The sequence below is a fragment of the Neodiprion fabricii genome, chromosome 3 (genome assembly GCF_021155785.1).
Source record: "Neodiprion fabricii isolate iyNeoFabr1 chromosome 3, iyNeoFabr1.1, whole genome shotgun sequence".
Classification (NCBI taxonomy): domain Eukaryota; kingdom Metazoa; phylum Arthropoda; class Insecta; order Hymenoptera; family Diprionidae; genus Neodiprion; species Neodiprion fabricii.
The window spans coordinates 15,382,386-15,526,176 of record NC_060241.1 but is presented as its reverse complement, the minus strand read 5'-3'; the positions used below and the strand labels follow the sequence as shown (position 1 = coordinate 15,526,176).

Genomic DNA, 143,791 nt, shown 5'->3' with positions numbered 1-143,791 from the left:
GATGGAAGGGAAGAGGCCGGTGACGGCCACAGAGGAGGAAGATTGGCCGTACAGGGCTGACTAGCACTTGGTAGTCCCCGCCTCATCAATTCACGGTCTTCACCGAAAGCAATTTCTATCGCGCCTCTGAGTGTGGTTAGTTAACCGATCTACTCTCCCGCCAAAAACTAGAACACTCTTGTATAAACATTGCTTTATGCTGCCTCCCATAAGTGTAATATACATGTCGCTTATACCGTTAGGAGTCTGGAAAGCTCGTTTGAGAATTTTAATACTATCATCTACCGTGGTGAACTCTTTGCCATATAATACTGTTTCTGCATCTCCCGTCATTTTGAACAAGATCTTTTTCGCGAATATTTGTTTTCCATTCGGTTTTACGAGTGAGTTCGCATGTTGTATTGTGAGGACAAAGTTGTATATTGGGATGTAATGCCCATTGAAGGGCTGAACCCATTGCATAGCGTCTTTGGCTAATACGTATGACATGTTATCGTCTTGGGTGTCAGACACCGTACTTAATTGGTTTTTAGAGATTTTGCGTTAGTGAGAAACGTAGGTCAACTTAACAAGATAGATTATAATAAACTTACAGGTGGATGCAGAATGAGATCACAAAAAAACATATGGTCCACTGGCTGTGAGGCTTGTAGATTGCTGGTGTAGCTGTCCTGGGGTTAGTGTGAAGTGGTGTCTCAGGTATGCGGTGTCGAATCGTCGATGAAGCAGAGGTAGACGTTATGAGTTAGTTCGTGGAAGATGGGTGCCTCAATGGGTCTCGTACTTGGTGCTCGATTGATTCGTATTGTATCGTGCTTGGCTAGCGATAGTATGTTGAGTATGCATCAAGCTGCGATGATGACGTTATAAGGTTCTTTGCTTGTTGTCAACTAGTTGGTTATTCACGTAGTCACGCCGGGAGATTTTCAACTGTTGCTGTTGTTGATGTCGGTCGTTTTGATGTCATTTTCGAATATCTCGAGTGCTTATCGGCCCGTTGTCTGCCAATTGACGTGTATTTGGTAATAAGTCCCGTAAGATTTGATTACGATGACATAGGTTCCGGAAACCGAAGACCACCGCTGGCCACCAAGGTTACGTCCGTGGACGTCGTGTATTCCCGAGCGGTAAGGAATAAACGGGTTCGACTTCGCTTTTACGTCCGGGGACAACCACAAGTTGGAATAAGGGTTGAATAACCGTTTGGATGTTCGAGATGTCAACTATATATTTGTTTGAAGAATTTGTGGAATAGTTTAAACGGAGTGTGTAGTTCACAATATCGGTAAGGTAAGTTATACGTGAGATTCTTGAGTGTTGAAATAGAATTGATCGTGTCGAACGTTGGAATATGAATGAATACTGAGGTGAAGAGGAGTAGACGTAAGGTGCGCAAAATAGTGGGAAATAGAATTAGCAGTCAGCAAAAAGCAAGTGGCGTGAGCCAAAATGGAAATAGAAGGACAGTAATGAGATAATAAGGTTACTGTGAGGATTGTGGGAGAGTGACGAGATTAGGGAGACGTATGGCGATACGCCGGGCGTAACAAACTTTGAGAAAAAAAATGTGATTGTTTGAAAAAAATTCAATCACGTTAATTTTATGCCCAAAATCCCCAGGCACTGTGAAACTAAGTAATTACTAGAGACGGGAGGCTTTTAACGGTGTATAAGAAAATAATACAAATTTTAAAGACGTTTTATTTCGCAGTTTTATCTCTCTACATAATAATTGCTCCTATTTCTGATAAATAATTTTTTTTATACGCCCTTATGGCATCTCGAATGCAATATTAATTTAAAACAAAATAAATAATTTGTGAAAATGATGCTATTTTCCAAAGCTCCCTTACTTCCACGGACTGCCGCGCGTGCTAACTAACACTGCCTCGGTACTCTGTAATTCCCCCTCCCGTGTTCTTTCCGCTATAGCGTGCATCTGATTGACTACTTATTTTCATTAGTGACTAATCATCTATGGGTCAGATGCAAAAATGGCAGAGAAGTTTTCGTTTCAGAATTTTATTTCCTATTGTTACGTCCGGCGTGTTGCTCGGGCGTACCTTTTTCGAAATCACAATACAACTAGGACTCACGTGAAGTGTTTTATAAATTCCCTTTCAATGCTGTAACGAAAGCTACAGCCATAGATAACATTAAAATATCGTATTGCCTAAACCGGCGAGTTCCACCCCTCCTGGCAAAAGTCACGTAGAGACCAACAATGATCCCTAGTATAATGTTCAACTTTGTTTCTTATAATTGGTACCAAGAATTGAGACAAGGGACTGCTGAATTAGCATCAGCAGCGCTCAGCATGGAAATATCTCTCTTTTTAAGTCAAAATTATCATCAATAATTAGGATAAACCACTACCTTTGGAACCACCAAATTAAAATAGATTATCTGTTAAGATTTGTGGATGAATGCGTGAGAATTATCTTAGGATACTTTTTGTCAACATCTTACACGTGTAAGTAACGAGATTGAGAATCGTCGGAACACCGTCGAAGAGCGCGAAGTAATGCTGACCGTGTAGATTTGGGCACCAGGAGGTTACCCTCGCACTTCATTGGCTAATTACCGTTGTAACTTATTTCAACTGCAGCTCCTTGGACCCTCAGGCCCAAAAAGCCATGTCTTTCGTCTGTCAAGTCGCGAAGTGCGTGGACGTGTACTCGGATTAGCTCTCTCGAGCAAGAGTAGCGTTGGGAAATCTTAGTTGTGACCGGCCTAAAGTCCCGCGCTAATTCGTCAAAACCGAGCATTCAGTTATTCTGTTAGCTGCAAAAGACTCACTATCTTCTACATTCCCGTCTTTACTGTTCTTTACTAAATCTCATTATTTCGCGAATAGAAATTTTTATGCCATTCCATTTTCCTCAATTAAGTCAAGTTCGGCCCTGATTCAAATAGAATCAGGTAATATTAAGTGCTTATAATAATAACCACCTACATTATCATCTTTAATTAATAATCGTTAAAATCATTTTCAATATATATATAAGCCGTGAGTGAATCAAATTGACTGTTTCAAACAATAGCTTTCGATAGTAGAGTACCGTTCTAAATTCACAAAGACTAAGTGCCCGACGTTCATCATCGTTCGGATTCATCAACCCTTCCGATCTCAAGGTGAGGCTTTGCCCCAGAATTCTACGGACACCGACCTACATGACCGACGGCTCTCAATCTCGCCGAACTTCGCAACTAAAGATAAGTTAATTCGAGTAGTCTTCTTGAACATCATTCCAAATTTTGCATAATGTCTTATTAAACAAAATCAAGTGGCAAGCTTCACTAGCCACTGTCGAACATCGAGTATTGTTTTCTGAGAGTATCAATATAGGTTTTCTCATAGAGTTCCATAGCAAAGTTGAGCAAGATAGAATTGGCGCCTAGCTCCAGATAATAACCTTGGCTATTCAGAGAGACACGTTCCTGTCTACAGCTCGGCCCCCAAATCATATTTTTGCAAGCTCAAGTCAGAGCTAAATAACGCATATAATTCTACGGATCGACTGATCCGTAGCGTAGAATTGGATTACTAACATAAGTTACATTCAATCTAAAGAGAGGGATACCGTATAATAATAACTGACCAGAAGTAGAAATAATAGTCGTTCAGGATAGATGTTTTTGACGAGCATTATATGTAGTTATATGTTATTCATGTATTATTAAAATAACCCTACGTTTTGAAAGAAGCGTAAGCGATTGGATTCAACTAGTTCTACAGCTTCTCTGTATTTGAATATGAATTCATCCGTCGCGACGCGTCGCGTTATCTGTATTTAAATTCAGACATTTTATGATTATTTGGTTTTTCTTTTATATTTTGAATTTTATGTTGAACGATAACCTATCCCATTTCACCATAAATTAGCCTCAACCATTTAAACAACTCTCACAGACCTGTATAGGACTAGGCAACAACGTACCCACATTACCGGCTTATCGAGAGGTAAGTCTTTCTTAGTTTTAATTTTTATTCATTCTCGTTACGCGGGAGCATCTTTGATTATTCATTAATCATTAACCACCATCGCTCTGTACACTCTCACCCCCACATAACACTATCAAATGTAAAAAATCTGACCATTTCTTTATAGACACCCTGTATATTCAAACAGTTGCAGTCAATCAGTGGAAACTCAGCGACCTCGGCTGATATGGCCCCGAGTGGCTGGGGACCGAAAAATAGCCCGAAAAAAAGGAAGTCAAACTAGACATGACAGAAACAAAGGCGTCAGCAGTTCTCGTGAGTGTGAAAATTGAGACGTTTGAAGTGCTACGAAAATTTTCCTCAATTTTCAAGTTGCAGTGAGTTATAGCTTTCGATCATGCAGAAAATGTAATTGTAAAAAGGACGAAGCGCGAACGCTCTTTGACCGAGTTTCATTCAATACAGCATGGAGAGTAAGTGATCGAAATCAGCAAGCTAGCGTCTCCTCCCTATAAAAAATATCCTACACAAATCTCGCTGTCGGATTATGTGTGACATTTGTGACTGAATTCTATTCCCCTTTTGTGTACGACCCGTGTCGTACCGTTGTTACTGCCGTCAACGATTTCGTTCGGATTCCGTCTGCAAAATTTTTCATCTTCGGCTTCTGACGGTCTCTGTTCGGGAGTTTCCGGAATATGCCAGGAATTTATTTCGCCCGGGATTGTGTCGTATTCTGTTCGTGAATGTCGCGCATCCGGATCGTGTAGCACGATTCCTGTCGGACCGTATACGGAATATGGCAGGAATTTTATTAGCGCGGGATCGCGTCGGATTCTGTTCGGTAAAATGACGCATCTGGATCGTCCTGGTCGTGTACCGCGATTCCTGTCGGGTCGTGTACGGGATATGCCAGGAATTCCTTTCGCGCGGGATTGTGTCGGATTGTGTTCGTGAAAGTCACGCATCCGGATCGTGTGCCGGCCATTCCTGTCGGATCGTGTACGGGATACGGCGGTATACCTACGTGGTCGTATCCTACCCGGTTCTGTCGAGTACGTTACCGCCTCGCATTCGGATTGTCATGCAAATATTGCGCAACGATTATATATGTATTTATATGTTTATTCAAACAGAGAATTGAGTGATAATTGATAACAACAAATGGTAAGAGGAAGCGTTAACGTTATATTATATTTAATTAGACGTGCGTTACGCCTGGAAGCAGCATTGAGACTGATCACACGGCCTCTCGCCGGGCTCGGCGACAGTGCATATGAAGTGCATAATCGTAATTTGAGCACTGCTGCCGATAAGAAAGCCAAGCGCATAAGGCGGGCTACGCTGCATGATAAATTTTGTACTCATCTAAATGATCCCCGGCATGTTCCTACGAGAGGATATAAACTGTTACATTCCATTAGAAATGTTCCAGCTCCATCACATCCCCCGACGAAGACAAAGGCGCGTCTCTGCGGCTTCTGATTTCTCGTAGGATTCTTTCGTTACGTTTAGCCTGTGTCTCAATCCTGCGTTTTAATTTCCTTCGTTCTACTACTTCCAAAGCAGAAGGATTCCTTAGGCAACAATATCCGGCGAACGCCGAAATATAGGTTGGTATATTAAATTTCCACAGCAAGAGTAGAATAGACAAGACGGATATCGTTCCAGAAACGGCAGCTATTGATGGGATCCCTATACCTTTGAAGTTAGCCCATGTATTGTTGACCCGAAGGGTCGCTTCGTTATTCGCGAGGACACTCTCAAGGTCTAAAATGGCTTGTCCTTGATCCTTGAGGGTATCCAAGTTAATCACGTGATGCAATACAATTTCCCGGCCTGTTACAAATTTGTTTAGCGGGGAAATGGTATCTGCATGTATTTCTGTTAATTGAAAAGTCACATGTTCTACGATTAATTTGACTCGCGTTTTCAAAGTTTGAAGTTCGCAGCTCTGATTCGTGGTTATCAGGGATGGCTTGGTGATTTGAATAATAAAAGTCTGCATTGAAGCGCATGTTATGGTTACCTCAATTGGCTTCGAAGGTAAGATTATTTGCGATCCCTGCGTTCTTATGTAAGCAATATCTGTGACGAGAAAACGACTCAGAGTGCATCCTCGTGGTATGGGATCAGTTATTTTCTCACAAAGTTCAATAGTATCGTTGCGATGTCCCACATCGCGGTAATCACCAATGAAATAATCGGTTATCTGTTTCAGTTGAGAAAATGTGACTTCTCTTATAAAATTCTTATGTACTAATTTCAAAGCATATGTTGGGTTAAGCGTTACATAAGTGTGATTTATTCTTACGGGTACCGGGGTATTCTGAATTATTACCCAAGGTTCCTTTTCTAAGTAAGGCACTGTGAGTATATAGATAAGTTTGCCTTTATCTGTGGTTATAGTTAAATCACTTGTTTTAATAAACTTCTCGTAGTTTTCCTCTTTAACAGGTATTAGTGTCTTTTTGTCATTGGCGTCGAAAGCTTGAAGAGCTGTCATAAGCTCCTTTGGAGTAAAAAGGGTGTTATCGATGATACCATGCCTTCCTAATAGCACGGCAGTCATTACCAGGTCGATTAGTCGTTGCAGTTCCTTAATTTCAAATAAACTTAGAGTTATAGCTTCCATGTATTCCTGATAAGCAAGCGTTTCGTTACCTTTTATTTTTAATGATTCTAATTGTCCCCATACAGTTTCCAAAGAGTGTTTAAGTTTGAGCTGATTTGTATTAAAGATATTAATTTGGACTTGATTGATGTGCAAGGACTTGGTTACAACAAGATTTAGAGTGTCCGTTACATGTTTTAGTGAGGCTAGATTCCCATTAATTATTTCCAAATCATCCGCGTCAGCAGTTCCATAGATTGATTTTTGGATTGTTCCTAAAAAGTTAAACATTCCTCTTTTCGATCTGATGTTTGGCGTGAGATAAGATTTCCTTAGGGAATACATTTCATTTGCCAGGCCCGTCAGAAGGACATGTTTTCCAAATACCGCCACAGCTTCGCGCGAGGCTTCGTAAGTAACATCGCTCGACGCGAGCGCTTTTGGAGTACTTGTTTTGGTTCCGTGGGATTGAGATTCCCTTAATTTAGAGGGGCGGCGCGTCATTTGAAGAATAGGCGCACCCAAGTCTAAAATGACTTCCAAAATATTCTTGTGTGACGAGGTACGGGCAAATTCTAAATCTAAAGCGTCCAGGGCGGACTGGGCGAGGGATCGCTGACCAGGGTTCCAATGGTCCAGATAGGTATCCCGTATCGTCTGGAGGCCTCCGAGTTTGTCGTGAATGTCGAGTAATGGTTTGGTGAACCCACTTGCGTCAATGGATTGGAATATCTTCCATCTTTCCTGGTACATGTATACTTTGTCCACTTCCTCTTGGAGTAAAGTCCCATTGATAACTGAGACATCGAAGTAGGCTAGGGACAGACTGCTATACCTATAACAAAAGAAACTAAGACTCTATTCCGTGGAGATCCAATCGTTACCCTGAACCCGTTTTAGTTTAATTCTAGGGATTGGATCGTTTTCCCTTGGTCCGGTGTCGTATTCGTAGTACGGTTTGGTATTATTCAGATGGGTCTTCCAATAAGACGGTGTGGAATCATCCGCGGTTTTCTTGTAAGTGATATTTCCTTTTTGTTCGTTGATCTCGACGACGACGAATGGTCCATTCCAAATCCTTTCCAAGGCGTTCTGTCGCGTATGGTTCTTGATCATTACTTTATCTCCCACTTGATATAAAAGAGTTTGTCGTCGTGTTCTTTGGTCCACTTGTTTTTGGTTTTGCTCTCTGGATTTGGTAAGCCAGACCAGAGCTTTCTCGAACCGTTCCTCCCATTTTCGTATCCACAACATTTTCTTACTAATCACGGTTTCCAATCGGTTTTCGCGGAAACCGTCAGGATTGTTGGCTTCGTGACGGATCTTGAGGTTGTGAGGCGTTTCACCTGTTGATTGATGAACGGAAGTGTTATAGGCACGTGCCATTTCTATTAAAACCTTGTCCCAAGTGTGTATTCTCTCTTTGCAGGCAGTTCGAATATAGTCTTTCAAGACACTATGCATTCGTTCTATAGAGCCGTTCGACTGCGGGTGATATGCAGTTGTGGTGATATGTTTGATATTATAGTGTTCGAGAAAGGAATCGGTCAGCTCGTTACAAAACTCCTTTCCCATGTCCGTCAGGATTACTTTGGGGCACCCGAAGTTACCTATCCAGTAATCTGATAGAGCCTTGATAACTTCTGTCGCGGTTTTGTTCGTAAGTGGGGCGCATTTAATGAATTTAGTTATTGAATCCTGCATCGTGAGGATATATCGGTGTTTATTCCAAGATTCGACCGGAGGTCCGACGATATCTATTGAAATTTGATCGTTAGGTTTTTCAGCAAAGGTTTCGAAAAGAATAGCGGGTGATTTCATTTGTATCCTTTCCTTTTTATACATCTGACACGTGGGGCATGCCTGGATAAAGGAATTGATATCATTCTCCATACGTGACCATACGGCCGTTTCTTTTACTCGGTCAATTGTTTTTGCTAGGCCGAAGTGTCTATTGATGTCGTTGTGAGCGCTGGCCATGATTTCTTTCTGTTGCTGTTTGTTAGGCACATCCTTTCCTGTCAAGCAAAATGATATGTCTGCACCTGAGTCCTGACGTATCCTCTTGAGATCTTCGATGATCGAATTGGTTTCTTCTTTGGTGGTTTTCTTAGGGTCAATCCAGAAGTATATTTTTTCGTACCTTTTCAGATGAATGTAGTTTCTGAGTTTCTCACGTCTATCAGTCTGATTCTTTGGTATAATCAGGGTGTTGTCGGAGGCATCCTTTTCTTCTAGGGTAATCTTCACCCATTTGCCGTCCTCCCCTTTTCGATTTCGGTTGGGATCGAGTTTGATGTGAGATTTTGTCCTGCCTGTTGTGGGTGACAATCTCTCGATGTCAATGTGGCGTGCGGCAATATGGTGGACCCACTTGGGATTCCTATCAATGGGTGTGATTTCGTATAGTCCCTTTTCCAATTCGGTGAGTTTTCCGAAGATCTCTTCCTTTGTGCGAAAGACTCTAGATAACTCATCCGCTACTACGTTACTTCTTCCCGAAACATGTTCTATCAGGAATGAGTATTCCTCCAATCTTAGTCTCCAACGCAGCAGGCGTTGACTGGGTTCTACGCAATTTTTCAGCCATACGAGTGCACGATGATCGGTGCGGATGATGAAGGGTTTATCTGGTGTATTGAGCAAATATACTCTTAGTCTCTTGACGGCCCATACAACAGCAAGCATCTCCTTCTCTGTCGTGCTGTAATTCCTTTCCGCATCATTCAGGGTTCGAGATAAGAAATATATGGGGTGGCCGTCTTGAGATAGTACCGCTCCAATTCCATCGTTTGACGCGTCGGTGGTTACGACGTATTGTTTAGCTGGGTCTGATCTCACAAGTATCGGTGGTGTGACCAACTTTTCTTTCAGGGTTTCGAAGGCTTCTTGGCAGGCTGCTGACCAATCCCATGGGGTGTCCATTCTTGTTAACCTTGTTAATGGTTTCGCTATCATTGAATAGTTTTGTATGAACTTTCGGTAATACCCCGTCAAACCAAGGAAGGATCGAATCGTCTTAACGTTGACTGGAACGGGTAATTGTTGTATCGCTCTGGTCTTTTCCGGATCTGGTTTGCTCCCTTCGTCAGTGATGACATATCCGAGGTATCTCACTTCAGTTTTCATGAAGGCGCACTTCTCTGGCTGGAGTTTCAGGTTACATTGTCTTAAACGCTGAAATATGGTTCTTACATTTCGATAGTGTTCTTCCTCCGTTTCACCAAAAATTATTACGTCATCAATGTAGACGCAACAGATCTTCTGATTCAATCCTTTCAGCGCATCGTTCATCATGCGTTGGAAGGTCGCAGGAGCGTTCTGTAATCCGAAAGGCATTCGTTGGTATTCGAAATGCCCGTCGGGGGTTGAGAAGGCAGTATATTTCTTGGAGTCAGCAGCCACGTTGATCTGGTGGAAACCTGCGGCCATGTCGACAGTAGTAAAGAACTTGGCCCTTCCCATGTGATCGAGTAAATCCTCGATTATTGGTATCGGATAAGAATCTTGAACGGTAAGTTCATTAATCTTCCTGAAATCGATCACAATTCTATACTGGGGCTTTCCGTCGGGGCCCGGTTTTTTGGGTACAACCCAAACTGGCGAGTTGTATGGCGACGCTGATTCCGTTATTATTCCTTGTTTCAACATTTTCTCTACTCCATCTTTTACAACCTGCTGGTGCAGCTGTGGAGCACGGAAACTTTTCACATCTACAATGCGTTGAGGATCTGATAACTCGATGCGATGTTCAGTCATTGAAGTTCCATTGAACATGTCTTCCTCCTGTAAGGTAAAGATATCGCTGAAATCCTGAAGAATACTCCAAATTTCTTTCTGGTACTCCTCCGGTAGGTGTTTCAAGTCGACAGTATGTTGGAGCGCCTGCTCTCTTTCATCATGTGGTTGTTGCCATACACCCGGGGTTGACATACTCTTTATTCGGTGGACTTGGACGTTCTCCAGTCCGAGCTCGATATCTTCGTCTTCAGCGGCGGTGATGATTCCATAAGCCGTACCATGATTGTTCGTGTGTACAATCTGCACCGGGATATTTTCCATAGGCATTCCGTCTTGATAGACCATGCGTAACATGAGATCGAGATTCTTTTCGTCGGTATCGATGGCAATTTTGTTCACCGAATTTGGTTTAAATCGAATTTTTCGGTCGCTACTAAGGTGGTGTATCTTATTCTTCAGGGTGAGCGTCGAGGCATTTAACTGGAAATCTCGCCTCCTCATAAACGGGTTTCCCATGATTCCATCTTCTTCGTCAGGCAGATAATCGTCTGGTATAATGACGAATTCGTCCTTTAGCCCCATGTGAGTTAGTACAGCAATTTCATTCGCGGAATTTAGCGCTTTGCCAGTCTTGAAGGAAATTTTGCGTTTGATAATTGGACAAATTTGTTTATCCGATGGATAAATAACCTTCCGTTTTATGAGGTTTATTGATGCACCTGTATCGACCATAAGGGCTACTCCTTGCTTTGTTTCTCCAAATTTTATTACAGCACACTGTAGTAACCCCTGTGAAACTGAACATACACGGGCTCCTGTTGGCACTCGTCCTATAGTTCGTCCTCTTGTCCCTCTATTTCCTCTTCCTCTGACTGGAGTTCCTCTGACGTGCAATTGACTTGGTCGTTGGGCGGTTTGTCTTTGAGGCTGGCGTTTTGAAAATTTGCGTCTCGCTTATTGCCGTTAGTATTACGGCGTTGGTCGTTCTGTGGTCGGCGCGGAGCGTAGCAGTTCCGGCTGTAGTGTCCTCTGGTTCCTCAATTATGACATACTGCTTGTTGTTCATGGGCGGTCCGATGTGTGTTACAGGTGTGGCATTCACATCTCTGGAGTTCTTTATCTTCATCTTGTTCCGCTTCATCGTGGTGGCGGACAGACGCTGGTGGTCGAGGAGTTGACCTTGGCCAGTTCGTCGAGGTTCTTTGTTGTACCTGGAATCTTCGCGTATCTGATGCGCTGCCTGGCCCGTAAATTTGGGACTTGTTCCAAAACGTGGGTTTCGAGGCTGTGTCGTTACTGTTCATCAGCTGTTGTTGATGCATTCGGAAATTCAATTCCTCGCCTTCGGCTTCTTTCGCGGCCTTCTGGGCTTCTAGTAACTTGAAGTACTAACGGTTTTTGACTTGATGGAATATCCTCGGATTAAGTCCGTACAGATAGTACTGGCACACTCTATTTTCGAGGTCTTGAAGATTAGGATCGATGTTCGCTCGTAGTTGTTGATTCGAGAAGGCAGCTACGAGGTCTTGGTAGATCTGATTGAATTTGAGATTGTAGGCGTCCACAGTGTCGCCCTTTTGGCTTGTTCTGCCAAGCTCCATTTCCAATGTGGTGGCACTTTTCTCGACAATAACGGCTGATCTTATGACTTCGAGTAAAGTTGGGATTGTACGAGGTCTCCTCTGGTTGATGGTCTTCTGAAGAGCTCCTTCTGTCTTCAAGCTGATTACCATGCTCAAAAACGGGAAACGTTGGGTTGGCATAACTAGCATATCGGCGGGTTTTACTTGCATGATCCAAGCGTGTACGTCTTCGCCTGCTTTTCCTTCCAGTCTGCAATCAATCATCTTGATGGCTTGAAACGCGGGTAGGAAATCTTGGATCGCATAGGGCTCGTCCGCTGGGCGATTTGGTTCTCCGGGGTATCTTCCGGCAGCATCGGGGCGTAGGCTGACATCATTCAAGTAAGCTTCCGTTCGTGCATACGGGCCTGGGTCTCTTGGATTCCGAGGGGGAAGCACGTCTCGGGGTGGCGCAGTTGCCGGTAGTTGAATTCTTGTTTGGTTTCTTCGCGCGAGTTCCTCAATGTTCCTCATTATCTCTTGCTGTTGGCGTAAAACTTCGGGATCACTCAGCAACTGGGACATACTGAACGTCACAGTGTCCGGACGACGATGTGGTAAAGTAGCAGACATTTCCAAGGCTCTTCGAAATTCATCCTCTTCTTGCTGTTCTAGACGAGGACGCGGGACGTTGTTACGGGTATTGCTACCAGTACCTCGTGGGATTTCGTAATCCGTCGGACTATTAGGCCACTGTGGACTAGGCATTGGTGTAAGGCGTACGTTGGGCATCCGTGATGAACGTCGGCTTTCCTCGAGAACGCGTTGCAGTGTCGAATCCGTATTCGACAAGATATCATGGTTTACATTGGCTCGCGCGGTGGAGAATCGGTCGTTTTCTAATGAGCGATTTTGGTGAAGGATCGGTATTGGCATCGCATTTATACCTTGATGGTCCGAGTCTGAATTGGCTGGGGAGCCCACCTCATTGATGCGCGGTGTCGGTGGCAGCAATCGGTCTTGAGCGAGCCCGTATAATACCGAGTAACGTGGTGGGTTTGTTACGGTTGAGGGAGCTATCTGAGTAGGACCTTCCACCTCTGATTCAACGAGACGCGCGGTATCTAGTTGAATTCGCGGTATCACTCCGGTATGGTTTCCGGGCGGTCTCAAAATATTAGAAACATTCGGATCATCGCTAGTTGTTAAGCGATAATAGTTATTGATTGCTTCTCGATTGGTATTACTATTTGTAAGAGCTTCCTCTTGACGGTTTTCTTCGGTTAATTGGTTATTCGGTTGTTGCATTTCCTGAAACATTTGGTTGGTGACGCTTTCAAGCGTGTCTTCGGGATGCGGAACTGTTTCAGAGTTTCGATTTATTTCTACATTATTGCGACGAATGAAGTCGTGTTCACGGCGTTCTTGATTTCTCTGTTGAATAAAACGGGTAACCTCTTCTATAGGCAAATCTTCGCGGCGAGCAAGTTAACGCGCAGTTAACCTCTCTCCGTTTAATTGCTCTAGACCAAGACGGTATCTGCTCATTGCAGTTAAATCATTACGTTCGGTGGCTTCTTGTAGCCTATTCACAAGCTGAGTCATTCGGTTCGTCAAATCCCAAAATCTCTCTTCAAACCGGGATTCAGAAGTGACGGATTGTCCATCTTCTGCAGTCTCAACAATAGTGGGAGGTACTGCCGATCTCCGGTCATTGTTTTCGTTCACGTCCATTGTGAATTTATTTTTAAATTTACCTTGAGTCAAGCTTTGACTTTATTTATTTGAATGATTCAAGTTTGACCATCTAATTCTTAGTTTCGATCACGATTTGTCCTTCGATAAGTTTATGGTGACTCGAGTAAGTAACAAAATGCTTGTACTTACGCTAGGAGTAGCCAAATTGAGGTGCGAAGCATCACACTCGAAGATCGTGGTAGCCGTCGGTACGAGGCTTCGATGTCCTGGAGTCTCTGACAGGCACCGGGGGCAAGAATATAAGAGCGGTTCGAGTCTGAGTGTCCTTATTCTCACTTCACTTCACTTAGATGGTTTAAACGCGAAGTTTATTGTATCTAAGGAGTGCAGAATTTTATACTTGCTTCCTTTCCAATAAATACACAAGTTCACTATGGGAATTGTCCAGTGTAGAATCAGGCGGTCTACACTCAGTCCCTGGTTATCAAGCGGTCTACACGCAGTCCTTGATTGTCTACGCAAGGCGGCCTTTCACTCTATCCCTTGCTAGGTACAATTCGTAATAATTACTTATAAACGCGTAGCCGAAGGTTCGCGCGTGAATTTATTGGGCTTATGCACTCACTTCCAAAGTTCGTCACTATGATCCGGCCGTTTGATACGCGCGCCGCGTTCGTTGGTTTAAACCGGATCCTGGCAAGATCGCCAAATTTGTCATGCAAATATTGCGCAACGATTATATATGTATTTATATGTTTATTCAAACAGAGAATTGAGTGATAATTGATAACAACAAATGGTAAGAGGAAGCGATAACGTTATATTATATTTAATTAGACGTGCGTTACGCCTGGAAGCAGCATTGAGACTGATCACACGGCCTCTCGCCGGGCTCGGCGACAGTGCATATGAAGTGCATAATCGCGTAATTTGAGCACTGCTGCCGATAAAAAAGCCAAGCGCATAAGGCGGGCTACGCTGCATGATAAATTTTGTACTCATCTAAATGATCCCCGGCATGTTCCTACGAGAGGATATAAACTGTTCCATTTCATTAGAAATGTTCCAGCTCCATCACAGGATTGTATCCGGTGCGAATCTGGAAATGGGGTGGGATATGGTATACAAGTAGGTTATAATATTGCGCACGATATACATGATTGGCGTAACACGTATACAAAATATTTATTAAGATTACACATTCCCCGAATGTCGATACAGCTGCACAATAATCTTTGCATATATCAGTCTTAACGACAACAGTACTACGTCAGTCTAATTACTGCAAACACCGAAGGTCTATAACATTACGACTCAAAATTGCTTATTACAGTATTATAACATATATGAAGTCACGTATATATCTAACAAAACACCATAAACCTTTCTCCGAATCGTTACAAAGAAATGTGAAACATTCATCTTTCAACTCGTATGTAAAAATATTAATATGTAAAACTTCATATAAGGTTAATTTGTACGGATATTAATACTGAACGTAATCATAAAGATCTGATTAAAACTACAATAACACAATATATTTCTTCAATATCATTATCAGCTGTCTTTCGATTACCATATGATTTGCAACATTTCACATTAAACTAAAAGTATCGCCGTACAGGCATTTCAAACAACAACAACCCCGTATAAAAAATCCGATACAGACTGTCGGATCTCTGTCGGATTCGACACAATTCGACACAGATCCGCTACATTTTGTACGTGTGCCGGATTTTTTATACAGCGAAACAGCTTGACGTTACGAAGAAAAAACACGCACATTGTTTATTATGTTCGGCGACACTTTCGCATATTTCCTGTACCGACGCGTCCAGCATTGTTGTGACTAACGCAACAACGCCTGTAATGGCACGCTCGACCGCCTTTTGTACCGTCCTTGTTGACTGATCGTCGTCGGCCATTTTGTGATGTACCCACGCCGCGCGTACCCGAAAACGAATCCTAATTTATCTCGGCAATCCTTGTGAAATTGCTGATATACTTTATCGTATTGCGCGCATACACCTCTTAGCTTGTTAACAATCTAAACCGTGTTTTTTTATGTTCAATCACAAATCACACCGAAACCAAGATAATAACCGCCGCGTTCCCCACGCGCTACACCACGCCACGCCATACCGTACGAATCTCGATAATAAGCCTTTGCAACGGCCGGCGTGATGCCAGCGTGACAACTACACTGTAAATAACCCGCCCGCACCGGTTTACAGAACGATTGATCAAGTTTTTCTACAAACACTCGCAATTTTTTGCAAAATCACCGCTGTATGTAACCGGCCACTGCCGCCGACGCACGACGCGAAGTATGTCTAAACGCAGCCGCTCATGTTTCGATCGCCACGCCTCAAACAGGCTACTTGCGTACCGTGGCCAGAGAGCCTGCAGCGCGTATGTACCGCGCCCGGTAAAGGCACAAAATGGCGGTTGAGCGGTACGTGGTGTACGTTAAGCGTTCGAGCATGGAGACTAGAGTAAAGTCTCCATATGTACGGGGTTAACATTCGTGCGGCCATTTCAAAGGCGGATGCTTACTCAATTTTGTAATATAGATGTAGTGACTCGCGTATTTGTAAGAGAGCATTTTTCACTCGACCTGTTTACGTTTGGTATTAGCGACAGAAGTGTGTGCGGTGTCGTTATATATTGACTGTTGTTTGCTGTTTCTTCCCTGCTGACGGTATCCGACAGAAATGTGTCTGATCTGTGTCTAAATCGACACATTTCAGACACAATTTCCGAAGCGGTCCGGAATACGCTAGACAAGGACAGAAAATCGTGTACGGATCCTAGTCGGACCTGTCGTGAACGAAGTCGGCACGCGGCTCGACGCCCGAAATTTTTTAAAGTTCAAATCATCAAGTCTGTCGGACCGTGTCCGGTTTCTGTTTCCGCGCCCTTATTATTCTCAAGTTCTTAGTCCAAATCATCGAGTCTGTCGGAACGTGTCAGGTTTCCACTCCCGCGTCTCGATTATTTTCAACTTTTTAGTCCAGATCGTCCAGTCTGTCGGAACGTATCCGGTTTCCGTTACCGCGGCTCGATGACCCTAAATTTTTCCAAGTCCAAATTATTGAGTCTGTCGGAACGTGTTCGGTTTCAGTTTCCGCGTATCGACGACCACAATTTTCTAAGTCCGAATTATCGAGTCTGTCGGAACGTGTCCGGTTTCCGTTTCCGCGTCTCGTCGACTAAATTTTTCCAAGTCCGAATCATCGAGTCTGTCAGAACGTGTCGGGTGGGTGCAAGTTAGATTGAGGGAATAGGTCGTTTATTAACACACATCATAATTAAACAAATCAGATCATACGTTTATTATCGTTATACTAGGCTTGTTACAATAAGTATCGGTGTCATTCATTAAATATACATATGTTTACGCACAAGAACCAATTGGTATATAATAATGTTTTAAGAAACAATAAGCAACAGTCAATATATAACGACACCGAAAACACTCCTGTCGCCAATACCAAACGTAAACGGATATACGCTGGAATCGTCTGTGTGAATGCCTTTGTCAGCAGCTGCCTCCTTCGAATTAATTGTAACCGTCCGCACGAGTTTTCACTTTCACTTCGCTTTGTTTGCGCTGTATGAACGTGCCGAAGTACCGATCAACCGCCATTTTGTGTCCTTACCGGGAGCGATACATACACGCTGCAGGCTCTCTGGCCACGGTACGCAAGTAGCCCGTTTGAGGCGTGGCGATCGAAACACGAGCGGCTGCGTTTAGACATACTTCGCGTCGTGCGTCGGCGGCAGTGGCCGGTTACATACAGCGGTGATTTTGCAGAAAATTGCGAGTGTTTGTAGAAAAACTTGATCAATCGTTCTGTAAACCGGTGCGGGCGGGTTATTTACGGTGTATTTGTCACGCTGGCATCACGCCGGCCGTTGCAAAGGTTTATTATCGAGATTCGTACGGTACGGCGTGGCGTGGTGTAGCGCGTGGGGAACGCGGCGGTTATTATCTTGGTTTCGGTGTGATTTGTGATTGAACATAAAAAAACACGGTTTAGATTGTTAACAAGCTAAGAGGTGTATGCGCGCAATACGATAAAGTATATCAGCAATTTCACAAGGATTGCCGAGATAAATTAGGATTCGTTTTCGGGTACGCGCGGCGTGGGTATATCACAAAATGGCCGACGACGATCAGTCAACAAGGACGGTACAAAAGGCGGTCGAGCGTGCCGTTACAGGCGTTGTTGCGTTAGTCACAACAATGCTGGACGCGTCGGTACAGGAAATATGCGAAAGTGTCGCCGAAGATAATAAACAATGTGCGTGTTTAAGACTTTTTCAAGTGATGATTTTGATACGAGTTTAATGATTAAAGTTCAACATATTTGATTTCATTATTCGTAACGTCGAGTTGTTTGTTGTTTGAAATGTCTGCATAGAGTAAAAAAAATCCGACACAATCTGTCGGATCTCTGTCGGATACGACACAATAGGATACAGATCCGCAACAAAACGTCGTATCCGACAGAGATCCGACAGATTTCTGTCGGATTTTTTTAGCAGGGTTACTCCATTGTCGACGGTGAAAGACTTATCCGAGTTGGCTGACGATAGTCAAAGGCCGATATTCCGAAAACTCGAAAACATCCGATAATATTGCCATCTCGATACCACATAAGGATCATTAAGAAGCTGATCATTAAGAAAGGACACGTCCGGCTGCAGCACTGTGGTTCGGAGAACTTATTGTGTTCGCTACGATCCAAATACTGGCTATTGAGTGGTAGAAGAGAAGCAAGGAAGGTCAAGAGTAGTTACTTTCAATGCTTCCGAAGTAAACCAAAGATTCCAGAAGTCATGATGGGAGATCGACCGAGCGAGCGTGTTCATAGATACCTAAGACCATTCACTACGACAGGCGTAGATTATGTAAGGCCACTGCAAGTACGAGAAAATCGTCGACGTGGTAGAGATCCTCTCTCCTCTCTCCTTTTCAAAGGAGAGGATCGCTGTGTTCACCTATTTCGCTATAAAGGCAATTCATTTGGAACTCCACACAGAGTTAATGACAGAAGCGTTTTTGGCAGGTCCACGGAGGTTTGTTGCTCGCAGAGACATTTGCTCGAAAATTATCTCCGACAACGGTAGTAATTTTGTTTGAGCAGCGCAACAATTGAAAAAAGTATTCGAGTTTTTAAAAAACGAAAACAATGTGATATCAAAGCATCTCTCTCGACAAAAAACTGACTGGAAGTTCATTCCACCGAAAACACCGCATTTTGGTGGTTTGTGGAGGACGTCCGTCAAAGCGACAAAACGATGTTTAAAGACGGTTACGAAGGGCATGGTTCCCACGTTCAAGGAATATTACACTCTCTTAGTCGAAATTGAATCAATCTCTAGCTTCTGACCATCGACTCCAATATCCAATGATCCTAACGACTAGACAGCTGTAACTCCAACCCATTTCCTCATAGGGGACACACTCGTTTTACCCGCACAGCATAACTTATTGAGCGCGTGGGTTGTTGCAATGGGAACACCTGCAAAAAGTACGTCAGCACTTATGGAAGCGTTAGCACTAAGAGTATTATTAGCAACAACTGCAAAAACAAAACAAATGGTGGACAAATGGCGGAAACTTCGAGATTGTAACACTATTCCTACTAAAAGAGAACCATGTCCCACCACTTCGATGGAATCTTGTGCGCGTAGAAACAGGGTGGCGACAGTCAAAACTGTAGAAGGAAGCTTTAAGCGGTCAAGAAGCTCTGTTCGCTACCGTTTGAAGAAGATTAATTATAAGCGAAAATATTGTAATTTTCATTTAATTTTATACTTGTAAGTTTGTGGCCTGGTCACCCAAACTTATCCGCGGAAACAACAGACACGCCGAACGGGTTGCGGGAGGGGGAGTTAATAGTGGACACCGCGGAGCCCTCGCCTCGGACAGAGAATGGAGTGGGCTACAGGCGCTCGGGACATTCACTAGCATTATAGTGAATGCTCCGTAGTGTATATTGTATATTGCTGTTCATTGATGTAAAATTTATTAAGCCTGTATTTTCAATCATCAAAACCGACATTGTTGTTGATTTAGGTAATTAAGAACTGCACAATAAGTGTTATTATTATTTATGTAATTATTTGTGATTGGTGGTAATATAATGTTTTAGTATCGTTTTCTACCTCAACACAAGACCTACGTGAAGTTAGCCCCCCATTTTGAGAAATCGGAATTTTCGAAAATTGTTCCAGATTGTTCTAAGTTTGTTCTACATTGTTCCAAAACTTAATATTGATAACTCGTGTAACACATTTGAAAAATGCTAAAAACCGTTTTTTGACCGAGCCCCCCACTTTTGAAAAATCAAACTTTTTTTTGTTGTTCTGGTTTGTTCTAGTTGTTCTAAACGATGTTCCAAAACAGTGAAGTCGTAAGTTCAATGGCGGGCCCACCAAAAGGGAAAAAGAATTTTTGGGTAACCCCCCACTTTTTGAGAATCCAACTTTTTTCGATTGTTCCAGGTTGTTCTCGTTGTATTGAACATTGTTCCAAAACGGTCGAGTCGTAAGTTCAATAGCGGGCCTACCAGAAGGGAAAAAGAATTTTTGACTAGCCCGCACTTTTCGAGAATCTAACTTTTTTCGATTGTTCCAGGTTGTTCTCGTTGTACTGAACATTGTTCCAAAACGGTCCAGTCGTAAGTTCAATAGCGGGCCTGCCAAAAGGGAAAAAGAATTTTTGACTAGCTCCCACTTTTCGAGAATCTAACTTTTTTCGATTGTTCCAGGTTGTTCTGGTTGAACTGAACATTGTTCCAAAACGGTCAGGTCGTAAGTTCAATAGCGGGCCTACCAAAAGGCAAAAAGTATAAGATGACCTCAAGAAAACTACTCCCGTTTTTCATTAATATTTTGTCAAGTTGGTCACGCGAGGGAGATGACCTCAAGAAAACTACTCCCGTTTTTAATTAACATATTGTCAAGTTGGTCACGCGAGGGAGACGACCTGATAGAAACTACTCCCGTTTTTCATTAATATTTTGTCAAGTTGGTCACGCGAGGGAGATGACCTCAAAAAAACTACTCCCGTTTTTCATTGATATTTTGTCAAGTTGGTCACGCGATGGAGATGACCTGATAAAAACTGCTCCCGTTTTTCCCTAATATTTTGCCAAGTTGGTCACGCGAGGGAGATGACCTCATGAAAAACTACTCCCGTTGTGAATTCCGTTCTCCACGCCAAGTCTGGCTCATGTAACTGAAGATAGCAGCAAGTACCAACAGCCCAGAGGCTCTGGGATCGGGCCGTAACAGAGCTCAAGCACCCCGTCCAAATACATGATACATAATAATTTTTTTCTTTAAATCCAAACCATGATTGAAATCGTAAAATCAATCACCTATGATTTAATAAGTATCGAATATAACGAAATCCGAAAACTCATGAAAAATCATGATGAAGTACGACCCACTACATTGTGCTTCTGGAACAATATTCAGTACGACTAAAAAAACCTGAAACAATCGAAAAAAGTTGGATTCTCGAAAAGTGGGGGGCTAGTCAAAAATACTTTTTGCCTTTTGGTAGGCCCGCTATTGAACTTACGACTCGACCGTTTTGGAACAATGTTCAGTACAACGAGAACAACCTGGAACAATCGAAAAAAATTGGATTCTCAAAAAGTGGGGGGTTACCCAAAAATTCTTTTTCCCTTTTGGCAGGCCCGCTATTGAACTTACGACTTCACTGTTTTGGAACATCGTTTAGAACAACTAGAACAAACCAGAACAACAAAAAAAAGTTTGATTTTTCAAAAGTGGGGGGCTCGGTCAAAAAACGGTTTTTAGCATTTTTCAAATGTGTTACACGAGTTATCAATATTAAGTTTTGGAACAATGTAGAACAAACTTAGAACCATCTGGAACAATTTTCGAAAATTCCGATTTCTCAAAATGGGGAGCTAACTTCACGTAGGTCAACACAAGTCGTTGGGACTCCGGAATTATTATTTCCGCACCCTTTTTCAAGTTATAAGAACCACGCTTATAACTTAAATACTTATCTAAGTCAGTAGCTTTAGTATGTTTTGCTCTATGAAGGAATCGTTTATTTTCATGTTTATGCTAACGAGGTTGAAGTTTTGTTTGTTTTAAAGACGCTTAGCTTGGTTGAAGACAAAAATTGATATAACACTTGTTTCATTCAATGTGCATTCCTATTGAAAGAGTATCTTTGAAGGGGGGGGCGGTGTGTCGGCGAGTCCAGCGCCTCTCCTGGGAAAAAAGGTAGTGTAAGAACAAGATGACAAGAACGAGGATGTAAGTGATTAAAGTCTCTTATATATTTAATCAAAATTCAGCGTACATCAACCCGAACAGTTGTTCTGAGGCAGTATAGGTACGAAACGCAAAACAATACTTTCAGGGGTTCAGGAAGACAATGATATGAACTCAAAAATATGGAAAGAAACGTTTTTTTGAAATGGCTTTGCAAATTTGAGATTATTCAGGGAGTCTTTAGACGGGTATTTTCAATACGAATTGAGAGATTTAAAATAAGCTAGTACTTTGCTCGGTGTTTCTCGGCTTGTTCCTGGAAATACGAAAATAAATTACGTTTTAACTACGGTTCGAAGTTGCAAAATACATAAAGGCGTGGTGTCCACGCCTTCGGACCGTGGACAAATTTATTTTATTTATTTTATTTTATTTAATAATTACTTACATTTAAGCACAGAACTTGTAGCTAGTTAATTTTGCACGAAGGAGAGGATTCTAATTCTACGGAACGGGCGGAAAAATGGTAAGCTCGTGTTGAATGTGAACAATAATTTTTATTATTTGCGTATATACAACGTGTGTACGCATCGACGATTGTGTATACAATACTCACGAGTCAATCTCGCGGCCGGGGCATATCGTCGATGATACGGGGTTTACATCGTTAGGTTTACATTGTGTGGTCGAAGGCTTCGACGCTGAGCGCGATGTTTAAATTAAAGAATAAATTTACATTTTATCACGCATATAGAATACCACGGAGATCCTTAAGGCGTGAACACGTGGGAAAATTATTCATAGAGCTCAAACTCCAGAAACCGTCGATTCTCATTATACCAGACAGCTGTACAAAATATTACGTTCTTATATACCAAACCCACAGGTATCATGTAAACTGTTCAACATAGCGACTTAACCGTAATAATGACTTTTGTGTAGCTGAAGAGGAAACCAATATTGCACCTTTTATAGTTGAAGGAAATCATACTTGGATGATCAACAATCATCACCAAAATCAGATCCAACACTAAATTGTTTTTGTTCTGCGGGATACGGAGGTTCGTAAAAGGATACAATTCACATTTTGTTTCATTAACCTGGTATAAAAAATAAACGTGTTTAAGGATGTTTGGTGAGACAACAATAGACTGGATCGTTGACGTAGGATCCGCGAATTAGTGATGAATGACTATAGCGAGGAAGCGGGATGACGATTGAAATGGATTGTGTTTAATTATCAATAAAGGATACTTTATTTGAGGAAGATACAAAGCGATACGATCTGTATCGCAAGAGAACAGAACGAACACTCAGGATTTACAAAGTGAGAATATACATAGATGATATGCAGACGTGATTTCGCAACAGTAGATAATAGGACAAAAGATACAGAGCTGATTTGTTTTGAGTCGCGACACGGGCAAGCGGCTCGATTTGAGGTAGAAAGGACAGGTAAACATTGCACGCGAGTGTGAGTACATATGTGAGGATGATTTCAAATAGCAAGTGAAATGCGAATATGATGAGTGCGAAATACTTTGGTTTAAACTTATACGTTGCTTCTTTGCCGAAATAAAGGATTGTGGTTTATTCAGTATTCATAAATGGAAACTATAGTTGTAGATTACTAATATTACCCTCCTTCTGAATTTATGGATCACTTATTAATATATTAATTTTGTATTGCGATGTTCTGCACATAAATTTGCCCTTGTTATAGTGGTGAAAAATATCGTAGAAAACTGTTTGTCCGGTTTATTTTCAGATATTTAAATGATTCCGTCACAAAAGTCGCAACTAATCCTTAACAATCCTTATCAATCAGTATGTAGATACCCATACCAATCAATATAATGATTTTCGATATTTCAGAATATAAAAATGATATAGTATTAGTACCTGAAGGTGTAACTGTAACTGCTGGGATTTCAACCTCAGGTGCAGGTAAATTTATAGATTAAAAAAATATATATATGTAATATCGAAAAAATACAAACATGCGAGTATGCACAGGCCATCAGGTAGTTTTAGGTATAGTAATAAGGTATTTTGTACAGAGTGTAGGAGAAAGTATGACGTTGAGGGATGCAAGAGTGGAGTGGGAGGTGAACGGGGACAGAGGGTCAATTGACCTGAGAAGGGAGTTCAGTTCTGACTGCGTTGCAGACAAAGACGTGTCACTCTTATGTACAACACTGTAATGAACACTTAAACTAAAGCCTGAACTTATTCACTACTAGAGTTAAGAACCTGTATCCCATCCACATCTCAGGGATAAGTATATTACATTTGGGGGCTCAACCGGGATCTAGATTGTGACAGTTCGAGTTTAAAGTTAAGTGTGACAGTGTAGTTTGACAAAATGGCAAACAACGGAGGAGTTAACGAAGTGTTGGGTTTAACCGATGAAGAAGTGGCCCAAATGACCGTACCAGAGCTAAAAGCTGAGCTCAGGGGAAGACGCCTCAGGGTATTAGGTCGGAAGCGGGAACTTTTACAGCGGTTGATGGCGGCGTTGAGGTTGGAACGGGAGTACGGGGCGCGAGAGGCCGAGGAAGACGACAACGACGACGACGAAGAAGAAGAAGATGAAGACGAAGAAGAGGAACCGGAAGGCATCCCGGAAGACGCCGGGGCAGGCCAAGAGGTGAACCTTCAAAACAACGACGAAGTAGACCGTGCAACCCCAGTAATCCGACGACCGAACAGACCCAAGTAGACGTTATTGCTCTTAAAAGACGTGGAGAACTCATTGGAGAAGTTCAGCGGGGACGATTTGATGAACGTTTCTCGTTGGCTTGAAGATTTTGAAGAGATGGCGGAAGTTTGTGGGTGGACTGACGTACACAAAGTCGCGTTCGGAAAGAAGATGTTGGCGGGTTTAGCGTTGGCTTTTGTGCGGCAGGAAAGGTGTACGAAGACGTGGGCTAAGCTCAAGAAAGCCCTGGAGGACGAATTCCAAGAAAAAGTGACAGATCAGCAGATTCACCGAGAGCTGGGGCAAAGGAAGAAGAAAACGAAGGAGACGCTGCAACAGTACATGTACGCTATGCGTGAGATTGCAGGGCAAGGAACAGTGGATACACGATCATTAGTTGAGTACATTATTCAGGGTATTCCTGACGAAGTAACAAACAAAAGTGCACTGTATGGTGCCAAGACGATGCAAGTATTGAAAGAGCGGTTCAAACGGTACGAAGCGATGAAAAGGGACATGAAGACGAAGCCAAAGCCCTTCGAGAAGAAAGACGACAAGACGAAGAAGCCGGAAGCAAAAGGTCATCCGAGAAAGCGGGCAGTTGGTGAGAAAAGTGACAAAACGAGGTGTTTTAATTGTGGCGTGGAAGATCACGTTAGTGCGGAGTGTCCGGATAAAGAAAAAGGAGCGAAGTGTTTCAATTGCAATAAGTTTGGGCACATCGCGGCGCGGTGCCCGGACAAGAAGAAAGAATCATGTGTGATCTCAAGACTAGATATGAAGAAGTACACCAAGGAAGTGTCAATAGATGACTCTAAGTTTGTAGCATTAGTGGATACGGGGAGTAAAAAAGTAATTTAACGTTTATAAGATCAGATGAGTATGTAAGATTGGGGTCACCACCTTTAGGTAACCGCAGAATTGAGTTTGCAGGTGTTGGATCCACTGGTAATGAAACTTGGGGTGATTTTTCTAAGGTAATTAATACTGATGGGCACAATTTGCCAGTAACATTGCATGTAGTATCTAATAAGGTTTTGACAAATCACGGTTTATTGTTGGGTACTGACTTCTTGGACCAAGTAGAAGTTAGGGTCAAACGAGGTGAAGTGACGTTTTTTAAATTAGATGAAGCCGAGACTAACGTAAATGCGCCGGAGATATTTAGTATAAATGTTATAGAGAAGACCAAGGAGGTAGACTTATCTTATGTTGAAGATATACCTTATCGAAACGCTTTGAGAGACATTATTAACGGGTATAAGCCGGAAAAGACGCGGGATGTTGAATTAACAGCTAAAATTGTTTTAAAGAGCGAGAAGCCGATTGTTAGACGGCCGCGAAGACTGGCCCCTTGCGAAAAAAAAGAAGTCGATGATTTAATGAAGATGTGGGTAGAGGACGGAGTGATAAGACCGTCAAATTCTGAATACGCGAGTCCTATAGTAATAGTAAGGAAAAAAGATGGTTCAATTAGAGTCTGTATAGATTTTTGCGAGTTAAATGAGCTTATTGAATGTCCACATTTCCCGTTGCCGTTAATAGATGATATTTTAGACGCGTTACAGGGTTCGGAGTATTTTACGACGCTAGATTTAAAGAATGGGTTTTTTCATGTATGGCTAGACGAAAAGAGTCGTAAATATACAGGTTTTGTCACACCGACGGGATCGTACGAGTTTTTAAAATTGCCGTTTGGTTTAAAGATTTCCCCGATTGTATTTCAGAAATATATTACGATGATATTTAAGGAGCTTATAGATAAGGGTGTTGTCATAGTATATATGGACGATATTGTTATCCTGGCGAAGAATCTCCAGGAGGCATGGGAACGTTTGGTAATGGTTATAAAATTAGCCGAAGAGTACGGGCTAGTTATAAACTGGGAAAAATGTCGTTTCATGTTAAAAGAAATCGAGTACTTGGGGTATGTCATTTCGAAAGACACCATAAAACCATCTACTCATAAAACCCAGGCCGTGGCAAACTTTCCCAAGCCAACATCTGTCAAAAAAGTCCAAAGTTTCTTGGGACTTACGGGTTATTTTAGAAAATTTATAAGAGGGTACGCGAAGATTGCTAAGCCGTTAACAGATTTACTGAGAAAGGACGTAAAGTTTCGGTTTGGGGATCATGAAACAGAAGCATACGAGGCCTTAAAGGCAGTACTGACCAATAATCCTGTGTTAAAATTATACAGAATAGGGGCTAAGACTGAATTGCATACGGATGCGTCTATAGAAGGGTACGGGGCAATATTGATGCAATTAGACCCGGACGACGGGAGGTTCCATCCGGTTTATTTTGCCAGTGGGAAAACAACTCCTGCAGAGTCTAAGTACACGAGTTATGAATTAGAAGTGCTAGCTATTGTTAAGGCATTGGTTAAGTTCAGAGTGTATTTACTGCCTATACCATTTACTATCGTAACTGATTGTCAAGCGTTTGCAATGACCATGAAAAAGAAAGATTTATGTTTGCGTGTGGCCAGATGGGCTTTATTGTTGGGTGATTTTAAATATGAAGTATGTCATCGGCCAGGTAAAAGTATGCAGCATGTTGATGCATTAAGCTGAAATCCATTGCCGAGTGTCATGTGTGTAAGCGAGAGTGAAGATGGGCTGATTGCACGTTTAAGAAGCGCACAAAACAAGGACAGTAAAGTCCGTAAGCTTATAGATGCCGTAACGTGCAGCCGGACCGAGGGGTATGTAATTAGAAATAATATTTTGTACAAAAATTGTAAAGACGATTTGCTAATTGTAGTACCTAAGGCGATGCAGACCCAGGTAGTCAAGCAGGCACACGAACGTGGCCACTTTGGGGTCACAAAGACCGAAGCGTTTGTTAAGCAAGACTTCTGGTTTAAGGGGCTGCGAGAAAAGGTTGAGCACGTGATAGCCAACTGTTTAGAGTGCATTTTGGCTGAGCGGAAAATGGGTAAACAAGAGGGGTATTTGAAACCTTTGGACAAAGGAGACACGCCGTTGGATACTTACCATATTGACCATTGTAATGTATTGATATACATTCCTAGTTGCATATGTATGTGTGATACCGTAGCGCCTCTACTCTCACGTTCAGAGAGCGAGTCAGTTGTGTGCATGGCTCCGACAAGCACATATGTACTCCGGCATGCTCGTTGCATAGCCGTATCTTTATACATAATAAATCCATACGTTAAATATCATCCCGCTGTGTTGTGAGTAATCATTTATACCCTTACGTTACACCATTGATATATAATAACTGGCGACGAGAAAAAGAATCCCGCGTACTATTACAGATAAACCTTTACCACGCGCTCAAAAACTATTTTGAGGTTAGTGGCAAACACGTGTTCGGGAAGCAATTGAAGATTTGCAGTTAAGCGTAATACGGAAAGGCGTATTACGCAGTGAAAATTGTTCTAAAAAAAGAAAATAAATCGGTCACTATATTTAGTCGGAAGGGGCTAATAGTTCATAAAATTACATTCATTAAATTCAAAGGAGCAACGTTGCAAATTAATGTCGAATAAAACAGGCTGGATACAAAATCTAAACAAAGGAGAGATAATACAAGAATTACAAAACAGAGGTGTAGCATTTGAAGAGGGTGAAAATTATAACACGTTGCGTGAATTACTTAGATCAGAAATAAAAAAAAGTGAAAAGAAAGAAACATCAGAGCAAGCAGCGAGCTCACAAACGCAAGTAGACGGGTCGGAATCAAAAAAACCAATTAAGAAAACTACGTTACCTACACAAGAAAAGGTAGCAAACGATAAGTCCAGCAGCGACGACACTAGCAACGTCGATTCAGACAAAGATAGCGATATGGGCGATCCACATTTTCAATTTAACTTAGACGACGATTGGGAGCTGTTTGAAGATAAATTAGATTTCTTTTTCACCGCAAAAAAGATCACGGACGAGTCGATTAAAATAGCAAACTTGGTTACGCATTTAAGCGACGACGCACACGCACTATTGAAACAGCTCGCGGCTCCAAAGAAAATAAAAGATACTTCGTTCGCCGAAAATATAAAACTCATGTCTGACCACCTTAAACCAAAACCATCAGAGACAATGGAGCGCTGCACTTTTCACAAAGCCAGTCAAAAAGAAAACGAAACTATTGCTGATTTCGTAGCGCGCCTAAAAAAACTATCGCTATATTGCAATTTTAGTAACCTGGATGATGCACTGAAGGACCAGTTTGTTTGCGGAATAAAAGATAGAAATACCCGAGTGAAACTGTTTGAAGAAAAATCTCTGACATTTAAAATAGCATGTGAAATTGCTACCACTCGAGAGTCAGCAGAAAAAGACGCCGCATCTTCAGAAAATGCATTAGATACAAGAAATGCAAAAGCAGATGTATTTGCATTACGCGGTGCTAGACAACCATGGCAGCAGCATCGAGGCAGCAGTTATCAAGGAAGAAACCAAGGATATAAAAATAACTACAACGGAAGACAGCAGCAACAACACAGAAATCAACGATCATCAAGCGAAGCACGGCAAGGTCAACGATCAACGCAGAAAACAAGTGTAGTGAAGTGCTATTGTTGCGGCAAGGGAAATCACACGCGTGAGGAGTGCAGATATCGTGATTTGGTGGGCCATCAGTGTAATGTAAAAGGGCATTTAGCCCAAGTATGTAGTTTTACGGGAAATAAATTTCCGACAAATACAAATGTTAACTTACTGCAATCGGAAAATGATGAACGAGTCGAAGAGTCAAGCGAATATGATTTTTTCAAATTGAATCTTACTGAATATAACGAATATGAAACTATAGTAGATTGTAAAACAAATATTGTAAATGACGATGTACCGCATGTTAATGTAAATGCAAATCTAAAATTAGAAAATGACGCTTACAATTGTGCTAAGGTTAAGAGTAATGAGAGTAATGCATTATATAAACATACAAGTAAACAAAATGTTGAAGCAACTCCTATGTTTATATTATTAAATGTAAACGGCATCAATGTTTATTTTGAAGTTGATTCGGGCACTTACGCTACTGTTATTTCAAAAAGAATTTATGATCAATATTTTTCAAACTTGAAATTACATAATACAACAAGTGAATTGAAAGCGTATTGCGGTCAACCACAAAAGCCACTAGGCGAATTAATCGATGTAAAAATAGTATTTAATAACATAGAGAAAACTTTAAATTGTTTTGTTTTACCTGGGCCGGGACCGGCATTAATAGGTCGATTGTGGCTAAAAGAATTTGGAGTGTGGCCTCTTAATTTACCAACTTCAGACAAATGTCAATTATATAAAATAGATAACTTGTATGATTATATAACAACAAAATTTGAAAGATTATTTAGCGACACGCCGGGTGTATATAAGAAAAGTTTTATAAAGATTCACATAAAAGAAAACACAAAACCTATTGCGCTAAAATGTAGGCACGTAGCATATGCTTTAAAACATCTTATTGAAATTGAATTGAAAAGACTAGAAAGTTTAGGACATATTGTTCCAGTAGAATTTTCAGAGTGGGCTACACCAATTGTTCCGGTACCAAAATCGAGAGACGTTATCCGTATATGCGGTGACTTTAAACTTACACTAAACCCTCACATAGTAATTGATAAATATCCGCTGCATACCATAGATGAAATTTTTGCAGAATTGCAAGGTGGCAAATTTTACTCGGAACTTGATATGAAACATCAGTACATGCAATTTCCTGTAGATGCTAGCTCCGCGGAATTATTAACTATTACAACACATAAAGGGTTATTTAGATATACAAAAATACCAGAGGGGGTCTCACAAGCACCAGCAGATGTGCAACGCAAAATGGACGAAATTCTACGCGGTATAAAAGGGGTTATCGCTTACCTAGATAATATTTACATATCAGGTAAAAATAGAGAAGAGCATGATGATAGTCTTTTAAAAACATGTGAAAGATTAGACGATTGTAACTTACGATTAAATAAATTCAAATGTAACATTTTAAAAAATAAAATAGAGGTTTTGGGTTTTACAATAGACAAAGATGGATTACACAAATCCGATTCAAAAGTAAAAGCAATGGTTGAAGCCCCGCGCCCTAAAAATGATAAGCAACTAGCTTCCTTTTTAGGTCTTGTACATTTTTACGCTCGATTCTTAGAGAATAGATCGACAAAATTAGCTCCCTTGTATGACTTACTGAGTAAGAAAAAGCTAGAATGGGATGATGCATGTGAAAATGCATTCATATGGCTAAAAACTGAATTAAGTGCACAAAGTTTTTTAGCACACTATGACCCATCTGAAGAGATAATATTAGCATGCGACGCGTCAGACTATGGGTTATCCGCGATTTTATCGCACCGTTATAAAGATAAGTCAGAAAGGCCAATAGCTTACGCTTCTAAAAGAATTGCAATCAAGGAACTAAAACGCAACATAATTGACAAAGAAGCGATGGCTATTGTCTTCGGTTTTAAAAAATTCTACCAATTTATATTTGGCAGAGTGATAACTCTCCGCACTGATAATAAACCGTTAGAGCTAATATTAGGGCCTAGGAAGGGATTACCTCAAACGGCAGACAATAGATTACGAAGGTACGCGTATTTCCTTTCCGGATTTAAGTATCGAATTGAGCACGTAAAGTCTGAAAATAATGCAAATGCAGATGCGCTATCGCGTCTACCGATTGAGGACCCTATAGATATTTCAATTATGTGTAATCAAGATCCACTGTATATAAACTTTTTTGAAGATTCAGCAACAGCTTTTGATAGCAAGATGCTAGAATCTGAAAGCAAAAAAGATGAGGTTCTAAAAAATGTAATACGATATGTAACAAGAGAATGGCCTTATTTTGATGACTTATCGGATAGAGAAAAACAATATTATAAAATTAGATTTGAACTTACAGTAGAAAAGGGTTGTCTGTTTTGGGGAATACGCGCGTGCATTCCTGAGTCAATGCGTTCTACTATCTTAAACGAGCTTCACGCCACACATTTTGGAATGGTGAAAATGAAAATGTTCGCCCGCTCGTATGTGTACTGGCCAGGTATAGACGCCGAAATAGAGAATATTGCAAATAATTGTAAAACGTGTTTAATCGAACGTAAAGCACCAAATAAAATGCCACTCACACCTTGGCCGTGGCCTACCAAAGTGTGGGGACGAATACATTGTGATTTTGCCAAATTTGGAAATGATACGTATTTGATTGTAATAGATGCGAGTAGCAAATGGCCAGAAATAATAAATTGTAAAAACAATACGGATGCGAAAAGAGTCATAAAAGAATTCAAAAATCTTTTTGTTAGATTTGGATTGCCTATGCACGTTGTAACAGACGGAGGGCCTCCATTCAGAAGTCTAGAATTCTTAACATTTTTAAAACTAAATAATGTTCGACACTCCTTTTCGCCTCCGTACCACCCAGCCACAAACGGTGCGGCAGAAAACTTTATACAAACCTTCAAAGATAAGGTAAAAAAAAATAGTAAAAGGGGGTAAGAGTGTAGAATATGCCACAAATCTATTCTTATTTGATTACAGAAATTACCCACACATAACTACAGGTAGAAGCCCGGCGAGTATAATGTACAACCGCGAGATAAGAAACAAATTCGATACCTTAAAGCCAAGTGCATCTGATTATGTGGAATGCCAACAAAGGCGTCAAATAATAGCGAGAGCCGGTAATCGCAATGTTATACTCGAGGTTGGCGATAATGTGTATATGGATGCGCACGGGGTAAGAGACGAGAAGAGAGTTCATGGTAAAATAGTTAAGCAAACTGCGCCGCAAACCTATACTGTACAAGCAGACTCGGGTGAGATGCATAAACGACACTCAGATCAATTAATAAAACCAATGCCACGACGCTCTCCGAGGCTTCTTATTAAACAAGAGGGAAAGTTGTAATGTATTGATATACATTCCTAGTTGCATATGTATGTGTGATACCGTAGCGCCTCTACTCTCACGTTCAGAGAGCGAGTCAGTTGTGTGCATGGCTCCGACAAGCACATATGTACTCCGGCATGCTCGTTGCATAGCCGTATCTTTATACATAATAAATCCATACGTTAAATATCATCCCGCTGTGTTGTGAGTAATCATTTATACCCTTACGTTACACCATTGATATATAATAACCATGTGGGCTCCATGACTGTTACGAAGAAAAGATATGCACATATTTTTGTAGTGGTGGATGCATTTACAAAGTTCACGTGGCTTTATCCCACTAAATCTACTGATACGGTGGAGGTATTAGACAGATTGACAAAGCAAGCTGCCGTTTTTGGAAATCCGAAACGAATCATCTCCGATCGAGGGACAGCATTTACGTCCAATGCATTCAGGGACTACTGTATCGAAGAAGGTGTAGAGCATTCCTTAATTACGACCGGAGTTCCCAGGGGGAACGGACAGGTAGAGAGAGTAAACCGTACTCTCATACCATTGTTAACAAAACTGACGGCGCCTAATCCAGACGATTGGTACAAGCATGTCGAGAAGGTGCAAAGGTTTTTGAACTCCACAGTCAACAGGAGCACCGGGAAGACGCCATTTCAGTTGCTCGTTGGGGTGGATATGCGGGTCAAGGAGGACAGGCAGGTCAGAGAATTGATTGAAGCAGAGTGGACAGCACAATTTGATGAAAACAGGTGTGTGTTGCGCGAGGAGGCAGCAAAAGCGATCACTGAAGCACAAGAGAAGAACAAAAGAAACTACAATAAAGGGAGGAAGGATGCCCGGCAGTACGAGAGCGGCGACTTAGTAGCAATAAAAAGGACGCAGTTCGGAGCTGGGTTAAAGCTGAAAGGCAAGTTTTTGGGTCCGTATAGAGTAATACGGGCATTACGAAATGACCGCTACACAGTTCAAAAGGTTGGGGAGCACGAAGGGCCTAACCAAACATCAACAACGGCTGACTCCATGAAGCTGTGGGGTGCCAACGACGAGGACGACGATTCAGGTAGCAGCGAAGCAGAATAAAACATCTGAGGGCAGATGTCCTTGCAGAATGGCCGAGTGTAATATCGAAAAAATAGAAACATGCGAGTATGCACAGGCCATCAGGTAGTTTTAGGTATAGTAATAAGGTATTTTGTACAGAGTGTAGGAGAAAGTATGACGTTGAGGGATGCAAGAGTGGAGTGGGAGGTGAACGGGGACAGAGGGTCAATTGACCTGAGAAGGGAGTTCAGTTCTGACTGCGTTGCAGACAAAGACGTGTCACTCTTATGTACAACACTGTAATGAACACTTAAATTAAAGCCTGAACTTATTCACTACTAGAGTTAAGAACCTGTATCCCATCCACATCTCAGGGATAAGTATATTACATATATATTAAATAGATACTGATATAATTGCTCCTATCAATTTGTGTACGTGAGTTGCTCACCTCGCCCAACCCTCAGTCTATAACCACATTATATGGTCTGATTTGGATTGCTTCTCAAATAGTGGGTGTTTCGGTACTCCAAAATGTTGAATATGATGAAGTACAAACAATTATTGTCGTGATTAATTTTATTAAAGTATCATGTAGTATTACAACATTTATTTGGACTACAACAAAAAGTCACATTTCTTCGTCCATAAATCTGCAATCTTGCAGAACTGTGTCACGATTATTATTCTGTTTTTCGATTCCACCTGCAAATTTAGACTTGAGAATGATCGTTGGAGATCAACTGAACTCGGGAACAGGATATAACGCAGTTTGCATCAACTGCGTTTGCGAAGTACCGCCAATTCATGCGTGTAAACGACTCACCGATAGCGAGTGTGACGTTACTGTGCACGCTACTTCGATCAATTTTTGTTGCAACTGAAAATTCATGTTACTATTGATCATTCAAATGGAAATTACCGTTTGAGATTTTCAACAATATTGAAAATAGTGAGACTAAAGTACAGATGCTATCTTTTATGTTTACCTAGATTCTTTTATCAATAAAGTAAGTGATCAATTGAAATATTACCTTTTACGTTCATTTTGTATGCTCTTTTCGCATAGGTGTATCATGTCTAACTGAAGAAGTACACAGAGGCCAAAACGCTTTTCAGATCGAACGTACCTTGTACCGGGACTTGTTTTAAGACATTGTTCAATTTTAATTTCTCAGATGCTGGTACAGACTCGTCATCACGTAACTCGCTAAAAATATGAAAAAAGTTTACGGTTTCGTATTTGTATAATATTTGAAACGAATTGAAACATTTTTTCTCTATGATGGTGGTCAATTCTAAGGTCATAGCTATAATTATCTGTTCGGAGGTGTTGACTATAAGGTTTTGTTACTTACTACAGAAGTTGACTATTGAAGGATTACATGAAATTTGGTGAGGGGTTTTTGGTATTTCACCTGTGTTTACGATATATATTTTTGGAAATTGAGATTGAAGACTATTATCACTAGAGGCAAACTTTGAGATTTATGCATATTTGTTGGTAGAAATTTCTAAAATAAATTAAATTGATAGATTTTACGAACGTGTAACAAAATCACCAGTAATCAACCATAGTAGAACAAATATTGAAAAATTAATTTTTTTTTCAAGCCTGTGTATTGCTGAGTAAGTTCCAACTAACGGCTAAATTTACCGCCAAAACGTGCTAAACTTTGTTTAAATAAAAGTATACGGTATAATTCAATGCTCATAATTCTATAAAAGTGTTAGAATATGATAAGATTTATCCAAATTATCAATTTTAGAGTTGATTGCTCTTGTCTAAAAACATTAGTGCGTGTGGCTACTACTATCGATAGAAAAAGGATGTGTTTATATGTAAACATGGCGATAAAGAATGGTTGAAGAAATGTTTTTTGAATTAACGAAATCTTATGTAATTCAACAAAAAAAAAAGTTATCAGAACAATTATACCCGTTATTGAGTGCAAACACCTTCATTTGAATCGACAAGATATTTTGTTCGTCATCTTAACACACCACAGTTGGTAAATTCAACAAATTTTTTTTGCGTGTAACTGCTGGTTTCAGTAGCTGTTTTTAAGGTTTATTCAAATAATCCACTTTCAAGTTATTTGACTATAGCTTGGCCAGTATACTGGCCATGCGGCGGCCTAAAGGTTAAAAAAAACCTATTGTATGTGTGAGAATAATGTCAAAATATATGCAATACTGTATAATGTTCTGTACTGCATCGTATTATCTAATAGTACTGTACCATTATCCAAACTTTCGTTAAAGTAATTATGGTTATACTTTGCAATTATGCACAAGAGGAGCCGAGTATCCAACGTTAGGGTGGCCACTCAATTTGGTTTAAAAAATTACCCAACTTTTCCACTTTATCCAAAAGAAAACGTTTGCATGGCCGACTACTGGTACAGTTACCCAACAATACAAGATCATACAAACCTTTCTTTGTAACCGAATCTTTCAACAAGGAAATTTGAAAGATTATGTAGAATTGGTTCAGAGTGCAGTGCCACAAACTGTTCACGACAAATCTGAAATCAAATTATTTTTCGTATGTGTCAAACAGTCAGTAACAATGTAACGCGCTCAAGGCAATTGATACACAGGCTTTAAATCACTCTCGAACACACAATATACTTAATCACTCTGAGAACGTTACTTCGATTTTTTTTTTATAACACCGAAAAAATGATTACTTTTGTAATACCACTAGAGTTCAGCAACTCATCAATGATCCTGTAGAAATGTCACTACATAACGCATTCCTAGAATCTATTGCTTGCCATCATCATAATGTAGACCAGTGTTTTTCAACCCTATTGAATTCTCGACCCCTTTACAAGTACAAAAAATCTGGCAACCCCCAAGCTCCATAAAAAAAACTATGTTAGTGACTTCAGAAGCGACGCATTTAATTTTCCATGGTAAACATAAAAACTACGAAGAGAAATAGGCTCCAATTAGAAAAAGATTTGATTATTTACGTCTCAAAAATACAGCCATGATTCGACAATTTATTAAAAAATGTTGTATTTTTATTGTAGTGTAAGACCTACAACCCTTGCCTTTTACTTTTACCTGGCTTGCAACCGCGACCTCTCTAGGACGCGCGACCCACAGGTTGAAAAACACTGAATATAGATATTGGGAATGTTTTGACTACATTTTAGAATTTATAACTGTGCGATTGATCAATTAATCGTAGTCTTCTGTTAATTATTTTTCCAATTAGTCGATTGATAAAAATTTGGCTTAATCGATTAGGAGAAAAAATAAATAACTGAAGTCTACGAGTAATCACACAGGCGTACTAGAAATATTTCGGAACATTGTGTACGATCCATAAAATTTGTTGACTTCATTACTTTCCGCAACGAAGAATGGAGGCCTATAGAAGCGTACGGCTTATGGGCCGCTTGAAGCAAAACTTTCTGCGACTCGTAAATCCGTATAATGGCCCTACCGTCGGTCGACAGTAGAGCCATCCGACTCTCGCCTTACGAAGCTCGTGCTCTCGGCGATTTGTGCTCGGCGTGGAGCCATGGCGGGGAGCCGCGCTGCTACATCGACTCTCCCCGTATTTCTCCGCTTCTCCTACCGCACCCGTTTTTTTTTCTTTATTTTAATACATCAAACGATAGCATCTACACGTAATTAATAAATTGTGTGCAGATACTGACATTCAATTGAATAAAAAAAAAGTTTAAATAAAAAAAATAAAAAACGAAGAAAAGTCTATAAAGAAATACCAGGAGATTCGAACTCACAAAACGCCGTATGGTTTCATGAGTTCGAGCAAGGTTCACGAAATCCATAAAAATATAGTACTATCTCTATTATGTATTCAGAAAATCTGAAGCAAAAATTGCAGTGCATGAATCGGCTGTCTCGGATATAAGAGTCTCATAGCCCTCGAGAATGTACTTGTTTCTCTATCTAATAAAAAAGTTTCAAACAAATGAACAGGTAGAAAAAGATTATAATAACAATAGTAAAAAAAGACTATAATAACAATAGTATAAAAAAGATTATAATAACAATAGTATACGCATGAAGTTGGCGGTGGGGTGAGATCCCGAAAACAAAACAAAAAGCATCTGGCAAACCCTTTGACAGCTGTCATCGGCTGTTTATGACAGTCTTTGACAAATATCTTTATAGGTATCTGTTTCTGACGCGCAAAAAATGAACATGCAAACGAAAATTATCAAGATGATTCCCGACGGGAATTGTCTTTTGCGCCTTGGCATATTGTGTATACGGCACTCAAGATCGACACGCAGAGGTGAGACTGAGTATCGTTTCAAATATAGTGGATGATCGGTCTACATTTGCGGGTTTTATTACAGGTAATGAGTCAAACGGTGCTGTGATTAGGTCACCTGGTGATTACAAATCACATATGAATAAAAATGGAATATACGGGGGAGAAGCAGAATTAGCTGCAGCTGCGGACATTTTTAAGATATGTTTAATCGTGTATCGCGAAGAATAAATTCATCCACACCGGATCGGATCACAAAATGAAACACAATTCTCGCTACTCTTCACCGGCGACGGAGACAGTGGACACTTTGATGTCTTGCATAACCAAAATAAAATTCAGATAGTGAGTAATAAGTATGAAAAGTAACAATCAAATAATAGTAAATCTAAATATATCACCAAACAGTCAAAAGGATAGCCAGGATTTATGATGACAATGGAGAAAGGAGGAGTTTCAAGCAGCAGACAAGGCGATGAAGACGGTGGATGGTCGGACGTATCACAAAAGAAAAAGGAAAATAAAATTGTAAGTGCGAATAACCAAATAAGCCATAGAATAATAATAAACAAATATTCCTATAACCAGGCAAGAGGACGACCAGGATCTATGTTAACCACAAGAGAAAGAGGTGTTTTGCGGAGTGAACAGCAACACAAATATACAGAAAAAAATAATATAAAGAAGGCGATTTTGGAGAATAACGGGCAGAGCGGTAGCAAAAATAATTCAGCAAGTCAAGGAGATAGATCGATATCAATAGAGAAGGAACACCAATTTTCAACCAACGAATGGAAGCTTAGATTGATGAAAAAAAGAAAAGTAAGCACAGAAGGAATTGAAGTGGACAGCAAGTGCAGACCTGTCATCAAATCAACATGAAGGAATTCGCCTGTCTACTAGACAATGCGTAAGGATATAGTGAGGCGCGAAGCGCCGAACAACGAGGCGCGTGGCGCCGAGATGGGGTTGGCGCGCGAAGCGCGCAAGGGCGAAGCCCCTAGTTCATACAAATTTTTAGTTCAGTGTACCGTTCAGAGAAATTATGCAAATTGTTAACTAACAAAATGCGATCTCTTTGAACGCTTGACATATTCATAGTTCAAAGCGAGGTGGAGAAGATGCTATTTGCAAGAGATAAAAACCGTGATTGGTTGATTATGTTGATCAAAGCGTGATGGGTGCAAAATATAACATAAATTCATTATTCGGAACACAAAAATGTGTTTACTTATAATAAACACTACAGTCTCCTTCAGGTGAGTGTAAAGTTCTAAGGCTCATGCAAGTTAAAAAGAGTTTATTTACATTAGTTCCTTAGTAAAATGATTCGAAGATATTTCAAAACTGATTTAAAAAAATCTGACATCCAAATTGTTAACGGTATCTTTCGGATAGTCGTATATGCGATAGAAAAAGATGTAATGTGACCGGAAGCTTGCACTTTTTTCTTCTAACCAGCAGTCTCGTGAACAATGGGTAAGATCAGTTCTGATTCACAATCCATTCTGTAGATCATTGGTAGCAATGGTATTACATAAGTATAGTATTGTTTAGAATTGAGGAAAGGTGGGAGAAGGAGAGACTACTCATCCGTATTTCGTCGGCTAAAAGGAAGAAGATGCTTCGGCTTTGATTTGAAATAAACTGATGTTTTGCGAGCGACTGTATTTTCCATAATTTTGAGTTAGCAGCATGCGCGGAAAATATGAATTGTTAGTTTAATTACATGAAGAAATCGCTTTCAAATAACTGTATATTTTCATTTTGTGTATTAATTAAATTCTTATTCGTCGACTAAGTTATAGGATGGAATCATTGAAATGAGATCACGTGCGATTCAGGATGTTATCGCAAAAAAGTCAAATTGATTTGTTGACATTTTTATTTTTATTATTATATATGTATTGTAACGTGGCATTTCGATAGTCCGTTACAAACAGCTCTCTGAACCCTAGACGCTACCAACATTTCGGGGTTTCCGGTATCAAGTAGCGAGGCATTAACAAAAGAGCGCCAGAACTGAAGTCACGCATCCGAAATTCCGAGAGGCGACACTGTACCGAGTAGCGAATAAGATATATTAGGCTTTTTGTTTTTTTGTTTCCGAGAACGGCATCAAGCAGGATGTCAACAACGAATTCGAGGAAATTACGGAGTGGAGGAATAACGACTATTTCCAAGGAAGGATGTCAAGGCTGCGGAGGGGAACCAACGGAGATCCCTACATCGTGAGAATCCAAGACGAACGCGATTCCCGCCAACGGCCGGCGCGCCGCAGCTTCCCCCGCTCACCCCGCCAACAGTTGACCCGCTGATTTGTGATGAACCGACTAACGACAAGGGAGCACCACCCAGCTTACCCCTGGGATATCATGGAGCTGCGCGGAGGTGGAAATTGCGATCTAGCGTTAAGTTCTGCGCCGCTATGCTGCGACAGGTGCGTGTCAAGTTGCGCAATCTACGAAATCGATGACGGATCAATTATTGCGTATTGTGGTGGGTATGACGTCACGTAGGGCATAGCGTACCGAGATTCGAAATCATTCTATTTCTGGCGATTGTGCGAGATAGTCTCTTTTTGGAGTTCTGCGAAGCAATGGAGATGCCTAAAAATCACGATGGGATTGGAGAATTTGTTGCGTGGATGTAGAACGGTAAACGCTGCTTATATTTTCGCCACTGAATTACAAGAGTAATCGAGTAACGGCTTACTGAATAACGAATAGCCATTTTGGAGTTGCATTTTCGAAAAGTACTTGAAATTCGTTTGCCGATTCTTTCGCTTCGCGACCGTAGCCTGAGTTGTGCATTATGGAGTTGTGTAAATTTTGCTGTGTTAAGAATGTTGAGTAGTCACGGTTTTGAGTTGCATCGTTTTCGTTTTAAATTTTCGTACAGCCCGAATTCCGCTGTACAGGGTCAAGTCGTGGTATCGTGTTTTTCAGTGTCACCTCTCGTGTAGGTCGCGAATTGCCGAAATGGAGTGTTGAAATTAGCGAATATCGTTTTTGAGGACGTTGAGAAAATTTGAGTTCGGATGCGTTGCGATTGCGTTTAGTCGAGTTGACGTTTAGTTAAGTTTGAGTTGAATTGAGATTGCGTTTTCGTTGTGTGGAGTTGCGTATCGTGCAGATTTCGTTCAAGTTGATATGAGTACCACTGAGATTGTGTTTAATCTCATTATGATTTCGTGATGTCGAATCGAGTACAGCATAATATTTAGGACAGTTTAGATTGAGTAAAGAATAAAATAAGGTTTACCTTAATTCAAGTTGTCGAATTTAGATTTAAGTCATCTCGCAGTCATCCCGAAGCTCCGAGTCGCGGGTGATATTGACAACGTCGTCTGTTTGGTAACCTGGCGACGCACCGTCGAGAAATTAGTTATAGTTTCGGTTTCGTAGCAATTATTGCGGTAGCTTGCGTATGTCTAGGTTTCGAATTGGAAGTTGCGCATTTGAGGTTTACCCCTCCCCTTTCCGCGGTACTGAGCTACCGAGCATATTAACCGAGGTTTAGCGAAGGTGAAAATTTCGAGGCGTGTTGACCACGCCAGGCACCGAACAAAATCTCGCGATATCTTTTGTAAGATCTAATTTTTTCCAGCTGACATCGCGGGCCGCCGAATTATCGTGCGCGCAGTAAGTTCTCGGTCACTTCGCTGGGTGGCTGCGGTGCAGCAAAAATCAGCATCAGAGTATATACCATTATACCTATGCTGATTTAACCCTCTACCCTACGTATACCTATACCGTAATGCTTATGAAAATTTGATCCTTCACCTTCTGTATATGTATACATCCATCTAGGAATCAGGGATTCAACACTCAACCTTTTACACATATACATTCCTGTACCTACAAAAATCTAATCCCTTACTGCCTTTCCACCCTTCTTCTATCAAAACCCGAAAATGGGGGTTGGCGCGCGAAGCACGTAGGGGCGAAGCCCCCCTAGTAAATATATATATTATAATTGAAGAATTTGTGATCATGGAATTTTTTAGGAATTTAAGAAGCCCGAGCGAAACGTTGTAATTAATTAATTGAGGTAAAAAAAATTTCCAATTTTGACGAATTCAACATAGAACATCCAACATCGTAGAAAATGGCGAAGCTAATCAAAAAGACGTTACGTGTTCGTCCGGAGACCTCTAGAATGACACTAGTCGCCACTAGCTCTGTCTCACTTGTATATTTCTGAAACCCGATGTCAGCGCCCCATACGTACGTATGTGCGGTTCATTCTCTACGATTATGAGCATAGCACAGCATGCCAAGATATTGAATTGAATTAAATGGTAGTTACAGGCAGCTTTGGGATTTAAAAATTTACACAGCACTTCAGAATTGACAGAATGTAACATAACTTGAGAAAATATTCATGCAATACAGAATCGTAACTGTCATCTGCTGTCGTCGAGCTTATACACGTATTGGAAGCATTCCAATGCTCGCATGCCTGAGTGGCAAAGAAAGTAAAGGTAATACCAGTACACCCTGTCTCTCTTGCTCTGTGCCGTGATTGGTTAAGGGTGCGCTCTCTATCATTTGGTGAGTTCTGATGTCGCCCATTCGCACGTGTTTCACAAATTATGCTTTTGAGACAACTGTGAACGAGAATTTGATTTTAGAAGCACTGAAGGTGCTACTAATGGCCCATAAAATTGTGGCTGGGTCTTAAGCTCAATGGCACAGTGCGAAAAACAGATAGAGTTTCCAATTGGTTACACTAATAGACACTGATTGTGAGTATACACGGAAGCCGTGCACTGTTATACTTGTGTGCTGTGTTACTTGTGATGTCGGATACACTTCGGTTGCATCATGTTTTGCTGGTAATATTGGTAAAAGAACGGTGCCAGATTTTTGCCCTGAGTATAGGAGCTCATGTCAGTGCTGTGTAAATACGGCAACTTTCATGACGAAAGTTCCGATTGAATTTAAAGTATACTGCAAGGTAGTAGAGTTTAGTTATTGTAGAACAAATTGTTGTATACTAAATTAATTTTATTTTTTAGGTCTTTATAGAAGTAAATGCGACAAAAAATGCTACCGTACTAAAATCGTTACTACCTAGCAATACACCACGAGTTCCATCGTGGCTTCAGTCATAGGGGTCGCCGTATACACCGTACTGATCCAAGCTCCTGCACTAGGAGCAAAAATCTTGCACCGTTCTTGCACCAATCTTTTCAGCGAAACGTGGTGCGTACAAAGTGTATCCAGCACTACAAATAACACAAAATACGAATAAAAATCAGTGGTCAACTTCAGTGTACACCTGTTGTACACTGGTGTAACCAGTTGAAAACGGTACGAGTTATTTGAAAGCGAGTATGCACACAATTGAAATGCTATATTTCACACATTTTAGTTTCCTTTGGCGTAAGCGCACTTCCAAATTAAGTTACCTAACCCTAATCTAACGCGATGTCAATGGTATTCTTTATCCCTCCTCAAATCAAACGTTTCTTGAAAATTATTGGGAAAAGTAGCGTATGTCACACGTGCGGGAAGTGATTACAGCGCTTGCCTTGGCTCATGCTGCGTTCATACTAGAACTCGTGTGATAGCAACACTTGCCTTCGCCTCGTGCCACGTACTTCGCACTCGTATCCGTGTCGACATGACTTTCGCGGCCCACGCTGCGAACTTTACACTCATCGGAAATTTTTAATACCCATGAAGCGAGCATGAAGTACCACTTACCAACCTGGGCCACGTGAGCAGGAGTAGAAGTGAGCTGACACCAAACTTCTTGTCCCTGTTACGTCATGCCTTTTACTCCTTCGGGAGTAGAAGTGAGACTTTACGCCCGCTCAATAGGTTTAAAAAACGTCATATTTATAGCAACCATTCAAATATTACGCCTCGCCGTTTTTAGTCTGGAACCCCCACTTCACATAGCACCGCGCAGTTTTTTTTACATCTCTCTCGATGTGATGTGATTTATTTCGTTCTCGTCCGCCCTTTTTCCCTCCTTCGTACAATTTGAAATTGGTTAAGAGTATTACAGACAATATTAATTGTCCGATCTAAAAAGCATTAAATGTGCATAAAAAAGAGTGTGACATGACCCTGAAAATGTAACTCCCTCCCAACCCCCTGAGAGCACGACGTAATATTTGAATGTCCCCGTACCTGAGTTATATAAATTGTCGATGATCTCTCTCCCTAGCAGTATAATATACTATTTTAAACTAATAACTTTTTTTTCAGTGATTAAAAAATATTTTTGTTTTTTGCATTATCTTATTGATTCTCTAAATGAAAATGAAAAAATTTCATCTTCAATAGAGATAATTGCATGGTAAACTATCTTTCGCCTTATCGAGATGACTTTGTACAGGAATCTTATCTTCATTTAAATAATAATACTTGTCATCTTGTACAACACTGAGGACCACATTTGCAACTGCATTGGACAATTGAAAGCTGCCATTGAAGAGTTTCTACTATTATTTTTTCAACATGGAGTCTAATGTTGCGAGAATGCAGGATCATTTATAATTCTTCCGTGATTGCATATACATTTTATTTGTCCATACCTTATTCATTACAGGGACTGTGCAAGCATGAGTCCAGAAACAGTCATGCACAGACACGAAAGTGATTCCAGCGTGTTCACAATGCACACTTGTCAACATCATGTGACAAGAGTCTAGCGAATGAATGAAATTAGGTGGAAATGCGTTCTTTTGTTTCATTACATTCGGTTTACTGCAACACACAAAAAAACGTTATTAGCAAGTTTCAGGTTCAACATTCGTGTTCTCACATTAAGTAATGTTCATAGATGTCAAAATAAATGTATGTGTATGTAATAGGTTCTGATGGTTTTATGAATAACCTACGAGAGTAACTTTCCTTTTTTTGTTCTATTTGAATTTGCAATAATTGAATTGGCAGACAATGCATTTACAACAAAAATAGTTTACTGTCTACAAACTTTACTAGCAACAACATTAGATTTACTGTCTACAGTAATGAAATTTGACGTAAATCAATCCAGCTTTTCAATGAAATTGTCAGAATAATGTTTTTGCTGTTGCTGAAGCTCCATTCAAAAATGAAGTTCGCATGAGAAAGAATCAGACTTTTTTGCACGAAAAATGATGAATTTTTTTTTCAAGAAAGGTACTGTTGCAAATACAAAGGTAAAAATTAGATAAAAAAATTGATCAATGTGTGTCTCGTAAGCGGTGATGTCAAGAAGTCTGAAATTCGGAATGTTTTCACATCTTAGGATGTTCGGTAATATGATAACTTATTAAAATTGCAGACAACTGAAGCGATAGTAATTGATTGTTTGCTTATGATTGGAGGAAGTCATTCTGATCGTAGGTAGTTATTCGGCGATTGACATAATGAATTATTTCACTTACGTGAACATATCCATAATTAAATGTGCATCAGGTCTCTGGGCTTGATAATTTGTGTAGCCTTTACTGTAAGGTTGTACAACGGGAAGCCCCAAAGGTGTAACCCACTCCACATTCTCTGCGCATACAAGGGCGATATAACGGGCACAATCCGTCAACCAATCTTGAATTAATTTTGTGCTAGTAAACATTTCTCTCAAGCTGTTAAACGTCTTGATCACTAAATAACTACTTCCTCGCCACAAATATTCTTCGGAGAATTCAATTTCTGTAAAAAAGCAACTAAAGTAATGAATAAAATCAGGAAAGGTAAATGAATTTTCTATACAAATATACATGATTTACGTACGCAAAAATTGTTCATTTGTGACAAAACTTAAAATTCTATATCTTTGAAATCGAAAGGTGATATGTGGTTTTTACGATTTACCGATTTATCCATTTCTTAAGTGTATAAAACCTAAATCTTACGAATGGAGGTTCATTTTCTTTCAATTCTTGAAACACTTGTATACCTAATCACAAGAATCCCGCAATAATCTTGTGGAAATTGGGTTTCAATGAAACCGTCTGGATTGTTTATATGTTGTAGATCGTGCAATTCTGGAAAAAAATCTTCATAGGCTCAACTCTCCGTTATGAATAGTTTGGGCGTTAGAAAAATCTTCATCCTATGCCCAGTATTCCTTTTTGCAAAAAACAAAAAAACTAAAAAAAAAAATACTTATTTCTAATAAATGAAACTTATGCACGTAACCGGACATTGTCACTTCAAGTCTATGGACTCATCCCCTCCTCCAACCTCAATGATTTTACCTGTAGATGACGTTATCTGGTGGGACCTAGTGCAATTTTGACTCTCCGATAAGAAAATGGAGATGAACCCCCCCCCCCCCCCTCAATTTATTTGAAACGCGGTGACGTTTTTGATGCTCTTTGATCTCCACTTTCCCATCTGAAAACGAAAAACACCTATTTGCATCAGGGCCCCCAGATAACGTCATCTATAGATAAGATCATTGGGGTGAGAGGGAATGAGTTCATAGACGTAAAGTGGCCATATCCGGTTACGTGCATAAGTTTCATTTATTAGAAGTAACTACTTTTTTCAAGTTTTTTTTTTTTTTTGCAAAGAGGAATACTGGATACAGGATGAAGATTTTTCTAACGCCCAAATTATTCATAGCCGAGAGTCGAGCCTATGAAGAATTTTTTCCAGAATTCCACGATCTACAACATATAAACAATCCAGAAGATTTCACTAAAACCCAATTCCCAAAAGATTATTGCAGGGTTCTCTAATAGACGCTTGCGCTCAATAAGTTACAAATATATCACGAGTCCACTAAGGAATCCCGATTACTACATGACGTAAGCTATGTAAAAGACTAGACCAATTACTTTATTCATACATATTTTTCTAAAGCACAGAATGTAAGAACTTCTATTGAAGTCTTGTATCAATACGATTGGTATACAGATTGCTGTAATATGACAAATTGAAAAATTTCAGATGCTCAGTTTGTGATTAAGGGGGTACATACACCTAGGTTGGTAAAAAAAAAATCGATATTTTAAAAAGGGGCTTATTCGAAGGTACTATCCTCTGCGTGTCTAGCCTGGAGATTTTATAATTAAATTCGCAGTAATGTCAAAGTTATTGCGTTTTGTAACGGAACAGGTCAGCATCGACGACGGCACCAAAATACGGAAGAATGAAGTTGACACACCAAAAAAAAAAAAGATCTCATGAAGCGTCGACATCTTCGGAAAATCCGTCATATGGCGCAGGAATCGACTATTTCATGAAAGTTTGAAATAATCCAGTTATTTCATTGTAGTCGTACTGTGGAAACTGTATTCAAAAATTCAAATGCGCTCTTCTCGAAACAGCGTTTTAAAACCGGTACCAGAAATATCTCCACGACTACTGGACTGATAGGGATCTAATTTTGCACAATTATGTTTCATACAATAATCTATCACTTGTCGAACCGTTTTTCAATGCCTGGCATAGATTTTTTTCGTCATAAGTAATGAACAATTTTGAGGCGAAACGTCCTCTTTTTTATTACAAAGACGACCATTATCCGAAAAATTGAATTTTTTTCTTTTTCAGATAAAATATAGCGAAGGCACATCTGGTACCGCAGTCGCTAGCAACAAAAACACGTCCCAGAAAAACGACTGCAACTTGTTTACCGTTTGAAATTTTCGAACCAAATTTTCACACAATATAGATAAACTCATACTTCAAAAGATATATAAATGGTTGTTCAATAAAACTGAGTTATAGAACGTATAAAATGTATAAGCACGAAACAAATTTTTAAACATAACCCTAGCTTTAGGTATCCCAGGGGTATGTAACCCATTTTTCGGCCATTACTATGTAAAAAATATGTGCGACTATAAAATGTATCTATACAGTTTCAAAACAGCGAATAACTCACTAGTTACTAATTGTTAGATGGTGCTCCGTAGCGATTCTTTACGAAAATTAGCAGACCACTTCCTTGCCTTTACGCTTTATACGTATTATAAAGTGGCATTTTTCATGCTCGTTATAAACGGCTCTCCGAACCCTATGCGAAACCCAAAATTAGAGAAATAGCGGTAATAATTGTCAAATAATTAAAAAAGAGACACATGGCGGAGACACCATCACGCCTATGAGGGATTCTTTATGAACCGGGCCACTTTTATTTTTCAACCTCTCCAATTTTTTTCAGAATCCGCAAGTTCGAAATATTAATCAAAAGGAACGTTTATGACTTTTTATAGATTTTTTATGGGGTCCGTTCAGGATTTTCAATTTTTCATTGTAAACACTATAGCTCAAAAAATATTCATCGAACAAAAAAAAACATAATAAAAACTTTTTTTTTCCGCTTTATCGAAAAAAATCAACATCATAATTTTTTTGCATAAGGAAAATTGAAATTTGGCAAAAAAATGAGAATAACATTTTTTTAAACCTAATAACATACTTTCGATTTCGGTAGAAATTTTACATCGGGTAAAGAGTCTGCGAAAAAAATTTCAGAATGGTACCTGCAATGGTTAGGATAAAAAAAAATAAAAACCCTGCGAAATCTCATAATAATCTCATTGTATACATGATCACTTGATGTGGGTTCTGGATGTCTTCATTTCAGTCTTCGTATATCTATGATTTCAATTTCTGACTTACAGCCTTCTGTTACTTCTTCGATAGAAGTCAGTTGGAATGTTTTTCGCTATCGCTTTTCTACACTGAAAGAAATTTTATTGTAATATTTGCTTTTCCTCATACACAAAAGTACAATAAAATATAGCATTTTACGGATAATCGCGGTACAGTCGTGAAAAGTAGAATAGTGAGTAACGAAATGCACAACATTTATAACAATGTTTCAAAGATCATATGTAATTCTTGCTTGTCAAGATAATATTAATATATGAGCGAAGCCGCCAAATCGAGACGACGTTTTGGATAACCCATTCATGGAACTTTTTGAAATAATTCCAGGATGTAGTCCTCGACAATTGACATGTACATCATTTTTTTTAGATTTTTTCCTCCATTATTATTTCGGCTGCAATTATACGGGACATTTCATCACATATAATTTTTTTTTTTCTTCTAAGATTTTATCTATTTCTTTTTAAGAAATTTTCTCAGGTTTTCGAAAACAATATTGATTTTTTTCTCGAACTTGCATAAAGCTCTCAAAATTGAGTTTCAAATGTGAAAAGCTGCTTTTATGGTATTGCGTGTTACGTCCTCCAGACTTCTTATTCCTTTCCCACACTCTTAGTTACCTTACGCTCTGTAGTCTACTCTTATCGTCCGCGAGTCAGCAGATTCTTCTGTAACTCGCGGCTAGCTTGCCTTCTACATCCCGCTAAACTCGGCAGATCCATCCTAGCGCTCAAGCAAGACACCTATCCCTCTAAACCAAAACCATACCTTTTTCCCTCGACCGACTCCGTTGCATTGACTACTAATAAACAATCATATACTTCAAATCGTTTACCTTCCTTTAATACCGATCCCGTTCTGTTCCATTCACTTCCTGCATTGGGAGTAGTAGCACGCGAGTGCATAGTCCACGTGAACGGACCCTATAATAGCCAAATAACACCTTGGCTGGGCGTGGAGTAAGCTCCGATTACCGCTCATCGGAGCCTACGCATTCTACTACGTGCGCATGGATTGACATTTTTTTCAATATTTTTTTCCGAAAGCTGAGAAAATTTCACTAAACATATATCAAATTCAAGTTGGGTTCTCTGTAAATACGGCGAAAATCAATAAAAATGCAGAAATTGAATTATTTAGAAGTTTTATTTTTATGCATATTTGAAAATTGAAAATTAATGGATTCTTTTACAATCCACATAAGCTGTTAATCATTCAAGGTTTTTTCCGTCTGTTACATAGAAATACAATGTGATCATATGTTACCAATAACCCGCATCGGAAAATTGTTATTTGATTATTTATAAAATTTAAAAAAAATTACAATTTTTAAGAATACAGTTTTGAATTATTTAAAAATCAATTTTCTATTAACGTATCATAATATTCTCGTTCGTTTGTTATTTCTGTTGAATTTATTTCGTTTTCTTGATAAAAAAAATTCCCTTTAGTCAAAAAGATTTATTACTTTAGTGATGGAGCGCCTCAGCAGTTTAAGAATAAAAACGCATTTACAAATTTGTGTTATCATCCGAATGACTTTGATATCGAGGCTGTTTGGAATTTTTTTGCGACCTCGCATGGCAAGGGACCGTGTGATGGTTTGGCAGGGACAATCAAGCAAAATGCGAGAAAAAAATCGTTACAAATGGGCACGGAAGAACAAATTCTTACACCATATGGCTTGTTTAAGTGAGCAACTCAAGGTCTGCCACATATTGATTCTGTGTTTATCGACAATACGGAATATTTGAATTCAAAACCTTTATTAGATAAACGAGCATCTTACTCAAAAACAGTAGAGGGGCTTCATGCGCTGCATTATGTTTCACCGATTCCTAACAACCTAGGTTCCGTTACAGTTAAGCCTGTATCGAATTTGTCAAATTCTTCAATCGTGCAAGTTTTCAAGATGTAAATGAAAATTGTTTTGCTCACCGCAAAATTAAAAAGCTTCGATTTAACTAAGCGAATATGTTTAAAAACATTAAAGCCTTATTTCTGATGTTATTATCCACGTGTGTAAATTGATTGAGAAATGATGATACTATATCTTAGAACTACAAAAAATAATTTTTTTTTGAATGTTGTAAATAATCGAATAACTATTTTCTGATGCGGGTTATTGGTAACATATGATTACATTGTATTTCTATGTAAAAGACGGAAAAAACCTTGAATGATCAATAGTTTTCAATTTTTAAATATGCATAAAAATAAAAATTCTAAATAATTGAATTTCTGCATTTTTATTGATTTTCGCCGTATTTACAGAGAACCCAACTTGAATTTGACATATGTTTAGTGAAATTTTCTCAGCTTTCGGAAGAAAATATTGAAAAAAATGTCAATCCATGCGCAATACCATAAAAACAGCTTTTCACATTTGAAACTCAACTTTGAGAACTTTATGCAAGTTCGAGAAAAAGATCAATATTATTTTCGAAAACCTGAGAAAATTTCCTAAAAACAAGCATTCTTAATAATATTTTTATTTTCCTATAAAATACCGAAAAGTTGAACGAAGAAAAAAAAAAAAACTAAATGTGATGAAATGTCCCGTATAATTGCAGCCGAAATAATGGAGGAAAAAATCTAAAAAAAATTATGTACATGTCAATTATCGAGGACTACATCCTGGAACTATTTCAAAAAGTTCCATGAATGGGTTATCCAAAATGTCGTCTCCATTTGGCGCTTTCGGTCATATATAGAAATAGTATAATGTCATATTATTCTAGGAATATTTATGATTGTACCTCGTTTGTCCCTAAAATGCTATGCGGAAAACCAAATATTGCAATAAAATTTCTTTCAGTGTATGCCAGCGAAAGTAGGGGAGAAACGTTTCAAGATTATGCTTCTACAGCTGCCTGTCAGTCAAAAGTCTATTAGCTTCGGTAGAGCTTTTGAACACAACCTCGACTCTGTTTATACCTTTTTTTTCTAATTTCTAGTATAGATTTGTATAAATAGCATGCTCCCTAGTTTGTGTTGGTTCAGTTCGTATTGTTCATTTTGATTTTTCTTACTCATATTCCGTACGGACCTTTGTTGTTATCCTCATAGCACTCTACTTATTGGCGTTCGTTTATTTTTAGATCTCGACCTTGACTTTGTTTCTCTGAATCTGCTATGGCGGGAAACTGGCTATTTGGCTTAGTATGGGATTTCCATGGGTAAAATTACTTTCCAAGGGTACATTTTTAGATAATTTTTTGCATCGTTACTGTTCAAGTCGCTTGCCGAGTGTTTCGTTTTATTTTGTGTCATATCTACTTCCATTTCTTCTGACGGTCATTCCCCGTTCGCTGACTGTTCTCCCTCCATGATTCCCTCTCCACCTGTTAGAATGTTAGAAGTTCGCAGGTTTGTTTTCTTAAATTATACAGCACTCTTTCACCAAGCAAACAAGTAGACAATTGTAATTCAAATTCACCTCATCATTTTAAAGAATGGGGTGAAAAGGAAAAAATCTATTTCTATACACTCCATTTTCTTTTCAATATTTTTCTGAAAGAATCGAAGAACTTCTCATCGTCAATCTCCTAGTGTTTAATGTTCGTACTCGAGTTAATTATTAAGATATGTAGCACCATGTGGCGCCATCTATCGACCTGGTTGGTAGCTAGCGGGCTCTAGAGAGCCGTCTCCGCGAGAGACGCCAGTTATTCCGACTTCGCGCGAAGAGAACACTGACATATGTACTCAAATTTTCTCAGTAAATTGTATTTATTATTAAATCTCAATAAAACACAGCATTTTCGTAATCCACCTCATTATTGACGAACCTACTCGAAGTAGTCGTTACAGATACTCTTTGCTGCGAATAGCAAGCTTCTTTCGTAGAAGCAACAAAGACGGAGTCTTGCAAGCTATTTGAAACAACAACAGTTGGGATGCTCGAACGAGCTATCACTCTAACAACTAGTCGTCGCTAGTGGCGCCGCTGCTTGTGTGGCTTACGTACAGCACTCTATGGGGCATTCCACGTTAAGTTAGCCACCTCCAGACCTCAATACCTTCGATTTTATTTTTCTTCTAGAATTTTATTATACTATGTGAGAGTAATGTCCCTGTTTTATTTCCCAGTTTTTCGAGCCGCCGTTTCCGAGTTCTTGCGCGCCCAAATTTTACAATATTCGAAATCCACGAATTTTTGATTTACGATATCTCCAAATTGAAAAGTCGCATCAACAAAAACAAGGTGTTTGGATTTGTCTTGAATCTAACTTTTTGAAAAAAAAATGCTTCAAAAATTTTTCGCAACGTTGAGACTGTCGTAACTAAGGTTCAAAGAAAAATATCAAAATTTTGTGAATTATGGAATTTTTCAAAATTTTCAAAAATTTTTTTTTGGATTCTACGTATTTTTTTTTACATATAACAATGTTTCGTCCAAGATGGAAAATTCGATTCCCAGTTTCTATAAAATAAATAAACAACAAATGTGTACGAGTAATTCTACTACATCTACGAAACAACTAAATCTATGGAATTACTTGGGGCATTGTAAGCAAGAAAATAGAAACTAATATGCTAAAATAATATTCTCGTAATTATACTTGGTTGATAAGAGCCCCAATTATGTTTCTTCTTTTACATATTAGTATCCAGTCCGTAGTCTAAAGAGTGGTTCGAATTCAAACCGCAAGGTAGCGGATCGTACGATAAATATTTGCACGCAGCCATGAAGATGAAGTCCTATAGAAATTGGGATGCTCGAACCTGTTATCACCCCAACAGCCAGATGCCCCTAGCAGCACCTTTAATGAACTTTGTAAGGGAAGCGTCGGATGGCTCTACTGTCGACCAACGTTATTGTTTAATTAGGAAAACGGTCCGTCAACGAAGATGGAGTGCTATGAAAACGTACGGCTTATAGGCCGCATGAAGCAAAGCTATCCGCGATTTCTAAGTCCGTAAGATGGCTCTACCTATGGACTCTTTTTTTTAAATAAGTTTTATTAAGAATAGAAACACTTCAGCGTTGGTTTCATTCAAATCCACCAAGCGCAGCAAGAAATCAGGAGGGTTGTTTTCACCACTCTAAACCGTTTATTAGCAGATAAGATAATTTTATTCCGTATTGCTCCCAAGATCTTTCGAACTTCCGTTATGTGTGACCTGACATTCGTCTTCGTGGTTTGCCAGCCTTTCTTTATATTCTTGAATGCTAGAATGAGTTTCCCATTGTTTGCAAGCAGCACATTTGAGTGATTTTATGATAACATCAACCACTTGTCCTATGTTGGGCCCAATGCGCGATGCGATATATTCACACTTCTGATAGGAAATTTTGATTTGAAAGCCGATCCACGTGTATTGTATCTTTCGAAATCGACGTTGTCTTCGCACTCTCTTTACATTTCACAAGTGAGGAAATATCAGTAAAATCGATAATAAAGTTTATCATCTCATATCCAATTTCGTTATTCACTACAAAAAATCAGCAATGCTCGTCAATTTCTTTCATGATGCAAAAGTTTACCATCGCTATCCTGACTCGTTATGTTCGTTTCTAACTTCACTTTCTGCAATTACATACTGATTACCAACAAATTTTCGTTTTCGAAGACTCTCCCCTGGAATTTTCATGCCAAGCCTGGTTTCTCGTTCACTCACTTCAAAAATAAATTTCACTCCGTACTGTTTGCAGTTCAAACGCCTACTTTAAACTAATGGAAACTCCAAAATTTCGATGCATTTATGTGCATAAGGAAAAACTTCTATTTCATATGCACTACGATACCTGTTCATTGCAAGTGGTAAATAAGTTTCAATTCTTGGAATTACTTAGGTAATTTAATAAGCCGAATTAATAATCGGAGGATGAGTCACTGTAATTTAATTAAGAATTAAAAAAGAACTAATTTAGTTAAGAAACAAAAATTAAAAACGGGTCAAATTTCATTTTTATAGTTTTTCTTTTATCGCCATTATATTCCTCGCAAAAAATTGCTTACGAAATAAATTTACCCTCCTACTAACACTAAGGCGTCACGTACCTGAAAACTTCAGTGCGCACGCTCCTTTTACAGGGCTTTAAAAGCAACCAAAATACCAGAAATGCTTCAGCTTACAGTCAAAGTGCGACGTGATCGTACCTCAAACACGTACCACAAAGTGGCTCTAGATCGTCATAACACCAAATAGTTTACTTTGTTTTCCTATTCTTAATTATCATACCCCATTGTTTTTGTTAAAAGCTTTGCTGCGTGTTCGATTGATAAATTTTGTCACGTTTCGATGGAATAGTGTCGATCAATTGTGGATTACTCTTTACCCACGGACCCCGATAATCCGATATATCAAATTAAATTTTACTTAGTGATTCCAATGTTCTCGGTTCAAATTGTTTACTAAGATTTAAAATTACGTAATAGGTAGTTAAAGAGATAGGTATTTGCATCTTGCAAGGGTTGGTTGATTATTGTTACAACCACACGAGTCAGTTACCGTTACGGTTCTTCGTATTCAAATGTTATGTGCAAGTAGTAAAATATAATTGACGCACCTTTCAGTTGTCTAGCGATTTGTAGTCGGGCACCAAATCGTGTTACACCATACACAGTAGTCATGACAGTTTGTTTGATGACTTTTCTTTTAATTAACCCATCTAGAACTTGTGCTATTTTCACTCCATTTTCCGCATCTTTTTGTCTCTCTTTTTCAACCTAAGCAAATGTATAACTAATGAAAAATATCTTAGATTATTATTGTAGTAATTAAACTACAATCAATAAATATTATTACCAGGGCAGCAACGGAGCTGTAGACATCTTGAGGTTTCGGCCGTGGAACAAGGTTAACACTTTCAGCTCCTTGTTCATCTCTTCCAAGTGCTGCATAATGTTGCAATCCGTTACAACTGCCATCTTGATGTACGGGAAAGTGACTAATATATTCAGACGGCTTTGGCGACTTCACAGCATTGGCTATTTCAAAACAAGCAGCTAACGTTTGCCACGGCTCTTCAGATTCTTGCCACCACTTCTCACCCTAAGATGAAGTGATATTGTCAATATGAATCTAAGATTATTATAAAATAACTCAGCTATTCGAAGTGAAGTCAGTCACACTTGGATTCATTGGTCCATTCATATTCCATTGAATTGAACCTCACGAGAAACTAGCGTCATTACTTCTAAAAGAAGCCAGAGCTGCTAACAAAAATGAAAATCGACGACAGAACATCTTTTCGATTTGAAACAGATAAAAGAATACTTTACAGTCCAGGGTAGACTGTTGAACGGAAGTATTATAAGTATACAGATTTTAGAAATAAAATCAATTATTAACTTTTGTGTCCACTGTATTAGATCCATTACTTTGAACTTTGAATTTTTAACCTTAGATTTGAAATAAACGACCCAACAAACAGTTATCGCACGAGTACATAACTCACAGAAAATATTTTAATGTAGTGAGGGGGCCTTATCAAAACGGTGTGAGAAAAATATTTTTTTGTTTTATTCAAGACATCAATAATAATATACAAAAACGTTGTGATTTGTTTTCTTTTTCGCAAAATAAAAAAAAAAAGCTTGAAAGTTCAGCTGTCACATCGGAATACCCCTTTAAAGATAACTAATGGATCGTTTGACTTAAAAAATGTTATGCACTGTTACATCCGGTGTACTGCAACACGTCTTTTCCATCTTTTGTAACCCCCTCTTACCTCTACTTGCTAACTCGTCTACATTCCTCGTAATAACGTCATAGTCTTTACCCTGTTGTATTACTTCTATTTAACCTCACGCCACCTGTAATCGCGCCTACTGCACTATTTCTATTTTCCAGTGTTTTGGATTCTGCCACGTTTTTTACAATCATACTCTTTGTCCTAAGACCACTTGAATTTTAACTTTCATTACGTAGACTTCTAATACATCTTCCATCAAGTATACGTCTAATCCATTCCCAACAAGTCAACTTCCATTCCAACATTCATAACTAATTCCAATAAGCCATCATACACTCGAATATAATTTTCCTCGCGTGAATTTTTACTCTTTTCTACATTCCCTAACTCGAGAGCAGCGACGAGATCAAACTCAAAGCTATCCGAAATAACATCTTGGTTGAGTATAGAGACGCATTGACTTACTAAATTCTAATAATTTCTTACCCATTCAGAATTTTGTTACTTTGTTCTATTTTATATTTTTTGTAGCTAAACGTAACGCTTGCAGATTTGCCTGCCAATTACAGAAATTTTTTATACGGTAGTCTGCAGGAAGGTATAGAATACACACTATACATATATGAATTTTGTTTACAATTCAAGAATTTTGAAGCTCCTTCATAGGTAAATAAATATGCATTAAGCAGTTTGTAACAGAAACTCGAATAGTTATTTTTAAATTCCAAGAACGACGTCCAAAACAGTGTTCCAAACAGGATTACGGGTACGATCGGTTACAGTGCAGAAACTATACGCGCATACTTTATGCGCGCGACACTTACCGCGCAAGTACAATTCAGCGACTTATAGAAATAGACTGTGCGGTTTTACGGGGCTGCTGAAGCCCAAACCAAAGGACAGAGATAGCTCTGGGGGCGGCCCGCTCTATATTATACGATCGAATTAGTGTGGACCAGATGCCAGGCGAGGAATGCGGTAGAGCAAGCGGAGAAGTATATTTTTATAAGTCTACGTGTTTCCCGCGCCAAGTCACCGATTAGAGTGTGAGGGCCAGCCCCAGCAGTTGCCCTCTCTCTCTCTTATACCGTTTCATTGTCCGCTCGGTGCACAGACCGCGCAGTCTGTCACTATAGTATTTCGTATTTCTGCTTTAAAAATGTACTTATACTTTCACAATCAATTATTTATAATAACAATAAAAAAAATAATGAATAATAATAATAACAATAATAATTATGAATAATACTTAAAAATACATATGCTCACCCTGCTATATAACAATATAACGAAATAAAATTCTGGTAATCGAAAATAACTATAGCGCCCGCTTCCAAATCTGCGCGGATTTACCGGTCTTTTTCGTTGTCTGCCACGGTGTTCGGGTCAAGATATTTGTCTGCCTTTCGTATATAGAATTTGGATGACTTCCTGTAGAAGTTGATTTTTGTTCCAACCCTTATAGTATGACGTAAGTTGGATACATTTTCGCGCGTCTTTATTGTTGTCTGCCGCCATTTTTCCAGCGACCGAGGTGTCTGCCATTTTTACTATTCAACTCAAAATATCATTCCCTGCTACCGCACAAAAAATTAGCGCTATGAAATGACGTTTTTCAATTGATTTTTTTAACCCTTTTGCGCGCCTCCCACCGCGTTTTCCAGTACTGGAGGCCAGGCAGACTTCCGAATCAATTATCAGCTATGTTAAGAGAGTACGACAAGATGGAAAATGTTGTTTATAAAATGACGTAACTAAAAAGTTCACCCGCTCTCCGTCTACTATAAGGCTATGGTACAATTACTGCGCAGCTTTTATCCGCCCTGAATCATCACGCGCAATTCATATTCCGCGCAAAAGCAATTACAACACAAATCATACAACTTTGTCGATAGTCATACAAATTAGTGGATAACAAAATGCCTTGGTAAATTCAGCAAAAAAGAATCAATATGTTATTATAACGCAAAATTTTACTCGGTATTGTGGCAGATTCCCCGCAGGTAACTGATCGCGATTTCGTTGTATCGCACCATAACAACTTTCAATCGTGCGGAAAAAGATCAAATTTTTTTTTTATGCACTTCATTACTGCGAACATGTACCAGACGAAGACCAGTAAGAATTTACTGTTGCTTCAACCCATCGCTAAATTTCCAAATTGTTGAATGCGCTGCGCCTGGTAACCGATTGAACGTGTTGTTCCATGATTCCGCGAAATTATTTGTCTTATGAAGATCGGCTTCGACAGTTTGATACTGAGTACCCTAACGCGGTGCTGTTATTCCGGTTTTACTATGGCCGAAATAGTAATACCGGATTTAAAAATCCATGTAAATTTGTTATATCCGGGGTAATGCGCCATTTACACGCATTTTTAAATCTGACATTACTATGTCGACCACAGCAAAACCGGAATAACAGCGCCGTGTAAGCGTACTCACTGATTCCAGATGTTTGTAGGGTATAATGGCTGATGGTGTCACTCACTACCCATCGAGTGTCCAATCCACATGTTATCGATATAATAATGGATGTCATACAACTCTTCGACATGTATAACGTAGAAATTAGAGTTTACTAATTCGATAACTTTCCGATAACGACTGCATTGACATTACTACAGAAATTTGCAACAACGTTCTATGGTAATTCCGTTGTTTCACAAGCAACCTTTTTAATATTGTCCAATACTTTGCACGCAGCCGCATCAGCAGTGTTTGAAAGTTGATTCTGAGTGCTCTATGAGTGATGATGCTATAGTTAAGGAGCTGGCTGCCAAAATTTCTAAATGATTTGTTCGTCTGGCAGACATTATTAATGTCAATTTTTGTACCATGAGAAACATTGAGGACCGCGTCTGCCACCTTGACAGGCCTGCGTTGTCAATTGACAGGGCTTAAAAAATTTGAAAAAAAAAAGGTGTGCTAAATCATTTGTTCGTGTCTGCCTCTTGGACTGATGGTCAGAATCATTCTGAAAACGATCAAAATCCAGAGGCAGACATCCAGACCTCTGACTTTTGTAGTAGTAAATTTTTGAAACTTTTTTTATGATTTAAAAAAGTGTATATGAAATTGTTACGGGGTAGAATGCGTAGGCTCCGATGAGCGGTAATCGGAGCTTACTCCACGCCCAGCCAAGGTGTTATTTGGCTATTATAGGGTCCGTTCACGTGGACTATGCACTCGCGTGCTACTACTCCCAATGCAAGAAGTGAATGTAATAGAACGGGATCCGTATTAAGGGAAGGTAAACGATTTAAAGTATCTGATTGTTTATTAGTAGTCAATGCAACGGAGTCGGTCGAGGGAAAAAGGTATGGTTTCGGTTTAGAGGGATAGGTGTCTTGCTTGAGCGCTAGGATGGATCTACCGAGTTTAGCGGAATGTAGAAGGCAAGCTAGCCGCGAGTTACAGAAGAATCTGCTGACTCGCGGACGATAAGAGTAGACTACAGAGCGTAAGGTAACTAAGAGTGTGGGAAAGGAATATGAAGTCTGGAGGAGGTAACAAAATGTTCGCTCGGCAGACTTGAATTGTTCGATTAAAAACAATGTGAAGGGCCACAGAAAAATGGTCTGCCACCATTGTAGCGCGAGTTGTCAATTGACAGCGCTTTAAAAATGTAAAAAAAAAAGGTGTGCTAGATCATTCGTTCGTGTCTGCCTCTTGGACTGATGCTCAGAATCGTCCTTAAAATGTTGAAAATCCAGAGGCAGACATCCAGACCCCTGATTTTCCAAAGGCAGACCATTTGAATATAATTTTTTTTTTTTTAACTCTAAGATCGCGCCAAGCCACAAGTAAAAAATTCTGCGCCTACAAAATGTTAATGAAAATAATTAATGTTACATACAAGCAACTGATAGGAACAATTTTAAAAACGTATTTCAAATATTCGGGTTCTAAATCTGTAACCTGCCGTCCCGCAGGTATAAAATAAACTGTATAGTTTGTCTTTCTTTCTTAGAGAGAAGAAAGTGAGAACGTTATAACTCCGTAGAGAGTTAGGGCGTACCTATACATTATAGATATATGTGTAGGTATACACCTATACATATATAATAAATTTTTGAATAATTATTTATTTAAACAATTTCTTAATTACTTTTGGGCAATATTATTATTGATGGTTGTTGTTCATAGCATGCCGAACGTTGCTGAATTTTTTCAGATTTTTATTAAGTAACAAAGTACAAAAAGTCTGATCGTATACAATTTTTGGCTAGGACGATCCATGACATACATCCTTAAATTTATTTGTGTCTTTTGTTGTGTTACTTCTGACGTTGTAATAAACTGTTTTTTTTTTCTTCTTTTTATTGGATTCAATAAAAAACACTGAACAATATAATAATACTAAAACTATTAATACCAACAATAAATAGCCGTAATACCCACTTTCCCTTGATTCTGCGTGAACTTCAAAAAATGGTACACCTCAAAATCAGTGACCAAAATGTCTGCCAACTTTTTTTTGTATTCGGGTAGTCCTATTGAATCGAATGGACGCAAATAGAACGACGAACAAATGATTTAGTAGAGCTTTTTTTTTTACATTTTTACAACTACGTCCCGTGATAATGCAGGGCCCTGCATGTCTGCCTCTGGATTTTCAACGTTTTGAGGCAGAGACGAAAACATGGTTTAGTACCCTTTTTTTTACATTTTCGAAGCGCTGTAACTCAAAAACGCAGGCACGTAGGACCTTAATTAACTGGACCAGATCGATTTGTATTGATCTGAACTTTCATCCCTATCGATATGAAAGACAAACAAATCATTTACTAAAATGGCAGCCAGCTCCTTAACTACTAAGTTTGCTTCTGCCGGCGCACAGTGGTCCGAAAGCCCGAATTCTTGGCCAAAACCCCCAAAACCGAAAGTTATCATCCGAGGTAAAGCTTCACATATTTGTCAATAGATAGCATTAGAGCTTTGAAATCCAAACGGGCAGATGTTCATATTCATTCCATGGCCTGTGGTAAGCCCTCGAAAGTGACCATTGTCGAGACTCGCGCGGGACTGTGGTGTGTGCACGCTTTCGAGCGCGCGAAAAAAAAGGCTGTAGTTTTTTCAATTTTCATCAAAATCGAGTCAACTAAAATGGATATTATTCCACAAGGTACGTGAATTACATAAATTTTGTGAATGAACCAAGTTTCGGAATTTATGGCCATGATATTAATGATGCAATACGAGTGCTGCAAAATAACCTATTTTATTGAATTGCATTACTATCTGTAGAGAATTAGTTATGATCCCCGGAGATCCTGCGGAGATCTCAACGATTCCTAGTGTGAAAAATTATAGAGAATGTGTAACCGTTGGCGTCGCCTGCTCGTTTTTGCTCCATTGGTCAAAAATACGCATTCTTCAAAGCAGTGTTTTGTCGACTCGGTCGGAGCCTCGTGGCCCGCCTCGTGGGATTAGTGTAGCGGGGCGACGCAGACAACGTCATTCATCAAAACGATGTCGATGATGAGAATTCAGATAGCGATTAGTATGTATCTTTAAAAATTATGTTATTTCGTTTTATAAGAAAAAAATCTGTATGAATTAAAGAAATCAATTTACAAAATATCACTTTTAACAAAGTTGTACCATTTTTCACGAAATATTCCCGCCATTTTCGGTCCACCATTTTTAATTTCGCATTTTTACATTCGTTTTCGGAATCGGCGACCCCAAAAACATTACTAGTATGAATTTCAGCGAATTGGTATCATTTTTCGCGAAAAACATCTGCCATTTAACGTCCGCCATTTCGAATTTTGCATTTTTGTTTTTTTTTTCGGAATCAGTGACCCAAAAATATTTGTACTATGAATTTATAAAAATTCGTAGCATTTTCTGTAAAAAATATCCGCCATTTCGGGGCCGCCATTTTGAATTTTGCATTTTTACATTCGTTTTCGGAATCGGCGACCCCAAAAACATCACTAGTATGAATTTCAGCGAATTGGTATCATTTTTCGCGAAAAACATCCGCCATTTAACGTCCGCCATTTTGAATTTTGCATTTTTGTTTTTTTTTCGGAATCAGCGACCCAAAAAACATTCGCAATATGAATTTCTAAAAATTCGTACCATTTTTTGTGAAAAATATCTGCCATTTCGGGGCCGCCATTTTGAATTTCACATTTTTGCATTCATTTTCGAAACCAGCAAGCCAAAAAACTATAGGTATAGTAATACTAGCAATTTTCACTGAGAAATATTTGAGTTATTAGTTTTGACCAGGAATTCGGGCTTTTGGACCACTGTGCGGCGCACGAATACACATCATATTTAATGCACTGACATACCATTTACCCTCGTATTCTTTGTCTCGACGATACAGATATCCTTCGAAACTGGTTAAAATGTTGCCAAAGGCATTGCGGTGTATTGATCAGACACTTCCGTATTCAAGTGCTTGTCTTCGAACGTATCCGAGTGAACAATTTCATGACAATATGAGATTATACATGATTAAGAACATACGAAAACAACATATATGTCGTAGATACGTGTTTGAAATTTACGTTGACCAATGAGTTTGAGAATTTCAATCAACGGGAAAAGTTGCGCGATTTATAATTATTTAGCAATAGTAAATATTTTTGTATATTCATTGAAATTGTATTGTGAGTACGAATTGTAAAACTATAATCTTATTATTGAGTTTTTGGTGACCGTATTATCTATCATGCTCGTGTGAACTGTACAATGCATTAATAATCAAATGAAGTACATAGTTTGGTGTAGTAGGTAGGTCGTCCGACTAGTAATCCGAAAGTTGCGAGCAAACAACGGGGTTTGAGCCCCGGTTAGGAAAAAATAATGCGATAGGTTTTCTAATCGATCTAAAATGCGCTTTCATAGATTGTAAGGAATGATAAGTTGTTAAGATGTTGTCTGTGCTCACAAAAAATTAATAACCAATTGTACACCCGTTCTACATCTATTTTTTCCTCATCCATCAAATTTGCAATCCATAATTGTAAAAATAATACCCAGATTTATTGAAATTACGGCACTAATACTAGTAAGTTTGCGGTAATGTTACAGTCAATTCAAAAAATTAGTTTTCGAAGAATACTTGAAAAAAGTAGAGTAAATTTACTCTTCCATAAGAGGATAAAACTTCTATTACAATTTTAGCACATTTCCATCAAACATTTTTAACAGTGTAGATTGTAGGTAATTGCTGTTGCGTGGTTGAATTTTGCGCGTTAAACGGACTTGCGCGGTGATGGCTGCAGCTCGGAAACTGTTTTCGCGATCGCGTCATCACGCTAAAAATGAATATTATACGCCCGGTAAATTTTTGCACGATAAAAGTCGGTCCCCAGAAATACCGCATTTATTATCTCTCAGCCCGAATCAGGAGGTGGCTAAATTATCATTCAGTTTTTAAATACTATTTCTAAACCTGACCAAATCTTAAGATTACTTCAAGCACTCTTTCAATAGTGCCGCTACGGTACAAAAAGAGAAGCGGTTTTCCGCTAATTGGAGGACCCGCGAGCGTGCGAGATATTGCATTTTATGCGCCCCACCATTGAGAGTTACGCTTGACAGAAAAAATTGGTCTAGGGAGGGGTGGGGGACCGCAACTAAGTATGAAAGTAGAAAAGTGGTACTGTTGAGGGAGTGCACTGTACCTATACATTTTACAAGGTTCATATTTGTTCTCACCAAACATAAACGCATGGCAGGGAAAATTGATGTTTCGAATAACAACAGCTCTGACAAACCAAAGTACTGGGTTTGAAACTTCTCAAAACCAAAACTCGAAACGTTTCGGAAATTCAAAAGTGCAACTGTCACAAATACGCAACTTCCAAAATAGAATCTTGAATTGTCTAAACCCTAAATAACAGCTCTACTGTACCACAAAATTCTAAAAATACCTTCATATTATAGCCACTAATACAGGCTGGCTATTTCAGAATTTGACTTTTCGAGACTAAGTGATATCAGAGCTAAATTTTTCGAAAATTTGCACATTGGGGATTTCGCACCTTCAGGGCTTGGGGGGTTGGTGTTTCAGAGAACTGACGTTTGGGAACGTCGCTATTAGTAAATTCAAACTTTATTTTATAGAACTTGAATCTCACCACTGCTGGTCTAAAATTTTTATAGGAAATTAATATAACTTACCGTAAACGGGTTTTCTGCACTGTCTAAAATTTTTGGTAACAGCTCATTTGCATATTTCAGTCGCTCGTCATTAGATTCTCTTTTCTTAAGTCCTGTTATGTTGATAATATGGATCTTTAGCCAATCAAGCCCATCTGGACCTAAGGGTTTTCCTAAAGCAAAGACCATCAAGGAACGTGCCAAGTCAGAACCCAAATGATTCAGATGTGGAGGGACTGGATATACACGTCCTCTGAAATCTAAACTGTGTGGTAACCAAAATACTTGGCCCCTGAACTGCAACAGAGTAAAACGTTCAAATTTAAGTGAACAATAAGTAGTAATGCAGCACATAGCAAATGTGTTGCGCATTTCTCTCCAGGATTGATCACATTATCAAACAAAACAGTCCAGTTTCGAATCTACATTGATTCAACTTTTTTTTATTTAGAAGAAGTGCAATTCCTATAGTTTGCCTGATATGGTGTGTATTTTTTTCAGATAGTAGCACTAATTCGAACTAAAACTTCGTAGTTACAGATTTTTTGTTAACATTATCACTCTTGCAATAAAATATATAGTGAGCATGTGTCCGAAGCACATATATTTTAAATGAAGAAGCTACCCTGTTGGCCTACTCAAATAGTCTTTGTTCAAGTCAATTACGTTTTTTTCTCAGCATGTGTTTTTAATAGCTATTTCAAATGACACCGTTTTCATTTAATTCTCATTGCGCTATCCAAACTTTTTGGAATCTCCAGGGAAGGGGTGCTCCCCACCCCCCTGCCGATGCCCTTAAAAGAGAAAATAGTTTCTTACGTGATTAGCCAAGGACAGTTTGTAAAGAGTATCACACCAGAGAGAGTACATATCTGATCTTTTCTGCCTTTCCTTCAGTCGGGCTTTCGAAGCCTTGACTCGTTCTTCCTTTGATGCATTCGCATCAACCGTTACAGTTGGGACTACGGGAGACTGTGGTTCTGGAATATCTAATTTTTTTGATCCGCCATTCTGGAATACCTGGAAAAATTGGGCAATTGAATGCGAACGCGTTGAAACTGCAAATATATCAATAAACGCTTACCTTCACAGCGATGTCCAAAACAGGTTGGTTTATTCTCCAGGGTATACTACCCAGTTGATTCAAACAATCTAGAACAGGGTATATCTGCTGTTGTGGTATACTTTGGAGTATTCGCCATTGCTGAACCTAAACTCAGAACCAATTATATTCCTTATTTTTATTACTTTATTTACAGTCCGAATGTCGCCTTGTCCATAGGACAAATACTATCATAATCGCATTTCTTAATGAAAGATATTTAACAATTTTGTGCTCAAGATATAAAAAATTAAGTGGCCTGTGAAATTCTACAACTTACAGCTTGGTAAGGCAGTCTTATAATTTTTTGACCAGCTACCAAGTATCCTCCATGGTGGACAGTATGCCAGGGTACTGGTGGAATCACTGATGGTACATCTGTGGTATCAAAATCCAAGGTATCGAGCTGCGCTTGTTTGTATATTCGTGACAAGACTGGATGCGGTTTTATCTACAGTATTAAATGTTTTATTTATAAACATGATCAAGCTTCGTAGGATTCTCTGTACAACGTAAGTTATATGAATATTCAGTAGATTCACTTACCTCTTGCGTAATTACGTATCGAGTGTTTCTAAAGACAGTGTAAAACGCAGGCAAATATCTTTCAGTTTTACTTTTGTTTTTTATACAATTGACATCAATTTTGATATCCCTCAAAATGATGTCATACAAAAATCGACCGAGACTTCCAAAAACAGTTGATGGCCACTCTGTAATTTGTATGTCTGTGGTCGGGCCACTGTGTATTTCTTCATGGAGGAGATTTTGCCAGATAGATCGTGTATTCATTCCGTTGTATCCGTTTAAATACCGATCACAATATTTTCCGTATATTCGGAATATCTTTTTACTCACGCCGTATCTTGACTTCATTTCAATCTAATACGAGATTAATCACAAATTTAATTAGTGATTTATGCGTCGAAAATAATTTGATGCTACGCACTATTGATGAAAATTTTTAGTTGGAACAATACAACTTATACGTTGAAAGCACAAGCCAGGTAATAGGAATATCATTACCTCATATTTTCTAAATATATTGTGGCCAAGATTTCGAGTCAGCGTGTTTAAAGAAGGGCTGAACATTTCGGAACCAGTAGCTAATCGTTTAATTTCTTTTGCAATAACATCAATGTAATGATGCTCATCCAAAACTTTTAGGTAGGGATATATATTTATTGGCCGTTGCAGACTTTCTCCTGTAGTGCATTGCTTTTTCAAAATATCCAGATCTCTTTGAAAGGATTCCGCAATGATACGTCTCCACATCTTCTCAGACTCCATGACTTTCTTTCTCTGTCCATAAAAATACAAAGAAATATTATATAAATTTTCATGGAAGTGATTGTTACAGGAAGCTAGAATACCTTTAATTATAAAATTGAACTAGAATTATCGAATGTCCTACAGCTGAGATGAAAGCAGACCATTAAAAGGATTGGCTTCAACTCAATGTCCGAGATTTGATTTTTCATACCTGTTGGTAGTGTGCGAAGTGCCTGATTCACGCATTTCCACGCGCAGTGTACGAAGCGAAAATGGGGGTACGAAAATCCGCACAAAGAGCAGATCGAGGATAGGGGATCTCTACGTGACGAATATTGTTGCATCAAAAACTTTACACTTACACGGACCGAGCGTGAGTACAACTAGCGCCACGAATGGTCAAATTTATCCCTATTGATGGGACTTACACGTCCGGTAGTTACTTATCATAATTAAAAGAAAAAATCAAAAATTTATGTATAAAAAATGCTTTCTCCCAGTGTAAGAAAAGTAAAGGTTAATTGTTGCGCTACCAGTTGTTATAATAGTCTCAGAAATAGCGAGTAAACCGTTATTTAATATCTCTATGCGATAGGGCGATTCATAACGATTGATCACTTTCGTGCCATGGCGTAGCAAAGGTAATTTATAATTTTGCTGAGCCATTGGATTGGACAGGGCAAAATGCCCATCGGTTGGGACAAATACGGTCGATTTGGCGCTGTCGTCAATTTCGCGCACAGTCTCTATACCGATCTTTCGAGTTTAGTCTTAGTAGTCAAGTTATTCTGTCCGAAAAAAGAGAAAAAAAATGTGAGTGAACAGAACAGGCTGATCGTTATATGTATATTGTGTAGAGGGGGCTTAGAAAGATTCCCAAGATGTCCTGTGTGCTTTCTCCACCATATTGAAACAAAAGGTAAATTTTCTTTCTTTGTGATAACTCGATCCCCGTCGTGATACAATAATTTACACCGGATACTTTTTGGTTACTTTTTTACGCTCTACAATTAGCGCGTAAAATTGAGAGATTGAAACTTAGCATTCCATTTTTTCTCCTTTCTCGTGATACATATCGAAAAAATGTCGCTTATCAAATTTGTACAGCAAGCTAAGTTTTACAATGTCATTTGTTTCTTCTAGATCAGTATTACCACTTTTAGCGTACTGCAAAGTCGGCAAGTTTTATAGCTCGCACGATGATCTGAATCGCCGATCATTTCATGGCGACCACCTTCGGTAGATTTGTAACTTTAGCACGTCAATCTTCATGCAATTTTATGAGACACGTAGCCTTGCGTTTTGACGAAAAACGAATTCTTACTTCTGTTTCGTCATTTTGAAATTTGGAAGTACCATTGGGAGTTCTGTTTGCCTGGTTGTATAAGCTTTGGAATATTCTAAAGAATTTCACACTCACTCCTATCTTGAACAGTTTCATCCATAACAACTTGTGCTTGACCGAATCGTATGCTCTAATTTTGGCTACGAAAAAACAGAAGAATTCTTCGCTTGCCTGGCTTAGGCTTATTTGAATAATCGAGTTTACGGGGAAGACGTTGTCGATACAACATAGTCTTATACAGATGGATTGTGCGCTCTGTTCTCCGAGCTGAACTCTGAAGACGTGACAAAACGGAGAGAACAATAGCTGCGGGAATTTCCTCTCACTGAAATCGATGAGTTTGCAGGGCAAACACATAATTATACAAATATACCCTGCTTGCCTTATCGCTTTGGCCGCCTGGCTGCTGCTCCCTACCTTTTTGATCATTCAACATAAAGAGGACTCCGACAGAACTAGCTCTGTCTTTCGGTCTTGGCTTTTGGTAAATGGTAAGTACGGTGTTGCCGTCTGGTGGTAGAAATTGAAACTACTCAAATTGGGTCAGCTGTCACGAACAGCTTATGCATAATAAAAAAATACTGAACTTGTATTTAATTATTTAAACCTTATTAGGTATTATTTGCACTTATTATTGATTTTGTATTTTTTCTATTAAGTGAACAAATTCGATACCACGATGGAAAATACCGTAGATACTATGGGAGCGCGATTTCCTCCAAAAGAAAATAAAAGCAAAATGTTTTGCTGTGTTTATGGGTGCAGTAGTAAGTCTTGTAAAAACTCAGATGTTCGGTTTCATTATTTTCAAAAACAAAATAAAAATTTTGTCAAGATTGAAAATGCTTTTGGAGTTGATGAAAAAATTGACCGTAGAAAAATATGGCCACGAGTTTTAAAAATAGGCAAAGACATTACAGATTACATGCAAGTTTGTTCATTGCATTTTAAAAAGCCTGATTATTTTTTACCAGGTGATTATATTTATTTTTCGGCTACATTATTTGATATTAATTTTTTTATTTCTTAAAATAAACTCAAAACATTATTTTGCTATGCAGATTTTGGTTCTAAAGGTAAAAGACGTTTTGAAACAAAATGCAGTACATTCTTGCAATTTGCGTCGTAATGATAAAAAAACAGAATGGATTGAAATTAAAAATAATGACAGAGAGGCAAGAAGATTACGAAGAGGTAAAATATTTTCAACCATCAACCTGCTTGTTTTACAAAATCGGATGCATCAACTAATTCAACTAATCTTTATTCGACTTATGAATCCGATGATCAGAGAAATCTTTGCCAGTTTTAGCTATCGCTGTAGTTATTTCATGAGGGTTTCCTCGAGTTTTTGATGATTGCAAACAATAAAACAGTAATTCATAGTATTCATTATTTTCATTTAATATTCCCGTATAAATTAAATGATTAGAATTAACGATTTGCTCTCCTTCAATAAAGTTCCGGCTTTTCGGTGTAGAACCCAAATGAACCAAAATTTCACACAACGACAAAAACATCGTACTTATTGTTCTTGTAAAAATATGCTGTAAATTTTTTTACATTATTCGACTCACTGAATTATAGGTCAGTGTATAAATGCATTTGTATCTTGATGGCTACTTCGTGACCACTGGTCCATCAACTGACCCGAATTCACTAGTTCAATCTTTCGCCACCAGTTGGCGTAGGTACAACTCCCAGTTACCATTAGCCGCCCCGCAAGACCGTACAGTCTATCTCTATAAGTCTATACTATACAAGTTCTTCCTTTGCGGAACACAGTGGGACGAAGTCCTGAAAAACCGGATCAACTTCTATTTTCAAATATAAAATACCATTTTGCACCATTTTGTGCAACGACCCAATTTGAGGGTTTTAGGTCTATTTTTTTTAGTCTAGTTTATTAGCTTATGAAATTTACAAAAATTGGGCTGCTCCCACCTGCTCCTTTGGCTGTAACGATTTTTGTTCGTAATTCGTGCACAGCTTGAGGGGGTCCGCAACATGTTACGGCAGGTTTTCAGTACGTACAATAGGAGACTAAAAACCAGCTCGGTTATTTTATATTCGCATTGTTTATAGTAAATGTTATTAATAATTTGTGTTCAAGGTTTCTTGAGAAGCAGCATATGTATTATTGTTTTATCTGTCAAAAATTATATGAATAAATATTACGGCCACGTGTTTTTGTGACCTTAATATTGGAGAACAAACTTACAAATAAAATGAAAATAGCTATAGAAAAGCGTAGTTTATCAAATGAGTTAGATAGTACTTTATTCACTATGGCTTACGTTAAATATTTGAAGTTTTCATATGAAAATCAGTTTTAAATTCTCTGTGGATTTGCTAGAAGGTCTAGTATGGAAGCATTACTCTATATACGGAAAGAGGTTTTGAACATGGTGAAAGAACATTTGAAGAATGGATTGCCGCTTTATTGGAACATCTTGAGTTGCAAGTCGCGAGGAGAGTGACCGTTTGGTTTTTATATCGAACGATATAAAGCAATCCTTTTTAATGTTATTTAACACAATGAAAACAATGTGGCAATCGGTCTGTAGAGAAAAAAATAAGTTTCACAAGAAATATAAGTCGTGGCTTAATGTGCACGTGTCCTTTCCCGCACCTGCTACTTCTCAGAAGACATCGACCAATAAGAGTGATTGCCCTTCCAAGGAGTTTGAGTTACCAAGTGAGAGATGGAAACGGACGAGAACTGAAGCAGTCCGTGCAATGTTGACTACAAACGAGTCTCCATATGCTGTTCAATGAGCCTTCGCTCCTCCGGACAATTAAATACATCGAACGTTATGAAGAATGCAACACTGACGAGTCGAACAAGAGCTTCAAGTACCGAAAGGCTTTGGAAACATCATCCGAAGTTACATCATCCGCAGATGTTACACTTTTCTATTTAGTGGACCGTAAAATGTCAAAGAGTGACTATCGAGAACTGAGATCTCTGAGGCATTGGGCAGCATCACGAAAATTTCCGTGGCAAAAAGAAAAAATCTGTGTTATTCACCCCGTACGGCTATGAGTATTACAGAGAGCGAAGCAGAGGTTCAGCTACAGGCTTTACTGAACCAAATAGTTCAGCGTATTATAGTACTTCAACGTGAAATTATTTCGAGTACAGCGGACGAAAATGTTAAGAAAATATCCCTTACATGTAAATGCGTCTGCGAAGGAAGCCCTGGACAAAGTGTATATAAAAAAAAGTTTCACGACGACAACAATCCGACTCAAGTGTGTTTTTCACTTCAGTCGTGCAATTACAACTCGTGTCTGTCGATGACAAATCGAATGCAAAAATTGTGATGTCGCACAATCCTAGGCCTTCGTCTCCTCCATTCTGTAGACCGCTAGGATTACAGTTTTTGCACGAAAACATAGAATCGATTGTAAACGAAGAACGTACATCAAAGATCAGATAAAGACACTTGTCCCTTGTGAAACAGTACTAAATTAGTACGGAATTTCAGTTGAATATAAATTGGGTTAGCGATGATCGATGGGAAACTTTGCACCGCATTGACATCTTCGAGTTCTTCTTCTTCACTCTATGTTGCTACTTATGTGGAGCTACATCTTAAGATTTTATTAAGATTGACGCTTTTCTACAAAGAAAAGTCAACGAGGCCAATTTTAGGTTTGGACTATATATGTTACATGGGTGGATACGGTTTTTCGAATTTCGTTTGCAATTGTCCTAGAAACTGAAAATTTAAAAATCGCAAGCACATACTAAAGAAGAAAAACGAATTGTACAAGAGACCAAGAGCATTATTAAAAAGGCCTTCCGTACCAAATTAGGACTAATCGTTTATTATTTGAAGCCTGGATTCGGCAGTACCAATGATAGTAATGTACAGCTCGGCCCTTTTTAGAAAATTTAACTGTGTTTGCCATGATAACGGGGGTCAACGAAAATTTAATCAAACGATTTTACGTTTTATGTTACGTTTATTTCAAGCGGCCATGAGATGCATAATGACAAATTTTAAGAATATGCGGATGAAACTGCGCGACTATTTGCTGAACTATATCCGTGGTATTCTCAGTGCACAAAGTTCTAATTCATGGTGCATAGATAATAGATAATCCATTATTATGCATCGGCCAGCTATCCAAACATGTTCAAAAAACTAAAAACAAAGACATCAAAAGTATTCGAGAAAATTTATCACGAAAGTGTTCGAGATCCAAAGCAATAGAAGGTGTTTTCAACTGGCTCATGGTATAACATCTTATCCGTACATTTCAAGTTTCCGTAAATTACCCGAGAAAAAATGCGCAGTTTATCTATGGTAGTTGTAGAATTGTTAATCCCAATGTTACGTCTTTCAGACCATAGATTCTTTTCCCACACTCTTACAATCACATCACCTCACTGCTTTAGTTTACATCAGCGGAATGCTTCATACTTCTGCACTGCAGCTAGCCACTGCTTCGCATGCTTCCCCCCATATACGCACACTCAAGTCATCCTTCATTCGGCCAACTTCTGAATTTACCTCTCTTCCCTTTTTCCTCCTTCACGTCTTCTCATTGCAGTTTCCATATCTTTGACAATGAATCAATTATACTCTCAATCATTCAACTCCTTAATGCAAGTTCCTCACATTTTCTCTGATCCTCGGATGCGGTCATCGATGACCGCTCGTCGAGATCACTATTATAAACCTCGTAACACCAACGTCAATTACTATAAAAACTGATTCTGGTTTTGACGACGATTTTGACGAGGAAATTCTATTGCATTAATTAATTTTATAATAATTGTAACTTTTGACGATGTTTTTGCTAAAAGAGAAATGCTTTTTTCATTTGTGTATCTAAATTTTTTTCAAGTATTGACGAATTGAATTGACCGCTACGGTCCCACCTTTTAAAAAATCACCTCAAAGCTCTGATATTGAACCAAGGCCTCTGAAAATACGTATCTAGGGGTTTTTTGAGTCGCTGATCACGAATATGAGGTCATATTTTGAAAATTCAAAATGGTGGATCCGCTATAGTCGATCCAATTGGGCAATGTGCCAATAAAAATTTCAATCTCGTAAAATCTTACTTTATCAGGAATATTCCTTCAAATATACATTAGAAATAAATATTTCAGTTAATTTGAGATGAAATTTGAGATAATTAAAATTCGTAGTTCCATACCATTATCATTGATAGATATATGTGCGTGCGTGCGTCATAATAGGAATATTGAATAAAAAACAATAAAAAAACACAAAAAACAGAAAAAGCAACAAAAAACAAACAAAAAAGTGGAACTAGATGCTCTCCACGTCCTCTTCGTTAGTTCCGGGTAGGACTAAGAGAGAGACACGAATATAGACAAACAAAGATAAGATGGCATTTGCCATCTTGGATTTAGAAATCATAAAGTTATGACTTCAGATTCGTGATCAGCCATTCCAAAATCCCTCAAATGACTAAATTCAGGCCAAAATATTGAGCAGAAAGATATAAGATATAAAACTTGACGTCCACCATATCGGGTCCACCATTTTGAATTTTGAAAATCTAATGTCAGATTCGTAATCAGCGACCCCGAAAACACCTGAGTACAAAGTTTTAGAAGAATTAATAAGTTTTTGGAATTTCACGTCCGCCATATTGGATCCGCCATTTCGAATTTTGAAAATCTAATGCCGGATTCGTAATCAGCGACCCCGAAAACCTCCAAGTACCAATTTTCATCGAAATCGATGCAGATGAAAAATGCATGACTGAAAGGGTTAAGCCACAAAACATTCGTCATTATCTTGGTAATAAGATTTTGGAAAATGTGGACCTTGAATTTGCAATCATTAACCTCAATAACACCCTTATACCTATCATCATTGAAATCTGACGTAATTCTTTCGGATATGTACACTACATTAGGTCTACCATTTTATTTGCAGTATTTTTGACTTCGGATTCATTATCACCGACCTCGAAAGCCCCTGTAAACTAGACTTTGTTTGAATCGAAGTTCATTTGAGGTTTCCTCTCCTTTTTCAGGATTTCGTTCCATTTTGCGGAAGCCTGCTTGGTCTTCTGATATTGCTTCGGTATTTTCGGCCCATTTCTCCAAACAGACCTGTATCTATTCTGAGTCAAAAGATCACTGCACCTACGAACGTTGATTGAAATGAGGCGAAACGATGCGTACGATACTTGAAGAAAACAGTGGATTACGAATTAAAATTGAGCAACGGGGATCAAAATTCTAAAGAACTGATCGGATTTGCGGATGCGAACTGGGCAGAAGACAGAGATGATCGCAAATCAAATAGTGGACACATCTTCAAACTCAACGGTGGAATCATCAGCTAGAATTGCAGAAAACAGAGTTGTGTGGCGTTATCATCCACAGAAGCTGAGTTCGTGGCACTAGCCGAAGCATGTCAGCAGGTAACTTGGATTCACAGAATACTAACGGATTTTGGAGAGCCTCAAAAGAATCCGACAATTATAAACGAAGATAACCAAAGTTGCCTGAATAAAATAAAATCAGGTGACTATAAAAACATAACGAAGCATATTGACGTAAAGTACTATTACGCAAAAGATGCTAAAGCCAAGAAATTTGTTGATTTTTAATTCTGCTGCACCGAAGAAAACGAAGCCGATATGTTGACAAAGCCGCTTGGACCAAACAGCATAAAGATGATATGCGAGAAGATCAGACTAGGAAACTGGAAGGCAGATGCGTCGTTGAGGGGGAATGTTGAATAAAAGTGTCAACGACACAATCATAAAGGCCAACACAGATTCACATACACATTAACTCTCGCATACAGACAACACATTTACACGGAACAAATACACAAGGTATACAATGTTTACCTCCTTCTTGATACTTACCTCTTGTGTATGAAAAGTTAGTCGTTACAGAATAAACATACAAGACAGACGTACAGAATTTCTCTCACAATATATATAAACTGTTCTCTAATTTATTTAACCATTTCCTCTCCTAATAAAGTAATTCAGGCAACTGCAGATAATTTGCAACACGAAGATGATGTTGGTGGTGGTGTTTTTAAAAAAATCAATTGCCTCTGAAATTGACTTTTGTCAGTTTTTCACCTCTATTTCGGAGAATTCCCACTGAATCACAGTGAATCCTAGAAACGAGCTTAAAGCTTATAAAATTCAGTAAATTTTTATAAAAAATCGTTGTAAATGCATGATTGAAAATGGCGACAGTTTGAGGCGAACATATATTTTTTATGCTCGGAAAAACACAACTTTCATGAAAATTTCAAAATGGCGAAACAAAGGTAAAAATTCGTTTTTCGTCAAAACGCATGAATATGTGTCTCATGAAATCGCTTCAAGATTGAAATGCCAAAGTTACAAATCGATCGAAGTCGGTTACCATAGAAGGATTGGCGAATGCATATTGGGCTTTCAACGTCAGATCGACCTGACCAAAAGCCTGACCCTCTTCGAATTTTTTTAAACTCCGCGAAAACTTCTGTTACTTGTCGAGAGTGTTTGTGATTTTTTAAAGATTTTTATTCGACGAAGCTTAGACATCAGCATTCGGTATAATATGTGCGGAAATCGGAAACGTCCGAAGTGTAATGAGGTATTACTCGAAAACTATTGATAACCGAATGATAACGTCTAAGCATCGTCGAATAAAAATCTAAAAAAAGAATCACAAACACTCTCGACAAGTACCTAACAGAAAGTTTTCATGAAGTTTAATAAGATTCGAAGAGGGTCAGGCTTTTGGTCAGGTCGATCTGACGTGGAAAGCCCCATATGCACTGGGCCAGAGGTATGTTGTAACAGGTTTAACGTTCTAGATAAAATTATTAAAATCTCATCTCTCTATCTAATAGAAAAGTTCTGAACAAATGAAAAAGAAGTAGCAACAGGTGAAAAAGATTGTAATAACAATAGTATGAAAAATATTATAATAACAATAGTATAAAAAGATTATTATATCAATAGTATACGCATGAAGTTGGCGGTGGAGTGAGATGCCGAAAACAAAACAAAAAGCATCTAGCAAACAAAACTTCCTTTGACAGCTGCCATCGGCTGTTTATGACAGTCTTGGACAAACATCTTTATAGGTATCTGTTTCTGACACGCAAAAAATAAACATGCAAACGAGAATTATCAAGATTATTCCCAACAGGAATTGCCTTTTTCGCGCGCTTGCGTATTGTGTATACGACACTCAAGATCGACACGCAGAGGTGAGACTGAGTATGGTTTCAAATATATCATACTGGCAAACATGTCAGTAGAAGTAATGAAACAGAACTCGAGGAGAGTTATATCAGAGAAGAAATAGGTTTTTTCGGATCCTGTAAATCCTTGATTCGGTTAACCACTAAGTAAGGGCCTTCCCAGTTTCTTTGTAGTTTCGGACATCGTCCTTTCTGTCTTCGAGGTTGAAAGAGCCAGACAGAATCTCTGGGATTAAATTTCATATCCCTGGCTCGAATATCATAACGAGTTTATAATTTGTCTGAAGCCATAGAAATTCTACTTATAGCAAAGCTATGAATTTCTTCTACTATGGGGAAAATAATAACTATAGCAAAATAAGTCGCCAAATGCAATTGGGGATGCATGGCATCGGGGGTTTTGTACATGTGAGTGGATTCGTTTACGAAAACAACCTGAGCAGACCTGCATAGAGAGCCAATAGCAATGTCGGGTTGATCGGAAACAACCGATCAACAGTTGCAGACCTGTCATCAAATCAGGATAAATAAATTCACCTGTCTAACAGACACTGTATAAGGAAATAGTGAGGCGCGTAGTGCCGAGGTGGGGTTGGCGCGCGAAGCGCGCAGGGGCGAAGCCCCTAGTAGAATATAAATAAATAAAACAGTAAAATGATGAATCATGCGATGTATCACGTTTACTTGTTGAAGACGGATCATATGAATACAAGGCTAAATAAAATAAGATAATCTCTTTATTATCTATCGATCGACGAATTAAGAATCCAAAGTAAGCCGTAATAACATCACGGCTGGATGTGGATGCGATCCTTGATAGCCGCTCGTTATGATCACCATCATTCACGCCGTAGCAGTTTCAAGGAGCATTATATTGCTTTTTTTAATTCTCTAAATGCGAATTTATTTTGAAATTTTTTTTCAATAAATCTGAAAGTTTCAAACAAAATCTGAAGTAGAATTTATTTTCACAAAAATCTTAAAATTAGGTGTAAATTGGATTAAAAAAAAAAGAACAAAAATGTTGATTGAAAAATTCTGCTAGTAATAGGGTAGAAGATACCGCGAGCTAGAGTATGAAAACAACGAAAAAATCTTTAAATTAGGTATAAATTTTTTTCAAAAAATTTTCATTTAGAGTATCGAAAGAGGAACAAGAATCTTGCTTAAATCGATTATTCCGGAGTGATACTTTAGGATGTAAGGCGAATCAAAGAATTAATTACGCAACAAAAACCTTGAATATTGATTGAACTTTTTTTATTCCCTATTTTGAGAGCCAAGAAATACAGAGAAGTTTTGTTGGACATTTGAGTTTCCGAATTATATTTTCTATGTTATGGCTGGCCAAAAATTGTAAGTGCAGATGTTGAAATTTTAGGGATTATACAATTGTAATATTTTAAATTGTGTTTCCCAATCGGGTATGAAGGTGGAACTTTGTAATTTGATGTGTTTTGAAAAATAAAAATGATATAATGAATGTTCAGATTGAGACAACATTCGCTACCTAGCTTGTTGATATATCTCTTCTCCACGACTCTAATACTGAACGACTAGATTCTGCAAATACGATGCACTATTAGTGGTAATTGTCATCTAACAAAAACAAAAAAAAAAATTGTAGGTATCAGCACATTCTATAAGTTTGAACACTGATAAGTTTGATTGTTCCGATATGTATCACGAGAAAGTTGAAAAAATGGAAAAACCAGTTCTCTTAATTTTTCTCAATTTCTTTCGATATTTCAACAATCAACAGTAAGTGAAAAATGTATAGAACCTCAATTGTATAACGTAAAAAAAGCAATAAAAAAAAGTATGTAGTGAAAATTCTTGCATCACCTCGGGGTGCCGAGTTATAGCAAAAAAAAAATGTAGCCACTTTTTCAAGATGGCGGAGACAGCACATAGGAAATGTTGGTCGACAATTTGAGTCTAAGCACCCCCCCCCCCCCCCCCAAATCCCATATATTATATAATAATCAGCCTGTTCGGTTCATTTGGTTTTAGAAATGTATATAAATTACTGGAATTTTGGACTACATGGAGATATGAGCTGTGCCAGGCTTCAAGGTCATCCGGACGGACACTGCAATCGCTAGAAAAACAAAGACGTCAGTTCGACTCTGCAAGCGATACACGTGACACATCGTATTTTTGTAAACACGTGCGTATAGGTCTGTTTTGTGAGTGGTCAGAGATAAAAGACATGACAAGCTCTAAAAATTAGCTTTTGAAATCGAAGCTATTATACCGGAAGACGTGCTCGAAGTAGTAAATGATACACACTGGAGTCATTTCCGGCGAAATCTAAGCGTCCGCGTCCAAACAGTGAATTTAAAAGTTGGAAGAAACGAAAAAAGACGTCTCCACTCTCTAAAAACAATTGGAAAAATTTTGTAGTAATTTTAATAGTATTTTTTTGCGACCGGACCCCCAACGGGGGTTCTGCCTCTTGCGCCCTCACCAGGGGCGACACCCCTAAACCCCTACCGCACCCCGCCTCTCTTATACTTATATATACATTACACTTATATCACAATATTTCTTTCATGGAGACTAGAGGTAAGGAGGCCGAACGCATATGGCGGAATTGTCGAAAAGTGGATCGTGAAAGTGATGAAAGATCTTGTAGTTCGGGATGTATCCGCAAGCGATACCAGCGCCTGGTTACGAATAGGATACATACGTATTAAATCGACGATTCAAAATCACCGCGCTGACGGAGCCCGCAGTGGTAGCGCCGCCAGGCGGGTACAATCCGTGGATCGTTCATCACTTTCACAGTCCATTTTGCCAGCATTGCGTTCGGCCTCCTTACCTCTAGTCGCATTGATTTCTTTTTTGACTCTAGCTTCCTACCGGTTACAATTTTGCACACTGAGTTAAAAAAAAGTAGTATACGATACATGTGTGTACACGTAATCTTCGTGCAATAATCAATTCACGTACTTCGCGCACTTATATTGTAGTGTACTATGTTATTTTATCGAATAACTTTACGATTATATTAATCATAGAAAATGAATTTCTCACAATCACACAACTATGTATCACGAGTTTTCAGTGAAGGATCTCGACGCGAACGTTGTTTTACCGACAATCTACCGGCAACAGATAGATAACCGAAATTACATCTAATGTATTTTTTTTATCACCTGCATAGGAAGTTCGAGTCGAGCAAATTCAAAGTGTAGAAGTCTAAACTAAACGTAGACGTGTTGCTGCAATACAGCGGACGCGGTCGTAGTCACGACTCTTCACGTCAGATGGTGCTAGTTACACCGGTTTAGCTCAGAAAACTGTTAGGAAAATACCATTTACTAACAGTTGTGTGATATCTCTGAACAGTTTGTAAACTGTGGGAAATCGTGTATTTCGCGCGTCGGCCACAGCGCGCGAAGACGAACTTCCCCGGAAGTATTACACAAAATAGAATACGATATGCGTGCGCGTGTGTGACCCTCGCACTTGCTTTTTGTTACCCTCGCTTCGCTCTGTCGACAAACTATACTTGTGCAAGAATCACATACTTTGCGCACTTTTATCGTATCATACTATACTCATTGTGAAATTTACCGAAAACTCCTTGTATGCATCAATATACATATGTAGACGTTCAAGGAAAATCCTCCATTCGTTTATACAGTACTGTAATATTGTAGCAAGTGGTGCTGTGTAGAATAGAGTATATATTCGGATCAGAAAGGGAAAAAATATCAAAAACGACAGGTAGCGTTAAAGGGGAAAGCACAGCATTAAGATAACAAAAACTGCAGTGCCCTAGATAAAAACCCTGGTCGATTTCAACATTGACGACGTATATATCTCCAAATATCGAACTCCACGTATCTCAAACCCAAAAACCGGGAAGTAACGGTCCCATTCTACACACAATTCTGAACAAAAACTCTCAAATGCATTTTCATTTGAGGCAGGAATAAAGAAATGGCACGGATTCTACGAAATCGCAACAGTAAATTCGTAGAATTAATGCCATTTCTTTATTGCTGTGCCAAATGAAAATACATTGGAGTGTTCTTGTTCAGAATTGCGTATAGAATGAGGTTGTTAAGCCCTTTTTTGCGTTTGAGATATATCGACTTCGATACTTGGAGATATGTAAATCAACGTCGAAATCGACTAGGACACCCCTTAATATTATTTCATGTAAAATAAAGATGTTTAATAACTGACTTACACAAAGTAAAACTGTTGGTGAGGGTTCGGCATTTGTGGCGATGCTTTTCAGAGTAACATGACCAAGTGATTCAAGTTCCATTTGACGTCTAGCCATTTCAGACAATTCCGGTACTGAAAACAATCCTTTGGCTGGCGTAGTCTGCTGACTATCAGTCTTTGATATTTCATCGAGTAGATGGTTTGCGTAAGAAGTATTTGATTTTGTATATATTGGTTCGAAATCTGGGTTCAAGATGCGAATTCCTCGAAGAACCATTTCTCGTTGATCGTTTATGAATACTGATTTGTCCAAAACATCATTGAAACTGATGTGCCGTGCTGCCATATCTGATGAGATAGACTCCAGGTAACCTAAAGTGACATCTAATTGTTATATCAGCGGTAAGGACAATGCAACAATTGAGAAGATTCATTTCATACTGCTGTGAATTTTGTCATAAACTTCGATAATTTCAAAAGAAATCGTCGATCCAATCATACTCTAAAATGTTTTCTCTAGCAATTACATTATTTTTTAGTTAAGGATGAATGAGCCCAACTGTTGGAATGAAAGTTGGGAAAAGAGATAAGGTACCGTTCAAATATTAAGTAACGCCAATTTTTTAAAGTAATTACCCATCGTTAGTGATATCAGCAATTTACTGTCTACCAAAACGTAAAATCGATCAAAATAAGTTCAGTACATTTTTCAATACACTGGGAGATATATTCATAGCTGGTAGAGATTATAATGCCAAACATGCATGGTAGGGGTCAAGGTCAAATACTCCAACGCCAAGAGGTAAATAACTTTACGTATCTATTCAAACTAATAATCGCAAAGCAACATCAACCGGAGAACCAACGTACTGGTCATCTGACTTAGGTAAAAAACCATACTTAATCGACTTTGCAATAGTTGGAGGTATCAAACGTAATTATATCACGGCTGAATCTTGTCTGGAATGGTAAGATGACATTCACCGGTTATCATTGAGTTGAATCGTAAATACTGGAAATAAGGAAATCAAATCAACTTTATAACAAAAAACGGACTCGATAAAATACAGGGAAATTATAGATAATAACCTTTTATGTAATATTCCACTCAACACAGCCGATGATATAGGAAATGCTATGGACCATTTTAACATATTATTACACACAGCTGTTTCTGAAGCTACACCAACCCTCGAACAACGATATTATACCCGAAAAATAGAAAAATTCATAAGGGATACAATACAAGAGAAGAGAGAATTGAAAAAGATTTGGAAAGAAACAAGGTCAAAACATGCAAAAACTGATCTCGCTAGAGCAATCAAAAATTTAAAAATACTACTTCATAGAGGTAAGAATAACAGTATTCAAGAATATCTGAGTAAATTATCGCCAACAAAAGCAGCAGATTATTCGTTATGGAGAGCAACTAAAAAACTCAGTAGACCACAAAAATTTATGGAGCCAATAAAATGCCGTAATGGTAAATGATCTGGATCAAATGAAGAGAAGGCATAATGTTTCGCTGAAAATCTATCTCAGGTCTTTGAGGCACCAATCCAGGAAGATACAGATGAAGAAGAAGAAAATCCATTACACGAATATACTACTAATAGGTACTCAAGATAAGACACCAATAAAAAGCGTCAAAGTTGAGGAAGTAATCAATATTATAAAAACACTTACATAAGTACAGGAAGTTTCCTGGTTATGACCAAATAAATGGAATAATGTGAAAAGTCGTGCCACTAAAAGCGATGGGATTCATAACTATACTAGTCAATGCTTGTTTTCGATTGCATGACTTTCCTAATCAATGTAAAGTTGTACAAATAATTGTTGTTCCTAAACCGGGTAAGGAGCCTGGATCGATAACACCTTATCGACCTATAAGCCTCTTACCTATATTGGCAAAAGTCATAAGATAAAATATTTTTAAAAAGATTAAACGAAGTTATTACTGGTAAAAAATTGATTCCTGATCACCAATTTGGTTTTCGCAACCATTGAACAGAATTACTGCAAAAATAAGAGATGCATTAGAAAACAAAATGTACTGCAATGCTGCTTTTCTAGATGTGGCTCAGGCATTCGGTAAAGTTTGGCACAAAGGTTTATTAATTAAGAAAGAATGTAAATTCGAAAAATTGGTGGTTTCGAAAAATTAACGACGAAGCCAGAATTCGAACCTGGCGTCTAGAGATGCTTGACCGGAAGCCTTACTCCACTAGACCACCTAGCCGCCCTGACTCTGTTATCGTTAATTTCTCTCATCACCAGTGAATTCGAATTTGTTTTCCTGTGCCCGGTTTATGTGTGAATAAGAAGTTTCTTCTCTTCAAGCACTGTGCATATGGAGGACTATAAAGTGTAGATGTTGTGTTTACCCTTTTGAATCCTTGCTTCCGATGAGAAGCCACGTAAGACAAGCAAAGCCGTCTAATGAATGATATGCGGATGTGGAAATCATTTTTTTACGAGAAGAATATTGTTGAAAGAATGTAAATTCGAAAAATTGGTGATTTCGAAAAATTATTTTATTAATTAAGCTTAAAAAATATTATTCGGAGCCTTTCTTTCTCTTTCTTGAATTCTATCTATTAAATCGAACATTCTAAGTGAAGATAAACGATGAAATAACTGAACTATTTCAAATCAAGGCAAGAATACCCCAATGTAGTGTTCTTGGTCCAATATTGTATTTATTATATTCTGCAGACATACCAACTTCAGATGATATAAACACTGCTACTTACGCAGATGACACAGCAGTACTCTGTTGCCAGCAAACTGAAATTTTAGCTACAAACAAAATGCAAGGCTAGCTGAATAAACTAGAAGACTGACTGAAATTATAGAGAACCAGAGTAAACGAAGAAAAATCAAACCATATCATATTCACAATAAGGAAAACAATAAAACTGTCAATATTTATTAGTAAAAAAATCATTCCACATTAAATATCTGGGAATCTACGTGGATCAGAAATTAACATGGAGACCTCATATACCTATGGACTAAACGAAAACAATTGAATTCGAAATTTCGAAAAATATATTGGCTACTAGGTAGAAGATCAGAAATCACACTTAAAAAGAAAATCTTACTGTATAAAAGTGTACTCAAGCCAGTTTGGACGTATGTCATTCAACTGTGGGAATGTACATATAATTCAAATATTGAAATCTTGGAAAGATTTCAAGCGAAAGTACCGAGAGTACCAGTAAATGGTCCATTGTTCCTGACGAATCAGATAATCAGAAAAGACTTGGGAATACCTACAGTAAAAGAAGCGAGTGAGATATTTCAAGAAATATAAGGAGAAACTAGAAATGCATCCGAACGAATTAGCAACATATCTACTTACTGAAATAATCAATGTTACAAAACTGAAGAAATACAAGATATTGAAATAATTAAATAATTATTCCTTGAAAATTCAACTAATAACTCAATATTTAAATAAAATTATACGTATATAAATTTTGAAGGAACACGGACCACTGGGAAAGAGTTCACATGATACCATGTCATTATTTTATACATACTTCTTATTGTCAACAGAGACAGATTGTAGTAAAATAAAGGATAGAAAAAGAAAACATTGAAAGTTTATAATAATACAGAGAGATGTACTTCAAAATGGAAAATAAGGGAAAGCCAAAATAACTGAAAAAGTAATTGCAAATATGGGAGAAAAGTGCTACTTTTGTCTTACAGATGAGGGAACCAAATAAAGAGGGAATAATATGCCACTTTCGTTCCGTTTTCAGGTAAAAAAAAAGTGAACATTATGGTTGAGTCGAAAATAAATACATTTTGAGCGTATATGTCACCGCGAATTCTATGTAACTTTAAGGGGGTATTCTAGTGTAGAAATTTGAAAAAATCGATTTTTTTTTTTTTATATTTTCAAAGCTTAACCTTTTAAGAATGTGTCCTTGAAAGGACAAGTCAAAATTTCAATTATTTTCAGAGATATAGCTATTTTAGTGACACGTCTTCAATACTGGCTCGGCTGGAACGAATACTTTAAACGCGTTTTTCTCAAAACTATATTTTTCAAAACGGTTGACATGATTTCTCAAGTTCTATTGAACCGATTTACTTGAAATTTGGTGAGAATCTTCTCAATACATGTCTCTATCGCACGAACCATTATTATAACGAAATAATAATTTTTACTATTTTTAAAAAATTCAGAAACGTCCAAAAAAGTCAAAAAAAACGTATTATTTTTTTCGGACAGCCGTAATTTGGCAAAAAAAAATTTTTTTTCGACTTTTTTTTGGTTAGTACGATAGCTGCATTTATGTAGATTAATAATCTTTTTTTTTTTTTTTTTCTGATGACCACAAGGTTAGAAATCGTGGCGACGAGGATACTGCCTTTTGTTTTCCCCTTCCACTTCAAGGACGCATAATTCCATGAAAATTTATTTTTTTGTTTTTAAATTCATTTTGTGTGCTCTTAATATATAAATAAATAAATGATAAAAAAATGGATAGTAAAAATATCAATTGCTTTTATTTTATTCGCCGTCAAAAAATGCTCGAAATTCGGGCCTCTAGACTAGAATACCCCCTTAAAGCAACGTACGATTGGTATCCTCGGATTGCGAGGATTACGTAATATTTTAACGGCGCCATTTCCCCGTTCAAAAAATCTTCACCAGTGCCGTTTACGTCAATAATATTGGACGCAAAAGAAAAAACATTCTTACCATGTGACAGAAATGCATATAAGTAAATTCTAATAACACAAACTTAGGTATCAACAATATCAGGAAAGTATTTATTATTAGCACATTCGAAATTAGTAAACTCTGGTGTTTTTGATCCAATTTCAATATTTCTTTCTCTCGAAAAATTCTCAAGTACTCTTTAGAATGATCTGTCACCGAAGAATACAACTCAGCAATAAAAAGTCAAGCTATTATTCATATTTTTTATTTTCTGAGTTCAATTTTCAGAAAATCATAGTATATAATTGTATTATTTTAAGGGAACCCAACAAATTTTAAGATTTTGTGATTTTCCATGATACATTGTTAGATGTACACTAAATACAGGTACCTCTAAAGTTTAAATAAAAAAAATTTTAACATCTCCCTGATTTAGGGATATACCCTATATATGTCTTCCACCCTGTATAACGGTGGAATACAGCGAGTCAAACTTGTGAAACGATTGAGTAATTACCTTGGTGATTTTGATGGTCTGCGATACGCCCCACACATTCGAATACAGCAGCGTACGTTTGTGAATTGGTCTTCAACGAATCCTGAGCTATGATTCGCAAAAACACTTTCAACTTCTCTAGGTTACCGACTGACGCAAATCCATGTAATATAGTGTTGTAGTGAACAATATTGAGACCTCTAAGTACATACTTCAAGTACTTTCCTCGTTTTCTATACCATAATAATGTGCGTGATGCTTCGGATGTCAATCCACAGTTGACGCAAACGTTCAGATATGCATGCAGGTTGCGTTCAAAACTCGTTTTTTTACCCAGCTCTTCTAATTCCTTAATTTTCATTTTCATATTCTCGTCTTTGTTGTGTCCATCGGTGTGAGCTTTTGATTTTTTCTCTTTCTTCCTGTTATTTAAACGAATTTCGAGTGAAACAGAACATACTTATCAAAACACGAATATAGAATAGATTAAATAAACATTCAATATTTAGAGTAAAGAGTATAAATCTTTGCTTTTATGAATAGTAGTATATAATGCTAATATATGAGAATAATACACTTATTAGGGTGGTCCTTGAAAAGGTCATTTTTCAATTTCGACTGTCCTATTCCCCAAGTCGGTTTCAAATCATTCAAAAAAAATTCCCAAATCATTTCAGATTTTTACCTCAACTCTAACCCTTCCCGCCAACGGGATGGCTTTCCCCATTTAAAATACACGTGTTTCTGACACATTCTCAGTACATATTTTGATGTATTAGTAATAATGTTCGAAAAAATCTGTAACTGCGAGGTTTTAGTGGGCATTAGTGCTACTACCTGAGAAAAAAATCTCATCATTATACCAGGCAATCTCAACAAATAATTCAAGAATAATTTTTCAATTTTTCCAGATTTTTACCTCAACTCTAACCCCTGCCACCAACAGGATGGATTTCCTCATTTAAAGAAAGTTTTTCCGTAAAAAACCGAAAGTCAATTTTTCGGTTATTTTTTACGAATATTTCACCGAACGCTCCCCTTAAAATATACATGTTTCGGACACATTCTCCGTATATATTTCATCGTGAGAGTAATAATGTTCAAAAAAATCTGTAACTGCGAAGTTCTAGTGGGCGATAGTGCTAATATCTGAGAAAAAAGTCACATCATCATATCAGGCAATCGCGACCAATTGTACACCCATGAAATGTGATTTGTTTTTATAATTATTTAGAGGAAGTGCAATTCGTCTAGATTGTCTGGTAGGGTGATTTGAATTTTTCTCAGATAGTAGCACTTATACTCAGTAAAACCTCGCAGTCACAGATTTTTTTGAACATTATTACTCTTGCAATGAAATATGTATGAAGGATGTATCTGAAACATGTGTATTTTAAATGAGGAAATCCATCCCGATGGCGGCAGGGATAAAAGTTGAGGTGAAAATCTGAAATAATGGAGGAATTATTTGGAACCAAATTGGGAGGTACGACAGGCAAAATTCAATCATGACCTTTCCAAGGACCACTCTAATATGTATAACATAGGGAGGTTCAAAAAATATGACAATCTGATTTTTTTCGTGCACGCGTTTTGAGAGTTTCAAGATGTAAAATAAATGCCGGGGTCGCAAGGAAGACGTATACAATCAACTTTTAGAGGTCGTGAGTGAGAAGTTCGTCGGGGAAGGTCAATTATTGATGGAAGTAAAACCGTTAGGATTCTTTTGGTGATGCTTAATATTTTTTTTTAATGTAAGTTTCCTTTCTTCAACTTTGATTATAAAATTAAATATAAATTCTCAATATATTTATACTCTATGAACACCTACTAAAGTCTTTGTAATTATATAAATTGTTTCTTCCAATAAATAGCCTGATGATGGCTGGCTGGGCCCAGCCGTAAAGTCGCCAAAGAATCTTAACGGTTTTACTCACATCAAAAACTGGCATTCCCCAACCAGCTTCTCACTCATGAAAACTGACATTTAATGCATTTCATATTTTATCTCAAGACTCGATTGACGGATCCTTATGAAGAAAATTATGAATATCCATTACCAAAAGACCATTTACGTGAATTAATTTGGACGCGAAGGACCACTCCCAAGGTGCCGAAAAACATTAATTTGAGTTAGAAATTGTTATATTTTGAAATCGAGTAGGTGTAACAAACATTTTTTTTTCTTCATTTCATTGCTTTAGGTGTAGGTATAGTACCCCCACGAATTATTACAGATTTTTGTGAGTGCTGCGCCACGTCGGAAATTGCGATTTTTGCACATTTTTGCCATTCTTTTACTATTTTGACCATGTCTTCAGGAAAATTTGACTGAATATCCTTGGAATTTCGAGATTACACTTTCAAGTAATAATATGCTTAACATCCAGCCTCGTCACCTTGCATTTATATGAGAGCTTTGAGTCGGTGAAATGTCTTATGTCTAGGGTGAAAATTACATTTTTGTTCCAGTTTATTAACAACTCAAAGTAAATTAAGATGGGAATACCGATATTTCTTTTCTACTTGCACTTATTAACACCATTAATCGCAGCAGCTTGTCCCTACGTGCACCCGCTCCTTGAGAAATCAATACAATATAAATAACATTTATCACAGAAAATCCTATTCTAGACAAAAACAAAAAGAAGAAAAAGAAGAAGAAAGAACGTCTCTATGCAAACCGTTCACAATCTGTTCCACGAATGGATTTGTTATAGATGTTCCGCAGAGTTTATGAACTTTGGGTCTATTATGCAAACTATGTTCTTTGCCTCTCCACCGCCGATTTGACGAGCTGTCCTATGTCGTTGGGTTTTCAGCGTATTCGAACCGTCCTTTCTTTCGTAGTATTGCCTTAGGCACTTGCTCGTGAAGAGCAGGACTATGGCCGTGCTGCGTGTAGGCCGTGTCCACGAAGAAAACCTTTGGAGCTCGGGCAGTCCAGCAGCCGGGCTTTCGACACAGCAGCCAATAAACTCCGATACTATGGTTCTTGTTTCAGGTTTTTTCTCTTCCGAAGCTGGTATTTGCGCATCAGCTTCGTCTACTGATGTTTGCTTCGGTCCATGTTCAGGCGGCATTTCGGCAGGCGGTGTGAGACGACAGCTTGGTATTAGTACGCGAATCTCTTTCGACTCTGTATGGTGATTTCCAATTCATTTTGAACCACGGTCGTCAACCGGCCAGCTATTAGCACGGCCTGTAGCTCTAGACGTGGAATGGAGAGCACCTTCATCGTAGAGACAAGATCTTCGCTTGCCACTGATTTAACGTCTACGCGGCTATTGACGTATTGAATCCTAGGGTAAATCATGGCTGCGTAGGCTAATTTGCTAGCATCACAAAACACGTGGAGATTGTTCTTGCATACCTCCACATTACAGATCAGGTAGCAACGCGGTATTTCCACCTTTTTAATGGATGGAAGGTCATCAATCCACCTTTTCCAACTTGCGAAATCGGCGTCACCCAAATCCTCTTCTAATTTAATTCTACTGCGACAGACAGCCTAGCGGGTTGAAGACAGACATGAAGATTTGTAGCATCTCGCGTTTTGTGGGCCTCTTTTCAGTTGTGAATAATTTAGTGGGTATCATCGTAAAATCGGTCTCGAAACCGAACATATCCGTTCGTGGGTCCCAAGTTAAGCTTGGCACTCTTTCACAATGATACCGGTGTTCCTTTGCCGTGAGATTGACCGTCTCCTTTACGCGATCATGTGGCGATATGTTTTTCGAGACTACCTCACGGTTACTCACGTCCTGGTAGCTGCAACAGCCAAATCGTCCCACTAAAAAAAACCGAACGGGAGATTTTCTTACTTTTTTATCACTAATTTATTACTACAATACTAAATTTATTATCCCTACTAATTCAGCGTAAGCGTCTTGTGGCGTGGCATTGGTCGAAGCTGCACCAGCCATATCGTAACTTGCCTATATTTCACATCATCAAGGTGTACCTTACGTCAAAATATTTTACTTTTTTATTACTTTTTGAGAATATCAACCTAACATAAGGAATGCTAACCCATAAGGGGGTCAAGAACCCTTATTCCCTAATTCCATAAATAAATCATCTTTCAGGCTAAGTACTAACAGAAATTGATTGCCCTTAAGATCTTTCAAGTTTCAAAAACCAAAGCACCTTTTGCCTAGGAGTACGTAGTTGTGTCGAGATGCATTTTCGGCCGTTTGGGGTGCAGTGGGTTGTCGTAATAAAATGACTGACCTCAAAAACTTCCGTTTTCACCCAATTCGTTTAACATCTTGCGCGACTGATACATTTTACCCACCTATAGAGATCTTCCAAGTTTCAGAAACCTAAGCACCCTTTTCCTAGGAGTGCCAGGAAGCATTTCTGCAAGTTTGGGGTGCAATGGATTGTGCTAATACAATGACTGACCCCAATAACATCCGTTTTCACCCGATTCCGTAGACATCTAGCGCAACTGATATTTTTTACCCACCTATGGAGATCTCTCAAGTTTCAGAAACCAAAGCACCTCTTTCCCAGGAGTACTCAGTTGTGCCGGAAAGCATTTTTGCATGTTTGGGGTGCAGCGGGTTGTGGTAATAAAATGACTGACCCCAGTAACATCCGTTTTCACCCGATTCCGTTCGCAAAGGGTACTTTGGTTTTTGAAACTGGAAAGATCTTCATAGGTGGGTAAAATATATCAGTCGCGCGAGTTGTCAACGGAATTCGGTGAAACCGGACATTGTCGGAGCACGTTTTTTATTACCGCATCCTGCTGCACCCCCAATATCTCAAAATGTCTCAGTGCACATAACTGTATGCCTGCAGGTGCGAACAAACGTCGAATGCAATCAATTGATTTACTCATGGAATTAGGGAAAAAGGGTTGTTTACCACCTTATGGGTTCGCATTCCTTATGTTAGATTGATATCCTCAAAAAGTAATGAAAAAGTAAAAAATTGTGACAGGGTACACCTTAATGGTGTGAAATATAGGTAAGTTACGATATGGCTGATGCAGCTTCGACCAATGCCACGCCACAAGACGCTTACGCTGAACTAGTAGGGGTAATAAATTTAGTATTGTGGTAATAAATTAGTCATAAAAAAGTAAGAAAATCTTCAGCCTGGTTTTTTTTAATGGGCTGATTTGGCTGGTGCAGCTACCAAAACATCGGTTACTCGCCCAGCTATGCATTTTAAACCGGGCTGAGTCGTTGATTTTGATGACGTCCCTGGCCAATGCGATCGTCTCTTCTATCGTGTCAACGCTGTCCAAATAGTCGTCCATGTAAAGTTTCGCTTCAACAGCTGCTGTCCCCTTTGGTCTTTCATTCGCGAATTCGTCCGCATTTTTATTGTTGACGTAAAGTGCTGTTGACGGAGAAGATTTTACTCCGAAGATCAACGACTTCATACGGTTATGAGCTTGCCATAGGAATCGTTGGACGTATTGATCCTCTGGTCGTATTTTTACATGTAAAAACATATCTCGCACGTCTCCTTTTAGCGCTACTGATCTTTGCCTGAATCGTAGCAGCACGCTAAAGAGAGACGGGTGTAAGTTTGAGCCCGGCAGCAGCCGGTCGTTTATCCGTACGCCCTGTGATCGGGCGGCAGCGTCGAGCACTAATCTAAGTTTGCCTAATTTATTCGGATTCTTGACCCCGAAATGCGGCAGATACCAGGTTGTCTTCGGGTCACCTTCCAGCTTGTCTACCGATAGAGCGTACGCACGGTTGATGAGTTTCTGCATTTCAGCGTAGTACGCCTCCGCGTAAGTCTTATCTTTGCCCAGTTTCCTCTCTAAGCTCATGAGCCTGTTATACGCGTTTTATCTGCTGGGTGGTAGCGAGGTAAAATCGCTTTTTCATAGTAGCCCGGTTTCCCAGCCGTTCGGTATACCGCGTGTCAAAGTTTCTATTAGCTGGATCACGCGTTCGTCTCATCGGTTGATTCTGTCTAACCGCATTATTCCCAGCGATTTCAATTGAAAACTTGACTTTACTAATTCGTGTACGCGGTTATCATCCATGTTGTCTAACGCAAGGGAATCTGTTCGCAAGCCCGCCTAGCGTCATTACGCACCCGGATGGTGCTCCTCTGTTGCGTCTATGGGGGCCTCCGTGTAGCGTCCAACTCAATGGTGTCTAGGAGAGCCCCAATGAGTTGTTCCTCGAAACTTGAATATCTCTGGTGACTGTAAGAGGCCAATTGTCTTGGCCTATAAGTATTGCCAGGGTGACGTTATCGTAGAAGTCTAGTATGACGCCGCCCAGGGTAATATCCTTTGCATCTTCCGATAGTAGGCTTTGACGCAGTAACGAGAGATTGGTGACTGTTCTCGCTCCCTTCAACGTGTAAATTTCTTTCTGCCATTTACCACGGACCTCCAGGCTCACGGACTCACTTGTGGGATCTCTTGTTTGTACTTCAACCACTCCACTTAGCGTTATTCTAATTCGTCGACCCGTCACGCCGACACTGCGCGCAATCGCGGCGTCGATCAACGTTATGGTAGACCCTTCATCCATAAGCGCGTAAGTCAGTTTTTTTATTGATAGGGCCGATCAATGTTACTGGGAGTATTTTTAATAATTCTCTTCCTGACTCCATCACGTACGTGTTGCGTACGCGTTCTAGTCACATGTCCTGTGCCTCCCCAACTCTGGAACTTGTCGACCTTGCCCTCCTTACTGTCTACCGCTCGAGTAACCTTTTTATGCAATTGGTTGCGGTCTGGTTTTCGGCAGTTACTTATGTTGCATCTTACCTTTGCAATTTTTTTTAGCATGGCCGCTCGATGGGCACCTGAAGCAGAGTTTCACGACCCATTTTCACCTATCCCCGAGCGATCCTCTCGCGGAATTTTTGCAGTTTGCTATGCCATGCCCCAATTTATCGCAAACCACACATAGGCTCGTCGGAATCGCAATTCCTCGTGATTCGACGGTATTGGATCCATGCGCGTCGCTTTTGCTCGCTTCTAAATTTAAGTGCAATACCGATAGCGCGCGTCGCATCGGGCCTTTACGCCCACAACTTGCCCTTGTTGCCCTGTTTTCTTTGACATTTTGACTCGCAACGCTTCTCGAAACTCTCGTGCCAGCTCTGTACGCCATCTCTACCGCCCGCCGTAGGAACTGAGATACTGTAATGAGTCAGGGCTTCTCTAACGGTGAAGTACTCACATATCGATTGTAAAATGGCGTCAACGGGTGTAGCATTTTATCAACTATTTTCTGCGCTAGCTCGGGGCTATGAAAATAACCGATGTAATTGACGGCCCTGATAGACACCACACAGTCTTCTACCCTGGTCGACAACTCGAAGATATCTCCAGATTTCGTTCCAATTTTGGGTACGGCCCTCATATCCTCAATGATCTGTTGCACTATCCTGTCCGGGTTCCCGTATTTCATCTCTAAGAGCTTCATTAAGGGCTTGGCGCTCGCGGCCGTCAACATAAACAACAAAGATCGAGTCACATAGAAACGTACGGCCTGCAGGCTATTTGAAGCAAGAAAAGTTGGGGTGCTCGGACGAGCTATCACCCCAACAGCTAGGTGTCGCTAGTGGCGCCTTTGCTTGTGTGGCTCACGTACAGCGCTCTGTACTAATGCGTACAGTGTCGGTGTGTCGGCTCCGACCGGCGAGTTGGGGTGATCGTGCTAACTCTCTATTGTCGACTGACGGTAGAGCCATCTTACGGATTTACGAGTCGCGGAAAGTTTTGCTTCAAGCGGCCCATAAGCCGTACGCTTCTATGTGACTTGATCTTCGTTGACATAAGCGAGTTTACTGTTGTCATCGCTGTTCCCTTCAGGCAATCGTATGATCGGATGATGTTTTCAGCATCGGTATATCCGCCGAATTGGATCGACAAATCGAAGGTGTGTTTGAATCTGAGCCTCTCGCGAATCTCAACTGAAGATCGGTGGCGATTTAACGGTTGACAATCTGTGTATAGCTTGGTCCGAAATCGTGGGATTCGTATACTGATCCCACTTTTCCTCACCGTTGCTGACGCGCTTTGCTCCGATACAGCCGGTGTCCCTGCCTTGCTATGGCGGTCGTCTTCGTTCGCGTCGTCCAAGGTCATATACCGTGGGCTCGAGCTCGCATGATTGCCCGTCGGACCCCGCGTTGCTAGGTTTCCGCTACAACTTGACTTAGCATCTCCCTCCAACTGCTCCGCCAAGCCTCTATCATCCAGCTCGAGCTTAAGTCGTTCTCTCTTATCGATGGCTCTGCGTTTGATAGATAAGCGTTGTTCTGATGCGTCTAGCTTCAGCCGTCGTTTACAAGCCATTTCTGGAATCACACTTGTAGCGCGCAATTCACGTGGTGTAACGACAATAAGCGGTTGATGTGCGATCTAGGGGTTGCTCCCTTCTCGATGAAGTTGGTTCTGGCCTAAACAATGCTCGACGACCTCGTTATGCCCTTCTATTGACAGGTCCATGGGCGCTGGATTTATTTCCTCCGCCGCTATGCTGTCCCGCTCGTTGTCTTCCCTGTCTCGAGCGCGCCTTTGAGAGTGAAGCTGTGCCGGGTCAGTCACGTTTTCCCAGTTTCTTTTGTCCATTTCGCGAGCTGGGAGTCGTCGCACCATTCGGCCGCACGGCCATACGCGCACTCGCACAGGTGGTCGGTCATGCGGACGTCCACGCACCATGGTGTATCCGAGAACTTAGTACTGGTCTCGTTTGAAGCACTGCACAATTATCCGACTTACACGCTTCGCACCCTTACCGTTCTGAATTATTTCTATAATTTCCCGGGTTTCGACACCACTTTGTTAATGGGTGTATCTGCTGCTCCGAGTACCGCGCACAGCAACTTGTTGCGCAGGGTGATAATTGTGCAATGCTCTCTCGCGCCGAGCGCTCCGATCTTCACTTTGATCGCTTCGATTGCCGGTGGCGCCCTCTAAGTACGAGACAGAATTGTCGCGCGTTTACCACATTTCGATAGTGTATGTATGTAGTTTATTCTTCCGACATATCGATCGAGGCAATCTCGCTCTTTATGATACAAAGTTGATTGTATACGTCTTCCTTACGGCTGTGGCAAACATTTTACATCTTGAAAATTTCAAAAGGCATTCGCGAAAAAAAATTGGAAGGTGGTGCTTTTTTCAAACAGCCTAATATACTCGTAAGATTTTCTTGCTGCAGTTGTAAGTATGAATCGTAAAATTTGAAGTTGCAATCATCTTATAACTAATTTTATGCCTACGTCTATGTACAATAGACCTGTCCTTAAGAAGGGCAAAGTCGAATTTTAATGGTCTTACCCCCCAAATTGGTTCGAAATAATTCAAAAAAAATGTTAGAATTTTTGAAAATTTTTCCCTCCATATTTACCCACGCCTAGGAAGCCTTACTTTTTCCAATAAGAAAAGCATTGGTTTTTTGGAATTTTTAATGGTTTTTTTACCGCTGCCGTAATTATCAGCTAAAAAATCGCAAATTCTCAGAAAATGTTGACAGTTATGCTGCATTTTGTTCAGTTTTTTGGAATTCGATACAAGCATTTTTGGGCTAGATCGATCGACTCTTTTCCGCGTTTTTAGAGAATAAAGATGTGATCGATCTAGCCCAAAAATGCTTGTATCAAATTCCAAAAAATTGGACAAAAAGGTAACATAACTGTCAAGATTTTCTGAGAATTTGCGATTTTTCAGCTGATAATTACGGCAGCGGTAAAAAAACTATTAAAAATCCCGAAAAACCAATGCTTTTCTTATGGGAAAAAGAAAGGCTTCCTAGGCGTGGGTAAATATGGAGGGAAAATTTTTTCAAAATTCGGACATTTTTTTTTTAATTATTTCGAACCAATTTGGGGGGTAAGGCCATTAAAATGCAATTTTGCCCTTCTTAAGGACAGGTCTAATATACAACCTCCTTTCTTGAGAAGGTTTGGCTTGGCTAGTCGCGATCAGCATGAACTTTTTGAGTTCGCTTGGATCTGGGTTTCACAGAACATTTAGTGTATCGAAGTTTTCGTTTGTGACTTTCCTATGAATAAAACTCAAATTTTTTTTGTGTGTAAATCGCATTTCACGATGACCGGCAATAAATTGTTGATCTTATTACAGAATTCACAGTGGTTCTCATTCTGTACCGCATATTTTTCCGCATTTATAATTATCCGAAAGTTTGTAATATTCAGCAACCTAAATTGAGTAGCAGGTCTGTACGCATCAAACGGTATTATTTGCTTTGAGTCGTTCCGGGTGTCCTCTATTAGTCATGAATCTGGGTAAAGTATTAGAGAAGTGGAGTGAGTCCCTAGGGTTTTCTCCGTCGATTTCGTACAGGTGATTCGCATACGACCTACACAAAACATCTTTATGCGCTTTTAGTAGATTGTCAAAAATGTCTGCTTTTCATAACGGTTCGAAGAAGGTTGGCTTGATTTGTTGATAGCAGTTATATTTTATTAACTTTGAATCATTATTCCTAATGGACATTGTTTTATAAAACCAATATTAGGGTATCGAACATCAGGTATTTTCAAAATATTAATTACCCAGTTTATGACTTGCTTGAGGACTGTGACAATAATTTATTATTCACAGCAATTATTAAACAACTAGAGGCAATTCTTGAATAACAAAAACGAGTGAATTGTGTGTGACGAAAAGGAGATCCCAGTGAAAATTAAGTGAACAAAAGTTGATATACTCTCTTCCACTATATATTCATACTTACTTTTTCGATTTCGTCGCATTGCTAGGTTGAGAATCGGTAGTGCTTCTGTCTACTGCATCTTGAGAATAATCTTCTAATGTGGTTAACACCAATGCATTCTTGATCAGCATAGTTTGATCCGAGGAACCGTATACCATATGGTCCTCTTCAATATCGTCGTTATGCAAATTACTTTGATAGCCTGAATCCTGTGGTGTAGATCAGATATGTTTGTAAATTTCATAAGTAAGACACTGGTAAATAACAGAAGGTATCGTCAAAAATAGTCTGACACATGAATAATTAGACAAAAGAAACCTAGTGAATTACTTGGATTGATTTTCATCCTTTAGACGGTGTAAAACTATTGTAGACACTCCGATTTCAATTTTACTGATGCATATTTTTGTGGACGTAAAACATTACTAGTGTTAGTGTTTGCGATTTGAGGTCGATAAAATGGACTGTGATGAATCGATATGATGTGGAAAAGTTTCGAAAATTAAAATCTAAAGTTGAATTTGAAAACAAAAGGACTATCATGTTTCACTCGGAATGAGCAACAAAATTAAAAACAGATTGTGGAAGCTACGTTAATTTTGATCAATAGTTCATTTGATGTGACATAAAAGTTGTTAGTCAAAGACTAGAATATTACAGACTTAACCCTTACTTGCCACACTTTTGTAGAATCACGTACTTGCCAGACTGAGGTGCTTCACACCCCGCCGACAAAAATTGTTATAAAAAAACTGTTGAACAGTTGGCTGGGGATTTTATCACGAGATAATTGTACACTGAGTATTTATCAAAGTATCATATTAATAAGCTACGAAGATCTCTTTGAAAATTCAAAAACAGAAAATAATGGAATCATCATTAAGAGCTTACTTATTTGCGTCTCATTTTAAATCGCTTTGAGCAATGGATCCAATTATTCAGAAGACCATTTTGTAAACGGTTAAATATAGTAGAGTGTCGATTAGATTATCTGATTGGGACCGGGTACCATTTCGATAACCGAACAGCGATATTCCGTGTAAAAGAGGTGCGCAAGAATATGAGGTTTGCTCTTCGAATTCGAAAAACTGAACGTCGAACTCATTAACCTTTAGACCGCCGGTGATTTTAGTGTATATTCAAATATGTATACCTACATTTATATTATTTGACTACAGCTTGTCCAGTATACTAGCCAAGAGGCGGCTTCAAAGTTAAGAACGTAAATTAAGAAATAAAATGTAAAATTCAATGCCGAGGCGCGTTCTTTTACGGCTTTGTGACGTGAAGAAATAAAACAGAAGAGTGAAGACTAGATGGTAAATGCAAGCGAGCGTGTACGTCGGGCATATCGGAAATCATTACATTACAAGATGTAAGGTGTCAGTTTGCCTATTCCAATTTTCCAAAATTCTAACTTTCACCGACAGCCTAAACCGAATAAAAAATCCATATGTTCGAATAACTAATCACTTCAAAAAACGGGATAAGCCAAGTCATCATGCCGATAACACCAATTAACATGAAAGAGTCTGGATTCTAAATGTAAAATTTTGACTTCTTCCACATAACTTATAGAAGAATAAATAGTTCCATTAGAAGATGTTTGCTTTTATAGAAAACCGAAACGATATTTTGGGTTTTACGAAAATTGAACAATTGAACAAAATTCAGTTTCGCATTTAAATATTTCAATTAAAGTGATTTAAGTGCGAAACTGAAGTTTGTTCATTTGTTATTTACAATAAATGTTTGACAAAATAGATAATTTTTCTTAAACTCTGAAATATTGTTCTGGTTTATATTATACAAAAGCAAACTATATAATAAAACTATTTCGTCTTTTATTAGTTGGGTCGAAGAAATTAGACATCTAGAACCCAGACTCAAAATTCCTGTTGACCAGTGTTATTTACATCAATGTAAAAAAGACAAAAGCAAACTTTCTAAGTCATAAATGAGGATTTTGGTGATTATTCGATGTGTAAAATCATAATTTAGTTATTTAAATATTAATTGAATTTTTTTTTTCGTCCTATGTAATCGATGTTGGGATAATCGACGTTCTATTGTATGTTTCGGTATTTGTTGATCATAACACAGTTCAACAAAATAAAAAAAAATTTTAGCCGTCGCTGTTTTTTCCATGAATTTTAGTGTTTTTGAGAACGTAGAATTTACTAATAAAATCATGGTAATATAAGATTGGCTCTAGTTTATATGTTATTGTAGTATTGTAGGGGGGGGGGGGGGGAGGGGGTAGCTTCTGTAAGTTTTGCAAATAAAAAACGGAAAGTAGATAACGGAAGGAGAAACGATATCAGGGTCGATGTGATAGTCACATGATGGCAGATTACTGCACCTCCGTTAAGCTGGTTATGCCAATATAGCATAACAGGTACATATAAATTGGAAAATTAGTTGTTAATTAAACGCTTTTTAACTACAGAAAAAAATGTTTCGCTTCACCCCTTTTTGAAAAAACCGCGACAGATCCAGTTTACTTTTAAAGTAGCATCGCCACGTAGTGAAAATAGTGCAGGTTAAGCTGAATTCAAAAAATTCCAACACAAGCTTTATTCGCTAATTAATAGCTGTGCTGTTAATTGAGATCAGTTTCGTCTCCCTAAAACCACCCTTACCCCTGATGTTCTACCACCCGCAACCAATCCATTACGCAAAACTTTTTGTACGTACGTAAATTTGTTGATATATCCACGCTTAAATTATTCGTTGATTAATCGCTGCGAATAGACGTTAGTCCCACTTTCCAGGAACCACCCCCTCCCCGAATATTTCACCCCCAGCCTCGAAAAATCAAACTGTTCACACGACGACTAGAAATTCAAAATTTTATCCACGCGTGAATTATTCACTGATTAGTCGGTGCTAATAGATGTTAGTTCCACTTGCCTGAAATCACCCCCTCCCCGCATGTTCCGCCCCTGACGTCGAACAACCAAACTGATCACGCGATGGTCAAAAATTTTTAATTTTATCGATATAGCCGATCAAACAGTACTTACACTGAGAGACCATCTGTGTGAATAAACGGTAAAAATACATTAAAGTTTAGTATGTTTTCAGTAGAACGTAGAGAAATCCAGATTTTTGTTCGAAAAATGCGTGTGCTGCATACTAATGGGTAAAATTGATATCTTCCTTTGAATTAATGAAAAAACCGTTTCACTGTTTAATATAAAATGTGGTAATATTTGACACGCGGCATATCAAAGTTACAGAGCCACTGGAAAACACAAGTGATGTAGTAAATATAAATTAAACAGCGTTTAATTAGCGACTAACTTTCCGATTTGTATCTACTTGTTATGCTATATTGGCATAACCAGCTTAACGGACGAGATTACAGCTATATCAACCTGGAACCGAAACGCCAAAAACAACGGACGCGGAGAATAATTTCGAAAAAATGTTGAGGTCGGAATTAGAGGCTAATTAAAAGCTCATTAAGTGCCCTATCTTCAAATTAATTGTTCCACGTTTTTTAAAAAAGACCTGTGGCGGTGCCAGCTCGAGATAAACCTGGAACCCCCACGCTAAAAACGAAGAGAAATTTTGAAAAACTGTTCACGCCAAAATTAAAAGTTCATTAAAAACTCTAGGAATCCATGTTGAAAACATTTTTTGAAAGCCAAGTCCTAGGGGGAAACCACTCCCGAACTCAAAAAATCGGTATACCTCTTTCACGGAACAAGTTACAGGATTCCTAGGTGCGTTAAATTAATTTCACAATCATAGGCTCTCTGCTGTACAGTTCAAAAGGCTGTGTTCCAGAGAATCCATTCAAATGTTAAAGTAATTCTATATTAATTTTTAAATTTCTCTAAACCAATGAATTGTTGAATTGTCTCGGATAACAGAAGAATTTCCAAAATCACAAGCGTCAGAATAGTTTACTATTTTGACGCCTTCAGAAATCATGAAACCCCTATTCAATTCATGATCTCCGAGAATAATTGACATGGAGTGATTTCTGGTTTTGTCCGTAACTTTATTCCGGTGCATCAATATGGAGTGCTATTTGAATAGGTGTCAACATTATTGAAAATTGTTCGTCTCTCATAAATTTGTTGCAATAATATATTCTACCTATATAAATCAGTCACCGTCATTCTAACCATATTTCACTCTACGTTAACTCGGTTTATTCCCGACGTAATCCCCCTGATCCATTGAATCGAATCCATTCACGAATCAGAATCATGAATCAGTGATAACTTACATTAAATATGTTAATAATAACATATCATTTATTAATAATCATAAAAATGCAGGTGAACGAAGGGTACTTCGATAATTCATTCGAATGACCTGTATTAAATTTCATTATGTATCAAAAACTCACCAATTTTACTCCACATCAATTGCTAATATTACACATTGAAAATACTAAATTTCATTAATAGGAAAGAATCAATTTTATTTATTCAACAGTTATATTAGAGAATCGTAGAAGAATACCTATTTGTACACACCGCGTGTATAATTTCAGTAGACTGAGAATTGTGTGGAGGCGGCCGTGATTTTGGCTACCACGGCACCGCACACCCCAAGAAATATTTCAATCGAAAGATTTTTCCAAATAACCAAAACTGCTATTTTATAACTTTTCTTCTGTGATGTGCACATTAAACGAAAATACGTGGACGTAGATTCAAGCCATGTGCTGTAAAGCGATGGAAGCCCTTACCCTGAAATCATACTCTGTTTTTTTTGTGCTTCACAACAGGTAAACATTGGCCGTTTGCATTTGCGGCATATTAAACAACTTAAAACTTTATAATACCCAAAATACTGAAAAATATCTCCTCGTTTCTTGAGCTCTCAGCTATAACTGAAAGTCGTAATAGTATTAAACAGTCAATTTTACAATGATTTTCGAGTTTAGGGGTGGCTTCCCCCTCTTGGAGGTGGAGCATTTAATTCGCACGGGCAGTATACCAAGAGCCTTGAACCCTTTGAGGGGTACTAGGAAGTATACTTCCTACCTATTTTATATTCGTTTTTTTTTCTTTTTCGATGTTTCGTGGCTTTACCATGTAGGTACTAAGGCATTTTTTAGACTTAGGTTGGTAAATAACGTAACTATTATGAAGAATTACGCCACTGACTTATTTTTTTGATGCTTATAAACAATCAATTAAAAAAAATCAATATCTTCTGAAAAAATCGGCTATTGGTAAACGGATAGAGCTAGAGCTCTGAAAATTTATAAGTCTTTTCTATGCCTAGTACTATTATACATATTTTTTTCAAATTTTCTGATAGGCCGGTTTTTTCTAAAAAAAAAAAAATTCAATTTTGGTTAACCCCAAAACCCAATAATTAAATTTGACATACCCATGTTTTACGGTGCACTGAGTACGTAAATAATATAATTGGCAAAACACAAGGCAAATGACGAATGATTCCATATTCCACCACTAGGTGGTGAATACGAACCCGCAATCAAAAATTAACTCTTGAATACTTCCAACTAGAGCTATTGTCGCACAGAACTTTGTCTTTTCTTTACGTTTTTTCCATTTGAGTGGAAAAATGAGAAATCATAACAAAACAAAAAAATTACAAAAATAAAAAAAAAAAGAAAAAAAATATTAAAAAAAAAAACCAAACAAAAACCTAGTTTCTTCCCACGTCCACGTCGTTAGTTCTGGGTCACGCTGAGAGGGAGAGTAAGCGCCATATTTCATTTTTTATTTAGGACTTTGAAAATAATAGGCGCTATCTTGGATCCAACATCTTGAATGTTGCTGCTAATTTCATGTCAGATTTGTAATTAGCGACTCCAAAAACCCCCGCATATAAAATATCGCATAAATCGGTTCATTTTTTTAAATTTTGTCCGCCATCTTGGATCCGCCATCTCGAATTTCGCAAATCTAACGTCAGATTCGCAATCAGCGGTCCCGATAACCCCCGTGTATCAAATTTGGCATATATCGGTTGGTTTTGTAAAATTTCGTCTGCAATCTTGAATTTCGCAAATCCAACCTCAGATTCGTAATCAGCGACTCCAAAAACCCTTTAGATCACTTTGACTTTGATGATTGGATTTTTTTGTAAAATGTGCCCCTCAAAGGGTTAACTTTCGAGTCATTTTGACGTCTATAGAAACTTGTTCCGTCAAAGAGTTGCGCCGATTTTTCGAGTTCGAGAGATGTTCTCACCTAGGGGTGCCTTACAAAAAATGTTTTAAACATGGATTCTTTGCGCCTTTAATTCTGGCGTGAAGAGTTTTTAGAAATTTCTCTTAGGTCGCGTGGTTTTTGGCGTAACGGTTTCAGCTTTATCTAGAGCTGATACCGCCACAGGTTTTTTAAAATAAATGGAGAGCATTTAATTCGAAAATAGAGCATTTAATTAGACATTAATTAAACCATAATTATTCCGTAGGAGATTTATCGGTTTTCGAATGAGGCAGTTCCAGCTTGATATAGTTGGACTCTACAGAGACATAGTTCCCAAAAATCTTAGAAGAGCAGTGTTGGGCGTTTTTTCTTTAATTCATTATATTCTAATTACAAATTACAAATATAATTAGTACCGATTTTTCTTATAATTGCAAATATAATTACTCTCGCTTTTGTTCGAATTAAAAATTACAAATGTAATTGATATCGACTTCCCTTCTAATTACAAATTACAAATGCAAATAACAACGATTTTGCTTCTAATTACAAATTAGAAATGTAATTATTGTTACGTCCGGCATATCGCCACAGGTCACCCTCATCTCATCACTCTCCCACGATCCTTATCATCATCTCATTCTTGTCCTCCAATTTCTATTCTGACTCATGCCACTCGCTTTTTGTCGACTCTGCTACTTCTATTCCCCAACATTTGCGCACCTTCCGTCTACTCCGCTCTTACCTCAGTATTGTTCCTATTCCAACGTTCGACACGATTAAGTCTATTTCAACACTCAACAACCTCACGTATACCTTTTCTTCCCGATATTGTGAACTACACACTGCGTTTAAACTATTCCACAAATTCTTGAAACTAATATATAGTTGATAGCTCAAACATCCCAACCGTTATTCAACCCTATCCCAAGTTCTGGTTGTCCCCGGATGTAAAGGCGAAGGCGAACCCGTTTGTTCCTTACCGCTCGGGAATAAACGACGTCCACGGAAGTAACATTAGTATCGATTTTTCTTCTAATTACACATCCTAAATGTAATTAGAATAGTTTTTTTTCTGATTACAAATATATTAGCATTGATTTTTCTCACAATAACAAATTACCAATGCAATTAGTAATTTCGATGTAATTAATTGCACAAAGTAATCAGTAGGGCCCAACACTGTATAAGAGAAGTACCTGAAAAGTGTCATATATTATATATTTATTTCACTTTTGTTTGAATAAATTAAGCATAACTAAAGCCAATGATACTATTTTTTTTTAACTTGAGATATTTAAAAAATTTGACTTTTTCATCTAAGTATCGCGTTTTTGAGTCATACATGAAAATATCGATAAAATAAATAACTAGAGCCAATTTCGAAAAAATACGCCTACTCCTAAGGTCGTTGACATCAAATCTTCCTAAGACCAACTCAAATATCAAAGACAACAAAATCACTGTTGATCAGTGTAATGAAAATCGATGCAATGTTGTAAGACTAATTTTTCCACGATGCCAATCCATCTAAAGAAAAAAAAAATGTTTCAGTGAATTTGTAGACTATACGTGTTGTTGTAGGATCTTGGAAATGTAGGTCATTAATTTAACAACAAGTTTTTGCTGTTAACGTTTCGACTCTGATTGGAGTCATCCTCAGGATAATTTAATGCATCTATTGAAAACATCTGATTGTAATACATTGTTGGTACCGGGTCGGAACAACATTATGATATATAATAAGAAATTACAATAATAATAAAATTAACAATGAACTATGTATATAGAAACAAAGGGACACTAACCTTATATAAAGTAGTCAAATTTTATAAACAGTAAGAAGTAATTTGATGAAATAATAACGCAGTTATAATGTTTATTGTCACTTTTTTCTTACATTCTTTATCTCCTGTCTCCATGTTTTATTGATAGTTAAAAGGCGATCTGGTCAAAAGTAGTTGCCACAGAGAAAGATGGGCTTTGTTCATAACATTTCTTTGATTGATGGCGTTACCACGACGAAATTACTCAGAAGATGGATGTCCACTTCAAAGAAACTGATAGAAATGAAGAATAGAAGGATCTTTTTACCTACGTGTAAGAAAAAAGACCTGTTGCCTACACATTTGAAATTCTCAAAATTTAATCCTATTAGGTTAGGTTTCATTTCATCTATTTATAAACATAAATTCAAATGCAATCTACGTAGTTTTCAATTAAGTATTTTAAATCTAGAAATAAGCGACACTCGCTCCACTATCATTAAAACACAAAGAACACTTGACAACCTAGATAAAACAATTAGAGAAAAAAAATTACCGTTAGACATGATCAATGAGTTCTATAGTTCACAAAATCGCAGCTTAGAAAAATAATTCCAAAGAATGAAAGCTTCTAACATTAAAAAGTTGAAAAATCTCTTACAGTCAAAATCAAACTCAGAAAGAAAACTAAACAGCTCTGACAAATCAAAATGGTTCGTAAACTTAACGAATGTCACTATACCTCCACAAGTTATTGAAACTATAAGTTTGGGACCAAAACATGGAATTTCCATAAAAACCAATGCAATACCTACATCTAATCTCACAGCTGATTTTGAATCTTACGCTCACAAAATTCCTTTGGAGTCACGCAATCGAGCTAGAATTGATTTTTCTAATAAAATTTCCAACTTTAAACACAATCCACGAATAACAGGTAAATTCAACACCAAAGCACTCAACGCTATTAAAGACTTCCGAGCTTCTCACCCTGGTCTGTTGGTCTTAAAAGCTGACAAAGGTAACGCAACGGTTTGTATTACTCGTAATGACTACCGAATGAAAATGTCACAACAACTATTAGAGGAAAACACGTATAAAATTGTCAAACATGACCTCACGTACACATTACAACAACGGGTTAACACACTAATTAATAGTTGGCAACAAAAAAATTTAATCACCAGACAAGTCAAACGTAGTATCTACACCAACAACAGTGTGCCATCTGGAGCTTATGGCTTACCTAAAATTCACAAAATTGATGTCCCGGTGAGAGCAATAGTGTCTTTTATAGATAGTCCAACTTACAAATTATCCAAAACTTTAAACTCGTGGATAAAAATGGGCCTAAAAAGACCACCTTCACACGTAATAAACAGCTTTAATATGGTCAACTCCATTCAGGGATTCAAATTACCACCAAATTACAGTTTAGTGTCCCTAGATGTAATATCACTCTACACTAATATACCGTTGAACTTGGTTATTGATTTGATAAAAAAACGTTGGCGTGAACTATCACCGAACATCCCTGTACCACTTGAACAATTTCTTTTAGCTTTAAACATATGTTTTGATGCTTCTCTTTTCAAATTCGACGATAAGATATTTTCTCAAATTTTTGGATTACCAATGGGCTCTCCCTTATCCCCAATACTAGCAGACATGGTCATGGATGAACTTGAAGACCACTGCACAAAAAAACTGCCGTTCTCGTTACCGTTTTACCTTAGATATGTGGATGACATATTAACAGCAGTTCCTGAAGATTAGATCCCACAACTATTGAAAATCTTCAACAGCTTTCATCCAAGATTACAATTCACAATAGAAATTGAACTTGATAACAAAAGTAACTTCTTGGATGTAACAATCATCAACAACTCATACATCATTGACACCGATTGGTTCCACAAAATCACGTGGTCCGAACGGTATTTGAACTTCTATTCACATTATCCCAGATCGTACAAAATCGGCACAATAATTAGTCTAGTTGATAGGGGAATAAGATTAGCCAAAAATTGTTGTTGCGAAAAAAATCTCAAATTAATCAAAGATGTCTTAATTAAGAATGATTATCCGCCGGGCCTTTTACATAGAATCACCAATCAAAGGTACAAAAAAATCTGTGAACAAGACAACAATAACTCCTTAAACCCAACAAATAAAGACAACTTAACCTTCATTTCTATCCCATACGTTAAAGGTTTGTTTGAATCACTAAACAGAACGTTTAAAAAATACAACGTACAATTTGTAGGAAAAAATTTCAACGACTTAAGCTTGTTTTTTGATACAGGGAAAGATAAATTACCACTGGAAAAACAATCAAACTTAGTATATAAAATCTGTTGCAAAGATTGCAAAAAGCCATACATTGGCCAAACTAGCCGTTGCGTAATGTAAGAATCAATGAACATAAAAACAACTTCAAAGATTCAGACGACCACTATACGGCTTTAAGGGGTTAGGTGGGTTTCAAAAGCTCAAAATAGGTACATTTTTATGAATTTTTTTTTACTTAATCAACAGAATATTTCATTCCATCAATTTAACACATAAAAGATACATATTTTATAAGTAGTTTGTGAAATTTTCATTGAAAAATATTGAAAATTAAGGCGTGGACACGTCGTCTGCTATGACACCTCAAAAAAAAGTTCTCTCGGCGTAGTCAGGATAACTCATGACAGATTCATCTGAAATGCAAAAACCAAAAATTTTCTGTTAGTAGATGTTTAAAACTCGTACTTGGACGAAGGAAAAAAAAAAAAAAAAATTACATTTTTGGCGGCGTTGAAAACAAAAAACCCTTATTTTGAGTAAAATTTGCACCATTCATGGCCTTGAAAAATTACTTGGAATAGAAAAAAAAAAAAGTCCTTCGTTCAAGTACGAGATAATGTTATTTTGAAGAAGTGTGCAAGATTTGAAAGAGATCGGTTCCTAAGTTTTCGAGAAATCGTGACTACCGATTTCAAAAATGTAGTTTCGAGAAAAACGCGATTGAAGATTTACATTCAAATAACATGTAAATAATCGTACTTACACCATATAATGATGCAAACCCATGTTTTTTCCACGTGCCATCACTTGACACGGTAACATCTGTCGTATCTTCAACATTATTTTCATCACACGTTAATTTTTTTTCTTGATTTGCAGCAGACAACAAAATTGATTCGGCAACAGTTATAACGCACTCATGTATTTTATCAACATAAAAATTGTACGTTGATGCATTCAAGAATGAGGAACTTATATCCATCAAACCACAGAATTTTTTACATCCGGCAAGTCCTAAGCCTAGTATTCGCATCACAAAAATAAATGAACAATAGCTAAGCAGCTGCCTCGATGTATCTGCCTCCATATACCTGCGTCACGCTCGGTTATAGCCTGATGGGTGAAACATCCAAAGGCTATATCTCTTAGAATATGACTCGGATCGTTTTAAAATTTTAAAGGAATATTCTCAACATATTCAATTATAAGATGAGCAAAAAAAAAAAAATTCGATTTTTTGAAATTTTGAAACCCACCTAACCCCTTAACAAAACATGCAATGTCCTTAACCCACCATTTTGACTTTGATAATGCTAAGATATTACATAAAGAACCTCGATATTATAATAGACTAGTGTTAGAAATGTGTAACATCGCCAATCATACCAATTTTGTCAATCTTAGACAAGACATTGAAAATTTAAGCGAAATTTATATTAAATTAATCAAGGATATGAAGGCTTAGGCAGTTCAACGACCTCTTCATCATATGGTTAAGAACGATCTTCTCAATTATCTCACACGGTTACACCCCTAATCACTCCTCTTTCTTATCTATGTTCAATCGGCGTAAGAAACGGTTTATTTTATTTACTCATATCCTTCAACTTTCTTTCGTCAATATTTATAACAGAATGGTATTGTATTTGAAAAATTGACTGTTTATATTTTAATCATCAACAAGGTATTCGAACGACCTTCTTATTTGTGTGATGTGAACGACCTCCCACTTAGCTCACACGTTTATATACATATTTGTTTACTTTCTTCTTTTCATCCACACTCATTCTCCACAAGCAAAGGGTTTATATTCCACCCACCCACTGTCTCCAACCGCTCTCAGTAACGATCTTTAGACAGAGTAGTTGCCTTTTGACCAGATCGCCTTTTAACTATCAATAAAACATAGAGACAGGACATGAAGAAAGTGAGAAAAAAGTGACAATAAACATCATAACTGCGTTATTATTTCATCAAATTACTTCTCACTGTTTATAAAGTTTGACTACTTTATATAAGGTTAGTGTCCCTTTGTTTCTATATACATAGTTCATTGTTAATTTTATTATTATTCTAATTTCTTATTATATATCATAATGTTGTTCCGACCCGGTACCAACAATGTATTACAATCAGATGTTTTCAATAGATGCATTAAATTATCCTGAGGATGACTCCAATCAGAGTCGAAACGTTGACAGCAAAAACTTGTTAAATTAATGACCTACATTTCCAAGATCCTACAAAAACACGAATACTACAAGGTCAAGATCATTTTTTCAAATTTGTAGACTATAGTCTTCGAAATGAAACCAGCCATCGTAGTTTGGAACTCAACGACCGTATTGAGTTTTTTACTATTTTGAAGCGACTTGAAATCGACTCAGCATCGACAGCTGAAATTTTAATTATAATTTTAGTATTTTTATTTTTTTTTACATTGAATGAGATCGTTTTAGCTTAAAATTATAATAATTTAACGAGTACTCAATGTGCGACTAACTCGTAAAGAAAATTAATAAAATGTATCGATTTTTAAACAGCCATCCTTCATAATGAAGACACGATTGATCATCTGCCCAAAAAGTTTTTTGCGTAGACATAGACAGTTTTCATTTGTTTGGAATCAACGGAGGTGTTACTTTCTGACAACTAATTGCTATATGCAGGTGTATAAAAAGTGGAAATACCTCGGATTCTTTTTGCTCCATGTCTTGCTTACATTCTGCATCAACTGTCTTGGAACTCGGTAGTTTATTTAAACTGTTGATTTTGTGAACTTGATCCAATCTGATCTCAGGCTCATTAGCAAGTTTTGATACACTGACAGCGTTCAACTTTTGGACGGTAGCTTTTGTATTCGTTGTTTTCTGACCGGATACTGCAATAATAAAATCATGTAAATCATTATCTGATTCCTCTAGAACAAGTTCTGAAAATTCACACTCGTGAGTTTAATCAAAATTTCAATTAATTGATTGATTGGTACTTTGAATTAATAGTTTTTTTCAACGAATTGATTAATCGACCCTTTCAACTTATCATTTCTATATCGATAGCTAAATCGGTTGATTAGATAAACAGTTAATGATGAACAGACCTAACGGGAAATATAGCTCACGTCTGTAATGTTAGCAGAACCATGTTGGAAAAATCGAGCATTACAGATACCATAATTAGGTGCTCTTTAGGTGCTAATTATTTGCCCTAATAAAAAAATAGGTGCTCGATTCGTTACCTATAAGAAAAGAATTTTCACTCTTAAAAATTAGGTGCTCGATTCCATTACTGATGAAAAATAATTTTCATTCTGAGCTGCTGACGAAATGTCATGCTGGCGGCGCATATTCTAAAAACGCGGAATATTGGCTATGGAAAAAATTGCTTTACGCAAGAATTAGGTGCTCTTTAGATGCTAATTAGGTGTCCTATTCAAAAATTAAGTGCCCGAATTCATTATCTTAAAAAATATATATCCACTTCGAAAAATCGTCAAATAATGGCGGTAGAAAAAAATTGGTCTACTCAGGAATTGGGTGCTCTTTAGGTTCTGATTGCGTATACTATTAAAAAATTAGGTGCCCCATTTTCTATCAATCGCAATTGTTGTTTACGTACGATTGCTAACGTAAAGTCACCCGCCTGGTGTTTTTTTTTTTGGTGACTTTTCACACAGAAAACTGCTGTGAAAAATATTCAATTTTTAGACAGTTTCGAATTATTTAATTTCGAAATAATGAAGGTATCTCAATATCCACATTCTCGTTTCTTCGAATGATCATTTGAAGCTTAGATAAAAAGTTGCAAATCTCAAACTCAATTTTCATAACTTTTAAAACGTTTTTTGACAGATTAAAGTGTGTTTCAGATCAGTCATCCAAGCAGCTTCTTAATAATGATTTGACCAAATCGGAGAACTCATTTTTTTGTTTGTTTTGTTGAATATTTCCCAAAAAATATAAAATTTGAGAATATTGATGTGCGCTGGGCTGAATCCGACGGCAAGTTATTAAATAAATTCCACTTGTACAAAACTAAAGTTTTCCAATCAGTTTAATTGAAATAATTCCGAAATAAGGGCTGTAAGCATAAAAATGTACACGTTTCTTGTTTGCTACGAAATTTCCTACAAGATGAAATGATTTCCAAACTGATAATTTCAAAATTAGAGATGAAAAATCGTTTTTTTAGTGGCTTTGAAACAATATTCAATTTCAAGAGATGGTTTTGAAAATCGTGGATTGAGTGGTTCATTCCATCCCTAATCTATTTCCAAACCCCCATCCTTCTGCGTTTATTAGGTTGTGCAGAATGGGTGTTTGAACAAAAAAATTTAAATTTTCCAATCCAAGTTCCAGCATGAACGGGCATCTCCATATAGGTCCTGATTTCTTGACCTGGAGTAAAACATCCAAATTTTTATAAATCGCCATGAAAATGGTTTTTTCTGATATGTATTATCATTTTTGATTTTTTGAAAAATTTAATTTTTGTAAATCCTTGAATATTTCTGTTGCCTTTAGGAGTACAGAAATTTGAGGGTCATATATGGATAGTGTTCGGTCGAACGAATAATCAGAGGTGCCCAGGCACGAATGGTCGCTCACGCGTGTATATACGAACACATGCGTCGCGCGGCCATAGACTTATAAGATAAACTGCGCGCTCTTATGAGCCGTTTGAAGACTCTCTCTGTTTTGTCTTGCATGTGTTTAGACGAGCATGAAAGAGGAGGGAATAGCGCGGGCCCGGCCGCGTCAGTCAAGTAGTCGAGCGACTCGGGGTCAGTCGTTCATTCTTTTTGGTTTTCTTTTCTCTGTGCGTTTCCGGAGAGATGGATAAATCTAAGGGGTCTCACTGCGATTCGATCGGTACTCGGATCTTGTGGTATCTTGTATCTTCAAATCCTTCCTGATTGTTGCATGCTGGGGAGCCGGAATAACCTCGTAAGTACACTAACAACAAGCGCGGTACGTCCCGCCAGGCACACCGGCGCGGCGCAGCCCGGTTGTACCAATGAGCAAGCGCAATGCTTGACGCAAGTAATCTACCGATTGCTTGTACATACTTGGATTCACACACGGTAATCCTTCCGGTACACCGAATCAAGCGGTGATACCTGGCACAAGCGCAATGCTTATACGAAGTCGCCAGCGACTTCATTTACCACGATTATACTGCACGAAACTGTCAAGACGCCCAGCGCAACTATATATAAATATAGAGATTCAATTCGGATGTTTCAAACGAAACCAGCAACCAATACAACCACACACAAATATATATATATACATATATATATATAATGTCTTATAATCGTAGATTTCACCTCCGAAATAATTCATTGTGCGAAATATATTTCATATGATAAATATCCTATACACATTGTAAATTCAACATTTGCGAGGGGTTTTTTCTCTGAGGTTCATACCTCAAAGATTTTTCTCTCTGAGCCATAATAAAACATAGAACTGATGGCTCAAAATACGTGTTTATTTCATTTATTCCTATTCCCTAGATCCTTGTTTTCTAGAGTTGGAAATCGTGACCAAATTAAAAAATACGCGGCCTCATTTTTATTAAAGAGGACACGCCCCACGAAACAGATAGAGTTCAGAATCCCGCTTATTTTGAGAACAATACAAACATTATACCTCCGTAAAGCTGGCCTCTCCCACTTACTCAAAAAAATTTGAAAAAATCATAGATTAAAGAGTTATTTACGAGCTCTGCAATGCCTCAAACCGCGATTTTTAAACTTGTTCCTGTTACGAGAAAATCAATTTTGGAAAATGGGGGGACCAGCTTACCGGAAAGCTTGCCCCCCCTCCCCCCAAGAGTAAAAAAATTTTGTCAATAATTTTGGCCACGTGAGAATGAGGACGTAATTAGGAGCTCCTGATATACGTTGGATACAATGTCGTGGAAACAACCCCTATAGATGTATCCACGCCCAATCGCGATGGTAGGAGAGAAAAAAGATATTCAAAATGATGAGTACTAGCATGTTGTGCGACTTGTAAAAAAGAATTCACTGCGTTGTATTTTCAAGTTAGTTTTTTGATGATCGGAAACAAATCGGAACAGGGGGTGTTTCGGGGGCAGTAGGTCAAAAATCAAATCATACATATCCTGTTAGCTCTTAATTCGCTAAACATTTTGCCGTAAAAAAAATTCACTGCGATGAATTTGAAGGATTTTTTTTTATTATTTACTAAGGATTGAAAATCAAAAATTGTTACGCGCTGGTATTTAAAAGCTCTTAAATAAATAACAATTTTTTCCAGAGCCAATATTCCGCGTTTTAGATCCTGCGCTGTTAGTATGACATGCATCAGCAGCTCAGAGTGTAAATTCTTTTTTATCGGTAACAGAATCGAGCACCTAATTTTTAAATAGGGCACCTAATTAGTTCCTAAAGACCAACTAATTCCTGCGTAAGGTTCGATTGACAAAAAAATCGAAAACAACCTAATAGGAAATATGTTTAATCATCCATGAAATCGATTGCAGGTATTTGCACAAACGGATGTATATGTGTATTTGTGCGAGGACGAGTTTTTTGTAAGCACGAATCCAGGTGAATGACTTGACCGATTTGACGAAAACTGGAGACAGAAAATTGAAGTATTCTAATCATAAGTTGATCACCTCAGAAAAATTGATTCGGATTAAAATAGGGATTTAGCGCTCATTAGCTGCTGATATGTTTCCCCATTCCCGAGTTTGTTCCTCGAACCATTTCGACAGAATCGATGACGATGCCAGGTAAGATAAATCGAGCATAGCATTATGAATTTTGCACCAATATTTTTTATATCTGACACTGTATTTTTGGGAATTTTTTCAGATTTTTCGATTACGGCCATCAAGGTGTTCCAAAAAAAAAAAAATTTTAAATTCATGACGCGCTCAAATTTATTTTGAAAAATCTGAAAAAAATTGTAATTGCTTGATAGAGTGAGAGTAATGATAGGAAAAATCGGGAACCAGATTTGAGGGGTCGAGGGTCAGACCCAGGTCGAAATGGTATGGAATACCTCGTATATATGTTAGAGAAAGACCGGATGACACTCTCAAACTACGTGTTTGGCGTGTGGAACGCATTTTGAACCACCGTTTATTAACAAGACAAAACTGGAAACTTCAACTGACAGAACTTTTGAAAGAGATTCAATATTTTAAATATTTGATCGACACGTCAATTCAATTCCGGGCTTGCTTGTTTTACTCAATCTTCGTTCCTCTTTTTTTTAATACAGCAGCCCTTCGGAGCAATAGAAGACAACGACGGACGGCAACTCCATTATTTCGTTATCCTCGACATATGGTGGTCGTTAGATATAACATCATGTTGGATGGTCATAAATTGGCTCCGAAACTAGAAAAAAAGGCGTTTGCGTGGCAAGTAGTCCAAACAAGGAAGGTCAAGAAGAAACAAAACAAGGAACAGGCTCCAAAGCAGCACACCTACCGACCACCAAAGGAGGACCCGCCGGTGTATATGCCGAGAACACCGCGGAAATTCACCCGACCTGATGCACTGATCATCCGTCCAGTTGAAAAGGATAAGTATACCGAGATACTCCGCCGGATCAAAAAGGAAGTTCATGGTGACGAGGTCTGTTCCACGGTAGAGAAGATCAACAGGACCAGGGCTGGAGACGTGCTTATCACGCTTTCAAAGAAGAGCACCGACAAAGGCCAGGCCTTGCAGAGGGCTATTGAAGGGGTCCTAAAACAGGACGCCAAAGTTATAAGGCAGGGGCCTCGAGACGATCTTGATATCCGGGACCTGGACGACACTACGACAAGGGAGGACATACAGACAGCCTTGCAAAAGATAGGTAGAGAGAACTGCGAGATACCACTTGCGGCAATCAAGATCCGTAAGGCCTATAAAGGTACTCAAACTGCCTTAGTAACACTGGCAGTACCAACACCTCAGAAGGTACTTGGCGAGCATGGCAAGATCAGGATTGGTTGGGTCAATTGCCGAGTGAGGTCAGTGAAGAGACCCACGCAATGCTACAAATGGTGCCACTTCTGGCATGTTGGGGCCCAATGTAACAGCAAAGCAGACAGGTCAAGACTGCATTAAATGCGGACAAGATGGTCACAAAGTAGCTGATTGTAAGAACTCAGCTAGATGTGCACTATGTGCTGAACATCACGGCATAGAGAATACCGCCCACCATGCCGGCACTAGTAGATGCCCGGTATTCAAAGAGGCACATCTAAAGATACAAAACAGACGAGCATGAAGATATTACAGCTAAACCTCAATCACTGTGAGGCTGCGCACGACTTGCCCACGCAGACTATGCGCGAATTAAAGCTAGATCTAGTACTTATAGCAGAGCCATACGAGCACCTGAGCACCCAACCTTGGGAATCGGACAGCACCGCAAAGGCTGTCATCTGGTCTTGTGAAAAATTTCCATTCCAGAGTGCGGTCAATAATGGAGAAGCTGGTTTTGTAGCAGCATGGGTGGACGGTATTTGTTTCTACAGTTGCTATGCACCGCCTAGTCTCACGGCTGAACAATATGCAGATTTCCTTGATCGACTAACGGAAGATGCGAGACAGTATTCTCCCGTAGCAATAGCCAGCGATTTCAATTCCTGGGCGGCAGACTGGGGAAGCAAGGTCACTGATGCACGGGGAAAAGCACTACTCGAGGCTATGGCTACACTTGATGTGGTCCTACTCAACATCGGAGATACACCAACGTACACTAAAGGAGAAGCAAGCTCAATTGTCGATCTTACATTTATTAGCAGCAGTTTAACTAGAGGAAGCTATTCTTGGAAAGTAATGGACACCTATATAGCCAGCGACCATAGGTCAATACTCTAGGAAATATCGACTGGCCAGAATCCCAGAAGAGCAAATAGGCAAACCAACACAGTTAGGTGGAAAGTAAAATCTTTTGACTCAGGTGCCTTGGTAGTGGCCTTAGACAGCGACCCGATCACCACTGGAAGTGCTGAGGAGTGCTGAAGACGAAGGAACTAATGAGAAGAGTTTCCCAGGCTTGCGACGCTACCATGCCTCGGAAACGTGGCATGAATCAAAGACCTTCGATGCACTGGTGGAACGACACCATTAGCGTTCTTCACTCAGAGTGTCTCAAAAAAAGAAGACTATCCCAGCGTGCCTATCGACGACCTAGCTCTGCAAAGCTGGTTGCAGAGTACAAAAAGGCACGTCGGAATTTTAACAAGGCCATCAAAGACAGCAAGAGACATTGCTGGAAGGAGCTCATCGACGAAGTGGAAAAGGACCCATGGGGAAGACCGTATAAAGTGGTAATTTCCCACCTGAAACGCCAGCCAATACCGTCACCTACATGCCCGATACTCTTACAGAGGATCGTTTCTGCGTTTAGCAGAAACAACGTGAGTTTAGCTATCCACTAGTGCAGTGTGAGGAAGAAGACATTCCACCTGTCACTTATAAAAAACTGACGGAAGCCTGTAATCGTGTTGGGAATAACAAAGCGCCGGAATTGGACGGAATCCCAAATATAGCGCTGAAAACAGCTATCAAAGCAGCGCCAGCATTATTCCTAGACACTTACAACGCATGCCTTGATGAAGGAACCTACCCCAGAAAGTGAAAGCAACAACGACTTGTACTGCTTCCTAAAGGGAAGAAGCCACCAGATGAACCGTCATCTTACCGACCACTCTGCATGTTGGACACAGCAGGTAAGATACTAGAACGCATAATCCACCAGAGAATCGAAGCAGTGGTCGAGCCTCTCCTGGCGCCTAACCAATGTGGATTCCGAAAAGGACGATCAACCCTAGACGCTATCAATCTTGCCGCCAACAGAGCCAGGGATGCGATCGGAGGGAAAAGATGGAAAGGAGGTACGAAGAAGTACTGCTTCGTGGCTACACTTGACATCAAGAAAGCCTTCAACTCCGCTAACTGGGACTGCATCATGCGGGCCCTCGAAGAGAAGAACGTACCGGGATACCTGCGCAGGATAGTAGCTAGCTACTTTGGACATAGGGTCCTGAAATATGTCACGGAGAATGGCCCAAAGCACTATGATATTACTGGAGGTGTACCATAGGGCTCAGTTCTGGGACTTTTGTTATGGAACATTATGTATGATGGCCTACTGAGACTGACATTACCAACGAATGTCGAGCTGGTGGCATATGCAGATGACGTAGCTGTGGTGATCGTCGCTAAGCACTTTGAGGAAATAAACCTGGCATTCGACATCACGTTCAGACGAATAAACCAATGGATGGACACGGTGAAGTTGCAACTAGCCAAACACAAGACCGAAGCAGTGCTCATCACCAGTAGAAAAACAGTGGAAACGATCAGTTTGGAAGTTGGAGAGCAAGAAATCACATCGCAACCGTACATCCAGTACCTGGGAGTGATGCTTGATGCCCGACTCAACTTCAAGCAGCAAGTAGAACACGTGAGTTCCAAAGCATCAGTCGTGAGAGCAAGCTTATCACGGTTGATGCCGAATGTTGGAGGTCCGAAGCAGAGTAAGAGGTTGTTCTTCCTCTAGAGCACAACTGTAAGAATGTCTGTAAGTGTGTTTACAGTTTGGAATCTTACGCTTCTGATGCGAAGCCCGTAAGACAGTCAATGACCGTCTAATAAGATTCCAAAACGTAAACACACTTACAGACATTCTTACAGTTGTGCTCTAGAGGAAGAACACTTTCTATTCACACATACAACAGCACAAGAAAACAAATTTGAACTAACTGGTGGTGAGAGGAATTAACGACATTAGAGTCAGGGCGGCTAGGTGGTCTAGTGGAGTAAGGCTCCGGTAAAGCATCGCTAGATACCAGGTTCGATTCCTGGCTCCGTCGTTAATTTTTCGAATTTACCAGTTTTTCAAATTTATATCTTCAACAATGAAAAGTCCTCGTGATTAATGATAATGCATATCCGCATTTCAATTATTAGACGGTCATTGACTGTCTTACGGGCTTCGCATCAGAAGCGTAAGATTCCAAAATGTAAACACACTTACAGACATTCTTACAGTTGTGCTCTAGAGGAAGAACACTTTCTATTCACACATACAACAACACAAGAAAACAAATTTGAACTAACTGGTGATGAGAGGAATTAACGACATCAGAGTCAGGGCGGCTAGGTGGTCTAGTGGAGTAAGGCTCCGGTAAAGCATCGCTAGATACCAGGTTCGATTCCTGGTTCCGTCGTTAATTTTTCGAATTTACCAGTTTTTCAAATTTATATCTTCAACAGAGTAAGAGGTTATTGCTGTCATCAGTGATCACATCAGTGCTGACCTATGGGATACCTATTTGGGCGGATGCCTTAGGAACCCAAGAATCGTGAAGGAAAGCAGCACCAATACATCGCTTGAGTGCTCTGAGAGTCGCCAGTGCTTTCCGCACAGTTTTTGAGGATGCGATATGCGTTATTGCTGGAGCTCTGCCTATTAAAGTCCTAGCGGAGGAAAGACGGACCCTTTACCAACGAAGGGGGTCAACTACACTGAGCCCTGATGAACTAAGAACAAAAGAACGGCAACATAACATCGCTCGATGGCATTCGCAGGGGGATGCCGCAATAAACGGTAGGTGGACGCACCGTCTCATTCCAAGGATCGACGCTTGGCTGAACCGGAATCACGGTGAGGTCAACGACTATCTAACGCAGATGTTGTCAGGATACGGCTGCTTTCGAGCATATCTTCACTGCTTTAAGCACGATGATTTTCCGGAGTGCCCGACCTGTCCAGGAGTCCCTGAAGACGTGCAACACGTGTTTTTTGTGTGCTCCTGTTTCACTATGCTGCGAGATGACTTGGGACCTGTCCTCGAACAGTGAATTCAACCTGAGACATTAGTAAGTGCGATGCTTACATCGAAGGACGCCTGGAATGCGACCAGCTCATTTGTGACGGAAGTGCTCAAAGACCTGCGCTCCACGGAAAGAGAGAGCCAAAACAGTTATGCCTAGAAGATAGAAGCAATGACTTCAACAATTAGAAGAAAGAGCGAGAGCTAGATCCTCTCCCTGTGAAGTAATGCCTAACGGCGGTTTCCGCGGGGATTGAGAGGCCAGAGAAAGATGACAGTTTTAGTCGGTATTAATATCTTGAGTCCAACATACCGGACGAAACACTTAGCCTGATGATACGAAAAAAGTATTTTCCAAACCTCTATATCAAAAACACACACACACACACACCCACGCCCGCACGCACGCACGCACACGCACACACAATGATGTCACCGTAGCTGAATCCATAACTATCCGAGATTCTATTATTTTTCCGAGTTTATAACGCGCCGAATGTACGACGAATAATAATTATACATTCTACAAAATAATATGGCGTTGTTTTGACTAACAAAAATTGATACAAAAGAGAAATAACATAAAAATAAATTTGGTTCAAACGTGAAGCTGTCCTGGCTTATTTATTATTGCCTTTTTTCTCGCTTTTTTTTAATCCATTGATGAATTTAGTCGCTTTGACTCGAAATTATCGTGTATACTATTCTCCTCCTCTTGAGTCAGGCGGGTGCTTTACCTCGGCTGCTCTACTCTTGCAACTATATCTGACAATGAGTCAGGCGGCGCTATGCTCGACACTGCTCCTAACGTCCGTCTATTGAGCCAGGTCCGGTCTTTACTGGAACACTGCTGATCGGTGCTGCTCAGCGTGGTCCTTATATCGTGTGTCCATGAGGAAAGTGCGCACCTTATGCGCGTGCGTCAAGTCGTTCGAATTTTAATGACTAACAGTTAACGCCTGATTGAGCAGCCGACGCAATACCAATAGCAGCTCTCAGAAAATGGTCAGAGCCCACAGGTAGTGGGGGGTCCCAGGGACATTTTCTGACAGTCGCGATTAATATCGCGTCGGCTGCTCAATCAAGCGGTAACTATCAGTCAATAAAATTTGAACGACTTGACGCACGCGCATACCTTACGCGCACTTTCCTCATGGACACACGGTAGTAGATATACAAGGCCGGTTCTGGATAGAAACACCTTCTTTACCGACCAAGCCGACCAGTCCGCCTATACATATATGTAAGGAAAATCGTGCTCATCGAGCGGGGATCGATAACCGCATTACCGAGCGCACTCCGTGAATCCTCAGGCGTTCGAGCGGTCCCCGTGGATCCTCGATCGTTCGACCGAGAATCCGTCTTGATCGACTAACCGAAGCTGTACGTGATCTATGGTCTTGACGGTGATCTGGTTAATTTTCGCGGAGAAGTTATAACTATGAGACTGCACATCAAATCGCAATAAAAGATGGGTATTGTATATAACAGATTGGCCAAAAAGTGTTATATCAGTAAGTCAGCATGTCCCGATCAAGTCAGTCATCGATCGATTCCCGAACCGCTAACACGTCGAAACGTGGAGTTCCTGATAGCTCTGGGTCTAAAGCTGACACCTTTTGGAAAAGGAATTTCCGACAAATAAAACTGCGATTCTGCTGTTTCGTTGTATGCTACGTACCATGGAGGAGGAAATCTTGAGCATTCAAACACCTGTCGTCTTTGACGAATCAATCGCACACCAAGAAATACACGCACACAAACCGTACGCATCGTCAACTTTCAACAACAGCGATGAGATTCGCATCACCGTTCAGCATCAGGATTTATGCGTATTACCGAGCAAGAGTTCGCTGCATATCTCTGAAAAATTGCTCAAATCGGACGGCAACGCAGCAGCGATCACAACTTTGGTCAATAACGCCATCTGCCATTTGTTCGAAGATGTACGGTACGAACTCAACGCCGTAGAGATTGATAAATGTAAAAAAGTTGGTCTGACCAGCCTGCTGAAAGGTTTCGCTTCGCTCAACCCTAGTCAAAGTTGGCTTATGGAAAATGCTGGATGGCTCGATGTTCAGGAAACGAAAAAATTAACTGATGCCGATGGTAACTTTGACGTAGTTATTCCCTTGTGCATGATATTGGGCTTCGCTGAAGACTATCGCAAGATCGTCGTTAACGCGAAACACGAGCTGATTCTTACAAGATCAAAAAGTGATTTGAATGCCATCGTTCAAAATCAAGACGAAGGCTTTAGAATCGTGATCGATCAGGTGGAATGGTTAGTACCCTACGTGAAGCTCTCGGATCAACGAAAAATCGCACTGTTGAATTTCATTGAGAAAGATACACCAGTCTCCATGAGCTTCCGCAGTTGGGAGTTGTACGAATATCCTTTGCTACCGGCAACCACGAAACACGTTCGGACTGTGAAAACGTCCACCCATTTGGAAAAACCGCGATTTGTCATGCTCGGTTTTCAAACGAATCGAAAAAACAAAGCCGGAAAAAATGCCAGTCATCTTGATCACTGTAACATTACTGACGTCAAGCTCTTCTTGAATTCAAGACGAACCTTTGATTTTCATCGACTGTTCGAAACAAAACGAGGCTCTGAAATCTGGACCGGTAGATATTCGTATCGAATTTGAGGTGAAGAATAACTTTCCTACCGGTACATCTGCCTACTGCTTGATTTTACATGATCGTATAATTGAATATAACCCGCTGAGTGGTGGGGTGAGAAAATTGGTATAAAAACCTTGAACGTTGTGACAATCGATTCAGTATTTTTTTCACGATGGAGTTCATAGTCGACGTACAAGGATTCAGAAGACCGGGTCCCGGTTTTACACCAAAAGAGTTGGCAGTTGTGTCACTCGACGAAGAGACCAACCCGTCAATTTTTCTCTTCGAACCTCCGTACGATTGGAATTGTTTACTCGCTCCGTTCAAAAGCGAAAATTTGTGGCTGTCACGGAATTATCATGGACTATCCCGGGAAGGTGGTGATTTACCTTTCGAGAAGCTCGACTTCACCATCGAATGTATGTCGCTGCGTGAGGCTTCAACAGTTTACGTAAAAGGTTTGGAGAAGAAAAGTTGGCTGCAGAAACTTCTGGGTAAAAAAGTTGAAGTCGTTGAAATGATGGATTTGGGTTGTCCGTCGTTGCAGAAGTTGAATAAAATGTCGGACACGAATTCAAACTGTACGCATCACGCTATATTACATCCAACTGTGCAGCCCAAAACGTATTGTTACTGCGAAATTTTTTACTCAAACACAAAAGACAATCGGTATCTCCTCGAACAGTTATTCATTCTCATTGCCTAAAGCATGGGTGCGATACCGTTGAGTAAGAACACTCATACATTAGCATTATGAATTTCGCGTAAAACTGTAATCTTGAGTTGTTTTTTTCAATAAAATATTTTGCATCGTCAATAACAACCGTTTACTCAGAACGCATGCCGCTCACCGTCGGACGATTCCGAGTATTGTTTTCGTCGGACGATTCCGAGAATTGTTTGTCTCAAATTCAACGTCGCCGTGAGAATCTTCTCGAACCTTCCGGAAGCTCTCGAAACCAGACACACGCCAGGATTCTCGGTCGAACGATCGAGGATCCACGGGGACCGCTCGAACGCCTGAGGATTCACGGAGTGCGCTCGGTAATGCGGTTATCGATCCCCGCTCGATGAGCACGATTTTCCTTACATATATGTATAGGCGGACTGGTCGGCTTGGTCGGTAAAGAAGGTGTTTCTATCCAGAACCGGCCTTGTATATCTACTCACGGTATACTCGGTCTATTATTCCGGTGTTGTCGCCTCGTCGTGTGTAGAAGTTATCCCGCTCATGTTAGATTGGTTCTGCTATGTTGATCTATCATGATCTATATACGAGTATGTCGTGTAACCGGTACGTTGCAGTATATATAATATGTAGATGCAACCGTGATGGTATTACAGCCTATATTCGGTTCGTAACCTGTCGACCACGCATACGTAGGAAAGATAAGAGAAATGAAGGGAACTAATATTGAGGAGTTGAATAATTATTGAGATAATTGATTGATTGTGAAAGATCTGAAGAATACAATGAGAAGATGTGGAGGAATTAATTGTAGAAGGAAAAAGGCAAGAGATCAGTTTAGATTCGGAACGAGAGATGAATTTAGATGTTGGTCGAATAAAAGATGACTTGAGAGTGCGTATATGGACGAAAGGATATAAGAGGTTGACTAACAATAAGTTGGTTGGCTAGATGAAGTTACCTAACTAATGTTACTATAACCAAACATGCTTAGAACAAATCGTTACTTCGAACCTTTAGGAATGTCTGAAATTTAGTAAACCGTGATAAACATACCATACTCTTATTCTGAAAAAACCGACTTCTTGAAGTAAATTCAGCAGTAAAGGGAGCATTCTACTAACTTGGTATGGGACCCGAAGTAGTGAGGTAATAATCAGAAGAGCATGCAGGATATGAGATAGCTGTGAGAGTGTGGGAACAAAATCTGAGGTCTGGAGAACTAACATGTATGATAGAGACAAAAAAAAGTTTGAAATTTTTTTTTGTAACAACTGCATGGGAAGTTCGACATCGCGCAAAATAAAGGGTGCGCGCTATGATACGCAAGTCGACAGATTCCACAACAGTTCCAAAACTGTTAGGTAATGTTGAAAAACTATGTGATAATGTTTATTCCCGCACACTAACCTGAGCAAATCAAACCTAAATCGGACATGATAAATCGTGACTACCATCACGTCTGCTGTAACTACGTTTACAATTTTCTCGAACTTCCCATTACAGGTGTTACAAAAAATAGTACACAATACGCGTGCGAGTACACGACCCTCGCACTCGTGTTTTTGTTACCCTCGCTTCGCTCGGCCAGCAAATTGTACTCGTGCAAGAATCACGTACTTCAATTCTGAGTACATAACTAGTTAGCACAAATTCAGCACAACTCAGCATGATCAGCACGATCGTAACAATTGTGAAATTTTGGAAGTGCTTGGCTGGGTGCTGATTATTTCGTTTTTTCTTATATTTTTTTCAGCATTTTTCCGGTACGTTCCGATTTTTTATAATTTTTTCGGATACACAGGGTACAGCACAAGTGCTGGGCTTATCAAATTATCAATTTTCTCGATTTTTTGATAAACCGTTGAAGTTAGGAGAGGCGGATCCACGGCACAAGTAAGCACAAGTCTAACATAACTCAGCACAATATTTATAATTATTATTTTCAAAAAGTGCTGGGCCTCACACACATTCTAACCTCGCGTTCATCTGCATCAGTGGAAAATAAAAGAAACACTGATGGATGTTTGATTTTTTTTGCGGAGCCCGCCTAAGCCCTCCACCGAGGGCTTCGCTTCCTGGACCCTTTTGGTTGCATTTTCAAACTTTCCTACCTATACTATTGAATTCTCCATATTCTATTCGCTCCGAGTTCGCTACCTAGCATAACCTAACAATATGTAATTCGTAATTTCAAACATGCGTTTTCACTCGTTTTCAATACATTTGTCGTAGAAAATATCGTATGCACCATGGGAAGGAAGTATTTCTTGTTTCGCACGATATTCGCAGAACGAGTTGTGAGTCGAGGACGCGATCAGCGCTCGACAAAAAACGCCCTCTTCCTTCCCTAGACGCATAATATACTTTTATATTATTTTCATGAAAAACAAAAGTTATAATTTTTGAATAATAAATTTTCTTGGGAACTTGGACAGAATTGATCAGATTCAATTTATCAAAATTTGCAACGTTTCGTTGGTTTTATTTATTTTCCAACTTCATCAGGCAAGCTGTAACAGATGTACATAAACTTTAAAATTAAGTTGCATAAAACAATAGACATGATACATGTAAGTTACAAATTCAGAAATAATAAACTAAACAAAATTACAAAATATTTACTTTTGAGGTTAAATCATCGTTAAAATCCTCTGGTCCATAACATCAAGTCAAAATTATGTTTAAATAAGACTAGACAAATATATACATTTTTTTTTAATAAAATTATAAATTCATTGTGCCAATAAATCAATTTAAATAAAATAAAATGGATAAATATAATGATGGACAAATACACATGTCAAACGTAGTGACTCTTAAATCACAGACTGTACTACTCTCACACAGTGTAATAGTACGTGTGGAGGTCGCATTATCTGTATCGTCAACATGACTCTGTTGTCCATGACTAGTACTGTTCGTATTGTGCGCGAAAGTTCAACCTCTAAGTAAAATAAAAATAATTACTATGGCTTCACTAAATCCTTAACATCATTTATCAGGTCACTGTAAATTGTACTGAGATTTTGCGTGTCGGATCTAAAATTGACACAATTCATCGCCTTAATAAAAATCATTTCACTTAGGTTTCTCTTCATGTAATTTTTCTCCAGATCTAAAATCTCCACATCCTCGAACTGAAAGTTATGACCATCTTCAACAAAGTGATGTTCCGCTAATGCTGTTTTGTTGTTTTTTATGGACTTCTCAGGTCTGCAGTCAAGTTTGTGTTGTCTCACTCTGGCTTTTAATTTTTGCCTGGTCTGTCCAACGTACCATTTCCCACACGAGCACGGAATCCTGTATACCAGGCCAGATCTATCTTCTTTCTCCACTTTGTCTTTTAGCCGGGAAAATAGATCCTTAACCTTGAATACATTATAGAATACCAACTTGCAGTTGGTGTGCCTGAATAAAGATCCCAGTCTTGGTGACAAGCCTTTTATGTAGGGAAATCTGCTAAACGACCAATTCCTGTTGACATTGTTGCTTCTGATGTTGTTTCTAATCCTCTCGGACACAATTTTCTCACACTTGCTGATGACCTACAGCTTGCCTGATGAAGTTGGAAAATAAATAAAACCAACGAAACGTTGCAAATTTTGATAAATTGAATCTGATCAATTCTGTCCAAGTTCCCAAGAAAATTTATTATTCATTACATTTAACATGGATGAGAACCAAGATTTGGATGTTATAATTTTTTTTTTTAATTAATAAATAAAATCAAAGCAATATGATCCTTTATTCAGAAAAAGTAATAAAGAGGAAAAAGTATAGGTTTTTCGGTGAAACATTGAGAATCGATTCATTGTCTGTAGAATCGCAAGTTCAAATTAAATGTGACGTGAGAATTTTTCATGCCCATCATTTGGTTGTAAAAGCTTGTAAGTTTCAGACTTTTTCATCTTATATTTCCGAAATGGTCGCGAGAGCTTGGCGAACAGACCGATAGACCGACAGACACACGGACACTTCTCTAAAAACCTGTTTTTCGGATTCTAGAGGTTCGAAAACGTAAAGATTCGGCGAAATTAGAAAAAGTGATTTTAGACCGAAACCAATACTTTTCTTACATCACAAAGGTGATGAAAGGTAAAAACCGTCATATCGCTAATATTTGTCGCATTTCTTTGTTTATTACAACGATTTTTTCCTTATTACCACAAAACAACAAGGCAGCTAATTTAATTGTAATTTAAACTGCTAATTTTCAACTCAACAGCCATTTTATAAATGTAAATATACACAATAACAATTTGATGATATCGTTTTCATGATTTAAGGGAGGAGACCCAGTAAGCATTTTGAAAAAATCGATTTTTTTCCATTTTCTAAAAGTACAATATTTCAAGAGTATTTTCCGAATAATTACATGCAAATCGGACCGTTATTCGTGAAGATATATAAATTTGAAGGGCGCCGTGTCTGACAAAGCTAACCGGCGCTCCCTCGAAAATACTCGAGAGGCAAGGGTAGCTCGTCGTCAACGAAAAATTGCTGCAGATGCAGCTAACAAAGCGGAGGAATGCGCAGTATATGGCCCAGAAATAGACGATTCAATGAAAGTCACAAAATAAATTTTTATATCTGCATGCAAATCGTACTCAAGACTTTAAACGCGTTTTTCTCGAAACCATGTTTTCGACGTCGATGATCACTGTAACTCGAGAACGACTTTACCGATCGGTTTGAAATTTGTCTCACTTATTATATACATAGTTGTCCTTCGGATGAACGAAGGATTTTTTTTTCTGGACAATTATTTTTTTTTATAGCCAAAAATGTGAGTGAAGTTTTGGTTGAAACAACACTTTTGACTTTTAACGTCCGCTATTTTCTGAAAAATTGAAATTTTTCGAAACCATTCGTTCATGTGGAGCATTATATCATTAACTAAAGATCCCCCCCTCTTTTGTTGGATTCAGATGATCCATTGTAGCGCGAGAGTGATCACCGCAACACCCTTTTTTTTGCAGACGTCTCGCCCATTGCCTTCTACCGGCTTATTTTTAAATATTTGTCTTTGAAACAATTGTAATGTGTACTTTAAATATATATCTTTCATATGAACAAACTGTTGTTATAAATTATTTTATCGTTTGGCCAAAAAAAAATTCGGAAACAGACCCTTTTTTTGGGGCATTCCAACTGGGTCTCCCCCCTTAACGTACTCATTAAGAAACTGAAAAGGTTTATCCAGTCAAACAACACTATCATTTTATGATTATTAATTAATCAATTCTTCATTTCTTTTTGATTTCGATAAGATCTTTTATCATGAGCGGCGTTTTCCAACGAGAATGGTTCAAAACATAACGTTGAAGTTCGCAAGGTTAAAATAACGAAATATTGAAGAAAAATCATTATTCACAGATTCAGAAATATTTTAAAGCAGACAAGTTAGCAAATTATGAGTATTTTTTACTTCAGTGTAGCAAAATAATAATGTTTCCCAAAAATACATCGTTACACAAGTGTTACAAACTTCACTATCATTTAAACACATGGTTCTTTTGAAACGTTTCTTTGGCTTGACGAGTGGAAATTTTTGAAGTCATAACAAATTTTCATAGTAGTGATAAAATTATTAATTCAGAAAAGGCTATGAATAGGAATGAAGGTCCAATAGGAAACTTACCTTCCAGGAGCTCTGCATACTTTTTCTTCTTATGTTTAATCTTCTTTGGCGTTGTTTTATCCGCAGTTGCCGTATTTGTACTTGTCGTTCGACGATGAAGAGAACCATTTCTGAAATCTGTCCAAAAAATATTCAAATGTTTTACATATGTAGCATTTCAAGTTTAGTAGACTACGTTTTCGAATGATCACCACCGATTTCAACCTTTACGGATGATCAGCTATGAAATGCCACTTGTGTATGTAAGTCTCTGAACCAAGCTAACGAACACTGCGATTTCGCTGCCTGTCTACCGAGGGTAACAGAAATGCCTGTATTCCTTCAGAATACCCAGGACATACGTTATGCACATTTTTAGATTTCTTTAAAAATTAAAAGAAAAAATTTCAGAATGGGTTGACTACTTAAAGAAAGAAAACTTTAAAGACAGCATTTTTGAGTATCACTTTGATGTTAGGTAGAAATATGAATAATGGGTTAAAAGTCTGTAAAATTAACTACAAGAATTATTGTAAACAATTGAGCATTCCACAATGAACAACTGAGAAGACGTGATAGCTGCGGAAGAAAATTGTTAAATATGAATGATCAAAAATCTAGTTTGAATATATGCGCCAAAAAAGAGCAAGTTTAGCCTTGTGCGATACATATCGATCGAGTACCTGCTTACCCTCACTTTTCGATCTAATTGTAAGTAGCAGCGTCGCCAACCCTAAAGAAATTTCCTTGGATCGAAAAAAATTAAAGTCCGTTCAAAGATAAAATAAAATTTGTTTTCTTATTAAAAAATATTGTAGTTTAGGCCGAAATCTAGATAAAAACAGAAGATCTCTGACGAAATCTCAAGACTGATAGCAAAATATCTAAAAATCAAAACAACAGACTAAAAGTCAACCAATTGTGAGGTTCCTCAGAAAATATTCACCAATTAGATAGCGCCTGCAATTTTCAAACGCACTTATTTGACAAGTTGGTAATTGAAAATAAAAACATATTATACAAGTAAAAGTTCCTAATATCGGTATATTTACAATTCAGATTGTTGTAGGATATAAACCTTTCTGTGTTACCTCGTTCGGTAATTATCATTATATATTTATAGCAAAGTTTTCTACGTTATAAAGCGAAAAAACTGAAGTATATCGTGTATTTCTGTATTTATTGAGTTTCAATACCGTCGAACATCACTGTTGAAAATGTGAAATATGAAGAGTTATTGTGGCACCAAGTAGACATCTGAAGAATTATTGTAGTGCCATCTAAATAAGGAATCTAAAGAAATGTTTGGGAGCCATTTAAAGAAATATTCGTCTGATAGGTTTGCTACGCCACCAAGTAGTAGCGTTTCGATATACCGTTATAAGAAAAAGAAATGTAAAAGACTGCTCGTTCTGAGTTTAATAAAGTAATCTGTTAATAATAATCTTGACATCCTGCAAGATTTGTTCTCAAAATATTCACGGACCTACAACAGGTTATGGGCCCAGCCTCGCTGTGTGATATTTTCGGGATTGCGTTCTGTTTTGCACCTAAATTTCGAGAAAATACTTTTGGAGGTTATCTGGCCGCGTCTAAGAGCAGATGATCGAAGAAAAAAATGGGGAACGAATCAACTAGAATAACTGAATTAAAAGGCGTCGAGAACTGGTCAACCTTAAAACTTCAAGTCTCTTTATTGCTTAAAGCTACTGGAGCTTATGAAGTAGCTTATAGCAGTCTAGCTCAACCTCAAGCTGAGGGAGAACGATCTACACGGATCAAAAAGGAATTATCAGCTCAGAAGATTATTGCTACCAGTGTTGAGGATTCGCAATTGCTGCATATCATGAAAAGTAGATTGCCGGCAAAAATGTGGAGCAAACTTCATAGTATATGTATATGAACAACAGAATCAGACCGGCATACATATGATGCACCAGAAGTAGTATCAAACAACGAAAGATCCGTCAGATAATATGGCAGTCCATATAGCAAAAATTGAAGTTTTGTTGCATAAATTCAAAGCATTAGGTGAAATCATTTCTGATTAAATGCTCATGACCAAAATTTTCATGACTTTACGTGCGTCTTTCAACTACTTCCTCACAGTGTGGGAGTCGACGGCTGAAGAACATCGCACGCTCAGTAATATGGCTCAAAGGCTGTTGGCAGAAGAGATCAGAATGAACAATCAAGAGGAATCTGAGAGTCGAGCATTCGCTGCGTCAAAGCAGACAGGCGGATCTGAAAGGTACCAATAACCTCGCCCCCAAAACGAAAGGACCAACAGAGATCGGAGCACAACCGCTTCAAAACGCAAACCAGGTACTTTTAATTATTGCAAAAAACCAGGACATAGGAAACAAGACTTTTTTAAATTGAAGAAAATAAATGAAATAACAGAAAAAGAAGAAGCTTTAATTGGCATGTCTTTTACTACGTTGTAAGCTGAGAGCTCGAGAATATCGATCTGGTTTATAGACTCTAATGCGACTGATCATACGTGTAAACAGAAAACTTGGTTTGGTGAATACGAAGCATTTCAGGATCCATGGCCTATAAATCTAGGAAACGGGCAAACTATATAGGCGAATGGTAGAGAAACTATCAGTCTTAGCTTTTGATGGAAATTACTGGAATCCCTAGCACCCCAGGCTGGAGTGCCTCTTGTTCTAGAATAACATTTTAACCTTTTTTCGACTGGAGCAGCTCTGGATAAAGAAATGCGACAAGTATCAGACGCAGAAAGCTGTGAGGGGTCTAACCGAATAAGCATGTCAAAAATGCCCCCGAATCTTTTCAGCTGGGAATAGGGGCAAAAGATATGTCATCCAAAGGAACACATTTCGGCGAAATTTGAACCTTCTAATGTTCCTATTTATTGCAGACTGTCAAGTAGTGCATTTTGGCGTTATTCCTTTTTTTTTTCGACCTCATTGGAGCTATCGTACTAAAAAAAATCACAAACGCGGAACTGGTCAGAATACGTAAACAAAGTATTTTTTTAACCCATCTTCGCGTTAATTCCGAGTAGAAAAAAATGAAGAAGTTTTCTTTTCCTGTTTTCACTATGATAAAATAAACTTGCACCAATCATTATTTTTCCGAAAGAGTATGAGCTCAAAGTACAGAACCTCTAATTTTTTCAGATTTTTCGCATTGGTGCGCCATTGTAAACAAAAATAAGAACGGCATTTTTTACTATTTTTCCGGGGTTGTTCAGTATCTGGGTATTCTATGGTTGATTTATTTCACTTCCAGGCATGCTCCTCCAAATTTCCGGGATGAATTTTCGATTCAGAATCCTACGGCTTTGGAGCAATGCAGAGCAAGTTTTCACCTATCAAAAATAAGCTCCCCGTCAAGATTTGGTTTACGTTTGAGCACTATTCATTTGACAGCATTGTGGTTTTGGAGCAATGTTCGGAACAACTAGAGCAGCTGAGAGCAACCGCGAAAAAATCACTTTTTTAAAAACGGGGGCTGGTGTGAAAAATGGTTTTTTTTTATGTTTATTTGTTGAATTTTGGGTTTGCCGAAATACTTTTCTGGAGCAATATAGAGCAACTTCGGAGCAAACCAGTACAACTCTTTAAGTTCGAAAATTTTGAAAATGGGCGGCTAACATCCCTTACTTGCCCAGAGGACTCCATGAAATGCAGGGCTCTAGGCTCAGCCCAGCGAGCCCATGCGAAAAAAGACCCTGTGCGACTTTTTAATACTTTGCATACATCTAAAATAGCATTAGAGAGAGCACTGTTCTCAGTATTCATTCAGACAGCAGTACCCGCAAAACACTACAGTTTTTCCATGCTTCTTGACTAAAAAAATGAGTAAATGATTTAATGAGAAGAATTTCACACACATGGGGGTCATTCAAGAATTAGCTAACTCATTTTTTGCAAATTTTTGCATTCTACCTTTAGTGATAACGATTGGTAAAATTTGCTTGTTTTGCACCTACGTAAAGCTGCCCCCCCCCCCCCCCCCTACTTGCTCAGAAAAATTTGAAGAAATGGTCGATTGAAGAGCTATTTATGAGCTCTGTAATGCCGTGAATCGCGATTTTTTAACTCGTTTCTGTTACGAGAAAACCAATTTTGAAAAGTGGGGAGGCTTACCGAAAAGTTAGCCTCCCCAGAGTGAAAAAATTTTTTAGAATTATTTTGACCACGTGAGAATTAGGAACTAATTAGAAGCTCTTGATGTACGTTGGAAACAATGTCGTAACAACAACCCCTATGGATATATCCATGCCCAATCGCGATGAGAGGCAAGAAGAGGAAAAAAAATCGAAATGATGAGTACTGGCATTTTGCTTCATTTATTCATAGCTTTTAAATACCAACAGTGACAAATTCTGATTTTCAATCCGCCCCCCTTTCAAAATTGATTTTCTCGTAACAGAAACAAGCTCAATAATCGCGGTTTGCGGCATTGCAGAGCTTATAAATAGCTCTTTAATCTATGATTTTTTCAAATTTTCTTGAGCAGGTAGGGAGGCCAGCTTTATGGAGGTTTGTTTTGCCCACTACTGTTTTTTAACGTTAGGTAACGCTTCTGGAAAAGTTTATTGGCAAATCGATTCTTTATCTGGAAATGGTAGAAATGCGATTTATAGTCACATCCTGATCAATTTATCCCTACTTTATTAAATATTAATTATTATTAATTATTAATACACATTAATATGTTCAGTAAAACGTGAATTTTTTACTCATTGAGTATCAAGTACATTATGTATTACCTTTCTTCGTAAATGCATGCAATAAACATTATATTTGCTAACATATTATTGAGTCATTCGGGATTTTTTTTCGTTGATACATGCCTACTTTGGTGGGATGCTTCCATATAATCATCCCCCAATGTTCCCCGGATATGTTCGAATCATGGCAACACCACTATAGTGGTGTTGCCGGCCGTCTAAATGTTAATAACATCTCCTTTTAGGGAAAATTTTTTATTTTTCTCAAGCTTTAAGTACGTACATCGAATTTCCTAGGTTAGCTAACGCTTGCCTGGAATGCCTACTACTATCGGGTAACATTTCATAACATTTCTCTAAATGGCCTACCTCTGTTTTATCGTTACCCAATACTTGAATGGCCTTTAGTATGTATTATTAAAGAACGATATTGCATCGCAGTTGTATCTTTTGGATGAAATTTCTCTAGTACTGTTAATGCTCAAAAAACAATGATTCTGCATTTTTGAATAGCTGCTTGTAAATTAAAACTTTTAGTGCCTAAAGTTAATGACGTTCGTTTCTCAGTTATTTTTTTCAGGCATATATAACAAGTCAACATTACGAAACATTGACACGTTATAACCCAGATTTTATAAAGTCAATTGTAGTTTTGTAAACATTATATACAAAGTGAAACGAAGGAAGCACAGTGGGCCATATTTGCGTCGACATTGAATAGTACTCAATACCTTAGTTGAAACAGATTCATCAAACTGAACTTGACTCCAGTCACTATGTAATTACATGTCTCTATCTATTAGTGCACTCTGATGTGTCTAAGAATCTCAAACAAAGCACCTGATAATGAACGATCAAATTTTGTATACAAATTAAAATCAAAGACAATTCAACACACCGGGTGAATATTAAACTTATGATAAAAAAAAGCGCGAGGTCTAATCAGGTAGTTAGGTTAGAATCGGTTGGTACATTCGGGAACTTTACAGATTCAAAGAGGGGTAAAAATACATTTCGAAATAGTTATTCAATTTAAATGTGAGTTAAAGAATGTGAAAATTGAAACATATATGCATGGAAACTCCAGGTTTATACGTACACGTGATTGGCTTCAGGTGATGAAAATTGCAGAACGAACAAACGTGATTATTTTGTTGTAAATTTATTTGCACTGTCGTGAGTGACAAGTTCTGTACAGGTATCGCATAACATCTCAAAAGCCTCAACATTTTACTACTGTGTGTTTAATTGTGTTTATTATTTATCAAATGAATAAACTGTTCATTATTAAAATCCACGTAGCAAACCGATTAACAGCACGCACTGGTTACACACGTGCAGTAACCATTTTGAATCGTCCATAAACACCATCCCTAGCCATACGGAGATAGACAACGAGCTCTATGCACTAAGCTCAAGCGGTCATAAGACAGAGAGATCAACAACTCCAAGCATCCTTTTCACTCTAATCGGTGACTTGGCGGAGAAAACACAAAGCTCCGATCCGACGGAGAGGACGAAGCGTAAGCTAGGCTTGATGGCGAGGGGTATGCGCCACGATCTTATATACAGGTCTGGCAACTTCTATGCTGGGAGCCACGATTATTCGCGTCGCTCAGCGAGGCCAAATTTCGATTCTAGCGGCACCACCAGTTGTCGCTGCGGTCTAGTTACCAGGATAACAATAACCTCAATAAATACGATGAGTGAGCGTAAGTGAGCGAATACCCATATACATATATGCGAATAACACGGTCTTGTCTGGACCTCCCCGGCTCCGCCGCGGCTGTTGCTAAGTTCGCAACGAAACTTGTGGCGACTAGTGAACACAAAAATTGCTTGAATAAGCGACCTACCCCCTCCAATGGAGTTGCCAGACCTGTATATAAGACCGTGGTATGCGCCTTGGGGAGTGTACATGTCATGGAGCCTAGAGTAAAGAAGTCCGAAGGCCTATAGTAAAAGCAGCCCCCTGACACACGCTGCTAAATGTGGTTCGTAAAATGTCCCTCGATTCTGCCGCCAATTTCCAACACTAGTGGCGCTAGTAGTTGTCTGACAAGCTTGCGCGCTGTCAGCGAGGGCAGCGAACGTGTCAGAAGTCTACTAGCTCCACGTAGAGGAACTAAAAAACGAGGACAAAACGCGTATGTCCCTCGATTCTGCCTCCGATTTCCACCACTAGTGGCGCTAGTAGTTGTCTGACAAGCTTGCGCGCGCTCAGCGAGGGCAGCGAGCGTGTCAGAAGTCTACTAGCGCCACGTAGAGGAACTAAAAAACAGGGAAAAAACGCGTACAATTTTTTAGTATGCGAGCAGTGGCGAGTGTCAGGGGACTGGTTTGCCCTGATGCCGAGCGACGCATGCACGAAACGAGTGCCCCTTGTTCGAGCCAGTGCGCACTCAGTACAACCAGTGGAGAACGCCATATTATAAACGTGGACCCTTTGCGTGGACCCTGAAAGTGGTGAAAATTTGGATTCGAAATGGAGCCACGGGAAGCGCTAGTGCTACGAAGATAGGAGATGGGTTTGCATTTACACGTCATTCTTGGCTTTTCGTCTTTGCCCGTATAAACGAGTTTTTCAAAGATTTTTTTATTGTCATAAAAATCAGCGTCGTAAGGTGTAGTGAGTGATTGCCCCACACTGTATCTAAACAGGTGAGAAAATGGTATTTTTTAAATACATATGCTATTTTCAATACTTTATCAAATTGTAATTTACGGATTGAATAAAACGAGCATGAAAGTGAGGTAAAAATTCATATATTGTCACGTGTAATCACAAATTTTATTTTAAGTTTATTTCTGGTAGCAGAGTCCACAATGGGGAAATATTGTTCTTACCTAGGCTGCCCAACTGGGCGAGATGCCAGTAGAGAAAACTGCAAGCGCTTCGGACGACGGCAGCTGTCTGGCTTCAAGGTACCAAAGGTAAATCTCCGGTCACAATTTTTTCTCTTTGTGAAATGAGTCAACGCGTATAATTTGTTGACGAAATATTAAGTTGTTGCATACCAATTTTTGCCGATAGAAGAAAATATGTTTGTTCAATGACTTGGCGTATATAAAATTATGATCCGCTTTGTTTTTACCTGTATCTTCATATTAATTACAATAAAATTTTTGTTTTGTCTGTAGAATATGCAACAACGATGGAGCGAAGTCCTTGGACAGTGTCTCGACTGATCATCTGTGCATCCTGTGGTGCAACCAATTAGTTGAGATGGACCTTCGGGCGCTTTTTGACTGAGTGGATACAAAAACTCGTCCGCCTAATATAACTTACGACTCAGAACGGGAAATTCTTGTCCTCGATTGTTATTTCCAAAGCGTAAGTTGATAGTTGAGAATTTTTAGGGATTCTTTACAAGCTTTTACAATCATAACGTGATGTCACAATGTTTCCAGCATATATTCAAAAAAAACGTCTTCCATACGAGGACGAGACGAAATTCGAGCCTGGAAGCGAATGGATCGAAGACATCATTAGACAATACACTTGGAGTCAGAAAGCCGTTTTTCAATTAGAACATATCACTGATTGAATTGGGTTTCATAGATATTTTCAAAAAATTGTCACTCGAGAACGGGATGGAACAAAAAATGTAAAAAAATATGCTAGCCTCTACCAATGCGAGTGAACGACATACAAAATTTCGAGTCAAATCGAAAAGGGTGAGGGTCGGAGCCTGGTCAAATTCGGGTGGAATGCTCCATATAAATTATTCACCGAGGAAACATTAGTTTCATCGCGTCGGCTAGAAGAACAATTGAGTTCGTCGGGCCATCCGGAGCTGGACAACTCTTTATGATAATGCGGTAATTGTCGAGGGTCTACGATGAAAATTTCGCTCGCGGATGAACTTCGATTTAGGTAAAAATCGATTTATTTCCAAATGTTCCGCAGTTTATCGCATTAATAATATTATTTATTGTACAGTAAATAATAATGTTTTAATAACATTGTAATGTTTTGTTGTTTAAAAATTGTAGCTTCCTTTCTGTATGAAAAAGCACGTTCCTATTGTGCACTAAATAATAAATATTCGCACTTTTTGTTGTTGTTTTTTAATTCGTTTGGATTTGACGCGTACTGTATAAAAATAATGTTTATTAATAAATATTTCTAGGGTGTAGGTCAACTCGACTTTGAATTATGCCCAAAAATATTATCTAGTAACAAATGCATGATGACAGAATTAATCGACAAACTAACAATTTACTGTTTTTCTAATCTGTTTACGTATAAATGCGCTACGAATATGAATATTCTCTACTCTCTCTTTTTTCATTCCGTCTCTGTCATCCTCTCTTGGGTACAGCAGCGCCAGCGGGTATTTCAGTAAAAATTTTCACTGCTTTCATAGTCCACGTCCGCAGTACAGCGTTCGGGCAACCTCCGTGAAGTTGGCCCCCCGAAGTTGTTATTTTTAAATTTAATTAATGCAATTCGTTAGAGAATCGTTTGAGAGGGTTTGAGAGTAAAGGAAATTCGTTTGAGAGTTAGTAGTTTTTCCGGAAAATTGATTTTAATTTTGGGTGTGAAGTTGGCCCCCATATTTTCTATCTCCTCAAAAAATGGACTTGGACCTTCAATTTTTTTTTTAATCGTGTGAGAATCGTTTGAGAGGATTTGAGAGTAGAAAAAAACTGTTAGAGAGTTAATATTTTAATTGATATTAAATAATTATTTAATCTGCGATTTCCCCCAGGATTAGAGCACTTCCGGTGTGCGCATTGTGTGTGCGCACTGTCTATGCGCAACATGTCTGCGCAGTGCGTCTGAAATCAGCTGTAGCGACCGAGATTGACGAAGAAATACGAGTTTCGAGAATGCGGATTATCGTAAATCGAACGGGTACGAGATGGACATGGAGACGAAGCTGAGCAATTTTCTCTCAATGACACCAATGGTAAGAGAAGAATTGGATGAAACTATTGGAAAAAGACATGAGCGTCTAAAACAGGAAACTTGACGAAATCTTTTTAACGCAGTGCAACAGAAAGTGAAATCTTTTATAGAACGCCAAAATTGATATTTACTTGCAGATAAGGAATAATGCACTCATAATTGGAAGAAACGTAGAATGTCGATGGGCTTATAATATATGTCAGTGATGTTCCTGTTCGTCTATCCCAAGATTTCTGTGTTCTCAGATCTTGTAAATCTTGGACCGTGCTTGCAACGATCTTGCGAACGATTCATGTTACTCGGCTAGGCGTACCATCCCTTGTCGCATTTACAAGGTAAATAAACTGTGTAGCTGTAGCTGTGTAGCTTTTGTGCAGCGAAAAAAATTGCGGGACAAATACCATGACTAAAAATTTCAGAACAAAGCTATAAAATAAACGTCATTTTTGAAGTTATACTTCTTTAGGCGCGTTATGAAAAACTGATGAGAGCGAAATTTCAGGATGCGCGCGCATCACTGGAACACAAAACTGTAACACAAAATTAACAGGATGAAGTTGCCCGCTCAACCGAATTCATTAAGTCTCGAAAGAAAGCTAAATATTTATCCACATGGTTTTAGTTTTTAAGTCACAACACGTGTTTTATTTTCATACAAGTGCGAATTATATATGTGGCAATAAAATATATTCAGTAGTGATTTAAATTGAATATTTGGATTAATATTATTTACTATTTGTGAATATTAGTGAAAAAATTGTGCTAAAATACTTTTTCAAGTGCTCCGATATAATTGAGGTTAGTTATCCGTATCTATTATTTATTGATATAAATTGAAATATCATTATTTGATATAATTAATACTAGATATTCTGAAATTATCAATGTTGAGTATTCATTATTGGTTTTTGATTATTTACAAAATAAATAAATAAATTTAATAGAACATTTAATAAAAAGTTCGTGACAAAAATTTAATAGATTATTTAAATATAATTTAAGACATCCGTTATTTGTTTTATTGTTTTTTATTACATACTTCTTTTCTTTATCATTGTGTGACAGAAGATTTTGACATGTTGTGTATTTTTCAATGATGCCAAAGAAGTATAACTTCTCACTCGCGTACATAAGTACACGCACCCACTTTTTTTTAGTTCTCACTATATTACGTATCGTTTCCCTGTGTTTATAACCCCTGAATTCCCACAAGCTTCAATATTTGTTCACAACTCGACGATGTTTGGCAAGATCATTGAAAAAACGTCGGATAAATTTATTATACGACTTTATTCCAAAAGTTCTTTCGCTCTTTGAACATTATTGCTCTCGTTGGAATGTTGCTCAATTTTTTGAAGGATTAATTGATTTTTTTACTGGAGAACATACGATGAAACAGAAACGCCAGTTTCTTCGGCGCAGAACACTCACGACCAGCCTCCAGCTGATTTTAGATACACTGCGCATGTACACCGCGCATATCCATTGTGCAGGCCGGAAGTGCTCGGAAACTAGGGGAAATCATGGGGAAATCATTCACTCAATAATTATGGAATATAAATTAAAATATTAACTCTCTAACAGTTTTTTTCTACTATCAAATCCTCTGAAACGATTCTCAAAAGATTAAAAATAACATTAAACGTCTAAGTCCATTTTTTGAGGAGCTGGAAAATATGGGAGCCAACTTAACACCCAAAATTAAAATCAATTTTCCGGAAAAACTACTAACTCCGAAACGATTTTTCTTTACTCTCAAACCCTCTCAAACGATTCTCAAACGAATTGCATTAATTAGATTTAAAAATAATAACTTCGGGGGGCCAACTTCACGGAGGTGTTCGGGCAGAGGTTCGGACTCCTTTACTCTAGGCTCCATGGTACATGTGGTAGCACCATAGAGATATAAGAACCAGTAAGAACAGATTACATGAGTCAGCCGATACGACCAGCACGCAATAGAAAGAGAGAGGGCAACTAGGAGTCTGGTTGTCTTTGTCTAATCACGCATGCGCAGCAGGCGAGTCTCGGTCGCACTCAACACGAAAACATAAGTATATAAAAAAATAATGGAATCAGTAGTAAGACTATGAATAGTAGTATTATTATAATTTAAATAAACTAATATACAATATAAGTGAAATCAATTTATGTCTGTGGTCACACAAGGGATCTTGTTACAAAGAATGTTTACCATCATCTAATATCGTGTTTGGTAATATTTTCAGAGTTTCCGAGACAACTCTATCCATAATATTTGAAGAAAATGTTAAATGTCGATTTTGACGTAAAGTTTTTTCAGCACTAATACAAATAAAGTTTGCGTCGTCAGATGCAAAGTGCAAGCCTCCACGATTTTTTAGTATAGTTAATTTGGAATTGCTGCTGTTATCAGTATTCCCTTCTATCATAGCAACGCACTGTTTACAATGAATTTTATTCGTTAATGAAAATACTATAGAACCGCTAATATGTTTGACTACTTCATCGATATATTCTGTGTAACGCCAACCTTCTTTTTTTGGTATAACCATCATGTAGACTAGAGTACAGGAGTCCAATCTCTAAGGCGGAGAGGCGGAAAAGGCGTCCGTGAAACTACGAGATTCAATAGTGCACGGTTTCATCACCAACGTCGCTCCGGACGTTCTGATCCTATAAATATAGTAATACAGTGATGTAATGACCAAAATTATAATAATTATAATAAACGTAAATAGGTATGTGCGGCATCATGGAGACTATTATATTTAACATACATATAGCTATCGGTCCAGAGTGACGACAGCGCCGCTGTAGCGGAACCCTTATTTCTCATGATTTCGCGGACACATCTTCAATACAGAGATTGGACTCTGTACTCTAGTCTCTATGATAACCACGAAGTAAGAGGGAATGATAACCATGTTCAAATAGAGTAGGAAGCAGGTTATGCTTGTGTCAACAACCTTCGGCACGCCAACGTATGCGTAATTAGACAAAACAACCAGACTCCCTAGTTGCTCTCTCTTTTCCCATCGCGTGCTGGTTTTCACTTATGTGCGCTCCTATGGCTCACGCACTCTATTCTTATATCTCTATGGGTAGCACGTCGATATTGATGAGCTAAGTTTTGGGCGCCACGTTTAAATGATTCACTTTAGGCAGTATTAGTTTTTCGGTCAGATCGTTGCCACAAACTACTTCCTCGAACTGTATAGGTATTTACGAACACAGTTTCAATTCTTTTTGTATAAGAAACTGTACAGATAAGCACATTTTTTTTAAATCCAATTTTGTTGAATAGGTGCTGAATTGTTGCTATTTGTCGTTCGATGGAATGGAAAATATTCAATTTCGTTCGTTGAATATAATTTTCCGAAGAATCACGGTATTCAGAGTTGGTAAAACTGGCCCTTGAAAGCAGATTCAGCTTCAAATTAATAATTCATTATGTTAAATAATGAGACATGGTACATTCAAATATACAAATCGATTACGTCTTCTACACAGAATATGAAAACAGTTTCTGTTGTGTACAGCAAATTCCCTCGTTCAACAGCTCCAGTTCAACCTGCTCCCGTTACGAAATACCTATAAAACATGTATGGTTAGAGGAATTAATTATTAGGTTTGGGTAACTGAAATTATTGGACCAAAAAAATTATACTGCAAACGTTTGCCTTATGCGAAAGAAAGAAACAACTACAATAAAGGAAAATACTAAAACATGACACTTAATACGTACACGGAGGGAAAAAATTCGTTGATTCAACTAAATGAACGGTCACGGGGGTGAAATGAATATGTAATTATGTGAATTAAAAATCTGTTGGTCTAAGAAAATATTTAGTTGGACTAGTTAAATCAACTACACATATTGTTAGACCAACAAATTTTGAATTGATACAATTCAATATTTATTTTGCCCCATGTCATTGCTCATTTAGTTGAATTAACGACTTTTTTCTCTCTGTGTACCTACTTTAAATAATATGTTGAAACATTTAAAGATGTGTGACAAAATTAACAACAATATGAACAACACCTTATGAACTCGAAATGACTAGGCATCTTTCTAACGAAATGACAAGACAACAAATCTAATAATATTATGACCAGCATCTTATACTACATGACTAAATATATTTCTTAAATAATGTTCTGTTCGAATAAACAAATAGCAATACTTAGATTAGTAACAGAGACAAAACCATCCATATCAAATAAAAGAAGAAGTGTTAGTTGGTAGTCTTGGTTATCGATCGATAGCTTCCTACTGCCCTCTAAAGAGCGTGAGCTTATTCAACTTATGCCTGTCGCTACGTGCAGCGTTTACAGATTGCTTCCCGATATAAAAAAGTTTGATTTTGACGTATTTACGTGCAACTGCGGTTGTTAAATGCACCAAATGGTTTTCCAGAGCCATTTGGTCATGGCAGTGATCATTGAGATAACGGAATAAAATATTCGTTTCTGTTAAATTAGAGAGAATGCAAGTTGTAAGGTAATCTTCTGAAAAAATCTTCTTTAAAAATTTCCACCGCTCTCTTTCAACGCAAACCGGATAACTCTTTCCGCTACACGACAAATCGTTGTTACGCTATCAGATGGATAGTGTAACACAACTCGACTTTTTAATGCAATCAGCTCACTTTGCGGATTAAAAACACTGCCGGACAGAGCACCCACGCAAAACTCGCAGATTATGACTTTGCTCAAATATTTAACCACAAAACCAGCTATAAACACAATAATCCTGTCAGAAAATTCGGATATTGCTCTTATGTCTGGTAAATAAGAATGGTCATCAAACACGTTTGCTGTACTTTCTAGGTTTGAGATTGCGAGGCTACCGACCAGTTGAGCAATGGGATGGATGAATTAATTATATTCTCCGGCTTACAGGCAGATGGAACGTGCAAGATAGCGACGTTTTCCAATGGTATACAGTTTCCTGAATCCATTTCGTACATTTCGAAGTGTATCAGTATTTTTTTAAATGCTGCCTTAAATTGTCGAACGGTCGGGTTGTTATTATGCCCCCCATGCGATCGTATGCACCCAAAAAACAATTCCACATGGTCCTGGCTCAACTTGTAAATGGGTATATGTGTCAGCACTTTAGCCTCTTCGCACAGTTCGTAGAACATACCTTTCAGGCTTTCAATGCAAATCAAAAAGCCCAAGAAGCCGGTTCGACATTGTGTTTTAACAATACTGAGTCCGGTGCCTTCTTCTTTCAAATTCAAGATGTAATTTCGACATTCATCCAGTTTGTTTACCACTTCGACTTTATTTTCTAAATGGATTGGTTTCTTGAAATTATACTGTGCCGAATTCTTCGCATTAAATATATTGAAAAGATCATTGAACAGTTTCAGAAATTCTTCTGTGGCTGCTGATTTTTGAAAATAATCGAGCTTTAAAATAGTTCTACAAAATTCTATGCTATGAGCAAGAGATATGCTGAGAACTTCGGTGGCAAATTTGACTTTCATCTTTTGTTTGTAATACTCGATGTGACTTGATCGTAATTTATTTCCCAGATGAGAAGGCCTTGTTCCGGAATTTCATAAATTTTGGCAATGTAACCCCATAATATGGATTCACCGTTTCCGTTTAAGATTGTTATTCTCGAATCCCCGAGTACATTAGTACATTACAAGTAGTTTTGCAATTGAAATATTTGCAGAAGCTCCGTCGAACTTTATCGATTTGACAGTAACATTACACTCTTGCAATAGAGTTAGGCACTCATTGATTAAGGTGGCCTTTTGATTGTGTAACAGTTGAATTTAGCCGCCAAAGCAGTGACTACGGGACTCAGTAATAGGTAGGTCCGTAGGGAGGGGGGCTTTCACCTAAGCGGTTATATGACAGATGTATAGAATCGATCGGGAAGTGTAAGCGAGAGACTACGGATGGGCAATCGATCGAGAAGTGTAAGCGAGAGACGACGGATGAGCAATCGATCGAGAAGTGTAAGCGAGAGACGACGGGTGAGCAATCGATCGTCATCAGAGTGCGCTCTAAAATAAAGAAATCATAACGAACGAATTGATCCAACTGACGAAAAATGAAGTAAAACGCATACGGATTCTATTGCGCGAACGAAGGACTCTTAGCAGCGACCCATCTTTTACGGATTCCCGATCAAGGAAAAACCACCTAGATATGACGGACGAGGGGAGTCAAATTGGCTGGGCACGGAATTAGCGAGCGCAACTGAGGAAATGGAAACTGGGATTTGAAGAATATCCCCAAAGACACGCTTATGATAAGTTTTATATTCTGATTTGTACTGTTTTATCTGTAATTTTACGAGTATGCCGTTTATGGAATTGTTATTGTCCTAGATATCCGCCGTGCCCATTTTATTTATACAATTTATTCTCTCATATTTATATTTTTCTTTTATTCGGTTTCCATTTATAGATGCATGTCATTCGGTCATACCGACATCCGAAATTCCGTTTTAAATAAAAAAAAAATAAATAACAATAAAAAGTAAATTGATAGAGGATGATTTTTGTTAATTGCGAGAGGCTCCGCAGTTGGAGTTAATCCTGGTCGAAGCAAACCGCGAACACGAAAAGACCGTTACAATTTCCACTAATGTGATGAATAAGAATTCTCGACCTCGTATATAATCTATTATAGAATCTTGGTGATCGGTCAATTAAGTAAATAGGTTTTATTCATTGATTTCTAAATTCAGTAGCGATATTTGGAAATAAGTTGTAAGTTGTTTGGCTTTGGTTTTTGATCTTGACAAGTTAAAATTAATACTATCAAAGGTAGTCTTTGAGAAATTTAAATGTTTAGGCATTATTCCTTGTTTCTTACATCGAAGAAGAAAGATCCTGTGGTTCTTCATCCTCGACATTTTTTCAGCTGTCCGGATCCAACGGCGTAGGTAATCAGCTGTAGCTTTCCCGTGTGTAAGCTCGATGTTGTGAATAAAGCCCATGTTCTCAGAAGTAATCCAATTTTAAACTGATGAATAAGAATTCTCAACCTCGTATATAATCTATTATAGAATCTTGGTGATCGGCCAATTAAGTAAACTTTACTTAATTGACCGATCACCAAGATTCTATAATAAATTTCCATTAATACCATTGGTTAGAAAAAAGTCAACAGGTAACTTCCACGA

At 38.5% G+C, this 143,791-nt stretch overlaps 2 protein-coding genes and 3 long non-coding RNA genes across 16 annotated transcripts in view; 2 read left to right on the top strand and 3 right to left on the bottom strand.

Annotated features, from left to right (window-relative positions):
* Positions 1–22,369: 22,369 nt before the first annotated feature.
* Positions 22,370–133,111, bottom strand: LOC124178357 (DNA-directed RNA polymerase, mitochondrial). Of its 8 annotated transcripts, XR_006869779.1 has the most exons (21): positions 132,838–133,107; positions 127,052–127,168; positions 108,956–109,146; positions 96,077–96,264; positions 85,398–85,798; positions 80,216–80,568; positions 66,202–66,477; positions 65,722–66,057; positions 65,456–65,626; positions 65,158–65,283; positions 64,893–65,093; positions 64,095–64,370; positions 55,056–55,301; positions 54,817–54,976; positions 45,119–45,383; positions 44,282–44,453; positions 35,904–35,995; positions 34,502–34,677; positions 34,103–34,347; positions 22,765–22,932; positions 22,370–22,679 (listed from the first exon to the last, which is right to left on the bottom strand). XR_006869779.1 is itself a non-coding variant. In XM_046561619.1 (19 exons), exons 1-18 carry the CDS (start codon positions 132,965–132,967, stop codon positions 34,548–34,550), a joined length of 3,831 nt encoding a protein of 1,276 aa, XP_046417575.1. In that variant the 5' UTR covers positions 132,968–133,107; the 3' UTR covers positions 34,029–34,347; positions 34,502–34,547. The 8 variants fall into 8 exon arrangements, 2 of the variants coding, with proteins under 2 accessions (XP_046417575.1, XP_046417576.1); XR_006869780.1 differs by having other exon boundaries at positions 22,370–22,932; positions 34,103–34,363; positions 132,838–133,108; XR_006869778.1 differs by having other exon boundaries at positions 22,370–22,932.
* LOC124178383 lies at positions 60,777–61,688 on the bottom strand. Of its 2 annotated transcripts, none has more exons than XR_006869791.1 (2): positions 61,551–61,688; positions 60,777–60,987 (listed from the first exon to the last, which is right to left on the bottom strand). It is a non-coding gene; the product is annotated as an uncharacterized LOC124178383 (long non-coding RNA). The 2 variants fall into 2 exon arrangements; XR_006869792.1 differs by lacking the exon at positions 61,551–61,688 and adding an exon at positions 61,085–61,116.
* A 1,162-nt stretch (positions 133,112–134,273) lies between the features above and the next one.
* Positions 134,274–135,674, top strand: LOC124178384. Its single transcript, XR_006869793.1, has 4 exons — positions 134,274–134,410; positions 134,554–134,672; positions 134,880–135,072; positions 135,150–135,674. It is a non-coding gene; the product is annotated as an uncharacterized LOC124178384 (long non-coding RNA).
* A 782-nt stretch (positions 135,675–136,456) lies between these two features.
* On the top strand, positions 136,457–137,022 carry LOC124178381. The gene is made up of 2 exons (XR_006869789.1): positions 136,457–136,654; positions 136,791–137,022. It is a non-coding gene; the product is annotated as an uncharacterized LOC124178381 (long non-coding RNA).
* Positions 137,023–140,060: 3,038 nt separating this feature from the next.
* LOC124178369 (THAP domain-containing protein 2-like) overlaps positions 140,061–143,791 on the bottom strand; it is a 172,568-nt gene continuing 168,837 nt past the window's right edge. For 2 of the 4 annotated variants that reach the window (XM_046561643.1, XM_046561644.1), the window contains exon 5: positions 143,412–143,791. This exon is cut by the window's right edge and continues 725 nt beyond it. Coding sequence is in view for 1 of the 4 variants with exons in the window: in XM_046561645.1 (XP_046417601.1) it covers positions 140,216–140,226 (11 nt within the window). In the remaining 3 variants the exon portion in view is untranslated. Of the gene's footprint in view, positions 140,227–143,411 lie in introns of those variants that run through there. The other 2 variants (XM_046561645.1, XR_006869786.1) reach the window with 2 other exon arrangements.

Coding starts and splice junctions, on each gene's coding strand:
- LOC124178357 (XM_046561619.1), bottom strand. CDS start 132,967: ATGTTGAGGCTTTTGAGATGTTATGCGATACCTGTACAGAACTTGTCA. Junction 85,799..96,076: donor AATGCGACGAAATCGAAAAA/GTAAGTATGAAT, acceptor TTTAAATAACAG/GAAGAAAGAGAAAAAATCAA. Junction 45,384..54,816: donor AATCGCTAGACAACTGAAAG/GTGCGTCAATTA, acceptor GCTTTTTTACAG/AAATTGAATTCTCCGAAGAA.